Genomic DNA, 123273 nt, shown 5'->3' on the forward strand with positions numbered 1-123273 from the left:
GGTCTAACACCCTAAATGTTTGGCTTTCAGTTACTGATAGGAACAGCTGCTTTTATTTCCAAATCCCTGATGTGTTAATTTTCCTCAAGGAAAACACGTGTAAACTGAAAGGAATATGCTGGAATACCCAGCTTGGTGGTACCAACAATGAGTTGCTGTTAAGCATACAGTACTCTGCACTTGAGTTTCACTTCTGCAGCCTTACACTTGCATACACTATCTTGACTTTTTGGATAGCTTACCTACCAACTAGTTAACTGTCTCAGACAATAAAGTAATTTAAAAGTGTATTTCCAAGCTTCTCAAAAGTTAGCTCATGCAATTTGAGTTTTCTCTAAGCCTGAAGTGGTCTTAATTACTACAACACTTTTTATAGCTTATTTCTTATCCTCCAAGTCTTTTTGCGAAAGGGTGAAGTATACTACTCTGGCTTAGTGCCATGGCACAAACAGTATGCCAGGGTACTACTTGTCTTTAATTTTCATTTGACTCCCACAACAGAACTAAACTTGGTTAGCAAAGCTGTCTTAAGGATAGTACAGTGTGTCGCTGGCCAGAGAAGTTGGTCTGCATGTGGAGCTTTCTGACTAGAAATGGTGAGAAGTGGTGGCATTCACATCAAAGGAAAATGTGAGCTTTGTTTCTTTGTACTGGGGCAGCAGTAGTTGCCAAGGCAAACAGTGAGAACTCAAACTTAATATTGTGTAATATACTTGCTTCAACTTTGTGTAAGAATTTGAACTTTGCACCCAGTTTCTAGATATGATTAACAATCTGTGTTTAAAAAGTAGGATTTATTACTTGACTAATGCTTTGCTGCCTGTCTTCCTCTTTACCCCTGTGATCAGTTTGTCTGGTATCATACTGAGTACTAATTGTGTACTAATGACAGCATGCCTACCAGGCTGATGAATCCTGATTACATCTTACTTCCTACTTTCCTCAGTGTGGGGTCATATTTACTGTTAACAATTACTCTACATTCTTTCCTCCCAAAAAATCTCTATCTTGCAGATTGAAAGGTCTTTTATTTACCCTAGTGACTTCATTCTATCTCCTTGAGCTCACTTGCATGCATTTCTGTTTCTGACAACCTTCACTCTACCAGGGAGAAAGACTGGCCATGGCTCCTCTTAGCAGTCTTAGAAGAGAGAAACATGAGATCTGCCAGAGCATGTGAAAAGCAGCACAAGACCTTGTGCAGCTCTGTCTGCTTAAAGCTGTGCTGTTCTGTTTCTTAAACTAATTTAAAGTGACTTTAAATAAGCTAACTTTTGGTCTTTTTAGTTACAATTTTAGGTGTTCCTTAGGTCTGCTCCTAGGAGTCTTTTTAATACACCCCTGCCTTTTGCTAGGGCATGGCTGGTGTGTCAGATCATGATTCTTGGAGGTCTGACTCTGAATTATCCTGGTTCCTGTTACTCTGTTGGTCTTTGGCTTCAGAGGGTCTTCTTATTCATTTCATGCCTTTTACATTTAGAGTTCCCACTGTTCCTCAAGCTATCACAAATAAAACCTTCATTCTACAACCCATACAGAAATGGATATGGTAATTATCTGGGGCGGCGGCCTAGTGCATATCAAATTGTCTTACTAGTTTCTTGTATTTGTTAGCAGGTTTTGTTTCTTTGGGGTGTGGTTTTTTTTTTTGTTTGTCTTTTTTTCTGTGGTTTTGGTTGTGGGGTTTGTTTTGTTGTTGTTTTTTGGTTTTGTTTGTTTCTTTTTATTTATTTATTGTAGCCTTAAAACTTCTCACAGGGAAGCTGTCTAAAAACATGAAAAGGATGCCTGAATGTGTTTGGCTTACATTTTTTTTTTTAGAGGTCTTTTGTAACATTGTACAATGCTGCTCTACCCATCTGTTACAATCCAATCTCCTAATGATTCTGATCGTTTCTGTTACTACTACTCTGTTACTGAACTTCCTCTTCTCTGGACTTACGAATGGAGCAAAGCTATGTCTACAACATAAAAACACTGCTGCAATTCTTTAAATTATAGTTGTCTTTAAGAACTCTTATACTGCCAAGGTACCTAGATGACCTTTAAAGGTCCCTTTCAACAGCTATTCTGTGATTCTATACCTCTTAGAAAACTCAACAATTATTAAACTATTGGTCTCTTGTGGCTCCTGCTTAATAACAGTTTTTGTTAGATAGACTCACTGTAGTCTTATAGTATAAGGTTTAATGCCTGTAGTGGAATCTTAGACTAACTTCAAATCCTAGATGGCAGTTAATGACCATGATTTATTTGCATGTCACTTTTTCTTCCTGCCCTTTGGGAAAGTGAACGAAGATACTGGTTATTACCAGCACTTACTGTATAGTTGTCTTAATTTGCTTTCTCATGATTGGAAAGTTTTTCAGCACAGGCTGCTGCTTTCATAGTCTTTTGAATGGGAGGGTTTGAGTGTAGAACACTGAAATAATGTCTCTTATTTTCTCATGCACGCTTGCAGTGATTATATGTGTGGATGGATGCACAGAGCTTGCTTGTAGTTTAAAAAAAAAAATCTGAACACTGCTACAGTGAAGTTACGGGTTTTGTTTGCTAGAAACTAGATTTATGAAGGCAAAGAACTGATATTACGTAGTTTTAGCTAGACTATGACCACTATCTTGGAATATTAATAAAGTCATAGTGTAAAAAGGCAGATGAAGGTTGCCTTGGGTCTTCAGCCTTTAGTGTGTGAAATGTTCCTTAGTCAGAAATCTGTGTGACCTGAAAGTCTCAAAAAATGTTCAGAAGATCACAGTTTTTTGTTAGCCCACAAAGACCTTGCATTTGCTTCCACAGTCTCCCATTTGAGACAGCTGGATTTAGGTGAATTTTTTCTTTTTTTTTTTTTTTAACTGGCTGTTCTGTATGTTAATTAATGATGCTTATGCAAAGTAAGTCTTTTGCCTTTAAGAAGTGATTTTACATCTATGTAGAGACTTGTAGGTTTTTTTTAAACACTAGAAATTGCTTGATACTCAGCTTGAGTGTCAAACAAGGAATCTCATCCTTGCCTTCATGGGACTGCTTAAGGTCAGTATAACTTTAGTATGTGTTGTATGCCTCCTAATTCAGAATGTAAAATACAGTTGTATGGGTATCCTGGAAAAGCTGTGCTTCATATAAATACAGAGTTTCTTGAAATCTGGTGTCTTCTTGCTATGTTTATCACATTTGAATTGGTATTTTAATACATTTCCATTTCTGGTGTTGAAACAACCCTATATGCAAACTTTGTATTAATTAAATGCATTTATTTTCAAGTAATCCTTGCTAAGAAAGGTTAATGTGATTCTTGGATTAAAAAAAAAATAAAACTTGTGAAACTGCTTAGTTGCCCTGATTTTAATTTTTAATTTTATAATGCTTGGTGTCTTCAAAACAGTCTCACTTCACCTGTGCTCATTATGCTTCTTTTTTTGTTTGTTTGTTTTTTTTTCTCTTCTCTTTACAGCAGTTCTGTGGTGTTCTTGGTCACACATTTATGGAGTTTCTGAAGGGCAGTGGAGACTACTGCCAGGCACAGCACGACCTCTATGCAGACAAGTGAACTGTAGAAATTCATTACTACTCCACCAAGAAGCCCCCCTAAGAGTGGTTGACCAGGATAAGTAGTATTGAATTGAAATTGGCAGAGCATTTAACAACAGAATTCAGACCTGGATGGGGTAAACCTCAGTGCACTGCCTTTCTTTTGCCTCAGTATTACTGGATTGAAGAGTTGCTGCTTCTTGTTAGGAGGTTCATTTCATTTCCCATTGCTCCCAACTTCATACGTCCAAGCACTGAGAATTTCACGTGGAGTATAGTGAAGTAGACTTCTGTTTCTCTACATCACTTCTGTATTAGAATTTTTTTTTGAATCCTTTCATAATCTTGTTGCATGTTTATCTAAATCAATATGGCCCGAATGAACCGCCCAGCTCCTGTGGAAATCACCTACAAGAACATGAGATTCCTAATCACACACAATCCAACCAATGCAACCTTAAACAAATTTATAGAGGTAAGGCCAGAACAAAGTTCTTATTGGTGCGTTTTTTTTTAACATCTGAACAGCATGCTGTATTGATAGTTTCCTCCTTTACTAGTTGATAACAGATGTGGAAGCCATATGAAGAGGTATGACACTATTTGTGTACTGACCTTTTTCAAATACCAGTGCCATGATCCAAAGACCTACAGATAAATCTATTCACCAAAACATACTTCTGAAAGTGAGGCAAAGAAATAATTATACCATATAGTATGTTGTACATTGGTTAGGCCTGAAAACAGGAATTATCTGGCAGAATTATGTGTCGAATGATACAAAAGTAAGCTAGTGATAAGAATTCAGTTTTAGATTAACTTAGAGTAGTGTAACATTTCTATTGCGTAGTGATTAAAAAGAGAATAATTAACTATACATTATGGATCAGAAGCTTAGGAACAAATAACAGGATGGCAATATGCTTTCATGACTCTAGTATAGCTTAAGAGAATCCTCTGAGAGTCATAGTGAAGTTTGTGGTGGTAGGCTTGCTCTGCATCCTGAGCTGCTGAAGCTACTGTAAGTATTTCGGCACCTGCTGCAATTGTTTACTGACTAAAGCTAGGTTGCTTGGCATATATTGCTAGTATCTGAGTAGATCATCCGAACCTTGAATCTAGCATGTTGGAGCTATAAACTGCATAGTTAAAGTGAATGCATGTATTCTAACAACAGGTTCCTCCAAAGTTACCTCCTGGTAAGGTCTGAGCTTGTAATGCAGTCTCTTGTCCAGTGTGGGATAATTTACAAGAAACGGAGTGAGATAACATTTGCTTGCCTTTATACTCCCACTACTAAGTCAAAGATGCTAAGGCTACATTTCAGTCATTTCAGTGACAGCTACAGTGACAATGATGGGTTGCTGCAAGGAGAATGAAGAGTGATCACCTTTTTTTTTTTTTTTTACTATTGAGGGTAATAGCAAAATGTAAAGCAAAATTTTGTTATTCTTTAGTTATGGTAACTCAGGAACTGGAACAATGTATTGTCCTGTGCTCTTAACAGTAGGAGGTTTTATAAGCCTGTTCTAAATAGAAGGAGAGAAAGGGAAGACCTAATCCTCATATCAAAATGCTTTTAGTGAAGTATGTAGCTTTGCAAACCGGAAACATCCTGTTACTTTAAAAGGAATTATCTTTTTGGAGATAGACTACTTATTTCATCAGTATTTATCTGGATATGACTTTAAAAGAAGAAAGTCTGATTGAACGTAACAAACCTTAATCTTCAGATCTGTTTGCAGCAACAAGTTAAAGATCTCTGGCATTAGCACACAGGTTTTTAGTTATTTCAGCTGTCTGTATTCCTCACAGGGTGGCCTTAATGTCTCTGAGTTTACTTACTGAATATTTTCAAGTGGTGTTAAGCTAACCAACAAAAAATTCAGTCATAAGTGAAGTCAGTTTACTCTTAAAGCAGGGTTATTATTTTTTGTTGTTGGTTTTTTTTTTTTTTTTAATTTATAATTCCCTAGGAACTTAAGAAATACGGTGTTACCACAGTGGTAAGAGTGTGTGAAGCTACTTACGACACTGCTCCGGTGGAAAAAGAAGGCATTCAGGTTTTGGTAAGTAGTGTAGGAGCAGAGTTTAAAACCAACGCACTCCCTCACCCCACCTCAAAAAGTAATTTCTGTTGACACCACGTTATTAGCTCTACAAATGTATTCCAGCAGCTGATGGAGGCAAAAGCAGTACAGACATTTTCTCTTGTCAGGAAAAAATAGCCAGGCTTGAGCAAAATAATTTGCTCAATGAAAATTGATTGAAAGGACTGTATTCTTAATATTGCTATTGCTATAGTTATACTACTAGAAAATGTAAGCTCGAGTGGTTCCCTTAGCTGTCAGCTCTTTTTTCCGTTGTCCCCCACACTGCGTATGCACACAGCATACAGCATAAAGAGTTCTATGCTTACGTATTTATATATGTCATCCTGTATTCTAGGATTGGCCTTTTGATGACGGTGCTCCACCATCTAACCAGATTGTCGATGATTGGCTAAACCTCCTTAAAGTTAAATTTCGTGAAGAACCTGGTTGTTGTATTGCTGTACACTGTGTTGCTGGTCTTGGAAGGTGGGTAAAGTTTTAAAGAACTGTTGAATTGCCATGCTTGGTCAGACTTGTTAAGATCAAGTACAAAAGTTTACTTGAAGTGAATGTAAAATAGTCACATACCACGTACTGGAATGACGTCACAGTTAAAAGTCATTCAGATGGCAAGGAAATGGTTACAAGTACATATTAGACTTAAAGGATTTTAATTAATAGATGATGCTGTTATCACAGCTCTTTCACAAAAATTACTGGGTGAAGTAAACAAGTATAGTCTTGCACCAAGCATATTGATGAGTGTCCCATTGATATTATGTCTTGCTAAGTTGTCTCTATTCTCATGGATGTGGTTTTTACTAAGTTTTCTCTCCATCCGCATTTCAGCAGTATTATCGGCCTCCTTGTACTGAGGGTATTGTAACCACTAGCCGCAAAAAAGAGGGATGTTCTGGCACATCATGACAAACTTTCATCTACTACCTGTTTGGGGGATGAAAAGTGTTTTCCAAAGTCCCAAAGCTTTGTTTCAATTTCAGCCTCAGTTGTGAGAACATAATGGTTTTGCTGCTATTGTTCTAGACTACCTGGAACTAGATGTGTTCAAAAACCAGTAGCCATATTCTAGCCATGGATTTCAGCATATCCAGTATAAAATGTAGGTTTCTGGTCTTGCTGTCCATAAGCCTGGCTTGTCCATTGTTTGTGTTATGGCTTCACATTAACAAATTTGACTGTAGTGATGAATGCTACCAAAAGAAGTCCCTTCAGCTGCTTAAAATGGTATCTGCTGGGCTTGCCTCAAAATTAGGCAGTTAATTGGTGGCAGATCCTAGCTTTTTATCCTGTTGGATTTTTGTTTGTGGGTTGTTTTGTTTTGCTTCATTTTGGGGTTTTTTGGTTTGGTTTTGGCTTTTTTTTTTTTTTTTTTTTTTTGGTTGGGTTTTGGTTTTGTTTTTTTTTTAATCCCTGAACATATAGAATGACAGAGTAGTTAGGGTTGGAAAGGACCTTAAGATCATCAAGTTCCACCCCCGCTGCCATGGGCAGGGACGCCTCACACTAAACCATATCAACCAAGGCCTTGTCCAACCTGGTCTTGAGCACTGCCAGGGATGGAGCATTCACAACCTCCCTGGGCAACCTATTCCAGTGCCTCACCACCCTAACAGGAAAGAATCCAATCTAAACTTCCCCTGTTCAAGTTTTAACCGGTTACCCCTTGTCCTATAGGCTTGCTATGAGGTGCACAAATGTATTGTTAGCCTGTGGAATGAGGGTTTGTCTTGAGGTTTTTGTTTGGTTGGTTGGTTGATTTATTTTTTTTTTTTTTTAAGCCATAAACTGCTATTGTATTTGAGTTTGATTCGTGTCAGGCTTTCCTGACTGAAAACTGTGTTCTGTCAGAAGAATAATACTGTGGCAAACAAGGAAATCCTTGGGGGTGTGCAGCACCCTGTGGATTGCATCTGTTCCTAAAACTTGTAACTAGTTCTAGGGCTTGTTAGTCCTTGTTGCTATGGGGTCCTCACTGCTTCTAAGGACACTTGTTTATGGGAATAGAAGCCCATGTGCAACTCTCGCTCACTATCAATTGGATTTGAAACAAATGGGCAAATATTACTTGCATTTTATTCCTGCTGTTCTCTCCTATACCTAAAGTCAGATGAACAAAGCTCAGGTTAATTTAAATCCCATTTTTATATGAGGATGGGTAGCTCAAACAGATGGTATAATGGCTAAGAAGTCACTGAATCAGGAGGACTGTGTGGATGAAGCCCTCTACAGGCAGGTAGGATCAGCCTCAGTCTTGCCCTCGTTCTCATGGGGGAACCTTATAGCAGCATTCCAGTATCTGGAGGGGGCCTACAGGAATGCCAGAGAGGTACTCTTTATCAGAGACTGTAGCAATAGGACAAGGGGTAATGGGTTTAAATTTCAGCAGAAGTTCAGGTTAGATATAAGGAAGAAGTTCTTTACTGTGAGGATGCTGAGGCACTGGAACAGGTTGCCAAAGAAGTAGAAAATGCTCTATACCTGACAGCATTCAAGGCCAGGTTGGTCAGAGCTTTGGGTGACATGGTCTAGTGTGAAGCGTCGCTGCCCATGGCAGGGGGTTTGGAAATAGATGATCGTAAGGTCCTTTCAACCCCTAACCATTCTATGAAAAATGGCTTCTGCCTGTCTTTTTTTGCTTCCTCATGGGAGAAATATCAGATACACAGGACAGAAAAGAGAACTGGGGGAAGTTAACTCTTTTCTAAATATGTATTGGCAAATGCTAAACTGATGTTGGGTTTGGTTTTGTTTTTTGTTTAACCAGAGCTCCAGTCTTAGTTGCGCTTGCACTGATAGAATGTGGAATGAAGTATGAAGATGCAGTGCAATTCATAAGACAGTAAGTATGAAGCTAATATCTAGCTGTTTCCAAAGTTTAACATATTGATGTATCCTTGGACACTAAAGCAAAGCAAATTCTGAATACTGTTCTTGTCTTACACTCTTAAAATGTTCAGACGTACTAAATATTTTAACACACATGCTGCATACAGGCAGCGTTGTAGGACTTTGCTTGTGTGGTGGTTTTTTTTCTTGTTCCTCTGGAAACCAGAATTGGGAAGTAATTATTTGAGCAAGATTTTTTTTCTTTTTTTTTTTTTTAAATCTTAATAAAACCTTTAACAACTAACCTTCAGTTAGATCTGCAGGGTTATCTTTGTGCATATGAGAATCGGAATACCTTTGAAATTTAGGTTCTGTCTAATAGCTAGAGCCAACAGTCATTCGTGTTTGTGGATCCTTTCTTCTGTATTACATCAAAGTGTGCTAAACAGTTCTTCCTAGTGTGGTGGTGTTTTTGGGGGGGGGGGGGGGGGGGTGGCAGGGGGGTTTCTGCTATTCTACTGCATAAAAAGATTTCCTTGGTTTTTTTTTTAATAAATGTATGTATGTTGGATGAGAACAGTTGTAGTCTCGGTGCCTGAATTTTGCATATATTTAATTAACTATAAGAAGCTGCAGATCATATAAACCGTACCAAAATACTTCTTGCATAATTGCCAAGCCTTTAAAGAATTAAATTTAGTATGTATGTCTTAGTAGGCTGGTGTATATAAAATGAGAAATAAGCCTGGTACATATTCCAAATGCTCAATGTACCCTTTTTTCACATAATTTTGGTTTGCAGAAACCAAGAAAGCTCAATTTCTGTTAAGCTTTTATTATGGGGAATTACAGTGTTTATAATATGTACTTTAATACTGCAGTAATCTCTATAATTATTTGAAGAGATTGCATAACTTCAGCTTCAAGACCACCATATCATGTCTGCTTTCTAGCTTCCTTTTGAAGTTCCTTCTAAGGATATTAATATAAGATCATTGGCTTGTGTATATCAGGTTAACACACTGTTTAAAATGCTGTGTACTCCTTTTAGCATGCAGTTCAGTAAGGCATTTGTGAAAGGAAGCTACCACCCTCTTTCCTGGCACTTTTAATTATCCATATTTTGGTTACAGTCTTGACTTAATGGTGGTTTTTTTTTTTAAGGGACCTAAAAATATTTTTCTCTGGTTGGTGATATTATTTCACTGGGCAGTAGGTTAATGTTCTGTTTAAAATATTTTTTTCCCCTCCTCTAGGAAGCGGCGTGGAGCTTTTAACAGCAAGCAACTTCTGTACTTGGAGAAATACCGCCCCAAGATGCGTCTGCGCTTTAAAGACTCCAATGGTCACCGAAATAATTGTTGTATTCAGTAAAGCTCAACAGCCTACAGTACTTCTTTGGGAATAAAGGATGGAAACTAGAATTAAGCAGACTGCATGCCAAAGACATCAGTCTGATACTTTTTTTTAGTAGCAAAGGAAGCTTCCTTAGGAGTATTTAATAGGCTAAAGGCTTAGTAGAAATGCAACTTCTATATTTAGATAAATACCCATCTGTTTGGAGACCCAGTAAATGTTTTTGCTGTACCCTGTTTCTGAGCTGTCTCCTTGTTCATTAACTACAGGTTCAAATAACCTTTAATCATGCCATTGAGTCTTTACCACATAGTTTCAACTACTAAAAATTGGGGTACTAAAAGAAATCAATTTGTAGAGAGATTAGGTGCCAAAATACCCAGCATATCAGCTACATGTTTTTCCATATAAATGAGCATAGTTCTGATGATGTGAGAACTACCAGCTTACCTGGACCCTTACCTTTTTTTTGTTTTTCTACAGTCATTTCAATATTTAAGAATATGGCCTCTAAGGTAGTCTTGCCTGCTCACTGTATGTTTTGTCTCCCACAATCGCATGAGAATTACCAGGATTTGCACAGTCTTGTCTTTTTAATACTATGAATTACAGTGACTTTTTACCCCAGCATCTGTACTTTTCTGTTACCTGAACCTCTCCATCTTACAAATCATTACTCTCTGGTTACTCATGTAGAAAATCTTTTAAATTGTACAGAAGCACACAAGTCTTTAATGTCTCCAGACAAAAAGCCTTACAGTAAAATTAATGTTGGCACTTCATGTGCAACCGAACAGAGGGCCTGAAAATGTTGGGAGGGGCTATTTAATATTTCTAGTAAAATGTTGCCTTTGTCTTGTGCAGGAAGTATAGAATATGCCCTTTACTTTAGTAAATATTTTTTTAAAACGTAGAAATGCTTTGTTATTGTAGCTAAAAATTCTTAATCAGAAAATTTCTGAAAAATCTTGTAGTTTCTTTTACTGTACCTATTGGAAGTTGTTTACCAACTATTGCTTTGTTGAAAGTGTGATTTTTTTTTTTTTCTTTTGTTTTTTCTCCTTGAGTTTCTGCTATGAATTGGGCAGACTTCTGTAATATTTTGTATGCCTTTCAAGCTGCGTAACTTAATATTTGGATACTTGATAATTTGTTTTATTATGTAATTGATAAAATGGTGATGTGTATTAATGTTAGTTCAACCATATATTTATACTGTCTTGGGAATGTGTGGTTATAGTTCTGTGGGAGAAATAATTTTGCCAGTGTTCACCAGCTTGTAAAACCTAGTGCGAGAGCTTAAACATCTAAATAAATACTGAAATGCACTTGAAAAGTCTGTTGAAACACTCATGGCTTTCACTTTTTTGTGTGCTTTGTCTGCAATCTTGTGTCTAAATTCAGAATTATCCAGGCATCTCTTTTCTTTTAAATCTGGCCCTCAATGTCCCCTTTGCTGTAATGTTTGCTGATTGTTTTACTCATAAATAAATGTGGACAAAAATTAATACTAGAAAGTACAGTATTTCTTTATATAGCTTATTTTTTATATTCCCCACTACTAAAATAGTTGCTTACAGTTCTTGAAACTGTCTTTGCAGTAAATGCAGAAGCATACGCACATCTGTAAAGCTTGGAGAACAATTTTATCAGTAGCCTTAGAAGGTAATTACAAAATAGTATGATACAATGCTTCATTGTCAAGACTGAAGCTATATCCAGACAGGAGATAGCCTAAGAATTATGTGAGCTAAGAGCTGTGTTTGAGTTTACAATGGTGACCAAACTTCCTGATGAGAACTGGAAGATGTTCTTAGTAACCAGCTGAGGTGGTGATCATAAGCTCAGGCCAGAATTAACCTATGCTTAAAATTAACCTATGGTTAAATATATGTTGTCTTTTAAAGCAGTGAGGTGGGATACTATGTGCAACATTGGCCTCAATGAGATTTGATGAAAGGTACAGTCTCATTATACTTTGAAATTCTGTATGATTTTAAATGCCTGAAATGGAATATAATTTAGCTTAGTCCACAAAGCAGCAAAACTTTTAAATCGGCTCTCCTTTGGAAGTCAAACTTGCTTTAAAGGATATTTTTATAAAGGAATACAGCTTTTGGTTGAGAAAATAAGGCCTTTTCTTTTGGAATGCTGGCCAAAATCATCAATGTTTCTGTTGTCAAAATGGACTAGACTTCAGCAAAGACATAACCTACAAAAATTCTGTAACTCAGAAGTACAGCAGGCTGATGTAAATACTGGTTTAACACAGATTAATATCCATGTTAAGTTAAAAATATCCACTTGGCCACTCATGCAAGTAGGAGGAATCTGTAAAACAATTGCCAGTAAAATACCTGATTTTTTTTTTTTCTATTTAAATATATCAGTGCAATTTCTGTACATACATCAGATTTTGTTGCATTCTCCACAGGATTTACACTGGGAAGGAGGGCTGCATTTAGGTTAAAAACTAACATGGCAGTGCATGTGAACATGGTCCTTTGAACTCTTCAAACCTGAGAGTGGACTTGACTTTATTTCAGTAGATTTGAGATTTCTAAAGAGGAAACACTTTTGCATACTGTCCCTGTTTAAAGCAAAGATGAAGTCAACTTCTGAACTATTCCCACACTTAGACGTGAATCTCAAAAAGAAAATACTTCTTCCTCTTTTGTCTAACAGCTGGTAGGTTTTAGGGACTAAAATGATGACTACTTATAACACGAAGATGAAGTAGCAGATGGAAATACATAAAATAAATAAAAATCTATGTAATTTTTATCAATTCACAAATAAAAGGGAAGAAGATCTTAATGGAATTACTGGATCTTCAGGGTAAAGCCTGGCGTAGAAGACATGCTCTACTGTTATGTCTAATTTTAGATGCTTAGAATGGCTATATAACTGTTTTGTCCTTTTTTCAAGAGTTATGTTGTGGCAGTACTTAATTACATTGTAGCACATTCTTGTACTCTACTAGGCTATGTTTTGTGCTGTGGACTTAATGGCTCGGGTGGGCATGGTTTGTAGATGGTGGTAGTATTACAGGATTCCTTAGCATGTAATGGAAGATAAATATTTATGGGAAACAGGAGAGGAATAGCATGATCTTACAAATACTGCAGCAGAAAACATAGGTTTCCCATACCGTTTTGTAATATAGTCTCTAATGCTGAGAAAAGATAGTAAAAAAAGAATATTCTGTTACTGGATATTGAAAAGGATATTGAAAAGGATATTGAAAAATGCGATTTTCTTGAATCTGATTCTCAAGTTCTGAGCTGTCAGTTTCAACTGAAGTCAGTAAATACTGTACTTACATATGAAATTATGTAGTATTGTGTATTTCTGAACAGTCCTGAAACATTTTAGACTGTGTACTCAGAACTAGTTAATGCTTGTAGTTGTTAATCTCCCTGGTCTTCAGTTTTCTGAGCATAAAAAAAAACATTCCAGTCACAGAATCATAGAATAGTTAGGGTTGGAAAGGACTGTAAGATCATCTAGTTCCAACCCCACTGCCATGGGCAGGGATGCCTCAGTTTTGGAGATAAGCAGTAATTTCTGAACTAATCAGATGCATCTGTATAATTGCAGCAGAAACAGGAAAATGTGTAATTCTGTATTGAGTGTAAAACCTAGATTAAACTTAAGATCTTGTTTGGCCATAAGAGTGGTAATAAAGCACTGCTCATTCATGTGAGCATTGTTCCTCCCTACAAGTGAGATGGGGGTGGGAGGAAAGCTGTGTAATTAGATTTCAGTATTTGAGAAGGTCAGACTAAGGTTTCATAGGTGACATTACCTGTATCATTTTTAAGCTTTTGAGTATTTGAGTGTGTACTATTAACAGTTTTTTCATTGTTATTTTAAGTATGTGCAACATTAAGTTAAATAGTAACTGAGAGATAGTATTCAACATTTTGGGTTTGTTGGGATTTTGCTGTATCATGAAGTATTTTCAGGAAGTATGGGCAAAGTTGTCAAACTGGAGATCATAGTTAATCTACTTGGAACAATGTGTTTGGGTTTTGTTTTTTTTTGTTGTTGGGTTTTGTTTGTTGGTTTTTTTTTTACACATTTTTCTAATCCCACTGTAATAAAATGAGTAGTTACACTTCTAGTTGAATTCACATTTTAAAATCTGGCTGAAAATTGGTAGGTTTTTTATTAGTTTGGACTCATCTAACAAATAGAGACTTACACATGAGTAGAGGCTTCCCTTACACTTAGTGAAAGGGATTTTGCACTTCTCAGGCAATTAATCATGTGCTGAGAGGTATCTAAAATAGGCTAGAAGAAGAGCTCTCCAAAAGTAAGACCATAGTCTGTTAAGAGAACATGGGACAGCAAATTCAGTTTGTTACGTTGGGATCTACAAGTAGATTAAATCAATCTCGCTTTACTTGTTTGAGTGCAATAGTACAAAGTATCAGGTAAAGTATTGTGTATTTCTGTCAATGTACTTGAGAAATTACCTGCCCTTAATCATAGAATCATAGAATCGTTAGGGTTGGAAAGGACCTTAAGATCATCTAGTTCCAACCACCCTGCCATAGGCAGGGACACCTTATGCTAAATCATATCACAAAAGGCCTCGTCCAACCTGGTCTTGAACACTGCCAGGGATGGAGCATTCACAACCTCCCTGGGCAACCTATTCCAGTGCCTCACCACCCTCGCAGGAAAGAATTTCCGCCTTATATCCAACCTAAACTTCCCCTGTTTAAGTTTTAACCCATTACCCCTTGTCCTGTCACTACAGTCTCTAATGAAGAGTCCCTCTCCAGCATCCCTATAGCCCCCTTCAGATACTGGAAGGCTGCTATGAGGTCTCCATGCAGCCTTCTCTTCTCCAGGCTGAACAGCCCCAACTTCCTCAGCCTGTCTTCGTACAGGAGGTGCTCCAGTCCCCTGATCATCCTCGTGGCCCTTCTCTGGACTTGTTCCAACAGTTCCATGTCCTTTTTATGTTGAGGACACCAGAACTGCACACAATACTCCAGGTGAGGTCTCACAAGAGCAGAGTGGAGGGGCAGGATCACCTCCTTCGACCTGCTGCTCACGCTCCTTTTGATGCAACCCAGGATACGGTTGGCTTTCTGGGCTGCAAGCGCACACTGAAGCTGGCTCATGTTCATTTTCTCATCAACCAACACCCCCAAGTTCTTCTCTGCAGGGCTGCTCTGAATCTCTTCTCTGCCCAACCTGTAGCTGTGCCTGGGATTGCTCCAACCCAGGTGTAATAAGCATTGACAATTATAACCTGATTTGATTTTGATTGATTTAGATTTCTGCTACAAATAATTAGAGTGAGCCCTATTAGGCATTACTTTTCCTCTTGATAATCGCCTGCATGAATGCAGCTAATTTTGACATATACTGTTCTAATACGTTCTGTCCTCAATGCATTGATATTTAATTATCTCAATTATGACTCAAGTTACTTATGGGTAGAAAACATCTTTGTAAATTAATAGTGGTTAAACGGTGGTCTGACCAGAAACGATATGGACAGTGCCAGAAGATCAAGTTGCCTGCTTCAGTTTCTGATTCAAATGAGAACTCTTTCAAAGCACAGCTGAAGAAAACCAAATAGCAGAGTGTTTAGATACATGGGAATGCCCGGTATAGAAATACTCAAACAATAGAAAACAGGTAACCTGTGTCAGTATAACAAAACTGACTGGGGGGGAAGCTGCTTCCCGCAGTCTGAGGGGGATGAAGAAAGACTACAGGGCCTTGGGGCGGATGGTGAAAGAGTCTGGGGCTTAAGTGATCTTCTCCTCACTCCTTCCATCTTCCACTGATGATGTGGGAAGGAATGGGAAGATTCAGTTCATAATTGATTGGCTTCGAGACTGGTGCTACAGGCAGGGCTTTGGATTCTTTGATAACGGCTGGTTTTATAGGGCACCAGTCTGGACAATGACAAGTGGGAAAGGTTTATCTCACAGAGGCAAAAGGATGCTGAGGCACGAATTAGCAGGGCTCATTTAGAGAGCTTTAAACTAGATTTGAAGGGGGATGGGGTTGCAGCTGGGCTTGCCCCAGTGGGGCAGCACTCCAGAATTGATGAAGACTGGGAGGCCTCCTACAATCCTAGGGTGAAATCGGTGTGCTCAGCTCGCTCCCTGAAATGCCTGTACACCAATGCGCGCAGCATGGGAAATAAGCAGGAGGAGTTGGAAACCTGTGTTAAGTCAGGAGACTATGATCTGGTGGCAATTACAGAGATGTGGTGGGACAGCTCACATGACTGGAATATAGTCATGGAGGGCTATGTCCTTTTCAGGAAAGACAGGCCAGCCAGGCGGGGTGGTGGGGTTGCTCTTTATGTGCGGGAGCAACTACAATGCACCGAGTTCTGTCCAGGGACAGATGATGAGCGAGTTGAGAGTCTGTGGGTGAGAATTAAGGGGCAGGCTGGCAGGGGCGATACTGTTGTGGGTGTCTGTTACAGACCACCAGATCAGGGTGAGGAAGTTGACGAGGCCTTCTACAGGCAGCTGAGAGTGGCCTCACAGTCACAGGCTGTGGTCATCGTGGGGGATTTTAACTTCCCTGATGCTTGCTGGAAGGACCACTCAGCAACCCAGCCGCAGTCCAGGAGGTTCCTCCAGTGTATGGATGATAACTTCCTCCTGCAAATGGTGGATGAGCCGACCAGGAGAGGAGCGCTGCTGGATCTCATCCTCACTAACAAGGAGGATCTGGTCGAAGCAGTAAGGGTTGAGGGCTGCCTTGGTTGCAGCGATCACGAGATGGTGGAATTCAGGATCTTGTGTGGTAGGACTAGTAGAATAGCAAGTAGAATTGCAACCCTGGACTTTAGCAGGGCACACTTTGGCTTTTTCAAGCAATTGCTGGGGAAAATCCCATGGGCAAGGCTGTTTGAAGGTAAAGGGGCCCAAGATGGTTGGTTGACATTCAAGGATTGCTTTTTCCGAGCTCAAGATCAGAGCATCCCGACACGCAGGAAGTCAAGGAAGAGGGCCAGGAGACCTGCGTGGCTAAATAGGGAATTGCTGGGTATGCTCAAGTGGAAGAGGAGAGTTTACAGGTCATGGAAGGAGGGGCTGGCCACTTGGGAGGAATATAAGGCTGCTGCCAGAGGATGTAGGAAGGCAGCTAGGAGGACTAAGGCCTCCTTAGAATTAAACCTGGCGAGAAGGGTCAAGGACAGCAAAAAGAGCTTTTTCAAATACATGGCAGATAAAACTAACACCAGAGGCAATGTAGGCCCACTGATGAACGGGATGGGTGCCCTGGTGACGGAAGATACAGAGATGGCAGAGTTACTGAATGCCTTCTTTGTCTCTGTCTACTCTGCTGCAGGCAGTCCTGAAGAGCCCTGTACCCCTGAGACCTTAGATGAAGTCAGGTCGACGGAGCGGTTTGCCTTAGTCGATGAGGAATGGGTTAGAGACCAGTTGAGCAATCTGGACATCCATAAATCCATGGGTCCAGATGGGATGCACCCGCGGGTGCTGAGGGAACTGGCGGAAGTCATTGCTAGACCACTCTCCATCATCCCATTTACCAAGTCTTGGGAAACGGGAGAGGTGCCTGAGGACTGGAGGAAAGCAAATGTCACTCCAGTCTTCAAAAAGGGCAAGAAGGAGGACCCGGGTAACTATAGACCGGTCAGCCTCACCTCCATCCCTGGGAAAGTGATGGAACACCTTATCCTTGGTACCATCTTAAGGCATATCAAGGATAAGAGGGTTATGAGGGGCAGTCAACATGGCTTCACCAAGGGGAAATCATGTTTGACCAATCTCTTACCCTTTTATGAGGAAATAACACGGTGGATGGATGATGGCAGAGCGGTGGATGTGGTCTACCTTGACTTCAGCAAAGCATTTGACACAGTCTCCCACAGCATCCTCACAGCTAAATTGAGGAAGTGTGGTCTGGATGATCAGGTAGTGAGGTGGACTGTGAACTGGCTGAAGGAGAGAAGCCAGAGAGTTGTAGTCTATGGGGCGGAGTCTAGTTGGAGGCCTGTAACTAGTGGAGTGCCTCAAGGGTCAGTACTGGGACCGGTATTATTTAATATATTCATCAGCGATTTAGATGAGGGAATTGAGTGTACCATCAGCAAGTTTGCTGATGACACTAAGCTGGGAGGAGTGGCTGACACGCCAGAAGGCTGTGCTGCCATCCAGCGAGACCTGGACAGGCTGGAGAGTTGAGCAGGGAATAACTTGATGAAGTATAACAAGGGAAAGTGTAGAGTCCTGCATCTGGGCAGGAACAACCCCAGGTTCCAGTAGAGGCTGGGGAAAGACCTGTTAGAGAGCAGTGTAGGGGAGAGGGACCTGGGGGTCCTAGTGGACGACAGGATGACCATGAGCCAACACTGTGCCCTTGTGGCCAAGAAGGCCAATGGCATCCTGGGGTGTATTAGAAGGGGGTGGTTAGTAGGTCGAGAGAGGTCCTCCTTCCCCTCTACTCTGCCCTGGTGAGACCGCATCTGGAATATTGTGTCCAGTTCTGGGCCCCTCAGTTCAAGAAGGACAGGGACCTGCTGGAGAGAGTCCAGCGCAGGGCAACGAAGATGATTAAGGGAGTGGAGCATCTCCCTTATGAGGAAAGACTGAGGGACCTGGGTCTCTATAGTTTGGAGGAGACTGAGGGGTGACCTTATTAGTGTATATAAATATATAAAGGGGGAGTGTCACGAGGATGGAGCCAGGTTCTACTCAGTGGCAAACAATGATAGGACAAGGGGTAATGGGTACAAACTGGAACACAAGAGGTTCCACTTAAACTTGAGAAGAAACTTCTTCTCAGTGAGGGTGACGGAACACTGGAACAGGCTGCCCAGGGAGGTTGTGGAGTCTCCTTCCCTGTAGACATTCACTTGTATGTGACAATATGTCATCAGCAAATTTCACAGATACTTGTTCTGAAGAACTTGAATTACATTTGGGTTTTGGAGAAGAAATAATTGAAGGCAATAAACTCTTCTTCACAAATCATAGGCCCATTGTTATGATAGTGATCTGAATTGGACAGTGCCGCTTCAGCATTGACACATATTCCATTGGCTCCTATCTAGAGGCTACATACTCCTTGGTGTTTGCTTTCTTAAACTCCCTAGTAAATCTGTGTGTCCCAAGGTAGGGCATGCAAACCCTGAACTTGCCTTTCACATTTCAATTCAACTGTACAACAACTTTCAATTCTTCCTAATAAAAGCACATAAAGGCAATGAGGGCATAGCAGATCTGTGAAGTTGGTAAAGAGTTCCCATATACTGCAAATACAACCATGTCTTTAAGCTCAATACACAAGGTGTTCTACAGTAACCAGGTCCTTTCTGCAATGCTACTTTCCTGCCAATTGACCCCCACCCTGTACTGGTGCATGGTCTATTACATGCACATGCAGGAGTTAACAACAAAAATTACAATGCTCTCCATCCACTGAAGCGACCATCTCACCAAATTCTATCAGATTGGTCAGACAATTCTTGACCTGGATAAATCCAAGTTGGCATGCACACAATCCCTTCTTTTTCATGTGCTTCCTGGGAAAGGAAGTGAGGCTGATGGGTCTGTTTTTTCCCTGGATCATCTTTCTTGCCTTTCTTGAAGATGTGCATGAGGGTCTTCTTCCTCCAGACGCCAGAAACTTCCCCAAACACCATAACTTTTCAAAGATTAGAGAAGTCTCACAACAACTTCAGCCAGCTCCAACATTATTCTTGCATGCATCCCATCTGCTTGAGTTAGCTTAATTGCTCCTAAACCTGATCTTTCTCTACTGTGTCTCAGTGTTAAATAAGACAAAGGCTACAAAGTTTATGGAAATAAGAATGTAGAATGAGAATAATTCACACAGGCAATTCCAAAGAGTTTCTTATTTTCTAGCTGGAGTTTTTAGAAAATGCCAATGTCTAAATTTGGAAAGAACTGACTCTTCACATTTCAAGTTCAGAGGTAAAAGGTGGTGATCTTTGAATGGTATAAAGCTGTGCCAGGGGAGGTTTAGACTGGACATTAGAAAACATTCATTTACTCAGGGGGTGATAAAATACTGGTACAAGCTCCCTAGAGAGGTGATCAATGCCCCAATCCTGTCAGTGTTTTAGAGGCATGTGAAGAATGCTAATATTAATATGCTTTAACCAGCTCTGAATTGGGCAGGCAGTTGGACTAAATGACCATGGTAAGTCCCTTTCAACTGGAATAGTCTATTGTGTTCCTTACCCTATCCTTTCTTTTCTTCTTTTTCTTTTATATACTGTGACAAAGCCAGAGGCAAGCACCTAGGAGTAGTTTCTGCGTCTATTGTTGCTAAGGCTGGGACTGAACCATGCAACTGCAGTTGTATCCATGCATACCCAACCACTCTCCCTGAGAAGCACTGGGAGCAGCGGCCTGTTTGTGTTGGTAGGGCATAAAGGCTAGGAATATACTGACATAATATATAATATTATATCCATACAGAAATGATTATTTAACTGCATTTTCATAAAACCTACAATAAGATCAAGAATTGTGCTAAGGAATATCAGAATGTTACGCATAGCTCTTGTTAACGTTTGTCTAAGACAGATGAATTCAAACTAAAGCATGTGTGCTTAATAAGATTTCTTCTCCAACGGTGTGGAAGAATTTTAGCAATATCAAATTCAAATTGTACCATGCCCACTCCCCTGATACTTGATGCTATATCACAGTTGTCAGGAAAAGCACTTAAAACAACTGGTTGCTGAACATGCATAGAGCGTAGAGATTAATGGAGTACATGTCTGCATAGGAAATGCAATGCTCAATGTTACTGGAAAATCAGAGAGGAAATCTCACACATTAGAAATCAGCTTTACAAGGAACTTGTACAGGTTTTAATGCATGACATATCACATGCACACTACAATGCTTATCAATAAAGCTATAGGAATAGATACAGAAAATTATTTATATGAATACAAATTACTTAATAACTGGTACTCTCTCAGATCTCTCTTCTTACAAATATACAGAAAATAAGCCCTGATAAATATCAAATGTGCATTTATGCAATATAAAATTACTTGTTATTGTCCTTTACTACTGTTTTATTTATTTATTTATTTATTTATTTATGTTCCACAGAACATAAAAAATAAGGTAAACAGCACTGGAGTGAAATCTCACTCTAGTGAGATTGAGAGGATTAGTAACTCTAGCAGCAGTTCCATAGGCAAGTTCCATAAGCAACTGCCCAAACTAGTTTGAGAGATAAGCCTCAAAGGCCTGTTTTGCGCTAGCTATCATAGTTTGCTTTCCTCTAGCACTCCATAACCTCATTCAAGGATTTTGTGTGTGTGTGTGTGGTGTACACAAATCTCTGCAAACAATTTCAACAATATCCATTTTATCCTTCTGGGATAAAATGGCTTTTTTCTTTTTTGTGTGTGTGTGTGTGGTGTACACAAATCTCTGCAAACAATTTCAATGATATCCATTTTATCCTTCTGGGATAAAATGGCTTTTTTCTTTTTTTTTTTTTCCCAGCCTCTAATCTGTGTATTCCATTAGATAATTCTTACTAAATAGCTTGTACCTTCTGTATGCTTCATTTCTGTACAAAATGTACCCTTAGTCATACAATCAATAGCTAAACATCCTTTGTCTTCAGAACCTCACCTTTGTTCACCAAAGTGTACTGTTGATTTTAAAAGCTACAGCCCCTTTCACCTGTGGAACTGAATGGCTTTCTGCTACCTCCTAGAGTATGACATGCAACCACTGTCTGAAATGACCAGCAGCTGCTAGTGAGATTTTGTGTGCGGAAAGAGAATGATCTTATCTTAAACTTGGTGGAAAGGGGGTAAAGTGGAACATGTTACTCCTCCTGTACTAGCTACAGCAAGGAAAGTTGGGCATTATATGGAAAAATGGTGTCAAAATCAGTCATTGTTAATAAAAAGTGGGACTAGAAAATTTTAGATTATTGACTGTTACTGTTCTGCATTTGAAGAAATCAAATAATTCTAATTACAATAAGAAATAGAAAAGATCTGAGGAACTAAGTTTTAAATTTTGCTAAGGATACTAGTTCACAGTAATTTACATCAAATAGGAAGCTATCAGGAGAACTGGCTACCCCGGATTTGGAGAAGGCTGAAGTTCTTAATGACTTCTTTGCCTTGGTCTTCAATGGCAAAGGCTCTGACCAAACCACCCAAGTCTTGGAAGGCAGATGCAGGGACTGTGAGAATGAAGACCCTAGGTCCACTGTAGGAGAGGATCTGGTTCAAGACCATCTTAAGAACCTGAATGTACACAAGTACATGGGACCTGATGAAATCCATGAGTCCTGAAGGAGCTAGGAAGTGAAGTTGCTAAGCCACTGGCCATCATATTTAAAAAATCATGGCAGTCAGGTGAAGTTCCTGACAACTGGAAAAAGGGAAACATAACCCCCATTTTCAAGAAGGGGAAAATGGATGACCCAGGGAATTACAGCCCAGTCAGTCTCACCTCTGTGCCTGGCAAAATCTTGGAGCAGATTCTCCTGGAAGGCATGCTAAGGCACATGAAAAACAACAAGGTGCTTGGTGACAGCCAGCATGGCTTCACTAAGGGGAAATCCTGCCTGACCAATCTGGTGGCCTTCTATGATGGGGCTACGGAACTGATGGACAGGGGTAGAGCAGCTGATGTCATCTACCTGGACACTGTCCGCATGACATCCTTGTCTCTAAATTGAAGAGACATCAATTTGATGGATGGACCACTCGGTGGATAAAGAACTGGCTGGATGGCCTCACGCAAAGAGTTGTGGTCAATGGCTCAGTGTCCAGCTGGAGACCAGTAATGAGTAGTGTCCCACAGGGATAGGCGTTGGGACCGGTCTTGTTCAACATCTTTGTCACTGACATGGACAGTAGGATTGAGTGCGCCCTCAGCAAGTTTGCCAATGACACCAAGCTGTGTGGTTCGGTTGATAGGCTGGAGGGAAGCAATGCCATCCAGAGGGACCTTGACACACTTGTGAGGTGGGCTGATGGCAACCTCATGAAGTTTAACCATGTCAAGTGCAAGGACCTACACCTGGATCAGACCGATCGCAGGCACAGCTACAGGTTGGGCAGAGAAGAGATTCAGAGCAGCCCTGCAGAGAAGGACTTGGGGGTGTTGGTTGATGAGAAAATGAACATGAGCCAGCTTCAGTGTACGCTTGCAGCCCAGAAAGCCAACCGTATCCTGGGTTGCATCAAAAGGAGCGTGAGCAGCAGGTCGAAGGAGGTGATCCTGCCCCTCCACTCTGCTCTCGTGAGACCTCACTTGGAGTTTTGTATGCAGTTCTGGTGTCCTCAACATAAAAAGGACATGGAACTGTTGGAACAAGTCCAGAGAAGTGCCACAAGGATGATCAGGGACTGGAGCACCTCCTGTACGAAGACAGGCTGAGGAAGTTGGGGCTATTCAGCCTGAAGAAGAGAAGTCTGCATGGAGACCTCATAGCAGCCTTCCAGTATCTGAAGGGGGCCTATAAGGATGCTGGGGATGGACTCTTCATTAGAGACTGTAGTGATAGGACAAGGGGTAACAGGTTAAAACTTAAACAGGGGAAGTTTAGATTGGATATAAGGAAGAAATTCTTTCCTGTTATGGTGGTGAGGCACTGGAATAGGTTGCCCATGGAGGTTGTGAATGCTCCACCCCTGGAAGTGTTCAAGGCCAGGTTGGACAGAGCCTTGGGTGGCATGTTTTAGCGTGAGTAGTCCCTGCCTATGGCAGGGTGGTTAGAACTAGATGATCTTAAGGTCCTTTCCAACCCTAACCTATGATTCTATTCTATGATTCTATAGTTATTGGCCAACTGCTATAAAATATCTCAGCTTTTGAGCTTTTGACAGGAGCAAATACCACCATGCAGCACAGGAGAAAACCTGCCAGTTTGCTATTGTGTCAAACAACTCCTTTATCCAGATAAGTGTATGGAACAATACAACAGCCTTCTACATTTTGACAACCAGAGAACTAGTAATTAACACTCAAAAGCGAGCCATGTTTAAGACCAGTACGGGAAGGCTGTTAAGAAAGTTATTCAGGAACCTCTTGGAAAGAGTTGTGGCTGAAAAGAGACTTGGAACGACAAGCAAATAATCTGCCTTCTGCTGCTTTCTCTTATGTTCAGGGCACTAGTTGACTTTTTCCTGAAAATAAATAGGTTGCTTTCCAATGGAAACAACTTGCAAGATCTGGATTGTTACCAAGTAGCTCATGTTTAAAGGGACAACATGATAAAAAACATTGCTAGGAAAGATAGCAGATGGTGCAGTTGTAATTGGGTAAAGCTGATCTGCCATTGTATACAAAGATCTCTAATACCTATTAAATTGTCTGTTGAGGTGGATTTTTTCTTTTTCTTTTTTTTTTCTTTTTTGTTAAATTAAACCACAATGAAGGTGCTACAGGTGGGCAAGGTAATTATTTATCTGACAAACTTGACTATAAAGGGACTCTCACAGCATGGGTCATGGTAAAATTATACCAACTCTATTAAACTGAGATGGGTCAGTGGAGTTACGTGACTTTTGAAATCATAAAGAAAGAACTGAATAGGGTAATGAACAATGATCAGATTACTAACAGTGCTTTGCCTTCTGCTTGTGTCAAAAGCAATGAGATCAAAATGGTTGAATGATGGAAAATTGCTGACGTTCAGTATGCAACTGGATTTCACTTCCAATAGTAATTTTATTTCTTAGTATAATCTCGACAATGTGTCAGAGGTTTAGCACCTTGTTGAAAGACTGTGCTTAAAAACCCTCTGAAGAAATTACGTGACCAGCCCAGTAGCTCAGTTCTGTACATTGTAAGAGAGTTGTATTTTTTTAAAGACACTTGCCTTGGAAAGGAGTGAGAATTTCTGAAATTAGGAAGGCATGGGAAGAAAACTGGAATAAAAAAACCCTTGTGGTGATTTGCATAAAGGTGATACAAGAAGGACAGACAAAAAAAAACCCAACTAGGTTAAAAGCTGTGCTCTGCTTCAAAGGTGTTACTACCTTATTGCAACTACCCTGTGTAGTGCCTGAAAATGTCACTGTTACCATGCCTTCAGTTTAAAGCCTCCTTTCCCACTGTGATGATAGCAAGAGAAATGTTTAATGTATTTCAGCCTATATGGCACCACAGAAGGCCCTAGAGAATAGGCATCTCAAAGACTGAAAGCAGAATTGAAAGAAAAAAAGAAAAATGATCCATTTTAACTTCATCTTTTTGTTATTCTTTTTGTCCTGCCTTCCTAAGATGCTTGCATTTCATTACAGAATAGGAGGAATACATAAAGGTAGTATTAATACACTCATTCAGAAGGTAATTCTAAACTTGACTTTTAGAAATAATGTTAAAACTTTGTTTCTCTTTTGGGGGTGTATTCAATTTGCAACTTGGTATATGCAGTAAACCCCCAGTACTGCACTTCATACCAGCCATGAGGCTGAAAGAAGCATACAAACATTGCATTTAACTAATGATATAATGCAAACTTGAAAGTCCTTTTCTAACATTATGTAGAGACCAAGTTACTTGAGGTTCGGATGAGCGCTGTTAAGAGACGGAATCTAACATGCCTTAGTTTGAATTCATCTGCCTTGGACGAACTCGCACCACAAAAGCCTGCTCGGTGGGGATTTGTGCCAAGGTGTGTGCTACACGGACCTATAGTGCTTATGGAGAAACTGATAGCAGAAGGGAAGGTCAAGGAGGAAACGCGCGTGCCGAGAGGCAGCAAGAGACGCGCCCCCCATCAGGGACTGACAGGCTCTGGAAACCGCTCCTGTTCAACCTGTAGCAACCGATGAACGTGGCACGCCGACGGCTGGAGGAACCTACCCGAGGCCGCCGGCCGGCACACAGGAAGAACCGACACCAGGCAGATTGCGTAACACTGACTGCTCCGAGGAACATCTGCCGTTTGCAAAGGCCTCAGTTACAGTCGCGCCCATCAGCGCGGTGCCGGGCCCGCCATCCCCTCCTAGGGCAGCGCCCTGCTCCCGCCTGTCTCCTCTGCTTTGGCCTTAAGGGGGTATGCGGCTGCCAGCCCTCACCGACCCGCAGCTCGAGCCCTGCCATGCGCGTTGCTCGGCGCTGCGGCCCCGAGGTCCCCGCCTTCGCAAGTGCCCGGGACGCGCCAGGCGCGCCATGCAGGCCAGCTCCGGTGGCGGGGCCCTCACGACGCGTGGCGGCTGTACCCAGGAACAGCGGGTCCCCCCAAAAGCAAGCAGCGAGAAGCACCAAACCCCCGGAAAACTCCCCGCTAAGCCCGGGCCCAACCCAGCCCAGCGCCTGCGCACCGCAGCCTCCTCCCCGCCCCCCCGTAAACAGGGGCGTCACGTGAGCGCCCGGGCCCGGCGCGGCTCTCCTGACGCCGCGGGGGCGCGCCTAAGGGGCAACGGGCACGCGGCCGGGACGCCGAGCCGAGCCAGGCCAGGCCAGGCCAGGCCGGGCGGGACCACCGGCGCTGAGGCAGCCCGCGCGCACCCCGCTCCCGCAGGCCGTGGGGCTGCGTGCACCGCCCTTTCTCCCTGCGGCGCGGCCGCTGCATCCTTCACTCCGCGGCTCCGGGTTAGCGCTGGGCAGCGGAGCAGGGTGAGTTACCACTGCCGGGCAGCGCTGCGGACTGCGGCAAGTAAAGGAGTTAGAGGGGGAGCGGCGGGGACAGCCAGGTTGCGCGGCCTCGTCCTGCCTTCGCCGGGGCGCGGGGGGCGGCCGGGCAGGGCTGAGCTGAGCTGGGCTGGGCCTGCTACGGCGGCAGGGCCGCGGCCTGTCTTGGCCTGGCCTGACGCCTGAGCCCGGTGCGGTGGGGTGGCCCAGGTGGAAGCGGCCTGCTTCTGACGCGGAGCCGCTGGCATGGGCTATACGCGGAGGCGATGCGGACGGTGGCAGTTGTGGAGAGGCTGCTCACGGTCTGGCAGCAGGCCCGGGGACGCTTTCTGTGCGAGCCGCGGCCGCCCCGCAGCGTTCCGCCCGGGCACGGCCTCGCGGGCTGGTGCTGACCTTGCGGAGGCTGAGCTCTGCGGCCCCACGGAGGCCGTGGCCCGGGCTCCTTGCCCTGCCCTCTGGCGTGGCGCTCTGGCCCCGGCTTCGCTGGCTGCGGCGGTCTTTCCGTTCTCCGCCCGCCCCGGCTTCCGTGCGGCACCCTGCCGAAGGCCCCCTGCCTGCAGTCGTGCTGCGGCTGGCTTTCCCGCACCGCTTCTCCTGCCCTGTGTTTAGTAGGTCTTGCCCCTTCTTAGCAGTGCTTGTCCCTTCCCATCTTATCTCATGAGCCGCTGATGCCTTCTTGCCCCACACAACGCTGAGGAACAAACGCTAATTTAGACCCCGCTGTGCTTCCTGCTATTGGTCTGACCCGTTCCGGGCTCCTCCTCCCGTCTCTCAAACTTAGCATCATCAACAATTTCTGTGTTTAACTCTTGTGTATAATACCCACTGTAGGAAGTGCAGGAGAAAATGTGGTCATCGGCAGTATCTGGGGGATTCAGTGGCCTGGTAATATTTCCAGGTCCTGTTCTTGTATGAGATGCTCTTTTTGAGGGAATGTGTCCACACTTCTTGCTTGCTACTGGAATGCTAGTAATCGGTATCTGTGAGGCTATAGAAGAGCCATTGCTCAAATGATTGCGAGTGTGCTTTCTGTATGGTCTGCACAACAGAGACCTGTTACAGCTATGAAGTAAGGGTCTAGAAGAGCACTCTGTGCTGTGTAGTTAGTAGAAATAAGCAGTAGAATGAAGCATGAAAGTGAGGAAGGGAATACAGGAGCATGTGATGACAACAGCTGCACCATACAAATTGTAGCTGTGGTGTTGTCTTTTATGTAGCTGTTAATCCATTATGTAATTTCTATACATTTGCAGTTATGAAAATGGATGATAACATCACTAACCCGTGGAAATATTGTAGGATTAAATGAAAGGATGGTAAACATACAGCATCTCTTTAACACCATTAATTCATGCTTTGTTTTGATTAGTAAATTAATATTTTGAGGTTTGGAACACAGTGTAAGGGAAATCATGAAAACTAGGATTTTATGTCTTGGAGTAATTACACTTAGTGTGTAGCCCACAATGAAACTGCTATTCAGCTCCCTTATTTGCTTTACCAAGTATCTTCTGCTTTCAATTCTGTAGTTAGCTTTAAATATAATGCATAGAAATACACAGTTCTGAACACCTAAATTTTTTTCAGCTGTCATTGCCCATGACTCAGTCATTCGGTTTTTATGTGCATTTTATATTTACAAACTCTCAGGAATTTCAAGTAGCTGAAAGGACACCTAACTACAAACTGTGTTCTCTAGATCTAATTCAGTATAGTTAACTGAAATAATTCAATACAGTAGTAAGGTGTTCTTAAGAAAAGAAAAGCTCTAAAACATCTGCAATTCTTATCAGCCATACTTTGCAACCTCCTCTTTTTAGAAAGCTGAGCTCTACCTCCTGGAGTAAATACTACTAATGTTGTGCAAAGACTTGAGTGGATGTATGCTGTATGATGGTTTTCTAAGCTGTTATTTTAATGGAAGTTTATATTAAAAAAATGTGCTTTTCCCTGGTCAACTTAAATATCATTATATCCAAGTCTTAAAAATAATAAGGGGAGATAAATTATTTGTAGGAAATAATCAATTTTGATTGTTTTATTGTATTATTCAGGCATGCTATGCCGGAAAGGTGTTTGTTTGTTGTAATGGCAAGGGAATATTCTTGAAAGGCAATATTATGAGGTAGCAATGGCAGTGTCCACTAAATGGGGATATGAGTGACTGTTATGTAGGAGCAAAAAGCAAAAAATACAGACAACTTGTGATACCTGCCTGAGTGGTGCCAATATAACTATGTGATGGTTGATATATTCCTGTGGAATGAAGAAGCCATTAAGCTTCTAAATACTTCTGAAAAACACTCCAATGTGTGTTTCCAAATTAGTCATTATCAGAGAAATGCTGACAAGTTTAAAAGATATTACAAATGAAATTATTCTGTTTGGGTGACTGACAGATAATCCGTGTAACATGTTACACAGCTTCCCATTTATACTGTGTTTAAGCTGGAAATACTTAAAACAATACTTGAGGAACTTGAGGCTGGAAAAGAGTTGAAGTGCATAGCAGTAGTGATGGAAAAATAATCCTCATCTTTTTCTTTTCAGAGAAATGTCTCTTACAAAATTCTAGAGTTAGATTTAGTGATGGAGAGAATAATAGAATGGTGTATAATATTTGTGGTATTCAAGAGTATTCATTGATGGTACAGCAAGTGAAAACAATGTACTTTACAAAATAAATTTGCAAGATTTTAAAAGTTAAAGACATATTTGTAACAGATCGCAACTTCTAGTGCAGCAGTGTGCCTCTTCTAGCTGTAAAGTGAGGGTGAGGAATTTTTTGGGTATTTTTGGGGAAGTAAGTCTGTTCAAAGATAACAGTTGATTTTCTGTGATATAATAATTTGATCTTGATTAAGAAAAGGCTTCTCTGTACTTTTTCTGCATTTCATTCTATTCTGATTAAATCCTTTGAAATTTACTTTTTCTTCTTCACTGAAATGAGTTGTAGTTGTGGCTGGTGAATGTAATTCTTTTGGATAGTGAAGGTTTAATAAAGAGAATACCTTGAGCTGTCTGCTTTTCTTCAAATGCCATGATAACAAGGAGTAAGGGATCTCCTGTGTCAGTGAGGACAGCAGCAAGCCTCAGATTATAGACAGATTTTTGGGATGTGATTATTACTTAATGTGTCAGACTATTGAGATTTCAGTAGCAGAATGCTAAGATTCGTGTCAGTTGGTGTCTGAAGACTAGGGTGAGTAGAACACAAAAATAGTGTAGAAGAGCTGGTTGAGAACAAATTAAATGCTCAGATTTGTGTTTCTTTGATTTGTGACAGGGCTTTGGTTTTGGTGCCACTAAAAGCTGTATCTTTGATTTTTAAATGTGGGATTAAATAGTAAATAATAAATAGGGGATTTATATAAGGCAACGTATGGTGTATGCATACTTATAGGTAGATGTTTCTGGCATACAGTTTTTGTTAGTATACCTGGGCCTCCTTTGCAGTAATACTGGTGTTTAAGATGAACCTGTTAAGTATATATAGCTGTTAGGCAGGTCTTTGACAGTGTCCTGTTCAATGTGAGATGGGTAAATAAGGAAGATCAAATTTTATTATGCTCAAAGGCCAAAGCTCAGCAAACCACGTTCTATCCAAGTGGTGTTTTTTTTTGGGGGGGGGGGGGGGGGGGGTTGGGTTTTTTTTTTTTTTTTTGAGAAAAGACATTGAAATGCTTTTTAACAGTTCTGAATGTGGTTTTTGGGGGCTGCTTTGCAGTTCATATGCTCATAAATCAAAGAGCTTGTCCCATCAAAAATGTTTTGCAAGCTAAGTCAGTTCCTGAAGATTGCCCTAGATGATGGGATTTGAGCCAGTGTGAACCAGAGTAGAAAGTGCATTAGCGTGAGAGTTGTAGAGTTGAAGTTTTCTTGTCAGCTCTGCCACTGATGCACTCTCTGGTATTGACTTCCTTTTCTTATCCTGTGATGTGTTTAGACTGTGAGCTCAGTTGGCCAAGATCTGTTACTGTAGAGGACCTGGTTCTTGGGTTTGGTGTTTGGTCCTGTAGTATCCGTGTGTGTCATGAGTGCAGCTGCTAGTGCTTAAAACACACTTCACATTAATTTTCAGTTAGGTGCTTGTGACCTTAAACTTTAAAGTTGTGTAGATGAGGAAGGGGAAGGTATCAGTGAGCACATGGGATGGTCCAACATCACAGCTCCAGTGAACAAAGACAGGCATTTTATACTTTGATTACCTTGAATGCTCTTTTTAGGTTATAGTATTTGCCAGAAGACTTGGGTGAGGATTTTTTATTTTTTATTATTACCTGCCTGTGGTGTTCCCTAATTTAATTTCCTAATTGAATTGAAAATTTGTAACTTTCGATTACAGTGCAGTTTCCCTCTTTTGATGAAAAGTTATCATTTGATTCCTCTGTGACAGTGTGGGGTCAGCTTTTCCCATGTCTTTTGACATTGAAGGTGCTATTTATCCAAATAGCTCTGTTCTTTTTGTATACTTTTCTGACCAGCATTTATTATTACTACTTGAAGAAATAAATATAATAGGGATTTTTTTTTATGGAGTATGTTACTGTTATGACTAGTCCTTGCTCTCAGTCATTTGGCCCATGGGTAAGCTAAAGGAAGGTGTTTACAGGTTAAGAGATCAAGTCTTGTATTTTGAGTGTTGCGATGTTTCCAACACAGTCCAGTCAATAACTAGATTTACAAAAGCTTTTAAAAGTACTAGATGAGTTCACTGAATTTGAAGCACCAGACACTATTAAGAAAGGTACATACATGAAATGGAAGTAACTGTGATCTTCAGCAGCCTCAAACTCACTGATTCAGGTAGGTCAATAAAGTGGATAGGATATTAAACAGCTAGGATTTTGAGTATTCTAAATAAACAGTGTAAGAGTTTTTTCCTTTATTTGGTTATGTTCATTCAGATCCCCCTTATTCCCAATTTAGGCATTTTTTGTTAAGTTTCTTTATAGAAATATTGTATGTTTCTGAAGTCTAACTTCTGAGGACTTTCATAAGCCAGATTTTTTTTTTTAAATTCACAGTCATTAAACATACAGGAACTTCTATTCTATATTCCTAAATTTAAAATAGAAGCTAATATATGAGTGTCAAGTTTAAAATGAAAGATAACACCTGAAAGTCACACCCTGGGCAGAGAGGGGAGGAGAGAAAGTAATTACAGTGAATGTTATTTAAAAGTATGAAACCTGGTGGTCGCACTCCTTTTGATGCAGCCCAGGATACGGTTGGCTTTCTGGGCTGCAAGCGCGCACTGCTAGCTCATGTTCATTTTCTCATCAACCGACACCCCCAAGTCTTTCTCCGCAGGGCTGCTCTGAATCTCTTCTCTGCCCAACCTGTAGCTGTGCCTGGGATTGCTCCGACCCAGGTGTAGGACCTTGCACTTGGCATGGTTAAACTTCATGAGGTTGCCATCAGCCCACCTCACAAGCATGTCAAGGTCCCTCTGGATGACATTGCTTCCCTCCAGCCTATCAACCGAACCACACAGCTTGGTGTCATTGGCAAACTTGCTGAGGGTGCACTCAATCCCACTGTCCATGTCAGCGACAAAGATGTTGAAAAAGACCGGTCCCAACACCGATCCCTGAGGGACACTACTCGTTACTCATTACTGGTCTCCAAAGGTGATATTATGACATCCCTGACTTGAACTAATTCAGCAGCTGAAGAAATTTTTCTTTTTTTTTAAGCTGACTCAGGCTGAAAAAGGAAATGACATTGAGACCATGAAGGGATTTTATGGTAAACATAACGTGAGTGAGATTCGGGAAGTCATATTTAATTGACATGCTTTTTCTCTTTAACATGGTTGTTTTTAGTGATGCAGTCAGTGATGAAAGATTCCAGTTGGTGGGTTACTTCTGTGAGTACCTGCTGTTGCAGTGGGGAGGCTGTTTGAAACAAATCAGTCTTAAAAATGTAAGAGAAAGGTACTTTATTTAAGGAATCAAGGAGAATGCTTTCTGTACCTTAAGCTTTTCTTGATGGTCAGATCTTGTTGCTTCCACACTCCTGTGTCTTGCTATGCTGTGTGCTGTCGCAGTCTCAGTACATGCCCTGGTGTTGCAGGAGCCAGCAGGTAGAAGTTTCATGTCTGTCCAGACTGAACCTGGCTCAGACTTCCTCCTCTGTCATTTTCTCCTTTGCCTTGTTTTTGAATGCTCCTCTTCTCAGTGGTTCTCCATACATGAGACTTTCCATATTCTGTTGCTTCTGATTAACTACCCAGTGGGAAAGCACTTTTGAATTATTGCATGGTGGGGGTATGCTTGGTATGTGCACTTTTGCTGTGAGTGATGCTAAGCCATTGGCCTTTAAGGTTCAAGTGGAGGACACAGCTGTTTTTCAGGGGAACAATGAATTCCTCCTCCAGGTGGTTAGAATTATCTTTGGAAATAAGTGACCATGAAAAACTAAACTCTGTTTTTACTTTTACCTCTGGCTACTTTTTTCAGTGTGTTTCAAATGCAAAATAAACCGTTCAAAATGCATACACTTTAGGCATTGTGTAAGGGCAGATTTTTTTTTTTTTCTTGTAGCAACTGTTTCGAACAGTCAGCTGTGTAGCAGGAAGTGTGTCTTTCATTGTCAGTCCCACAGATACTACACTTCACATGAATCTAGTAATGCTAGAAATAATTTTCTAAACTTGATTTATGCAAAGTTATGCAAAGAACTGAACAGTGGTTTCTTGAATGAGGTAAAGCAAAAATTTGTTTCATGCCTTGAAGTTTTGATATGTATTCATATTGTAGAAAATTCCTCTTGAATTTTCTTTAATAACTAGTTAGGTGTCATTGAAGGTGGCTGTGGCCATTGTATGTATAGCTGCTTTCACAGTTATTTTGCAGTGCTTTTAGTGTTCTGAATGGCTGCATGGTAGTCTGGCAAAACTTGCTGGTATTCTTTTCTCATCACATTGCTGAAGTCAGGTTAATTTCTGTCAGGAGTAATTTCTTTAGCAAGAGCTAACATCCTGCTTGAGCTTTGCTACTTAACACTGTTCCTAATGAAGAGGTGAGAGCTGCTTTGGTAACAGCAGTGTTTGAGTAACAATTATATAAGTGTTCCCCTTCGTTCCAGAAAGAAAACCTGGAGGTGCATTATTGTAAATGTGTTCAAAGGCCCTGCCGCTCTTTAATTTTGGGTACAAAAGGTTTCTTGTAGTAATTCAGAGGTGTTCTGTTGTTAGTGTCAGGGTTCCCTTTATCTGTTACTCTTGTGCTACTGTGCTAATATGAAAAAAAACCATAAACTTTACAGGAAGGTATTTGAAAGTACTGTATTGGGGCATTCATAATAATTTGCTTACTTTAAGCCACTGCAGCTCGTGCATTTTATCCTCTGTAGTATCAGATTGTTGTAACTACATGGCATAATAAATACGGATTATGCAGTGCAGCGGGCTTCCTCAGCAGCAGTTAGTTTGCCAGATCAGGAAATTATTTTGGCAACTGCACAAGGAATGTGGGCTATAAGTGCTAGTTGGCATGGTGTACAAGCAAGTGTAGAAGCACTGCATTGCTTGGTAAGAATAGTCCATTTTTTGGTGAGGGAGCTTAAAGTTGTGACACACTTGCTGCTGTGTGACTCTTAGATGCTTATTAAATGCACCTGTGTCCTGGGTTCAGCAGTAGCATTCATTTTCCTCCTTCTTAGTAGCTGCTGCAGTGCTGTGTTTTTGACTTTCAGCCTGGGAACAATGCTGATAACACCAATGTTTTTAGTTGTTGCTAGGTAATGTTTACTCTGACTAAGGACTTTGTGAGTCTCATGCTCTGCCAGGGAGGAGGGGAAGCCAGGAGGAAGCAGAGACAGGACACCTGACCCAAACTAGCCAAAGAGGTATTCCATACCACAGCATGTCATGCCCAGTATATAAACTGGGGGCAGTTACCTGGAAGGGCTAGATCACTGCTTGGGTCAGCCTGGGTATCGGTCAGTGGGTGGTGAGTGGTTGTATTCTCTTAGAATCATAGAATAGTTAGGGTTGGAAAGGACCTTAAGATCATCTAGTTCCAACCCCCCTGCCATGGGCAGGGACTACTCACACTAAACCATCTCACCCAAGGCCTCGTCCAACCTGGTCTTGAACACTGCCAGGGATGGAGTCTTCACAGCCTCCCTGGGCAACCTATTCCAGTGCCTCACCACCCTAACAGGAAAGAATTTCCTCCTTATATCCAATCTAAACTTCCCCTGTTTAAGTTTGAACCTGTTACCCCTTGTCCTGTCACTACAGTCCCTAATGAAGAGTCCCTCCCCAGCATCCCTATAGGCCCCCTTCAGATACTGGAAGGCTGCTATGAGGTCTCCACGCAGCCTTCTCTTCTCCAGGCTGAATAGCCCCAACTTCCTCAGCCTGTCTTAATACGGGAGGTATCCTTTTTATGTTGAGAACACCAGACCCGCACACAATAGTCCAGGTGAGTTCTCACAAGAGCAGAGTGGAGGGGCAGGATCGCCTCCTTTGACCTGCTGGGCACACTCCTTTTGATGCAGCCCAGGATATGGTTGGCTTTCTGGACTGCAAGCCCACACTGGTCCATCCATCAAATTGATGTCTCTTCCCTTGTTATTTCCTTTGTCATTATTATTATTATTGGTGGTAGCAGTAGTGATTTGTGTTATACCTTAATTACTGGACTGTTCTTATCTCAACCCGTGGGAGTTACATTATTTCAATTCTCCTCCCCATCCCTCCTGGCACGGGGAGAGAACGAACGTGGCGGGGGGAGTGTGGCTACATCGTTCTGAGTTACCAGCTGGGCTTAAACTGTAACAACCTGCTGTGGCCTCACTTTGCTTCTTGCTAGCTGTTGCATCAGTAGGACATTGTGTATTAGACTGTTTTGTCATGGTTAGCGTGTAGATACTGTAAAGGCACTGTGCTCTTCAAAGGCATAATGCTGTACCTGACCATTGTTCTCCTGAGTTGCCCTGTGGGAGAAGGAAGAAAGACCGACATACTTAAAAAAAAAGCCCCCAAACCCCGCAAACAAAGCAAAAAATAAAAAACAAAGCCCACAAACAGACAAACAAAACCCCAACAAAACAACAAACAGACAAAAACATTGCAAAAAGAAACATTTTTTTAATGCTCATGTGTAGTTTTTGTTAATTTTGGAAATTAAATAAATTGTGTAAATAGGGTTGAAATTGTATCAGAGCTCTTACATGTGTATGGCTAGGATTTCCCCTGTTGATTGCTAAACCAGAAATGTCCCATTAATGCATATAAGGAAGCATATTTACTGTTACAGTAAGCATTAGGAGGTACTTGGATTTGTATAGTGGCAGGTTGCTTGGAATAGGGGTCTAGAAAGTAATTCAAGCACTGCAAACTCTAAATCTCCTCCTTTTCCTTTAATTAGTGTGTTCATTAAAAAAAAAGAAAACAAAACAAAAAAATCCTGTCTAGTGTGTGGGAGAGGGATGATGAAGGAAGGAGAGGGAGAGAATGTATGTCCTTCTCCTGTTCCCAAAGCTTGAACAGCTTTGTGTATGCCAAAACTGGTCTCTCAGACTTTCCTTTATACCAAATTAAGCCAGGCACTGCTGCACTACTCCATTTTCCTTGCTTCTGTGATGATATTTGCTATAATTCTCTCTTTCCACTCTAAGATGTGCTTATGCTAAGGTTCTGAAGAAGCACTTTGATAACTTTTTTTTCTACTGTGTTGTGTCATACATTCTTATTAGTTGAATCTCTGCTGCAGTAGTTGCATTTCTGCTGTATCTCACTTCAGGGATCTAGAAAATACCTTGTTGTAGAATGCAGGTGCCAGCTTTGAATACAGTTCCTTCAGTTTTACCTAAACTTCTTCAAAATGGAAACTTCTAAAAGGCTGCTGGCTGTTTTGAAGGCCGCTCAGAGTTCTCATGTACTTGATTGAGGTCAGGTTTTAATCTAAAGTTTCTGTAACTTTATTGAATTTAATGATAAGTGAAAAATAATAAGGCCTTGCTGCTTAAAAATAGTTTCTTGTTATGAAGTACTTGGTAGTTCTTTTATGAACAATACAGTTCTTCTCAGTTTTGGGCCTGGTGTGTCAGGCTCCTGAGCCTTCTCAGCTCCACTGGTGTTGGTAGAAGCTGACCTCACCTTTTTCACATTTAAAGGTGAGGTATACTAGCAGTGCTGTTAACCAGGTTAGTTTTATTCCCCCCCCCCCCCCCCCCCCCCCCCCCCCAGTGTCCCACTTCTTTGGGTTGGTTAAGGTTTAAACAAATTTTAGAAAGGAGGTGTTTCAGTTACCCACACTGTAGAAGTGGCAGTACTCTGATACTGATAGCAGAGTTTATATTAACTTAGCATGGTATTTCTTTTTTTAAATAATCAGTTGGAGAATTGATCTTTCGCTGTGCAGTCAGCCGTCCTGAGGCATAAGCAGATTCTTCTGTTTGTTACAATTCTAAAATACCTTAAGCATTCTTTATAAAACACAGCAGCCAAAACAATTTGCTGTTTTCTTAGGTGTTTTATAATTTGTAGCTTATTTTCTTATGGTATTTTTCTTGTCTTTCTATAGGGCTGAAAGACACACAGGACTCTTCATGGATATAGTTGATACATTTAACCATTTAATTCCTACTGAACACTTAGATGATGCCCTATTTCTAGGATCCAACCTGGAGAATGAAGGCTGTGAGGATTTTAGTACAAGTCAAAATGTCTTAGAGGATTCGCTGAAGAACATGCTCAGCGATAAGGATCCTATGCTAGGATCTGCAAGTGCACAGTTCTGTTTGCCTGTTTTGGATAGCAATGATCCCAATTTCCAGATGCCTTGTTCAACAGGTAAATCTTATAATTTTTTAAGATTACAATTTAAATTACAGTTATACTCTAGTACAAACCCTTTTTTGTGATGTAGAAGTATTACTTTGGGATTTCTGTCTCCTTCCTGCCCTTTTTGTTACGCTGCTTACATGCCTGGCATGTAAACTACTTGCAGTTCTTTTTAACTTCGTTGCTTAACCGTAGAGGAGGGCTCCTAATCTGGATCAGGAGTAATTTAGGCTTTGCCTTGAGTACGTGTAAATTATTCCAAATTAAAGTCATGATTTGTTTAGAGTACATACTGTGCCTCATCAGTGAAGTTGCTAGTTGTCTTAAAAAAATGTAGTAATTCTGGATTAGCAGTAGGAGTATGAGAGTTGTACGAATTACTGCTCTGACCTCAGGGTTATTTGTTTAGTTCTAGGCATTCTAGTACTGGGTTGATATGGATTCTGGGTGCTTTGGTTTGGTTGACTTCAGGCAAAACCCTCAATGGTAATACAGTTCTCTTTTTTTGTTTACTGTTTGGAAACAGTTTAGAGAAAAGTTTTAAAAAAAAATAATTTTAGGTGTTGTGGAGTAGTTTTTGAAGGATGCTTTTTTTTGTGTGTGTGTGTGTATGTTTTTTTTTGTTTTTTTTTTTAAAGGGTGAGCAGTCGCTAAAATTCTTTATATTGATGAACAGTTAGAATAATGAAACCAGCTTGTTGTAAGAGACGAAAGGACACTCTGCTTAATATTTTTCTATTTGAGTGAAAGTTAAAAAAAAAAAAAATCTTGGGTTCATTACTGAAAGGTGGTGTAGGTCACTTTGATTATGTCAACATGTATTTTTTCCAGTAACTTTTATAGCTGTTTCTGAAAATCCCAGTCATTTTCTGATGCAATAGATAGCTCGTGTTCCTACTAGCAGACTAAATTCTCACCCTCACTAAGTCTGTTACAGTACAGAGATTAAAAAAAAACAACCAAAACAAACCCAACCTGTAAATAAGAGGTAATACTGACTTGGGGTGATTGAAAAGCAAACTACAAAGCCAGAACAAGACATTTGGTCTTTACTACTTTAGTAGGATATTATTTGAGGCCATCCTTAATATTTTTGTTATTCTGTCTGTAGTCTGTATCCTCATACATTTTTGTAATCCCCAAAACAAAAGCATGTCGGTCTTAATGTGCATGAGTGTACAACGTACACAACCAAATTCCTCCTCTAATTTTTTTTTTATTTCCTTCCAATAAAACAGTGATGCAGATCCTTTTTTCACATTGCATCCTGTGCAGCCTCTAGTAAACCTATACTGGTTTTTTTAATTAACCATTGGTTGCAGTTGTAGGGAGACTTTTGAGGGCTTCTTGGCACATATTTATCCTAAAAGTAATCAGCAGTGCAATAATTAATACTACTGATGGTAAAATAATCACAATTTTTCAGGTCCATTAAAATAAGCAAGCTAACTCTCTTATGTGAGGGCTGTTATTTCAGTCTGTATGCAGGCTAAGGGAATCAAAAACTGATTAGATTTAGAGGAGTTTGTTAATTTAAATTTTTTTTTTTAATCTGAAAGCAAGAGTAGAGCCATATTTCAGTAAATAAATGAAAACATACAATTTCGAATTAATGTAGTATGCATTCAAACAGACATGAAATGTTCTTGCTGTTGCTTATTCTTTCTAGGTCTTGATAAGAACTGTCCCTATTCTGAGATGGTAGGACCACAGTATATATTTATAGGGTTTTTGTTTAGTTGAGAATAACAATTATCAGGTTAAAGGAAAGATTCTTTGCGTGTCTTTCTTCCTTGAGTATTCATACAGCTCATGATTGATTTGATCTGTCGGAGACCACTGGTGATCTAACACAGCTTATGTAGTCTGCTGGTAAGAATGCAGTCATACAAGATAATAGTACCCTTGGTAAGAATTATACTTACAAAGCCTGTTGTTTGGTTTTGTTTTTTTTTCCCAGGCATTATGTGTGAAAGCTAATCTTTGCACCAACATCAATTTGTCTAAAAAATAAAAAAGCGCAGTTCTTTCCCACAAAACTTGCCTTACTTGCATCCTTAGAGCTACAACTCCATTGGTGTGTCATATGGAATGATGGTGTGCTTTATTCTGATCCTTCCAGTTCTTACCCCTTAGCCCCCTGTTGCTTTAAGCAGTATGGTAACAGAATGGTTTGTTATTGGCTCTTTCACTAGGGCTATAATTGTACTTAGAAAAATGTATTGTCAGTAAAGTTTTACTAGGTTGAGGTACATTTGTTGTTACCTATTTAAGTTAATGAGGGCAAGACTTAGGAGATGCTGGAATGATAGATGATGGTGGTTTTTATGGTATTGATACCATTCAGGAAGAAAAGAGTTAAAGTTAACTTTTTCCAGAGGTACAGATTTATTTACTACAATTTATTTTAGACCTTCAAACAGTATTTTGCGTAATCCATGCCTAGACCATGGAACTGTTTAAGAAAAAGAACAAAATGCTCATGGAAATTAGTTCAGAGAGCCAGCAAAGGACAGACTGCTCCATGAATAACTGGAATGTACTCTCTTCAGTCCAGTTTTTAAAGTGGTGAAGATTTCATGCTATAGCTTATTTGATTGCTGTGAGGAAGCTGAAGACATAAAGGTAAAAGTAGTTGGACTGAGGAGGTGAGTCGCCTAAAGTGGTATTAGGTATCATAGACAACATGGAGGAGCAGAAGGTGTGGCTAACTAATACTTCTTTGAAAGCCTGGTTTGAGCAGAGTTCAAGAGTATTTGTAAATGTGTACACAAACCAAGACACTATAGTCTTTCAACCCAAGGAGCTTGTACCATGTTCTAAGTATGAAATTTCTCAGGTGAACATGGGTATATGTGAGTGGCAGAAGCTTTGAGAAAGACTCGTTTCAGGCATGCTTACTCACATACCAAATTACTCGTGATCGTGACATTTTCTCTGCCTCATTTTGGAGATCAGATCTTTTTGTCCAAGGACGCTTTCTCTCTTGCTCATAACTTGGGTTTGAGTATGAGTTTGTTTGCTATTTTTCTTACAGCTACATTGACATTAGTTCTTGTTGGGTGTTATTTACAGGCCTAATCCAGAGTTATTACTTATCAACATTGCATCTGTCTTGCTTAGCTTCCGGGTTTATATTGCACATCATTTACCATGAACTAGCTTTTTTGTTCGTAGCAAGCTCTGTATGCTGAGTTACCAGTTATATGACTGTATGTCATGTAACCAATTGCTACCAGTATGTTTTTTAAACAGCTCACGTACTTGTCTGTAAGACAGAAACACATAGCTTTCTGTGAGTTGAAGTTTAATTTCCAGTCAGTGCTTGTTAGAGGCATCTATCCAGACAACGCAAGTTTTGTGAGTTGGATTAGAAGTGCTTCTCTTGGGGAGGATGGTAGCATGGAATCGTAGAATAGCTTGGGTTGGAAGGAACTTTTAAAGGTCATCTAGTCCAACCCCTCTGCAAGGAGCAGAGCAGGGACATCTTCAACTAGACCAAGTTGGTCAGAGCCCTGTTCAACCTGACCTTGAAGTTTTCCAGGGATGTGGCATCTATTGCCTCTCTGGGCAACCTGTTCCAGGTGTCATCCTCATTGTAAAAAATTTCTTCCTAATATCTAGGCTGAATCTACCCTCTTTTAGTTTAAAACCACTACCCTTTGTCCTGTTGCAATAAGCCCTCTAAAAAGTCTGTCCCTGTCATTTGTAGAATCTTTAAGTATTGGAAGGCTGCAGGAGGGTGTCCCAGAGCCTTTTAGTCCACATCCTCCTTGTACTCAGTATCACAGTATCACAGTATGCTAGAGATTGGAAGGGACCTCGAAAGATCATCTAGTCCAATCCCCCTGCTGGAGCAGTATCTCATAATCAAAAGTACTGGTGTGTGACAAACAATAAGGAGTATAGAATGGATGTCTGTTTCCTATCTATTGATAGGAAGAACTGTATCAGTACCAGTAAAGTAGTCTTGTGTTCATGTCTTGGCCTGAATCCAGTTTGTGCTGGATCAAAATGAGTCCTTCAGTTAGGTTACATTGTTGATCTTTGTCTACTCTTGTGAGCTGGCTTGGTGATTGCCACTGAGTAACTGAATAGGGTTGTCTTGTTCAATTTTCATTGAAGTTACATATTTGGAGAAGATTCTTTGCAGGTGATCCTGGTAATGGCTTTGAGCAGATGTAGAAGGAACTCAGACCTTCTCATAAGCTGGAAAGGTTATGGGTCAAAATAACAGATGTTATGCTGAAATCCTTTTAGGATGTGTTTGTGAAGAGTGACTGCTGAACTGTAAAGATGTAGCTGAGTTGCAGGTTTGTGGAGTTAGAGAGAGCAGACTGCTGCTCTTATAGGACAGTTAGGAAGTTTTCTGTTATTGAATGAATCAAGGTAAAAGCTGTCCACAGATCTTATTATTCACTGCAGCTCCTAGGAGCCTTAGCAGTAGTGGAAGAAGCAGTTTACTGAAGTAGGTATTAGCAGTAAGACCTACTGTTGATAGGGGAAGCAGATACATGCGCTGTCTTTGCCAGTTGAAGGACAGAATTTGACAAAATGAGGCTTTTGAGAGCTAAGGGCAACCAAAGTTCTTGAAACAAGCAAAAGTGTCCGATACCATGTTTTAGGTGTGTGTTTCTGGTCATCAGAGTGGTCTGGTGGCTGTTCTTCCAAGAACTGAATGACTGACACAGGAGGGGCTCTTTGGCATTTTTAATGTTTGCGTGGTATGGGTGGGTGTGGAAGTGTGGTTCTGCTGTATTGTGGGGGTTTTTTTGTTTGTTTCTCCTGAGCAATTCATTGGTCAGAAGTGAAAACTTCTGAAGCTTAGAATGTGACTTAACTCTTGAGAGCAACACTTTTTTTTCAGCTTTGGATGGTACCCTAGTGATAAATTTTCTGATTTCTTCTGTAATTTCCTGCTGGAAGACATGCTGGAACCTTATCCACTACTTTTATAAGCTTGTGAGCATAGCAAGTCAGACTGGTCACATGCAGTTGAACTAAATAACCAACACTCACACTACATTTGTATTTCTCAGCTATCACAAGTTCCATAGCTTTTCAGGTTGTCATTTACTGGGGCAGTTTGATTATACATGTAATAGAGGTAATGGAATTTGAATTGCGTATCATCTGGAAACATTTCTGGATTTAATAATAAAAAATCAAACCAATTTAGTTTGAGTGTTTATTAAATCAGGTGTTTCTCATTAATGATGAGGAAAACTGACCCTACAAGAGTGTACTAAGACTCTTAAGGACATCTTTTAATTGTCCTTTTTTTTCCTGTCCCTCTGTATTGCTGCTGGGAAATTGTTTCACTCAGATGCAGTCTGTTCTTTCTAGTTTTAGACTGTTTTCATGACTTCTATTGAAAGCAGCATTACCTCTGCTAAAATCATGATCACCTACTGAATCTCTGAAGACAAACCAATTGTTTTGACTACAAGTGTGTCTTTTCTTTAGATAGTGTCCTGTTTGGGCGTGTAAGTCATGTCAGGCTTTTTTCACTAAATCCAAATGTGTGTGTATTTTTCCTCCTGCAGATGAAATAATTTTGAGTGTAACCTTCAGAATGAAGCCCAAAATTAATGTTGTTTCTCTCAAGTTTTCTTACCTCTTTATGCCTTTCTTCCTCCAAGCTGTCCATGCGAACAGTTGTACAGTTTCTTGTGACCAAGGTAGTAACTTTCCTGTATAAAATTTAAATTTACTATATTGGTATTATATTTAGAACCTGGAGAATGTTTATTTTTCACTCTTTTCTGTTTGTAGGTAAGAAGCTACCATTTGAAAGCTGTAGTTATTTATTCTTTTGGATCAGTTTTATTAATGGAGAGAGTTTGGATGTGTAATAGGATTTAAAAGGCAGTTCATGTATTTATGAATGACAGAGCTCATATAAAGGCTCTCTTCTTTATAAATTAATGTGGTTTAAAGTGCTTGGTTTGGTGCTGTGTTTTTACTTTGTGGATGAAATTTGTTCTTTACTACTCCTCATTTCCAAAGTAACAGGCCTGTGGCTAAAGAACCATAAACCAGTAGCCCTGTGATGTAACTCCCATCTTTTTTTGAAAGATGCATGTTTTATTAAATTTATTAATCCTAGTTGATTTTCATATGTTTTATTCAAAAGAGAAAATCCCTCTACAATTCAGAGATTAATGAAGAATGGGAGTAAATCTTCAGTGTTTCACATGGTACTTATTGTGATTCTTTTCTTACACTGGGCAGTCAGTACAGAGTACTCACAGGCAAATTCTTATTTAAGCAGGTTACAGGCTTACAGGAAAACTTGTAAAGCAGTTGGAATTCATTGTTTCCTTACGTAAATTATATCAGTGGCCTTGTTTTTCTTGCAAATACATTTTTTTTTTCTAACAGAGCATTTTTAATTCTGTCTATTGGATGTATGCATCACAAATGTCAATAGAAAAATGTTTTAATATGAAGTATGCCGTCTTCATTTGCAGTCTAGAGACTTAGTAATACCTTAGTATTTCTAATTTTGGCTGAAGAAAATCAAAGGAAGACTTGCATTAATAAAAATAAAGATTTATAAAGTTCTAAGATTTTGATAATGTTTTTAGGGCTATTTTCTTCTCTGTCCCTCTTTTACTACCAGCAAGTAAGGGTTGTTTTGCTCAGTTTTACATTGCTGAAGAATTAAAAAATGGCCATGCTTTTGTTTTAATGCATGGGAAATTTTACTTTAAACTTGCAAGTGAATTTTTTTTTTCTGCATGTTATTCTATTATTGTATAACATAAACATCAGCACAGCAGTTTGGAAATTTAAATACTTCACAAGTAATGGAGAGACTCAAAATAATAAGGTGAAGGCCAGTGGTGTCTTTTCCAGTACAAATATGTTGACTGTGACTCATAATTTCATTGTTTGCAGCTTGTTCAGTTGTACACTGGTGTACAACTTTTTCTATTCACGTTTTTTCCTTTATTTTTTCCTTTCTTTTATGTTTTATCCTTCTGTCTTAATTTCTGTATTACTGAAATAATCTTAAATATTACTAAGATCATCTATATCTTTCTAGTTCTGTCTGGTTTTGCTTTTGTTTGTTTACTTTTCCCAATGCTGTTTTTCTACTTCTGCTTCTTTTTTCATAATTTAATTTCCTAATCTCCTCTGTTATCTATTACTGTTCTCTGTCCCTTTTTCTCTTCCCAGCAGGGTCTGTGTCGAATGCTCCTCATCCTGGGGCCTCATGGGGCTGTACTAGCCGAGTTATAGCTCAGGTGGTTTGAAATTTGCAAGATTCTGTGCTTCAAATTCCTCTGTAAAATTAAAGCTACAGCACAGAGTCTTGTAAGTATGAAAATACTTTAATTATAATATTTCAAACTGTCTGTCAACAGTAGACTAAATGTGTCCCGTTTGTTATTGATAAAGGAGGGTGTGTAAATTCAGTAACTTGAGCAAGAACATCATAAAGCCCTGAACAATGGCAGCCCTGAAATCTGCTCCAGAGCTGTTTTAGAAGTCTGAGTAGTTTTCATTTGTAATGTTGTCTTCCATAGCTTGGTAGTTTAGTTTTACAGTGAGGAAACAGAAGAGGATCTGAAAGGAGCCTCCTTTGTCACAGTCTATTCCCCAATAGCAGTTCCACATTTTGAAGGAATGTTCTTTAATGAGAATGCTAATACCAAAGTGCAGAGCACTTGGTGGGATGCCTCTGAGAACACAAGAATGAGCAGCCGGAATTAGGATGAGAGTCCGTCTTGTTCAGTTTTCCATCTTGGACAGTGGGAAGTATTAGATATTTAGGGGAAAATAAAGTGTAACAGGGCACTTGTAATGTCATCTTTTTGCCAGTGTGTCCTTTTCCCCAGGAGGTAGCTTATAGCAAATAAGTGATTAAGGAACATTTGGATGAGTGAAGTAAGATCATCTTATCAGTCCTCTGCAGCTTGTCTGTGGTGTTTGTTACATAAATACATACACATAGACATAAAGGTGGCTCTGTGTATTGGAAAGTGAAAGTTGCCAGTAATTTAATGAAACACACTTTTCCTGTAAATTGATGTGCACAATACAGTAACTAAAAATTATTGTTAAAATGAGTAAAATTAAATTGTCAGTTCAAGAAACTCCTAGCTTTCAGCTCCTGGCAACCATCTAATTTTGGAGTTTCAGAGTGCGGATTACCTGGTACCAGGGTCAGGCTTCCTTAAGAGGCTTTTTAAAATCTTAATACTTGAACTTTAAAATTACCAGGTGGTTTGGTTGGCTTTTTTAAATTCTTCATGACAGGTGCTTGTGGATTGAATTACAGGCTTGATAGACTTGTTAGTCATTAGGAGCAGTGTTCTGCAACTTCCAATTTTTGTTATCTTAAAAGTATGCTCATTATTGTAGTGCCTTCGCAAGAACATTATTTTTTTTAAGTTGTAGTAACATCAGACTTGAAAAGGAGCAAGAATTGACAGATTTTTTTGAGACAGTCTAAAGATTTTAACAATTTTTCATTTCTATTGTTTATTTTGATTTCTAAGGTAAATTTATTAATTTAAATCAGTTTTAAGTAAGCAATTGATAGAAATTTTTAGGTATCTTATTTCTATCATGTGAGGTAGTTTATCTTAAAAATGCTTCTAGTTAGTTTCCTGAATAGTGAAAAATGGGCATATTTGGTTGTTTGGAGTCTGTGCTGTATTTGTCAGACCCTCCTACATGTTTTGTAAAGTCACATGGGTGTTTGGCTTGATCTTGCAAATTTCTCATTCCACAGGGACCAGGATTCATTAATCACACATAGGATCTTGCGATAGGAGAGGCTACCATTGCAGAACTAAACTTAGAGAAGGTGAGGAGAATGGCTGGTACAGTGGCCTGACTGTCTGTTAGGAAATTTATTTGCAGGAGAAATCTCTGGGATCCTTTGTAGTGGAGGTTAGGCATTTAACAAAGATAATATTCTTGCTCTCCTGGGAGACTAGTGCATGCTGCACTCCATACTCTTCCCAAAAGGGGTTGCAGATATGTGATGTGGGTGGGACTTAAAGTTTTAAAGTTGTGTCCTGTGAGAAAACTGTGATTTTTAAACTCTGCACTGCTGGATCAGCTCTTTCTGCTGTTTACCTTTCTTCACTTTTTCTTAGGTGGGAAGGGACAGTGAGGGACAGCTGATCCTCTAAGACTGGGGACCTTCCTGTGGCAAAAAAAAAAACAAACCCCAAACAATAAAAAGGCAAGTCCACCAAAAAGCTATAAGGAATAAAGCTACAGAATTTTAAGCTTTGAGTAATAGCTTCTTCTACACTGAAACTGCCTCACATGGAAATTTTTTCTTGCGTTACTTCATTTTTTCCCGTTTGTTTTTAGATGGCAAATTAATTTTTCCCTGTCTCTTCCCCTGTCTTGCTTGGCATTACAGCTGCAGTATTTTTGATCATTTTAAGTTTTAGGCTCTTTCTTGTTTGCTTGTTTTTTCCAGTGGCTGGTCTTGATGATATTATGGATGAAGAAGGAGTTAAAGAGAGTGGGAATGACACCATCGATGAAGATGAGCTTGTTTTACCTAACAGGAATTTGAGGAGCCGTTGTGAGGAAACATCAGTCACATCACCAAGAAAATCACCACGATTAATGGCACAAGGTGGGCATTCAATATATTATGTGTATTTGCACATTTAAAGTAAATTAAATTTTTATAATCCCACACCCCCAACATTTATAAGCTTAAAGTAAAGCTTTGATGTTTGCTTCTGTGAATTCAAGTACAGATACATCATTTTTATACACTGCAGCTTGAAGTCAGCATTCATAGAGTACTACTCAGTTTGAGTTCCTGTTTGATAAATATTTTGTGTCCACTTTTTGGCCAGTGGTCCTGATAGGAATTTTTAAGATTTTGATCCTTTTACCTGCATCAGATTAGCACTGTGGTTCTTCACTAACAAAAGCATGGTGGATTTGCAAATAACATTGGAATATTAGGTTAGCGTGTTTCTTTATTTTAAATTAAAATTTTAATTCTAGTGATTTTTGTTAGTGTATTTTCTTCTTGTTTTAAATAGTTTTATAGCAATTGCAGTCAGAGTCTTCCATCAAAATATTTCAATATGCCTAAGTATTTTAATCAAATTTTAAATTGTGTGGCAGCTAGTTTCTTATGGTTAGGGTTTTTCTAACTTGGTGAATTGATGGAGTTATTTACGGCACTGCTTATTCCCCCTGTAGTGTAGGCTGAGTTAAAAAAAATAAAGTCGGAATTTAAATAAGAGCCTGTGGTACAAAGCTGATGAGTATGCTTTTTAAAAAGACGACGCCATGCGGGGATGGTGTCTTGTTTAGAAAATGTAGGAGATGGCATCAAGTGAGAATATGATTGGATCTCAGATTCTGGTACTGTGTTGTCTAAAAGCTTTGTAAGCTTCACAGCTTTACTTCCAAACACAATATAACTTACCTGTGCAACTTTTACTTGAGGTAGAAAAAATTGAACTGTAGAGAAGTACAGTGGATTTTGATTGCCTCTGTTCTCACTTCTGTTTTGTATATACTATTCAGAACTTTTGTAGCCATTAGAATAATGAGGACTTACCTCCATACTGTAGTAGTGTAAAATTGAAATGCAAGTAATTTACTACTTTTTAAAGTAGACAGCTGTGACGGCTTTCTGTGGATTTTGTTTGTTTTTTTTTGTTGCTTGTTTTTGTGTTTTTGTTTTTTGTTTGTTTGTTTGTTTTTGAGGGGGGGGTGTGTTTGTTTGTTTGGGGAAGGGTGTTTGGGTTTTATTTGGTTGGGTATTTTAAGTTTAGTAAGCACCTAAGTTGTAAGTTCTCTTTGTGTCCAGTAAGCTAAATCAGTTCTATTCTAGATAGGTCTTGTATTTGCAAAGAGGAGGATGCACTATAGCTAAGATGTTTTCTTTCTCCCTTCCTAGAACCAGTACGGAGTTTGCGACAGAGCACGCTAGCCAAGCGTTCAAATGTTGCACCTCTAGTTAATACCAAGAAATCATCTGTAAAAAGTGGATCTGCTCCAAAAACTGGACAGAAACAAGAGAGAAGTCCAGCTAAAGAGACAGATGTTGCTGCACCCTTGAAAGCGGAGCAGCCTAAAGAAGTTAGGCGTAGTACAAGAAGATCAGGACAGATAGAAGGAACTGCAGCAGCAGTTACAGCATCCCAGAGTAATACAGAATGTTTTCCTGGTCCCGAACACATGAACGAAGTAAAGTCTGAAACCCCATACCAGGCAAAAGTTGAGGAAGCATCCCAAGAGTTAAGTTGTGCTAGTTTAGCAGGAGCCTGTTTTCCTTCTTCTGGAGAAACAAAGGAAATAACAGAGGTTGCAACGAAGACTGAATCTGAAAGTGTTGAATCGGTTTGTTCAGTATCTGCAGATACTGAAATTGCTGCAGTTAAAAATGAAGCAAATGATGTGCTTGATTCAGTGGTCTCTAAAACTTCTTCAGAAGAAAAGACTGAAAATAAAACAGAGGAATTGAAGAAGAAAACAGAAGAGCACGAACAAAGTGGGGTAACTGGAAAAGCTAATGATCCATCTAGTGTTTGTGTGAATCCAAGTGAAATCTGTGAGACCTTTTTGAGTTTGTCCAGCTCTGTAGAGGAGGGGGTTGATTGTATTTTAGGTTCCCAGAATGTGGAAGTTCCTGGTGGAAATATGCTGTCAGTAAAGGAATGTATAACAGAACTTGCAGATAATGACAAGGAAATGGAGAAAACTGTAACTTCATCTGAGAAACCGTTGGACAGTACAGATTTTGATAATAAAGACTTAAACAGCAAAGAGTTTACTTCTGCTGACCCAGGAATTAGCATTTTGGAAAGCGTTGATCTTGACCAGGCAAGCCAAAATGTACAGCAGCAGATCAGTACTAAAGTAGAAAGCCCTGAAGCATCAAAGTCTCAGGATGATGATAAACAAGTTAGCATTCCATCAAAATGTGACAAGAATATTAGGCCCCGGCATAGTAAATCTGTTACACAGAATAAACAAAATCTGAGTCCAGGTACTCGACAGAAGTCGGGTGCAGCGCAACAAGAAATAACACGTTCAAGAGCAAGAGCTGGTCTTACAGTTTCAGGGCTTCATAGTCCATATTCAGCAAGTCTGAAGCGGAATGCAGATGATCAAGAGAGCCATCAGCATCCAAATAACCCAGTTAAAATTAGAAAGAAACAGTCTGACCTGAGTTCGAAGGCAAAGAGCTGTATTTCAGAGGTGACTGTAAAAAAGCAGACCAATACAATGCTGAAGAAAATACCCCGAGTCCAAACTTCTGGGCAAGTACAGAAGTCATCAATTCAAAGAGCAAGTGAGAAATCTCCTACTCATCATAGCTTTTCTAAAGATACCCACCACTCTGCACACACATTGTCAGGGCATGTTTCAAATCTTGGTCAGAAGCAAGCTCAGGGGCAGAAACACCAGCTTGCAACTGTTCTAAAACCAAACAGCTCCACAAAGGAAGAGGCAGAGACAAAAGATCCCACTGTTGTAGAACATCTGAAGGAGGATGATAAAGAAAAAAACAAATCAAAACGAATTGATAAGAATCTCCAACCTCGCCAGAGAAGAAGTAGCAGAAGTCTTTCACTTGATGAACCTCCGTTGTTCATTCCAGATAACATTTCGACGGTTAAACGGGAAGGCTTGGAACACACCTCTGTTAGTGAAAGCAAATATGTTTGGGTGCCCAACAAGCAGTGTGGCTTTTGTAGAAAGCCACATGGCAACAGGTGTGTGTAGCTTTGTGTCTGAGGAATTTATTGTTGGTCTCAGAAGATAATTTTTTTCCTCTTTTACCAAATGTTTCATGCTTGAAGAAAAAAGGCATAGCCTCATAATGGAATACTGTCTATTGCACTGTCAGTTAATTTCCTTTGCCTCATAATGGAATACTGTCTGTTACACTGTCAGTTAATTTGCTTTGCACTCGTACACTTCTATGTCTTTTAAATAGAGTAGTAGAAACTAGTTTGACAAAAAGAATTTACTGAAAATGCTTTGTTCTAGGAATAAATTTGTTGATGAATGTGTAATTCTGCTATGCTGCTAAAATGTGTGCTTTAAACTTGACTTTTTTTCACAGAAGAGAAATAAGGCTAAGATGTCTGTGTTCCAGATTGTCATTTCCTTCCTAACAGAGACTTCTTAAACTGAAGGATGACTATCATCCCCCCCAAAAAAAGAAACCACCCCCCCCCAAAAAAAACAAAGTAGTTGTTTACATGTGACTTTTATCTGGTAGAAGTGTGATTCTGTTTTTTTTTGGTTTTTTTTTTTTTTTGTTTTTTGTTTTTTGTTCAATTTGCATAATCATTGTCCCTGCCTATGGCGGGGAGTTGGAACTAGATGATCTTAAGGTCCTTTCCAACCCTAACTATTCTATGATTGCTGTGAGGCTTTCCTGTCACAGGAGTACTGAAGTAGTTGAGGGGAGTGGTAGAAAGACTGTAAGTCTCAACCCCTGGAAAACTTCTGTGTAGGGCGTATCTGAAATTGTCTTTAACTAAACCTAATAATGAGTTTGTGTCTGAAGTTGATAATGTCCCTCTGTGGCAAAAGTTACTCTTCTACACTGTAAGTGAACTGAAAAAGGCCATTGGGTTTCACTAATGAACTGTCAGTCCAAGACTGAGAATTCCTTTATTACCACTTGTTATTTTCTGGATTTAATATTGAAGAATTTTTTTTGAAGTTACAGTTCTACCTCCCAGCCTTTTTTATGGTGTTTTTGTTTTGTGTTTTTTTTTGGTTTGGTTTGTTGTTTGTGTTTTTTTTGTTTTGTTTTTTGTTTTATGAAAGCATATCTGATTAGTCTTTTCCTTATGTGAAAGAAAACGGTAATTTTCAGTGAGTGTGCATTAGAACTCCATATATCAGAGTGAAATATGGAACAATTACCTTTGGTGCCTGAGGTTTTTATTCATTTGTAAGAAGAGCCTTTGTGAGTTTTATTGACTACTTACATAATTTGAAAAGCTAATACATCAAACTCATTTACTGTGCATCTAGAGTAAACTGCATCGCTGTGGCCTACTAAAAGAATTACAGCTATATTTGCTCTGCCTGGTTGGTAAGAATTACCTGATTTAAGGGGCACTCGGGCTTAGTTCTGTGTGATTTTGTGCTTTTATTTTTTTGTTCTCATTTTTTTGTTTGGTTTTGGTTTTTTGGATTTTTTTTTTGTTTGTTTGTGTTGTTTTTTTTTTTTTTATGGTTCTTTTGTTAGGGCTGTCCCTTTACCATTTGGGCCTCTATAGCAGTGTTTAATTTTATGTTATAATATTGCTTAAGTCTGTGCTCTTTGCATTTCCTTAGTTTTTATTATCTCATGTATTACTACAATGGTAGAAGTATATAGCCTGTGTTTCAATGAGTTGTTCAGAAAGGCTGCTTCATGACATGAAAATGTTTATGTGGATATTTTTAAAGCAAAATATGCTTATTTGGGGTTTAAACTGCTTTCTTAATGTCAGTCTTGTTTTTTTGTTTGGTGATGATTTTTTTGTTGTTGTTTCGTTGTTCTTGTTTGATTTGTTTTTAACGTTTGTTACAAAACTGCTGGCAACCAGCAGTTTCAGGAGAAAAGGAACAGATTTGCTAAATGTAAAAATATACAGAATTTCTGTATATAGACTGTGACTGAGACACACTAGTAGAAGTGAGGAAGCTTGCAGTATTGAGCCTCGTGCTTAATAATAGAAGACTTAAGATTGTCATTCCAGCACTTTTTACCATCACTATTCTAAAAAATGTTTTAATTTGTTCACGTTATTTTTATTTTGTAGCTGTATGCTGCAAATAAAAACTCAAACTTTTCAGATTCATTTGATGACATGGAGATATACAAAAGGAACCAGAACTTGTATCTCAAGTGCCTTAGCATTTTGTATGTGTTTAATTATTAGTGCAAGAGCAAGGAAATGTTTTTAGTATAGTGCAATAGAAAAAAAATCTTAACACGAATTTCACTTTTATCCCTTGGAAAAACATCAAAACTATCAATATTGAGTGTATGGATATGGGGGTTTCATTCGCTCTGTGGATTGCCTTTCTAGGAATTTTTGTTTCCCTTTTCTGCCAGCCTGGCTGGTCAGTTTCCTGTATGTTTTTTTTTTTTTTATTCTTTTATCTGATCATTGCATAGGAGAGAGGAGAAAGTGCAAGACACAAGTATTGTCAAATGACAGTAAGTTCAACAAATGTCAAAGCCAGAGCTAAGATCTGAAACATTTGTGATTTTGTCCTGCTTTATGGTTATTTGAACTTTGGAGATTTTAACAGTGCTCTGGTAAAATTGACCAGAAAAAGAAGTTGAACTGAAGTTGCAACCTCAAGTTTGGAAATAACGTGCATGTGAGCTTTGTAGTACGTCATGTTAATGTAACATATTTAGAATTCAGGCTGCAAATTAATTGTCACTGGAATGTTTTTGTATTCCCTACAAAAAATGAAAAACTGGTAGCTTGCTGTAAATGTAATAGTAAGCTGGGAAAATTGATTTGGGTTGAAGATGTGGAGATGTGTTGGAGGTGGTTTCATCAGCTTTGTTTGTGAGCAGAATCACCAAAGGGGGATGCTTACATAGGCCTTTCACACCCCCAGAGTAAACTTACTGTGCCTGCTGAAAGAGTCAAAGTATGCTTACCTTGCACTGCCAGTGCAATGGATTTGGCTGTAAAAGGAGAAACCCTTTTTAAAAAACGTGACTTGCATGATCAAAAGAAGTTTACAAGTTAGAACGTGTCTTGATTTTTAAGAGGCAATATTTTTTTTTTTCTTTTCCTGTTAATTGCATTCTTTAGCACCTGAGCTTTAAACAATGGCTATTCATACTTTGTTTTCCACTTGTCTTGATGCTTATAAGCTGGAACCAACATAACAGGGTTTTTTTGTATCTTCATTACCCAAAGTGGGTAAGCAGTGTTTGGCTTTAGAACTGTTTCAGTCTGTTGGCTTGATGTATGTTGATTTGCCTTCAGAGATTTACCCTTATAACAAAAAATTGTACTTTCATGTGAAAACTAAACCAATTTTTTGGGGGGGCAAGTCAGATAACTATGGTGTAGCTTTGTACTTAGTAATTTCCAGCATATCTGAAAGTAGGTTTTTTGTTTGCTTTTGTTCCAGTGCAAAGTTTGAATTATTGCTGTTACTCATTATAGTATTGCTTTCAATTTCTTTGACTTTGCCATTGTATCGTATTGCTGTTAGATGTTTTCTTATCAGCTAATATAAATCATACATCTAGATTTTCATTGATCTGTAGATGAAACGTGTATGGATATGCATATCACATAAATGTTACAGACTGAAGTTACTACCTCAACTTCTTGATGAGTTCATGCAATGCTGAAAAGAATAAGTCTTGTCACAAACAGTTATTTTTCTGAAAACAGATTGAAGGTGTTTAGAGACAGTTAAAGAAAAAAACAATTTTATTTCTTGACATAGAACTAAGTGAAGGTCATAGCTCTGCCGGCATTGAGTAATCTACTGATGTAAGATTTCTTCTTGTATGCCTTATATGTCCCCTTCCAATGTAAAGGCTCCTATTACAAATTTCTCCAGTTTTCACCATATACGTTCAATTTATCTGCAGGCTGGAGAGCTGAACTAATTTCTTTTTTGTACAGATAGACAAAGCCTAACTAATGTTTTGCAGATTGTCTCCCTTGCCTTCACCAAGTCTTGTTCAATCGAAGAAGTTCCACCAAATTCCAGTTAATAATTCATAGTACTTAACTTGAGATGCTCTGTTTCTAAGCAAATTTTCTAGAAAGCATTGTGTCACCAAGAAAATTTGTATCTTTAATTTGTTGCTGTTATTTTGTGTTTTCCTGTTTGTTTTTGTTTTGCTGTTGCTTGGGATTTGATCATGCAGTTTCTGTGGTTGTACCCAAACTGGCCTTCTCAGAGCTCACAGAAAAATTAAGTGATGCAGAACCAGAGTTTTACTCTGCTTTAATATGGAGGAAAAGTTAGCAATATAGTAAAAGGCAGTTTGCTGGAAAGTGCAGGAGTTGATTTAGTAAAGATTCAGTATTCCTGATCTCTTGCATATGCATAGCCACTAAAAAGTTTCTGCACAGCTGTTATACAGAAAATTACTTTGTCTTATGGGTGAAGTTAAAGAAACCTTAAAACTGCTTTTTCCTTTTGTAAACATCGTTGGGGTATTTGTTTTTTCAAAGTAGTGCTCATACTTCAGTAAACTATTTTGAAATCAGGCAATCATGTAATTTTCATAGCCAGTACAAAAGAGAATGGCTAAGAAAGGAGATTAATGCTCCAAATTTAAAACCACCCTTAAATTAAGTGTGCATATTTTTTCAGGGTGGGTGCATATAAAAGCAACTGAATCATTGTGACAACACTTCAGAAGAAACAGTCATTAGAATAATTATGATGCCTCAGTTCTAGTACACCTTTATTGGATAGTATATTTTATACTGCACATTATGCAAGATGTCATCAGTTTACAGTCATGGATGATGCTTTTAAGTTTTCTGCCCCTGTTACTGCTTTCTTCCACTGTGAAAGCCTTGCAACATTAAAAGCTATCAACTGTGTAACAGCTGTAGAAAAACTGTATGACCGTATAAACAAAATCACATTGTAATGTATAATTAGTGAATGGAAGGACTCAACTGTGGTTTGTATTTACAGCAGTGTCATTTTATTAGTAGATTTTTATAAAGATTATATTACTGTGCTTCAGTACAGGTAGGATTATTATTAACACCATTAGGGATTCAAGCAAATGGATATCATGAGTTGTCTAAGATGCATAGTTTGAGAGAGAGAGATATATATATATATGTATATATGCAGTTAGAGAATGTACAATCCTGATCCTGCAAAGATGCATAATGTGTATAGAACCCTCTGGTAGTGGAGCTTCCCTTAATGATTTTTTTTTTTTTAAATATGGGTTTGTTATTAATGTTAGGAGATGTACCATTTTTGTCAGGGTTTTGGAAAGTTCAGTGATTTTGTTTTTCCTATTATTGGGCATGTTTCATGCATTTACCTTTAGTTCAAAGAGCAGAGGGTTGTTTGTTTCCTTTTTGGAGAGGTTCATTTAACATAAAAAACTAAAATTATGCTTTTGCAGAAAAAAAGAAACTTACATAAAAGATGGGCTATTGGAAATTAATATTAAAAAAAGTTTGCAGCATATTTTTCCTATGCTGCAAATTTTGTGCAAAGAGATATACTGATGGTGTTTCTTTGAAGATAAGTTGTTCTCGTTAGATCAAAACCTGGCAGTTCATGTCACCTGTACTAGACTTGTACATGAGCAGTTTCTCTTCTTTGCTTTTTGTGCATGTTCTCTGTCAAGGTAATGCAGTTTTTCGTTTTGGCCCTTTTTTTTTTTTGGCAAACACTTGTTTCACTTCAGCTGTGAATCAAGCCCATGCTACTTCACTAACGTGGACCATAAATGCTGCTAAACCTGTTACAAATATCTTACTACTAGTAACGTCTGTATTAGCTGAAGAAATAATTCCATGTAGTATCTGCTTTAACGTTGACTAGCATCAGTGCAGCCAAGATGCAGTTGTAACGTTAATACAACTTTACAATAGATGTTATGGAAGATAGATGAATAGTGCCATTAATGGGGGAGAAAATGCAGACATGAGACATGCTTTAAATACTTAAGTTCTTTAAAAGTGTGTGAACGGTAGTTTTACTCCTCTTAGGTGTGTTTTTTGTCTAGGGTGTCATTTTGAATAGTTTGGCCTGACTTTTTTTGAGATTTGAGTCCTGTTACAGTGTTTTCCCAAATGCAAAGGACTAAAGAGAAGCAATTCTTTCTGAAGTAAATTATTTTCTTACATTATCTTAGAATGCCCTCACTGAACTATTCTGACAGCTTCCAATTTTTTGTATTTTATTTCATTAATAATTATAGCTTTATAACAAACAACTGTTTTATTAATACGATGGTTTCTGCCCATTTTAATTGTAAAATCTTATTTCATAGTAATGGATATCTCTGAAAACTTGCTTTTAATACATAAATAGAATGGTTTTTACATACATTTAATGTACATACATTTAAACAGTGGCTTCTATATTTTGAAGGTAAATCATCCAAGCCTGAGTTTTTTATCTAACAGATGAATTTAATTTAATACAAATAACACACCAAACAAAATCTTGCAATCCTAAGAGAGGTTGTGGAAAATTTGCATTATTTATCTCTTTTTATATATCATCCATTACTTTCTAATTTTAAGGTACATTTTTTCATGCCAATGCATGGATTACCAAGAGGATTCTTTAAAGAAATGAAACAGTAACATATTATATGCAAAGGTCCCAATGTACTATAGTACTCTTTGCTGTCACCTGTCAGCTCTTTTTAATTTTTTTCTTAAAGTCTGGTTTTATATTCAAGTCCAGTGAAAACAATTCTGTTATTTAACATGGCATGATTTAACATTTTAAAAGACATTTTTCTTTCTCTTTCAGCTTTACATCTTCCAATCCAGCCTTACAACATGGGTAAAACTCCTGCACTTCAAACTTGAAGCAATCTACAATCAGAAACTTTGGTGTTTTCATAGTCCAAGATATCAGAACCTCTTCAGTCACAACTTTGACAGCTGTGCAAGAGGACATCCTTGATACTTCAAGCCAGGCTTCAGTTTCCCTTGACTTCCCTTTTTAGTTTTTAAGCATTGCCCATTACCCAATTATAATTGCTGTTACAAATCATAATTATGTTTTTTGTGCAGTTACATGGAACAGATAAAAATGTAAAAGTGGCCTTATGGTAAAAAGGATTATTTACATTACTGGTATAAAAATCGGTGTGTTCTCTTCCATCCTCAGAAATTGTAGTCTTTTAGTTGACTAGTGTGAAAATATAAGTAGAAATAGTGAAGTTTTTAGGCAGGCAGCACTGGTATTCTTATTACCATTTTGTATAACTAGGTTCAAGCAAGACAAGACAATTGTAAACACTACATTCTGTTTTATAGTACAGGCTTCATGGACATTTCCAGATTCTCTTTGTAGTCCTAGTTTCTGAATTCTGAAGCTTTATTGTGTGTGTTTAAATATAGTGTAATTGAAATCTTATTGTGAAGACTGGAATGAAGGCAAATAGATATTCCATCTCAATAGTTTGCCTAAGGTGGTTTGAATTACATCTGTCTGTCTTGGTGTATTCTTAGTGAAAAATGATCTTTTTGAGCTCAGTTCATTACCAAGGGGGGGGGGGGGCTTTTTTTTTTTTTGTTTTTTGTTTTTTTTTTTGATAGACCTGAAAATAAAGATGTAAGACTGGATGCCTATCCTGGTGCTTTAATTATATCATACACCATCACACATAGTGTGTGTGAGCTAAACTGAAAAATTACGTGTGCTGTCAATTTAAAGTTGAAGGTATGCAGCATCTTGTGTATGTTAGTCTCTGCAGTTAATCTCTTTTCTGCAAATTTAGTCTATTTTCTAAATATTAATGAAAATCTTGTTTTGGTTGCAATCTAGCTTTCTCATTTAACAAAATAGTCTCCAATGCTTGAATTTCAAACTGGGGAAAAATACATACATTTTAAATAAAAATCCAAGTAGCAGTTGTGGCTTCAAGATGATGTATTCTTGGTTTGCTTTTATTTTTGACTGAAAGTCATTCATTCATTGGTACAGCAAAATACTCTTTAAGCAAGAAGCACTTTACTAATATGCTTTGATTTTTACTTCAGCTCTGCAGAAATTCATTTGGATTTTTTGTAGCCATTTTCAGTGTTTCCAAAGCTTTACTAATAATTTCTTGCAATAATACAAGATACATTTTATATAACACATCCTGTTGTGGATCCTTACAGTTGTGAAATAGGCACTCGTGCTGTATTTTCTGTCATCACGTTTGGCTCCAGCCTCTCAGAAAGGAGCAGTCATCTTTGTGCTGAAATCCCATTGCTTCTATCTTGTTTTCCTGTTGTGTTTTTGGATGCTATGGTATTACTCTGGTAAAACCATTGGAAGCAGTTGTTCCCTAATGTTACCTTTCTTTTAAATTTACTTTGCTGGAACATGGATCTGAAAAGTTTGAGATACTGATAAAACATGAAGGAAGCTCTGCCTTCCTAATTGAAGCTGCTAAGTAGATGGACAGTTTATTGTTTGCTAGTGATAAGTAGTACCACAAATGTACTTGAAGCTCAGGGGGGGAAAAAAAAAGAAAAAATGATAAAATAGTTTGTGAAGAAAACTGGATTGAAACCTTCTCCTTCAAATCTAGCAAACAGCATCACAGGCCAGTGAAGCTGGAAATGACTTTGTTCTCAAGCTGCTTGAGTTTTAAAACTTCTCAGACTTGTTTTGCATCAAAAGATTATTTACTTCAGCAGAATTTATTCCTAATTTATTTTGGTAAGCAAGGACACAATATAACCACAACATACTATTCTCATTTCTAACATCTGCTGTTAGATAGTAAGATTTTCATCTCTTGAGATACCAGTATTTCTTGACTACAATACTTGCATCAAACCATCTGCAGTGTTCATTTGCAGTTCTGGAGAAAGAAAGTTCCTCTAAGCACGTTGTGTAGTGTTTATATGGTTTTGCAAAGTAGGTAAGTCAGCAGATGGCAGACTCTAGCCTGAATAGGAACATACATAAATTAGGAATCATTTTCCTTAGACTCATCTTATGAAAGAGATTTATAGGCTATTGGATTAAAGGCACAGGGTTTGCAGGTCAGTGTATTTAGCTTCTGGCTTATATTGCTGAAACAACCAGCATTTTATGAATTACTATGTAAGTATAAAACAAAAGCAAACCCAGGGATATAAAAGGAAAAAGAGAATGGATAGTGCAAGAGATCTTCCTAGATCATTTGAAAGCAGATCTTTAGTAATGATGCCAGTTTATAAGAAAGGATTTAAAAAAAAAAAAAAAAAAAAATCATTACTGCCATATAAGTGTCCTGGAATCGCTTTATTGAGGGGTCAACCTATGTGACTTTGAAATTTCACATCCCTCCCAAATTGTTCCACTGGCAATTGTACCTATCAGTGCAAGTATGTACTAGTGATACTTAAGGAAGTTTTCAAAATGCTTCCACAAAATAATCAGAAATTGTAGCTTTATTTTAGGCCAAGTTATCTTTACTTTGAAAATACTATCTGTACCTAAAGTTACTTTTACTATTAAAGTAATGAAGGACTTGAAGTACCTCTGAGATGAAGGGTGTCCTTTGGTGTTTGAAACATCCTTTAAATAGCTATTAGCTCTCAATAACATAGCAACCCAAAAGTGGCATGTACGTTGTTTAAAACAAACCAGTCACTGCAAGCTAGACAGATACAGTTGAAGGCTCCTGGTTCCATATTCACCAGTAAAAAGGAATTTTCTGTAAGTATTTCAGTAATAATGGTCTAAGGAATGTGATGTAAAAATAGCAACTAGTTTAGAATAGCTTGATGTTGTTGCATTTGTCATATTTTCAGAATGCTTAAATATCTTACTGATATGGAAGACTGCAGTAGGTATGGTGCAGTGGGTAGGATGGTGAGTGATTGTATTTGAAGGAAGTAAAGGGTAATAGGACTTGGAAGGAACTTTCCAAACCTTTCAAACACAAGTTCACTGGTTTGGAGAGTGTAGGTGTGTTTTTGGCTTTTGGTTTCTGTTTATTTTGGTGGGTTTTGTGGTGGTGGTGGTTTTGGTTTTTTTTTTCCTTAATCCAGTCAGGAATTTTATTTATTTTTCTTTTAATAGTAGTCTGAAAAATCCTGTTGGTAGGATTTGGGGACAGGTTACAAAAACATGAGGTTATGATAGTCTCTTGGACTACGGCAAAAGGCAGAATGGCTTAAAAAGTATTTCTCAGGAATTCTGTGCCATGTCGTAAGGCTGGAGATGGATGTAAAGCTACAAAGAAAATCCCTTCCCAGGTAAGAAAGAATTGTTGAGATGCACAAATCAAGTATGGTATGTTCTGCTCTAATTGTTGTATCTTCTTTGATTGTATGCTGACTTACCTCTTCTTTTTTTTTCAGGTTTATGGTAGGCTGTGGTAGATGTGATGATTGGTTTCATGGTGATTGTGTTGGACTGAGCCTTTCTCAAGCACAGCAGATGGGTGAAGAAGATAAAGAATATGTGTGTGTGAAATGCTGTGCTGAAGAAGACAAAAAAATTGAGTGTTTGGATCAAAGTGTACCAGATAATCAAGTGAAAACTGAAATCCACAGAGAAGAAAAAGAAAGTCAGTGTGAAAAACTGGGGATGTCGAAGCAAACACCTACTTGTAATCTGAATGCAACAACTGAAAAAACAAAGCAAGTGGAGGACACTGGGAAGCACAAAGTCAAAATCTTCAGACGGGTGTGTCTAATGCTTAAGATGCTGTTAATTATTGGGGGTAGAAGGAATTTCCTCCTAACCCCCTGCTTTTTAAAATAATCACGTTTCAAACATTTTTGTGAATCTTAATTTCAAATTTCTCCATTATTATTTTCAGAGTTACTTCATTTTCTAACTGGTTTGACTGTTTTTTAAAGATAGTGATAAACTCCTCTTATACTAAGCAGGGTTATGTGCACGTCGTATGCATGTGTGTATATATATCTATACATACTGGTGTATATAGAAAAGGTGAAGAACTTCATGCGTTTTTCTTCAGATTTTCTTCAGTTTGCTGTATGATATAAACTGCAGTTGTTTTAAATATATCTAAAGCGAGTCAGGCACTGGCACAGGCTGCCCTGGGAAACTGTTGGCTGCCCTGTCGCTGAAAGTGTGCAAGGCCAGGTTGGATGGGCCTTTGAGCAACCTGGTCTAGTGGAAGAGTGTCTCTGCCCACGGCATAGAGGTTGGAACTAGATGATCTCTAAGGTTCTTTCCAACACAAACCATTCTATGATTCTGGGAATACGAAAACAGTATTTTAGCTTGGCTGTTTCAAGTTCAGTTTACATGCAGAAGAAAATGCCTAACGTTTTAATTGTGGCTTTTCTACTTTCTGTGTGTCTCATATTATTAGCCGAATGATAATTTGCAAGAGCAGTGAGATGGTTTTTATTACACTTCTTTAGAGGGTTTCAGTATATAGCATATTCCTCATAACTTAATCCAGTAAGCCGTTTTGTTTTTGAGTAGTAGTGTAATTCACATAAGTATTGTGTTTAATTTTGGTTTACATGTGCTTTCTAAACAGAAGTGACTTCCTGTGGTTACGTGGTTAAGGGGTGTTCATTCGTATCCCTGATCTTTTAAAATAACTGAAAACATACTGGTTTTCAACATGGAGTTTAACTGCAAATTGCCTGTTATGTGTTTTCAGCCAATATTTCAAAGTGGCTGTTAAGCAGTACTTTGCAGTAATTTGGGATATTTGGTAACCTTTTAGAAAATACTATACATACATCCAGGGAATTCATTATATGTTTTGACTTAGACTTTAAAAAAAATGTGGAAAATGTGTGGTAATTACATAGTTGTTCATTGAAGCATTCAGTAGCATGCTAACATGTGTAAATGTTTACTTCAGGAGTCAGGTGATGGGAAGAACTTGCCAGAGTCCAGAGACTCGGATATGAAAAAAGGGCAACACATTCCTGCTCGAAAAGGATCACAAACTGCTGTAGTTCCTCGGCGGTCCTCTGAAGACAAAAATGAAAAAATAAGTAAAGAAACCCTTAGTGTGGTTGAAAAGTCCACAAAATCAGGTAGTGAGGTTTGATAATGTACTTCATGCTGTAATTCGCATAAATGTACAGTGAAGGATAATGACTTTTATAATATTAGTTTTTCAAGTGCAAATAGTGTGAAGTGAAATGAGTCTTTGGCATCTATGAAATAATTCTTCTAAAATATGTTGCTTGAACTAGGAGGTGACAAAAAGATTTTACGATTATGATTTCAGAATATAAGTTAATCTAAAAATCCTTTTTAAACGGAGAGATTTGGCAGTCTCATTTAGGACAGTTACTATAAAATTATTAATCAGCACATTTGTCTTAATCTCTTAACTGCTTTGAATTACGCTTATAGTGGAATTGTATATCGCTAATCTTGCCCATAGCCTCCCCTGTGTTTTTGGAGAGTTGAAACTTTGCCAAAATGTTGCTGGCAGGTGGAGGTTTTCCATTTTCCATGCCTCCCTCAGGCTATTAGTTTTAGTCCAGTTCTTCATCCTCCTCTTTCGGAGAAGATAAGCACAAAAATGCATTGAGCAAATAAAGCATTGTTAGAGCTGCTTTAATAAACAAGCCTATTATCTGAATACTTTAAATCACAGTGCAGAATGGCAAACTGGTCTAGGGTCAGTACTACCTTGCTGGCAAGGAGGGGAAAATCAGTAATTTTGATAGGGATCATAGTCAAAATAATGAGAGACTTGATGATCCAACCGCACAGTCTGCCCAACAGAAAAGAAAATCTGTCTTTATTAACTACTTGAAAACACAGTTCATTTGCATGTTGCATGTTTTAAGTTGTACTCAGTGGCTGAAACTAATAATAAAGAAATAGGGTTTTTTTACCATCAAACACATAAGTTAGATATTTATCAAGTCTTCAATTTGTTTCCGTTTTCAGAGCAGAAAGTAAATGAATTAATATTATTTCCCATTGCTTTCATAAATAAAAAGCTACTGCTTTGTATTAATGACATTCACAGGCCGAGACAAGCAAGCTTTCAGTTTACATTCTGAAAATTTAAGTTTGAAGAAATTTGTTTTTTTTTTGCTTTAACAGTTTTAATTTTATTAGAATTTTTCACTATTCATATAATTTGTGACACAAACCTTATAATGGCCTTGTTTAAGAATGTCTGTTGCCTAATCAGAAACTCAGATTATTATAATTGAAATAACTCTGATGGCCAACAGATACAGAAATGCTAAGTTTAATGAAAAATGCTATCTTAATGTAAAATTTGTGATGCTTATAATACATGCTTTCCAGATATTATTTCTCAGTATACTCATTTAAAAATTAATGTATGGCATTACAGAAATTCAGAGTCAAAATTCCCAAGTAAAATCAAGCTAATGAGCACTGGTCATCTTGGTTCAGTGTAGAAGAAAATACCTTTAGTCAAAGAGCAACAGTCCTGTTTGTTTCTTTTAAAGAAGTTTCTTTTGGATTAATCTAATTAAAACAATATCCAAATAAAAAGACAAAACAAAACAACCAAAGAAACAAAGCGACAAAACACCCCCCCCAAAAAAAAAACAAAAAAAACAACGAAACAGTCCATTCCTTTGCTTTTCCTTGAAGGTCACTTCTTAGCAGTTTAAAAATAAAACTTTATGACATCCTGCAACAGTAAAAGTTTATAGCAGTGGTTTGAGTAGCTTACAGTTTTTAACTGTGTTTTGGTAGGTACTCATGAGAAACAAGAAATTAAGAAAAAGAAAAATGAGAAAGGATCCTTTAGTGCAACACACCTGCCAGCTATGCCAGCTTCCAAACCTTCTGCTGATCAGATAAGACAAAGTGTCAAGCAGTCTCTTAAGGAAATTCTGATGAAAAGGTAAAGATATATATAATTAAAGTATTAAATTACATTTGTAATAATTTTATTTCAGAAGTCAGAGAAAGTTATTTGGAAGCATTTGGTAATTTTTACCGTTGTGTTCTCTCACAGATTGACAGACTCCAGTTTAAAGATTCCTGAGGAGAGAGCAGCAAAAGTTGCCACAAGGATTGAAAGAGAGTTGTTTTCTTTTTTTCGGGACACTGACTCAAAGTACAAGAACAAATACAGAAGTTTAATGTTCAATCTAAAAGATCCTAAAAATAATGTACGTATTATTTGTCTGTTGTGCTTTACATAAATCCTTTATTTGTTGTAGATTAAAGTCTCCTATGTAGATACATTATTAATCCTTTCAGAGTTTATCTTGTTTGGTTTTGTTTTTTTAACTTTCCTCATCTGTTTGATGTCGTTTGCCTTATGCACATGGTGTTCCTTGTGTTCTTTTTCACCTGTTCCTCATCATTAATTCTTCAACTCCTTGCTCTGAGAGTACTTCTTATGATGGGATTTCAAAATGTAGTAGATACAGCTTGCCTAATGTGTTTGTCTTTATCTCTGATCTGTTGTCTTGGTGTCCCCACCTCCCTCCTTCACCCCCACTCCCAACTTTTGCTGCTTACTGCACATACTTTTGTTTCTGACCTGTAGCTTGTCTCACTGCTTTTTCATACCCACATTTCTCAAGTTTGGTCTTTTCTCTCTTTTCTGCTTTCTTTGAGCCCGTTATTCAGTATCATGCTTCCTCAGCTTCTATCTTTTGTCCTTTTATCAGTTATTCTGATCAAGTCGCTTTGTCTGCAGTATTTTACTATTGAAGTTAGCCAGCTGTAGATTGTATGAGTAGAATAAGTTCTGTCACTGGCTTCTCTTTGCTCATGCTGCTAAATTCTGTGGGGTTTTTTTACCCCAGGAATTTTGTTCAGTCAACAGGCAAAGACATCATCTTAGTACTAACTTCTTTCTGCTGTGTAATACAGGGGAGTTACTGCTGCCATGGGCATAAACTTACCTTCTCTTTTGGAACAGCAGTTAATTATGTGTCTGATCATTAATGTGTATAATGTAGATACAATCTGTTATGTGGAATAGATGTTGCTCTGGAACTGGGCTTTTTATCCTGCAGTGCGAGATAATTACAAAACCACAGTACCCATATAGCTGTACAGAGTACGTTGTTTGATGCTTCTCTGCTTTATTCCCAGCTGCAAGCTGTTTCTGTCTTGATAGCAATAGTGAAGCTTTTCTTCTATCTTCTAGATATTATTTAAGAAAGTATTGAAAGGAGAGGTTACTCCTGACCATCTAATAAAAATGAGCCCAGAAGAACTGGCTTCCAAAGAACTGGCTGCTTGGAGACAAAGAGAAAACAGACACGTAAGATTTGTCAACTTATATTGTTTATTTCACTGCTTAAGCATAACAAACTTCTACATACACTTAATGTGCAAACAGAAAGAACAGAATCCATGTTTCACAAAGCAACTCTGACTAATCAGGAAGATCTCTATAATTTATTTAGTATTCAAAACCCAAAGGGTTTGTTTGGGCAAAAGTAAAAGAAGTATAGTAAATTCCTGAAAGGGGGAAACCATGTGTTTTCCTTTGTTGTGCAGCTTTGTTGTTTCTTGTTCTTCCTTTCTTCTGTCTCAAGTGTGAAGGCTTCTTTGTCATTATTTCTAACAAGTTTTTAAAGCTCTAGCTGGAGCTTTATAGACACTGGTTTCTTAAAAATGGAGAGAGATCTCTGTGGACAAACCAAACAGAACTGTTGTTTGCAACTTACATACTGATGGAGCATGACAGTTGGCTTGCCGAGAAGCAGACCTGAAGCTGGAAATCTAATCTGCCACTGTGAAAAGAGTTCAAAGGAGAAAAAAACCCACTCACACCCCAACCCAAAAAAAAACCTCCAACAAAATGAGCAACAATCCCTGACTGCAAAAAAAGGCCCAAACAAGTTTAAAAAACCAAACTCCCCCCAAGAAAACAAACCAAAACAGAAAACCCAAACAAAAAATATGCCACCAAAAAGTCCCCAACAGAGTTTACTAGGTTAGTTTGGGCATTAATTTTCTTGAACCAGGAAGTCTCACTGTATCTGTAGCTGTGTTAACAGCTTAGAAGGACTAACAGGAATATGAGGAGCTATATTATTTTTATAGAACATCCTTTTTTCTTAGTACCCTATTTATTGTGCAGTTAATCCAATTATAGTTAACTGCAGCTGCTCAGAAATGCCTGGTTTATAGCATCAAGTTTTGTAGCTTACCGAATCTGGATTTGTGTTGGTAAAATCTTTTGATATTTGTATGTTGCTTCTTAGAACGGAAAAGCACAAAATTTGGGTAGTGTTAACTGGCATGCATTTTGGTTTTGCTCATCTTATGTAGTACATCTTTATTACACTTACTTTTATAAACATTAATAAAATACTGAAAACAGACCACACAAAACAATATTCCACTGCTGTGAGGAATAGCTTCAAAACAAAAGTGTATGCTGCTTGAAAATTGCTGAAGGGGGTCCTAAATGTTTCAGAGAAATACTTCAAAATTTCTAGAAGTTGAAATGGAATATGGTGTGTGAAACAAATAACAATGTATCATTTGATGGTACTTTTCATTTTATTTAAGCAAGACTTTGAGAGTGCTACATACTAATCTTTTTAAAAGTTTCCCTAGCAATGTTCTAGAGTAACTGTAAGTATTTGGCAGACAGATAAAACAATCATAGAATCTTGTTTCCTTGTAAAACCAGGCTTAAAATACTGGGGACTGCCAAAACAAACTGTTTCTGGTTTAAGTAGAACTGTGCTTCAAGAAACAATTTTATAAATACTGGTTTATGTTTAATTTTTTGCAACAGAGCAAAGCAGCAGTACTGATCAGAATTAACATATTCATTACCTTAAGAATATTTTGAAATGTTTGTTTTTTTTTTGAGGCAGAGTGTTAGGTTTATGTACTGAAAAATGAGCTATTGAAAAGTACACAAATCTTTATGTCCTACGTTGTCCCTACTGTTATGGGAATAGAGTTGATGTTTTTTTCTTCTTTAGCTGTTGTAAATTCAGGATTGCCTATCTTTAATTTTAGTGTCAAAAGTCTGCTTTATGGCATGGTTAAATACATGACCAATAAGCAGTTGCTGCACTGTAAGTCAGCTTAAAATGGCTGCTTGTACATTTGCTTTATGAAACTATTTGACATTTGCAAAGTAAGGTTATATTCTTTTTTCTGTATGTGGTTTCCTAATTGTAATCCTATATTTTGCTGGTATATATGTGGTATTCCAAATTTTATTGTATAGAATTAAATACATGTAACTTCTTGGCTTTTACAGACAATTGAAATGATCGAGAAAGAACAGAGGGAAGTTGAAAGAAGACCTATCACAAAAATTACTCACAAAGGAGAAATAGAAATTGAAAGTGAAACACCAATGAAAGAACAAGAGGAAGCCATGGAAATTCAGGTAGAAAAGAAAACATGGCAACAAAGTGTATTCAGTTTGTAGATAGTATGGTTGTAAACTGGTCTGTGTATGATTTTGTTGTTTAGATCCGTGATTATATGTTAGATCTGATTTGAGTTTAATTTTTCTTTTATCCTTGCTTACTTTCACATCCGGGCCTGGTGGTTTTGTGTCCATCACTGTATGATGAATACTGGCAATAGTAGAAAATATTTTATATCTTACCTAAAAAATATTTAGGAATACCAATTCATTCTTTTAATGGATCTATAGATTTTGGGATAATCTTTTAGGCTATACAGGTGAAGGAAGGGTTTTATGTCTGAAGGGAAGAAAATGCCATAAAATATTTAAGCAACGTGAAGGGCAATATTAGGATTATTAACAGAAGAAAAAAAGGCTAACAGAAATGTGTTTAACTTCTCCTAGGAACCTCATACAAAGTTGTTTGAGAAGTCAGAGGAAGCTGAAAAACATAAGGATATAAATGAATCTGCATCTCCAGATACCACAAGTCAACATAAAAATCATCTCTTCGATCTTAACTGCAAAATCTGCATAGGTAATTTTGAAAGCATGTCAAAATAAATACGTCATACATGTGTAATGCTTTTCAGTCGTAAATCTCTGTGTACCTCAGGGATGTAAATAAATGTGGTTTTGTTTTTTTTTTCACTAGTTTGCTGACAAAGATGTAGAATCATAGAATAGTTAAGGTCGGAAAGGACCTTAAGATCATCAAGTTCCAACCTCCCTGCCATGAAGAAGTGTTTTACTTCATAATTTACGAAAGAGACTATTAAAATGACGAGCTATGAGCATAAACTTGTCTTCTATTAAAAAAAAGACTTCACAGAAGAAAATCCCTTTAATGGGTGTACATACTCTTTTTAATTCCTCTTTATCATATCCCAGTAGTGGCAATATTTATGTATAATATTGTATAAATATGTATAGAATTTAGTTTATGCTGCCCCACTTCAGTGGCAATTGTAGTGGTTTTGATGCATCTTCCGTGTCTTTGAAGGAAATCCTCTTTTGTTTCTTCAATAAAAAATAAAAAGCGTTACATTTCTTTCCCTGCAGGACGAATGGCACCACCTACTGATGATCCTTCTGCAAAAAAAGTGAAAGTATCTGTTGGAGTTGCACGAAAGCAATCAGACAATGAAGCAGAGAGCATTGCAGATGCGCTTTCTTCAACATCAAGTATTTTAGCTTCTGAATTACTAGAAGATGATAAGCAAGACTCATCAAAGTCATCATTCACACCTCTTCCAAAGTAAGTTAAAATGTAGAAACAGTATTTTTAAAAGAAAGAGTCTTGTTAAGCTATTATGACTAAGGCCAATTTTTTAATGACATTTCAGTAATCCATTTGTGTACTTGGAACTTGTACACCTCTGTTTAGGAATGGGATTCTCTTCTGAAGTAAATGATGCTGTGCATTTATATAAATAATACTTCATATATTGTTGTGATTATAAACTTCTAATTGCCACGTTGTCTTTTGGGGAAAAGTAAGCTACCTTATGTTTTATGGTGCAAAAAGATCTAAAAAGGCACATGAGTTCATATTAAAAAGTCAGGATATAGATTTTATATTTTGCTGTTAAGGAACATTGAATATACAGTTCTGCATTTGAATGTGTGTGTGTGTGATTCTATATATAAGGCTAGGGAATTTGAGATTGCTCTAAACAGAGCATTTATGCTGATAAATCAGGCCAGTTTCAAATCCTAAAGCAACGCTTTTCTAGAAATGACAGTTAACAGCAGTTTGTTTGATGTTTTGCCATATTTTCTGCCTATTCTGTCTTTATTTTCTTCCACACTCTACTCTGCTAAAGAGGAAATTTCATTTTACGAGGCTGTTTTTTTTTCTGGTTTGAGGGAAGGTCTTCTAGAAAAGAATTGATTCCCAGTTATTTAGAATTGACCAGAGTTTGTGCTGAAATTCTGCCTTTCTCAGGAAAGTGTGATCCTTTACCGAGGACAGTGGACTTCTGAATAACTTGCAGAAGTTATTTTGAATAAAGATGAAGATCTTGCTGAAGATTCAAAGAAGCAGTTTCTAGTGTAGACAGAAAGAAATGTGCTGTGTTACTGTAACAGCACATCTGGCACTGCTAGTGGCTAGCTTAAAACCACTAATAGTGTACCTAGGATATTTTGATATTTAGGAAGAGGCAATCGCAGAAGCTGTGGAAATAATGCATGGGTGAGAAGAGATGAGGAAACAGCTTGTGGGACAAGGCTGGGGAAGGGGAATGCAGGTATTCAGGTCATGGACAGACAATATTGCAACAAAATGTGGGAACTAGGAAAGCAGGGTTGAGGGTAGACCAGCAGGCAGTATGTTGCTTCCTTTCCATTCTTAAAAGGTACATTAGTGAACTAATGTGCTGCTTATCTGACTGTCCTTGTAATTTGTTTCTACTCCACTGGAAAATGAGAAATATGGTTGTATGCCTATCTCTTTTCATTGACCTTCAAGTATGCTTAACAGAAAAAGAAAATTCTTAACGCCACATCATTTATTCTGGAAAGGAAAATGATGATTTATATTATCTTGTAGGTTATGTTGTAAACAAAGTGATTTTTGTTTGTCTTTTTTTTAGGTCAGAAACACCTGGTACTGTGGAATGTGAAAGCCTGTTTCTGGCACGCTTGAATTTCATCTGGAAGGGTTTTATCAATATGCCTTCAGTGGCAAAGTTTGTCATTAAGGCTTATCCAGTTTCTGGCTCTTTTGAGTATTTAACAGAGGTATTTATATTTACTGCAAAGAATGAACAGTTTATTTACTTCAACAACCTGTTTATATTTTAGGCTAATAATAGTATCATAATGAAACGCAGTGAAGCATGATCGTTGTACTAAGTATTTGTGGGAGGGCATAGGTTAGGGTATGAATTTGCAGGTAAAGTGTTTTTCAGTTTGTCCTACATGGACCCCAGGGGTCATCAATGTTCAAGTTCTTTGTATTTTCCTCTCATCTCACTGTAAAATGTTTTTTGAGGAAGAGCATCTGTATTTCAAGAGCTGGTTTTGTAAAAGTTGGACTTTTTTTTTGTTTATTATGGAGCATCTTCTATAGTATAAAGTAGCAGGGAAGATAGGACAAAATTGCTGCTGACGCAGCCTTGGTGGCATCCCTTTTCTGAATTAGAGGCAAGAAAATTGTAGCTGAGTTTTGAATTCAAAGCAATAAGCAATTCAGTACCAATTCTTTGTAAGAAAAGTGTCTCCTGGTGTTTTGTGTTGGCAGTGTGAGAAATCTTTTCATTGTCTACAACAGAAACCTGTGCAAGAGGGTTTAATTTTTAAATTTTTGCCTATCTGGTGGCAATTCTGGTCCTAACTTTCCATTGTGAGACTAAATTGCCCCTGTAACAAAAAAAAATAAAATTAATCTATGTAATGTCTTTCAGTGTCTGAGAGACAGGAAGAGAATGCAACTGCTTGTAATAATTTTATTATTAAAATAGTTGTATTCATGTCAGAAACTAAAGATAGCTCATAAGGCTCAGTGTTACTTCCTGCCAGGGACAGAGGATGCATTAGCTTTCTAATGGAATGGTCTTCTATTAATATGATTGTCTTTGCCATAAACCTTCAGTGAAAGTGCAGGAGATACAGTACCCTTTAATACTGAAGGATTGTTTTACGAACATGATGTTCTTTTCAAAACTCATCTGCTGTATTAAAAAAAATATTTTTTTTCCTGAAGTGTTCCTAAATGACGTGAAAGTCTGGTTTTGTTGCTTATGAATAGTGAACTTAGCCATATCCCAGAAGAAATTTATGTCTATATGCACACACGTCTAGGTTATTTTTTTCCCCTACTGATTAAGATTTTGAAGGTTTATTATATACATAGGTGTGGGCCTGTCATAGCAGCTTGATCTTGTGGATCGTACAGATAACTTGAGTGTTTCCGGAGCACAGTGCACTTGTTTGCGGTTAACGTTACTGAAATAAATAATTTTGTAAAGGTATAGATGAACAGTATTGAATGGTAACTGATTTAGTACAAATCAGTGACTTTGCACTAAAAATCTTAATTTAAATATCCCAAAGTTAAATCAATTTGCTTCTACTGTTGTAACTTTTACTGAGATTTTAAAATTATAATTTGAGAACCAAAAGAATTAAATATGTTTTGAATATATGAACATATACTGGATGAAGGATTTACCACAATCTGTATGTTGGATTCAGATTTCTCTTGTCCTTTCTCATAGGATTTACCTGATAGTATTCAAGTAGGTGGCAGGATATCTCCTCACACTGTCTGGGAGTATGTAGAAAAAATCAAGGCTTCGGGGACCAAGGTAAGAATTTTACATTTTGGAAGGCTTGTGGTTTAACATACATCATATTTGCCCTCAAGATCTTGGTCTTTTTCCCTGGGACATTTGCAAAGTACATGATACTTCAAGGACTGACAGTTAATTGGATGGATGGCAGCTGGTAGTGTTTATTTTCTCACTATCTAACCTTAACCTTTCAACTGCTGTTTGAGAATCCTTGTATTCCTTTGAGACAGTAACTCATCGTGGATGATTGGACACCATGTCTCAACTCTTACCCATTTGTTTTGGTACTGTTACAGTGCACAAGACCGTCTCGGTGGGCCTCTGCTGAACTTGTCCCACTGTGTGCAGCTTGTCCTTGTACTGGGGAGCCCAAAACTACATGGTGTTCTCCAGATGCGCTCTTACAAGAGCTAGCTAGATAGAAAGAATCATTTCCCTTGGCCCCATGGCTGCTTTGGTTTTGTCAGCCGGCACGCAGTTGTCATTCTTGATGTGGACGCATTGCTGGTTCATACAGCTTGTCCACCAGCAGCATCCCCCCATGTCCTTTTATGCCAACCTGCTTTCAAGCCGGTTAGTCCCCCAACCTCTCCTAGTGCATGGGGTTACTCCATCTCAAGGCACAAGATTTTGTTTGCCCTTGCTGACCATGTCAAAGGTCAGCCCAATTTCTGAGCCTGCTGAGTCCCCTCTGAGTGGCAGCCAGCCCTTCAGCATATCAGCCACTGCCCCTGATAAGGTCCCATCTCAGTTTTGAAGGATGTCTGCTGTGCCATTTTCCAGATCATTAATTAAGCCATTAAATAGCATCAGCCCCAGCTAGGTTGTAGTTCTGGGATCTGAACACTAGGTCTTCTCCCAGTGTTAACGAGTATCTTGACACAATAAGACTACAAAATAAAGCTTTCTGGTAATGTTAGGATTGGGGAGAGAAACAATTAAGTGGAAGCTGACATTCTGCTCTAAAACTTGGTGTTTAGCTGGCTGATAAAATGTTGGCTTTTTTTTGTGTTACATGCTGTAATTCTTTTTGTTACACTAAATGCTTTTTATTTATTTTCTCCTGTTTTCCTTAGTTATTTTTGGCCCTATTTCTGCTGCTTCTGTCTCCTCTGTTTTCTGCTTTTTTGGGTGAGGCTTTTTTTCTCCTCTGAACTGTGCTTTTAAATAAAGAGCAGTTACTAAACCAGTTAAAATGTCATAGAAAAATGCATCTGACCATCTTTTTCTCTTTTTGTATACAGGAGATCTGTGTAGTTCGCTTTACCCCAGTAACTGAAGAGGATCAGATATCCTATGCGTTATTGTTTGCCTATTTCAGCAGTAGAAAGCGTTACGGTGTAGCAGCCAATAACATGAAGCAGGTGAAAGATTTGTACCTCATCCCTTTAGGTTCCTCAGATAAAGTCCCACATCATCTTGTGCCTTTTGATGGGCCTGGTAAGTACAGCTTGGAATTTGGAACTTTATAATCATAATGCTACTTAACAAGGTTTACAACAGAACTATAAGAGAAATTAAATTTAAAAATGCCACCTGTTCTGTTTAAACATGTCTTGAGTTTTCCATAGTAATATATTAGGTTTCCTGAAAAAGCATTAATTTTCCATTTTAAGATTATTCTGTTACTTTACTGTTGTCAAAAAATTTACTGTGCATAACTTTGTTTCATGTTTACTGCATTCTTCTCTAACCTATGTGGCTTTGTAGGTTACAGTCCCAGTAAATTCAGTAATGCAAGTGAACTATGGCAGTAGTCATACTGAGTTCCAAATTGATACTGTGACTTTAAAATAGCATTTTTCATTATTTGAAAAGTACTAATTCCTTTTTTCTCAAGTGTCCCAAACTTTCAAAAAAGTAAAAATAAATTTAAAAAGCAAATAGGCAAGGAAGGAAAGATCCTGAAGTGGCTCTCAGTTAATCTGCTTGCACCCAACTTATTTTGTATCAGTTTACATTGGTTATAAAAATTTGTGATTGATTTTTTTTTCTTCTGAGGTAGGTAGGGCTGAAACAAAGAGGGGATGAGGGACAAGAGGTAACAGCCTCAATCTGCAGTTGGGAAGGTTTAGGTTGGATATTAGGAAAAATCTTTTCACAGAGAGGGTGCTCAGGCATTAGAACAGGCTGCCCAGCGAAGTGGTGGAATCACCATCCCTTTAAGTGTTCAGAAAACGTACAGATGAGGCCTTTAGTGACATGGTTTAGTGGTGGACTTAGCAGTCCTGGGGTAAAGGTTGGACTTGATGATCTTAAAGGTCTTTTCCAACTTAGCTGATTCTGTGATTCTTTTTTGCAAGAAGCTAAATTATACAGAACAGAATACATAGTGAAGAGATGGCTAATAGTATACCTTGAAACACAGTGCCTTCCTAGAATGAGCGAAGCATTTTGGGAAGTCACTGTTGGTAAATCTTTAAGGAAGTATTTCTAACAGAAATCGATGAGGAGACACTGTGGTTGCAAGTGTGTTCTTTACCTTTTTCTTTTTTTTGCCTCTTGCGCTTTGCTACCACTGTTACCAGACTGTAGCCTTGTTACACTAGCATGATGTTTAACTTCTGTGTTTTTTCTTGTGTGACTAGATTTCCTATGTAACTGTCTTATATTCTGTATTTGGAAGTTATAATGGGCAATATAATTCTTAAAGCAATTTTAAGTTGCAGTGTTTGAAGTCATAATTTTTATGTTGGAAATGTAATTTTTATTGTTTGTTGTGTTTTAATCTTAAAATGAAGACTTCCTATAATGTATTATAAGAGTATGGGGTTATTTTGTTAAAACAATTGCCTTAACATAAGGAGATGATGAATTGCTGTTACAATTTTGTACAGGGATTGAAATACATCGACCAAATTTATTACTGGGATTGATAATTCGCCAGAAAATGAAGAGGCAGATTACTACTGTTGCAAGTGTGACTGATAGTTTTGTTGATGAAGCTTCTGAAAGTACCTTGAGTAACTTGCCACCAGAGAAGAAAAGCAAGCCAAACAAACCTGAAGTCTCTCATCATGAGTTGACAATAGAAGAAGAAGAAGAAAATGATTTTTTTAATTCCTTCACAACTGTGCTACACAAGCAGAGAAATAAACCTCAGCAATCTGCTATAGAAGACGTTCCAGCAGTTACTGAGCCATTGGTGGAAAGTACCAAACATGAACCGCCAAAGCCTCTCAGATTTCTTCCTGGAGTCCTGGTTGGATGGGAAAATCAGCCTTCTACTCTGGAGCTAGCAAACAAACCATTACCAGTGGATGATATTCTTCAAAGCCTGTTGGGTACGACAGGGCAGGTATACGAGCACAGCAAGTCAGAAACAAGTACTAGTGAAGAGATACCATTATTAAGTGAACAGCCAACCTTAAAAGAAGAAAACATGGATGTTACTGATGTAACTACTGAAGTTGGTGAAGCAAAGACTGGTTTGGATGATCTACAAGAATCCACTGACACTGCTGTAACTGTGGATGCAGCAGCTGTAGGGACCTCAAGTTCTGCAAGAAGTGCTGCATCTTTGATAGGGCTGAGTCTTAAGGGAAAACCTCCAGATGTCTCCACAGAAACATTTTTAGCAAATTTATCTGCTCATTCACAGAATAAAGAAACTGAAGAAAGTAAAGAAAATGACCCAAAGCAGCAGTTAACTGACAAGGATAATAACGCTGCACAGGAAGTTAGGACCACAAATTCCAGCTTTTCTTCCTCATCAAATGCAGGGAAAAAGCCCAGTGAGAGCAGTGTTAATGTAGGCACTGCTGAAGGTACCACTGCTAATACCTCTAAATCATCGCCATTTATTAATCTTAAGAGAGACCCACGACAGGCAGCTGGACGGAGCCAGCAGACTAATGCTTCTGAAAACAAGGAAGGAGAAGTTAGCAGAAATGAAGACAGACAGAATGCTTCAGGAAGTGATCAAACAGAACCAGAGAATAAGCAGTCTTCTGGAGAAGTCAGTGTAAACCTGTATCAAAGCGATGCACAAACGGGTGAGACACAGTACAGTTCAACTGCAGCAAAAGCAGATAACACAGTTGCATCACAAGCGGAAGATACCAAACACTTACAGGAGGATGCAGTGATGCAAAACATTGAAACGCTGAACTCATTTAGAAGAGTACCAGCAGCAACTTCATCTCATTTTGAAACCGAAAACTCTTCTCGGTCTGAATTTATTTCCAATGTTCCAAGCTCTATTGCAAGTGCTAGCTTCTCGTCTGTCAGACCTCCACAGCAGAATTTTCAGCATCCTAAATCTAATCCACCTGGATTTCAGTTTCAGGCTCCTGCACCTAATAACTTCCCTCCACAAAATAACCCTATGTTTGGATTTCCTCCTCATTTACCACATCCGCTTCTTCCTCCTCCTGGCTTTGGCTTTCCTCAAAATCCTATGATGCCATGGCCAGTAGCTCATTTATCAGGTCAGCCACCACACTATGCCGGACCCATTGCACAAGGGCTACCAGTGGCTCACAAACAATCACGATTTATGGGGCCAGAAAATTTTTTTCAGAGTAAAGACAATAGGAGACCAGAAAGACGCCACAGTGACCCTTGGGGCAGACAGGAACAGCATCTGGAGAGAGGGTTCAATAGAAGCAAAAATGATCAACATAGACAAAGATTTTACAGTGATTCCCATCACCAAAAGAAAGACAGGCATGAAAAAGAGTGGAACAATGAAAAATACTGGGAGCAAGATTCTGAAAGAAATAGACGCAGAGACAGAAACCAGGAAAAAGAGAGAGATAGGAAGAGTAGGGAGGAAGGCCAGAGAGACAAAGAAAGATTGCGATCTCCACATAGTGATAGGGCTGCTGATGGAAAAAGCCCCAGAGAGACTAGAAATCCAGAAAAAAAGACAGAGAAGCCTAAAAGTGAAGAACAGCCTCATGAAAAAGATAAGGAGAGGGAGAAAAGCAAAGAGAAGCATAGAGAACGAGACAGTGAAAAGAACAGAGAGAGACATAGGGACCACAGTGACAGAAGTAAAAGCAAAAGGTAAAAAGATGCAGGCAGTCTTTTAGAATTTTATTTAAGTAAACTGTTAAGAGTAATGTCGTAAAACTTTGTATAAAACAAAAGAAAAAGCCTGCTAGGATTGTGCCATCTTTTTTATTCTGTGTTGGTGTTTTGCAGAAACAAGTCTGTGTTTTGGTACCACTTGGTGTACCAATACTCATCCTTTTTTTCATTATACCAACTATCGCTAGAAGTAGGAGTTTAATATTTTTAAAAATTTTACATTGCTGTATATTCAAAATTTTAAAAATTTATTAATATGCAATAAAGGCTTAGAAGTTTTCTTAGCTGATGAAGTTGGCTTTAGTCAAGTCTGCAATATAGTTGCTGCCTTTGGTAATTTGTGCTCTCTTCTGTTTTAAGATGCTTGGATAATTTTAAAGGTGAATTTCATACAATAACCTTTTTAAATTGCACTGTTTTTAAAGACTGTAGCAGAGCCTCAGAATCCACACACGTTACAACAAAATTGAACATGCTTGGTGGTGTAAAGAGTTTTTTGAATTATTTGGTAGTACAATAAAACAATTCAAGTGTGTTTCATTCGTTTTTCAAGTATTTCCTAAGCATCTGAAGCAGTTTGTGACCAGAAATTGGAAGGCTGAGCTGCTCAAATGTTATTGCTTTAAATGGCACTCATTTTAATAAGAAAGCATTTTTAACCTGAATTCTTAAAAATATGATTTGTAGTAGTAAATTCATTTCTCCCAGTATTTCCCATGCTTCAAAAACTTGAATACTTAAGCTTGTACATTACTTTGTGTTTTGCTATCCTTTTTACTGTAAAATGTAAATATTTTAAGGGATATTTTGATTCTAAAATGATAAAACTTTCTCACATGCTGTGTGTGTTTGATTTCATAGGTGTGAAACTGTAGGCTAAATGAATACAGGAGGCTGAGTTACAGAATGCCAAATTTGTTGTATGCTTCATGGCTTGGTCATTTCAAATTTTGGGGGGCAAAGGGAGGGAGGAGAAGGGCATTGGGACTTATAGTAAATTGATATTTTGCAGTGACTGCTATCCACTGATGCCAGCCAGAAAGCCAGAAAAGATGCAAACCTGAAGACAAACTAAGATGTCCTGCTCTTACACTTCTTAAAATACACTGGTCATTTTGTTGAGTCTGTCAGAAACAACAGAAATATTCCACCATATAAAGGAAAACTTATTTGTTGTTCTGGTTTTCAGTGTTTTGTTTTTTATTTTACTTTGAGTACATCACTTACGTACTGATGTAGCATTTGCACTTTGCTGTAGAAACACCTCTTCTTTCCAGAAAGGTCTTTCCAGTTTAACAGCATACTAATTGTTAGTTTTAATTATGAATACATTTTAAGGTAAAATTCCATTTGGATACCTTGCAGGTAGCTTCATTGTCAAACTGACTAAAATGAAAAATCTTGCATGGAATAAAGGGGTGGTAGAGTGTTATTAGGTAATGCTTCTAATAGTTGAGAAGATGCATAAAGAAACATTCTCAGTTTTTGGAAACTAGAAACAATATTACACTTTTATAGCTTAATAACATGATGTGATTAAATTAGTCTTTTCCAAATGTATTCCATGGTCTGTATGGCAGTAGTGCCATTGAATATATCTGGCAGTATTATGCATGTGTTCTTTAAATATTTACATCACAGTTTTTTAGGCGTAGAAGTGCATCAAAGCATTGTTTTGGTTTTTAGAGGAAGTTTTAAAATCAGTAGCTCTGTTTGTAAAGGTTTTCTTTTAACCTCTTCCAAAGTAGTCTATTTCTCGTCCACTGGTGATCCATTTCTCATATTCACATTCATTTGCGCTTCAAAACTAAACTGGGAGCAGTGAAAATTGCAACTGTCTGTACAGAAGGGATGGGAATGCTTTCTAACAGAACTACCAGAAATAGTTTATTTGGAAAGACTATGTAAACATTTTCCAGGTTTGCCAAGTGCTTTGCTACCTGCCTTATGTGTGTAGAATCCGAAAAGAGTCACAGTAAATCAGCTTTTGAGGGAGAGTTTTGTTAAGATTTTAAATTAACAAGCAGCAACAGTTTCCAGGATTTGGTCCTAGAATCTGAGTTGGTGTAATGGGAATAAATCCTGTAACTACAGGAATAAAGGATTTTGTCTTCAGTCACTCTCCTTCCAGCACTCGTATTAGAGGTGCTCCAATTACTAGTTTTACACTGAAACACTGCTCAGACCACAGAAAATAGAGTGTGCTGATGAGGAACTGGCAGTACACCAGGAGCCCCAGAGAGAACAAGATAAGCCCTGAATACATTCCCTTGGCATCAAGTGGCCATAAAAGGCCCTTCTAAGTGAAAGAGGGGAAGAATCTGAGGGCACCTCAGATGCCAAGTGGGCTTCATGAGCTGCCTGCTGGGGAAAGGGGAAGAAGGTCTTTTGCATCAGGCTGGTCACTTTAGGGCTCAGAGCAGCTGAAGATGATATAATGAGCCTCACAAAGCTGTTGGCAGGTGCTTATTAAAACATCTGGGGCTAGTTCCATCACCCCACCCCCCCTCCATTAGTTATTTTCAACTCATCCATCACTGACTTGGCAGTGCATTCATCGCTACATACTGATTACGTGGAAACAAATGTGTGTCACCTAGTTTTACTGTGCTTGTTGTCTTTGCTCCATATCTGCTTTATGGAAAGACAGAAAACAAATTAGAAATAGTTACTTGCTGTTGATGGGTACCCACTGAAGCCTTGTATTCAGAAAATTACCATGCAAGGAGGTGATGATTGATTGTGTGCTTTTGAGCAATAGTGAAGTAAAAAAGGAAAAGATAGGAATCAATTGCTATTATTTTTATTTAATAATTTTACTTAGATAATAAGCCAGTGGTCAAATGATAAATGAAGATACCATTATAAGTCCCTCATTAAGCACATTAAAATAGAACTTGACTTGTTTTTTTTTTATTGCTCACTTAAGTACAATTGAGTTTTTTTCAGAAGCGAATAGAATTTTTGCATTTACATATGAAGAGCTCTATTTACTTTTGAGATTGTAAATTCATGAAGAATATAGTCATGGAAATTCAATTTACTGTGGCCCAAACCTTTGCCTATTAAAATCTCAAAATTTCCTTTAGGAACACATAAGCCAGACACCTAAAGCAAAGCAGTTCTTAGACTTCGTGGTTTTCAAGCTGTTGGGAGTAGAAGTTAGTTGTAGGCAGACAGCCAGGTTCCCACATTCCAGTTGTGAATGGTTAAACCAAAAAGTTTTCCTGTAGTCAAATAAGGGAGATCTCTGCTGTGCAAAACCATCAGGTATGTTTTATTGTCGTCAGTAATTAAGTGAAATACATTTTCTGCTCTTAAGATCATTCTTCAAATGGAGTATTTTAGTATGATAACAGGCTAAAGTTCTGTCCTTTTACATAAATACATACCCAATGGACAAGAAACTCAGCTTGGAGGGAGAACAACTTTGTTGCCTAGAATAATCGTTGTGGAGTTAAGAAGTAATTACAGATACTGTGATTAAAAAGAAAATATCTCATTACAATAAATACGAGCTTTTTATCCCATGTACACCTTTTCTTCCCATCTTCGCTCCCGTTCCCCCCCCCCCCCCGTCCCCTCCCAATTTTACACTTGCCCTTAATGTTAAAATGGCATAAGGGAAACTCTTCATTCTAATGGAATTTAAGAGTTTTGGAGGAACAGGTAAGTTGTCTGCTCATAAAGCAACAACCAGTTAATACTGGAGTGATGGTTGGCTTTATAAGCTAATTACTACCTGTTTGTCTACACACCTATTTCCAGAACAATAAAGAAAAAAACCTCAGACTTTCCAGTTATTTTAAAGTAAATACTAAGGACTATATAGAAGTAATTTTCTGAGTAAAACGTCTGATGACATTTTAGGCAAACTATTAATACTCAACATTAAAAAAAATAATTAGGGATAATTATTAAGTGCTTTCATATGTTGGTTCCCGAGTCTTACACTGACTGCTACTACAAGAAACAGGAGGAAAAGAAAATTTATCACTTTTAAAGACTTACACAGTTTTTCAGTTAATTTCTGTAATTTCCATTGTAAACATTATACCCTTCTGCTTTCATGAGCTGAATCTTCTTGGAGTCTTGGAAGAGCACAACATCTTTAATTTTACCAATGAATTCCTTGTGAAAAAGCCCTGCAGTGACTGTATTGACTTCCCTGCCAATTTCAAACCCACCAAAATAACAAATACCACCATAGTTTAAAGCAGTGTATTTTCTGTGTGGATCAATATCTTCAAAAAGAATTGGCTCCTCATCAAGGTAAACCTTAATGCAAGTTTGGTTTTGAACTACAGTAATGAAATGCCACCTTTCGTCACAACAAGAGGAGTAATTAGTATGAATTAGAGGAACAGAGATTCTTTCTCCAAGATTAATCACAACTTTTAGTGTTCCATTGGCAAGACCAATGGCAAGGAAATCATTATCTTCATCTTCACCTTTCCCCATCCATACTATTAAGCCTTCGGATTGATTGGTAGTAAAATTTAAAGAAATGCGGCTATGCTGGAGGTCTCTTTTTCCATAATAAGGGTCTGTGTATTTGATGTAGGAGTTGCCGACAAACTTTGCTATAAAAAAATGGATTTTGCTATCACAGTATTTACCTGACCAGCCTAGTGCGCACATGCAGGAATATGAAAGCAAAGTAGGTTGAGGAATACAGAGCGCCTGAGACCCACACCTGTGTTGTGAACAGTGAATAGATTGTTCACATGTGCTCCCTGTCCACTCCTGTGGGCAAGAACAAGAAAAGCCTGAGTTTTCAGCTTTACATGTTCCATTATTTTTGCACACTGTGTACCCGCAAACTGTTCCATCACAGTCACCAACATTGGCTCCACCTGTGGGGTCAGTCACAGTAAGCTTCAGTTCCCTGTTGTTGATAACAACTTCTCTTATACAACCGGTGAAACCTGTGGGTTCATTTTCTACTGCCATTGAATTAACAAGGTTTAAGGAGGACACCCCTCCAACAAAAAAGTCTGTCTGCGTGTCTAGTGCATTCATTCCAGGACTAGATTTATGAGTAATGTTCACACCATCCAGGTCCAGGTAGCCTTCATTGCCTACTCTTCCTGCTTTGAGTGAATGCCATATACTTCCATTTGTACGGACTTGCTGAAAGGTCTGTAGGATGACTGTCTTGTCTCCGAGATTGTAGCGTAACTGTATAAATCCATTTACTAATGATATACATAAGAAGTCACCTGTAACAAGCAGGATAAAATAGTTTTAATTTTTAGAGATGGCACACTGAACAACAGCAAATTCCTAATCCTGATGTTTTCATACCTGTGCTTCAAATCAGTAATTAATTTTCAGCAATCTTGTATCATCATTGTATCTAAATAACACAAAGGGGAACGTTCCCTGATGAGCTGCTTGTGTCCCTTTATTTTTTTCATTATTGGAAACTGACCTCGTGTTTGCTTCAAAGTAAGAAGCCTGACCTTCTGAGAAGCTTTCCTTGTTCAGAGACTTAGGTAACTGTGAGCTAGGAGGGAATGTGATCATGTTGGCATCCAGGGAGTGTGAGGTGGTGTTCCTATGAAAAGAAATTTTGGCAAAGCTACAAATGCCAGAATATTCTTAATTTCTGTATGCTGAATAAAGGTTGATAGATTTGTCACTTTAATGCACTGAAGGTTGGTTTGTATGAAATGTACTCTGCTTTCCCTGCAGCTGCTTTTTACAGCCGGAATTTTTTGGGTTTAATAATCTGGCAGCTGTAGAAACAGATAAACCTTTTATTGAACTGGAGGACTCTATGACAAGAAGTATTAGGAGGGAGTTATCTTTTCTTGTACTCTTGGTGTACCTGGCCTTACAGGCAATGTAGAAGGAGAATACCACTCTGAAGTATACCTACAACATGAAGAAAAGCTGGGAATGGTTAGGAAACAGGAGCTGATACGAAAATACGGGCAGAGACAGGGTCTGATAGGAGAAGGTGACAAGGGGGAAAGAAGAGGACAGCAGAAGAGTCTGCAAATGGAAGTCACATTCACAAACTTACTGATATTTGCCTGTGCAATTTAACTTTTTCTTATATTGCTTTTGGAAATAGTAGCCATCAGGGTTTAGGGTTTTTTGGTTTGTTTGGTTTTTTTTTAAGTCCATCAGTTAAATTGATAAATAATGTTTGTTAAATTTTAATGTAAACCTTTGTTCCTAATAGCTACTAGTAAAACTTAAGTTTCATGTAGTATTTTTCTAATGAAGAAATACTTGTAAATTTGGAAAGTACAATTTCCTTAAAGATTCAGCATTCTTAAGAGTGGACCTGTTAATGGAATGATGAAGTTTGTTTTCTTGAGGGTTTAATTTTTGAGTATTTCTAATTTTCTAAGTTACACTGCCTTTAGTGAAGTTAAAAATGAATGGCTTAATTTACTGGAGGCTTGCGAAAGTTACTAAAATCGTATTTCTGTTTGCAGTAATTGCTCAGGTTCCCATTCGGGCAGATGTTTCAATTAAGATGTTTCAATATGTTAGTGGCTGTAGAGCGCATGCATAGTGCCTTGCCTTCCCAGCCCCAGACACCCACGGGAAGAATGAGAAGGCTCTTCCTCCTTTCAGCTCCATTCCAACAATAGCAGGCACTTCCATGTAGCTAGTTAGTTCCAGTTGTGATTATGTGATTTATTTCCCAGTGTTTAGTGTTCTTTTTGAGTACCTTATTTGTTTCTGCCTTTTTTTTTTTCAGAAAATAATTACCTTCGCTTGTTTCTCTTGCTCAGAGATGTGGCTTTAAGCTTACTTTATTTTTCATCACATAGTTTGAAAGCACTCATCTTTCTTGTTTGTTTGAGCAGTGTATATAACCTGCTTGTCTATTGCTTTTATCAGGACCTTAATCCTTAGGGTACTTGCAGTCAGTTTGAGTGTCTTACTACAAGAGGAAGTCTGAGTTAGATTACACTGTAGATAGTATTTACAATCTACAATGTAAAGAGAGGTTTTGGCTGAGCCCTCTGGATTATGGTCTAGCACATATTTGAGGCCTCTCTTCAAACTGGAGTAACTTCCTTTTCTGCTAGTTATGAACAAAAAAATGGCACTTTCCACTTTCAGCTCTCCCTGAGGCTCTCAAGGCACTTTCTTTCTTCCTTGGTTAGCCCCTCTTTTCACAGATGACTTGCTATTTTAGTCTTTGGGAAGAACAGCAGAGTGTTGAGATAAATTTTAATCATGTGGACGTTGATCCTGGGGTTCAGCTCAGTATTTCTTCATGAAATTTATCATGCTGTAGGCACTACGCAGGGACAACTGGCTGAAAACATTTTGGGACTCTGAAGTGCTGTGTGCTCGGTGTCCGTGAAACTGCCTCTCAAAGTGAAGGCAAATTATGGACTTTGTTTCTCTTCACTTTAGCAACCAGTGACATTTTCAACAAGGGGCCTCAGTTGTCCCATGTCTCTGAGGGACAACTTGCACAGCTGCAGCCTGTGCAGGCCTATGCCATCATAAGAATTTCATCCATTATTTTAAACAAACAACATTCTTACTACTGAATTTTCCCTCTGGTCAGTCTCAATATGGGAGGCCATGAACACTGTTCCAGTTTTATCTTTACTCAAACATGTCCTGTACAACCGTAACTGGAACCAAAGACCTTTCTGAGGAGGTTTGCTTCAGAAAGAGATAAGTTTTTCTGGACTAGATGTTATGGTCCTTACTTTCTAGAAAATACTAGAAAGTACACAGGACACACGACTTTGCAGCTTTTCAGATTAGCATCACCTCCAATACAGACTATTTATCCCAATCAGTAGTGTCACAAAAAACAAAAGCAGAGGACACTTGAGGTAGGCACTCATTGTTCTTTTCTTGTGTACACAAGTCTTTGCCCAGCCCACGGCAGGGGGGTTGGAACTAGATGACCTTAAGGTCCTTTCCAACCCTAACTATTCTATGATTCTATGGTGTGCAAGGAACTGTAAGGCAATCTTTATCAATAAGGTTGAATCTTCTTTAGATATAAGCTACTGTGGCTTAGCTGAGTCTTGAAACTCCAACATCTCAAGACTCTGGGTGTTGAACAAAATCTTCAATAGTTATAGCATTCAGTTCTGTTCTGATGCTCCTTCCTTCCTCATCTTCCGTGTTTGAGTAAAATAGAAGGGTTTTTATTAGCCCAAATGATTAAAGGTTGTTTCCTTGTCTTCTCAGGCGATAGGCATTCTGTAGCAGGTGTTATCTTAAGGAACTGTTCTGGAGATAAAATAGCACTTTTATTTGCAAATCCTAGCTCAGGGTTTTCACCAAATGACTGAAGGTCAAAGTTGCTCCACCTCAGGACAGATTGTCTCTATTCCGCAGTAGAAGCCAGCACTCCAAAACAGTCCCCAAAGCAAGTCTTAACCCGCTTCTGTATCAGATGTCAGCATTCCCTGAAGCCAAGTCAATTCCATGCCCTCAGCAGTCAAGTTTCTAAAACTGGGAGTTTATGAGAAGTCTCTTGTAAGTGTATCTGACTACTGCTGTGAGATCTGGATTATCTATGATGACATCTGCTTATATGACTTCTTTTGATGAATTCTGAAAATTGCTGATTTGACTTACAATGATTAATTCTGAATGCATCACAAAAAATTTCAGCTTGCTACTATTCTGCACGAGTACATAAGTCTGTAAGCAAGTTAGTTACAGTCACATGGTCAAGTTTTAAATTCCCCACATGGTGACAATGCCCTTCTGTGTTCAGCATTTATCTAGACATGCCTGTGTGTATGTATATCCCCGTCTTGAGAAGGGATCATGTTTAAGCAATGGCAGGTCACCATGTTTTTATGTTTCCATAGGAAATCCACATCATAATGTGTCAAAATTTTGTAGAGTTGGGAACGCATGCTGGAATGCTGCACTCATATTTTGGGATGTCCTATTCATGCCAGAAGTATTACCATGCATAGCAGATGTGATAGTGTTAAATTTACACAATTGTAAAGCTGATCTTTGCAGAGGCAAAGATCTCAGCAGTTACAGCCTTCACTATCAAATCTGCCTAATGCCATACATTTCCCAGGAGGACTGGATATGATGTCAGAGGATCTTAGGCTGACAGAGCATGGCAGGGAGAGTGGCCTGGTATTTTTAACATTACTCTTTCAGGGTCAATTCCCCACAATGATGGAAAGTGTACTCTTGTGCTCCATGTGTATGCATATGAGGCAAAGCCTTTTTTACCTGCCAGAGTACCTGAATTTATTCCCACATTTCACCACAAATTAACAACAAGAAGGATTTCCCACTACTTTGCAAAGCCAAAGAAGCTTCCAAAACATCCTTTTAACTAACTTTGGAAGCAGTGAATGCCGTCTTCTAGTCAGTGGCATCCGCCTTTTTGATGCAGGTGTCATGTCCCCAGCGATACAGAGATACAAGTCTCCATAAGGGCTCCCTCTTTGCTCAAAACTCACTGATGAGTTCCTGGACTACTGAAGGTCTGGATTTCTTTATAAAGCTTTGTAAGACAGCTGATGCTTGTTGTTTTTCTCATCCTGTGTTACCAAACAGAAGCCTCTGCGTTATCCTGGAATAGAGGCTTTGGTGCTTCAGCAGCTTCTACATAGTAAGGTGTCTCAAGAGCTGTAGGCAGTGGTTTTCTGGTTACAGAACATCTATAGACTTCGTTCTTTCAGCCATTTCAAAGCCCTGAGGTGGCATCTCTGGAGGTATGTTTGATGGCCTCAGTCTATGACTTCTGTTTCTTTTTCCTTACCTTTGCATCCTCTAGCACAAGGCCAGAACTTGTAAGTAAGCAGTAAGTTTCTTCCACTTGGAGCACCACCCCAGAGCAGAAAGGCATAGCTGGGATCCGGAGCAATCCAGCAGGCAGTGTGATGCTCATGCATCTAGAAGGTGTGGGTGATTATCTATTTGTAGGTTAGACCATTCAGCCTCACCTATCAAAAATGCTGCTTTCCTTGCTGAAGAAAGTTTTTCTGCTTCCTTTAGTCACCACTATCACCCTGGCATATCTCAGCAGCTAGAAGCAACCTTCCTTGAGCAACATCAATGTACCTGTCATAATTTTGATTTGCTTGCCAGTGGCAAATGGGTAGCAACAACACTTCATATGCAATAGACTTCAGGACAATGGCAGTGTCACATCGGTAACCAGCAGTTCTGCTTCTCATGTTGATAATTTCCATAGAAATGATCACAAAACTAGTGACAAAGCAGAAATAATGTCCCTGCTGGCTAAGAAACATGGCTGCCAAGAGAGAAGACTTAACCATGCTGTTCTGAAAGTGGGTGGATAATCAATTTATTTCTGATCATGAAAACAACACTTATCCCATGCGAGTATTCTAGAAATTTCTAGAGTATTTCCAGAAGATTTCAGTCCAGTTCCATTATTCTGTTTTTGCCATAAACAATGTCAGAAAACTGCAGATATCACACCCCCATACTGGCTGTCTCTGATTTTCATGCTTCAGGGTTTTAAACTGAAATGCCTCAAATATCTGGAGTTGAAGTTCTGCAGTTTTTTTTTCAGACCAGCTAGGTAACATAATCATGTTAAAGAGAGACAGAGCATTGCTGTTCCAAATGTTAAGTATTAAATTCAGTATGAGTCATCCCATTCTGTCTATTAACCTGACTTCCTTCTTAGTCACCCGGTATATCTGTTCTCTCTCATCAGGGAGCAAACCTTTCCATCACCCTGGCCTGGACTTTGGAACAGTGCAGACAGTCCGCAGCATAATCCACCTTCATAAACAAATGTAGAGCTTCAGTAATGCTGTGACTCAACAAAATAGTAATGCTTCTTACTCGTTTTTAGCCAGATTGCCAAGGCCTTCAAATATATAGAATGGTTGCTATGTAAATGGACTGAATTTTTCATTGTTCAAGCTGTTGATGGGCACCTGGCAAACGCTGTCTGAATTAAAAGCTATCAGACTTTCATTGGTAGAAATAGGATACACTGCACTTGAAAAAAATGTGAATTGGGCTGGCTTTCACTGACACTGCTGAGCTCCACAAGTAATTCTGTATTATCTGCAGAGGACTCACTGAGAAACAGTGCATACAGCTATCTGTATCTCCCACATTTTTACCTCATTGGCATAAAACAAGTAATCAAAGCAAGGGGAAAAAGTCCCATTGTCATTATATCTGCAAGTTTCCAAACTAAAATCTTCATACACAGCTCACTTATTGGGGTTTCTTTCCAGCTTATAACTAACATAGCCAGCCGTGTTAAGTTTTGCCAAACTTTGGAAATGGTTTTCTCAGGGCCTGCAGAAATCAATAGTACCAGACTTAAATTCATGATACACATTCAGAAACACCTGACAAAGTGAGAAAACCAGCGACTGACAGAATTACAGGAAATTCTGTTAACAGATAAAGATTCATAAGATGTTCTCCATTTTATGCCAATTTGCTAGGTGTTCAAATGTGTGTACTGAAGGAATCACATTGTTAGAGGAGTAAGTAGAATAGCCACCTAACCACCCTTTCTAGAAATGCATGTAATGTACTTTGAAAAGAACAGAGCAATAAGGAAATGTTTTAGTGGAAGTCTCATGTTTATTTCTTCACCTACTAAAGATTCTTTTTTGATGACGGGAGGATTTTTCAGCAGGAGCATGTCCCTGAACGGAAGGTCCCAGTTTAGTGTTTACATGGGTGACAAGCCGAGCCAGTGTATATCTGTGTCACCCAGTATCATTGCTAAATTGGCTGTGTAATCAGAGCTCATTTCTTTAAAAAAAAACAGCATTGCCTAGTGAGGAAAAAAAGGAATTCTAATTACTTCCTATTAAAAGGGAATTTACAAGAAAAAAAAAAATCCTGTGATTTTGGCAATCAATTTATTAAGTCTTATATAACTATGTAGGAGAAAAGGCTTTATCTAAAGTGCTTTCTAAACTAATCCCCAACAGAAAGCTCTTTCACATCTGCTGGCTGCTAAGAATACTTCTGAGTCTTTCATCAGTCTAATTCCATCTGGATTTGACAGGATTATATGAAAGCAAATATAAAGACCCAGACTATTAGCTTTTCCCAAATCTGTCAAAACTTCAGGACAGTGAAAATGGAAGTAGGGGATTTGTAAAGAAATTAAATTACTCTGTAGAAGATGGGTTTTATTTTGAAATGAAATTGTTATGATTCTAGAAAATGATTTAAAGAAAATATTTCTTCCTGTGCAAACTAAACATTCATGAATGGCAACGGAATGAAGGCACGCTCATGCTAAAACACCCCTGGTCCAAGTTAAATGGACTTAGCACTCTCTTTGATGCTTCCTAAGAGATACTGAATTTCTTTATATGCTAGCTGCTTCCCTGACCTCTGACTAGTCTTTTGAGAGAGATCCTTTTTTTCTCTTCTATTTTTCATGGCCCATGTAATGCTTTAGTTTATACAGGAGAGAACTGTTCACTGAGAATCTCAGAATTTGGCCTGTAGAATTATAAAAGATTCATTGTGGAAGACAGAGTTCTTTGCAAATAAATGTATTTGTATTACAGATATGCCATATATTTTTCTTTGAAGCTATTCTCTGCATGTGGTTGAAATCAGAACAAAGGCAAATGGGAGTTGCCAGCAGTGTATGATGTGTTATCAGTCTTACCAAAAAGCAGCCTGTTAAAATGTCTGTGCATAGAATAAGAAGTTGGTAACTTGGGCATATGTGTGTTTCTATGCATATATGCTTGAATATGTTTATTGAAATGTGTCAAAGCTTTAATCTTTGGGCAAAGGAATGTAAAAATACATGTTAAATACTTAAGTGCTTTTTTTTTTTTTTTTTTTTTTTTCTTTTCATTAAAAAGGCCTGGTTCTGCAAAACATACTGCTTGATTTTGCTCTAAGATCATGTTATGGTATGTAACACTTCTGTTTAAAAATGTGGAAGGTACCACATAAATGCAATATAAAGCATGTTATTAAAGTAATTATAACAGATTTGAACCTTAAAGACTACATTTTAAAATGTATTTACACTGGTTGGCAAATAATGTTTTCTTGCCATGAAGTTTTAGGAATCTTAACTCAGTGTTACAAGGAATCACCTGGAAAATACAAGTGGTAGTAGGCACAAGTTACTCCTGGGGTGGTTCTGGCTGGACACAAGATGAATGTTTTTCACAATGAAAACAATCAGCCATTGGAATAATCTCCCCAGGGAAGTAGTGAATGCCCCAACATTGGACTTTTTTAAAATTCATCAGGACAGGGTGCTGGGGCATCTGGTATAGACTTTTTTTGCAAAGAAAGGTTGGACCAGATGATCCTCGAGGTGCCTTCCAACGTGGTGTTCTGTGACTTTACGGTTCACCAAAGTTTAAAACACTTATATAAATAGTGGAAATACCTTATTTAGATTTGTTTTTCACCCTGCATAGCTAGCAAACACAAAACTTTTGCATGTTTTTGCATGCTGCCCCAGCAAGATTTTCAACATTATGTAATAAAAAGTTAAACTTGCAGTAAAACTCATAAATCTCTCACAGTCTGTTCACTTTCACTTAACTTGTTTGATCAGTTTTTTTATTGCTTTATTTCTGGTAATTTTAAAATGCTGGGCCAAACACCCAGACAGTGAATCCTAGGATAGCTGCACTGAAACTGTGGGATCAGTATCAGTAGACGTCTGTCGTAAAGCTGGCTAGAGTTACTTTTCAGGGGCAAATGGTTTCCTGAACTAATTCGTTAAATACTTGATGGCTTTGGACTAGTCTGAAATTTTGTTATGTTTTTTCTTGTTATGGTTTGTTACGTTTTTTTCTGATGAACTTGATTATTCACAGTCCAAAACCCAGTCACTGTGGACAGGGAGTCACAGAGACTGAAGGCCTGAATCACTTCAATATACTGCCTTTCTTCAAAATAAAGGTACCTGCATGTATGATACCAGCAAGCTGGAAGATTCTTACCTGACTGAGTACCCAAATGCTGTGCAGTGTAAAACAAGATACCATCTGGAGATAGAGGCTGAAACTGCAGTTTGATATGAGTCTTATGCCGGATATAAAAGGGTGCAAATGACATCCATGATGATTCATTACTTCTGAAAGATGGATCACTAATGGAAATATCTGAAAAATACAAGAGGAAGTGTTTTCTGAAGGGTGGTTTTTGGTTTGGGTTTGTTTTGTTTGGTTTTTTTTTTCATTTTTATGGCACTGGCCGTTTACAGTTATTTTGCATAGTTCATAAATGCTGTACAGAATACTTGCAAATCTTCCCTTTCCAAAGACTAAAAATAACCCAGATACAGAATAAAACAGATAATAGCAAATCAATGCCGTTTTGTCTTCTGTGTGCCTTATTTTCATTAACAATCAATCCCATCATTGTAATGCAAAATAAATGTGATCTTGTTAGTGTTCATTTTCAAATAAATGTAAATGCAAATTTTACATTGTTTAGAAATTCAAATGTAAAATACTGTTGCAGGAGTCAGAATAAACATTGATTTCTTCACCATCCAGATGAAAACCTTAGTGAAGGATTTTTAAGGAACTGCTGTGTGTGTAATAGGAATGCACAAGTTAAGTGGAATGTGTTCATTAACTGGTGCTGAAATTCGTTCTTAGGATAATCATGCTGAGATGCTTGATAATTCAAATTGTCCTACCTTATGCTGAAATGGAGCACAATTACAGTGAAGTTACAATGTACACTTTTGAGCTATACACAAATTCATTGTTCTGTCTTACCACTTCTACTCAGTGCTGATTGTTCATATACCCCTAAGAAACTGAGCTGGTTAAACTTCAGCCAACTGATGAATTATTATACTCTTCTATGCTTGAAACTGTTTCCAGTTTTCCCCATTATAACAACATTATATATTAGTTATTAGCTAATTCATTATTGAGTGCTTGCTAATTTGCTGTATTTGTGGGATCATAGGAATAAATCTAGCTATTTAGATGTGGAGGATATATTTAGACTTCTGTGTGATAAGCTTTTTATTACTTAGTTAACAGCAGTGCTAAATTCCTGCACTCTAAGTGCTTCTTCCTTCAGTTTTCAGTTTTCCTGCTGAAGCTATGCTGTTTCTCTTCAGAGAAGCCAACAGCTTTCTTCATTCTTGCTCTTCCAATTTCATAGTTTTGTAATGAGTTGCTTGCATTCAAATACACCTTCAAGGTGTCCTCGTAGTGCATTCCTAGGCAACCTTTTGCTGTCTATCTTTCCACACTCAGGTTTTCTGCACTGTGAAAGCACTGGCCATCCGGTTGCACCTTGTATTGCCTATCACAGACGGAACTTACTTATTAGATTGGTATGCAGTCAGCATGCTGCAAGATTTTGTAATTTGTCTACTTGTCACACCACCTCTCTCAGAATAGGATTCATGGTGTTCCTCGTGGACTGCATCCAGCAGACAGATGCACCATTGTATAGGATCCAGATCTCTCACTTGTTATCAGCATATGACTTGAGGATGCCTCTTGAATAGGTACTAAGAATACAGATGGCTTTTTTATTGTCATTTCCACCACTAGATCACAGTTAATACTTCTGAGGAAAGTGCATAGTTGTAACATCAAAAATTCTCAGCAAGTCTATAAAAGTAAGTTTTAATCTCTGAATAAATGTAAGGATTTATGAAATGCTTAAATTATCAGAATCAGGCTTTTGGTGAGCTGTAACTCCACGTATGTATACATTCTCATGCAAACATAATACATTAACAAATCACTTCCATCCTAAGCATCATAGTAGCTGTTATGGTACCAAGGCTAGGTAGTGTCTGTAGTAATATATTCCTTAATGTCCAAAATGTGAAGTTCCTGGCCTCTATACTTAAAAGCTGAAAGAAATAACAATAGTTTTAAGAGCAGCAATTACCCTGGAAGATAAATACTAATAAAACTTCCTAGGCATATTAGGTTATGTAACTTGTATCACTAAATTGTTTTCAAAAGACAAAATAATGCTTAATAATTTTCATACGCATTTTTAGGTGCTTTTAATTCTTTCAATGCATAAGAAACAATGTTCTCCATTAATATTTAAATATCTAATGCCTATACTGATGTCTCCTTATTTAAAAATCAATCAGAAATAATAATTCATTTTGTACATAAACATTTTTGCTCTATGCATCATTTAGAAGTCAGCCTTCTCTTAGAAAATTTTTGCACAGTGGGACTTACATATGGAGTAACTGTGCCACAGTGGTCAATCTTACATTAAAATGCGCTGCTGCTTAAAAGGTTATACCAGGTGAAGTGTACAATGAGGTATCTGGAAGTCCTTGTGTCAGATTCAGTCTCACTTTGCCAGTGTAGTTATTTCTTTACTGCTTGTGAAGAAAGCATGGACAAAGGCTAGTGTGAAAGCAAAATGTTCAGCTGCAGCAGGATTGAAATGCTACATTGCTTATCATTCCAAGGTACATGAAAGATTGCTACAATAAAAAGCCTTGGAGCAGAGAGAGAAAAAGGATGAAAAAGAGTAATTTTATAGTATCACTCAGAGAATGAATGAAATCCATGGTTTAACATTGCAAACAGAGCAATAAAAAAATAACACCTATATCTTGAGCAGATGTCTGAATGCTTTAGAAAGCAGGTATTAATCTGATTGATACATACCAAATAAAATGCTCTGTTTAATAAAGTTCATTCTGAAACTTCTAAGATGCAAATATTTTATTCCCATTGTGGTAAAAAGGTGGTTTTTTTCCAATAAATATATCCTAACAAATGTCAGAAAGCAACATGTTTTGAAACAACACAGCAGGACTAACTGCAGGAATTACTAGAATGCCTTCTAATTTTCTTGTAAATTATCATCTTTAGATCCTGTAAATGCTGATTGTATGCATGGAGGAAGTCTGACTTGACAGGTACATGGAAATGTACACCCATATCTCAGAACAGACTGCTTTAACTCTACTGCAGTGCACAAAGATCAGTATAAGAATCCATTTTTGCAAAATTGCATCTATAGATAGACAAACTTTTAAGGTGAAGAATAAGACAATTTAAGATTTTCAATTTGTTTTTATGGCAGATAAGTGCAAAACTAACATGCCATGTTAAATGCTGTTGATATCTTGGCAATAAACTTTTGCCACCCAAAATAAGAAAATAAGCTCAGCTAAACTTCCACAAGATTGTTCCTGTGTTACATATGCTTACTCCAGAGAAACTCTTTGCTTAAATAAATGAAGTGAATGGATATCCCTGCTAATCCTATAAGATGAATTTGTAGGACCTGTGTTGTGTAACTACTGATTACTCACTAGGGTGCTCAGCACTGTGTGGTGTATTGTAAACACAACAGGCATTTAAGCAAATATTTCTGTTCTGTATCTGATTAATGACCCACTTCTCTAAGCTGAGTAGTAGTATCTGATGAAGTTATACATTTCTAAATGATATCAAGAGAAACTCTAAATCCCTTTAGACCAGTTACAGCTATGGGAACACAAAGTTTCTGCAAGTACTATTGCTGAAGCATGATTTTCTTCCCCTCAGGGTTTGAAACTGGCAAAGGATATGAAAGGAAACAAGGGTTTCCAACAAGAAGGAAACCAGAGTTATGACATGGCTGGCAGGACAGAGACCTCTTCAGCAACGGCCTTACCCAGAGTAAGGCAAGCCGGGGGAGCAGTCATGTCAGCTCCAGAGGCCAGATAAGCAGGGAGTTCCACAGTGATGAGGCAGAAGTTACGGTCAAGCCTGCAAATCAGTCTGCGGGTCAGGGTTCAGGTCCAGATCAACACAGCCAAGCAAGGCATGAACGTGATGCTGCTGCAGCGTAGATCAGCAAAGGATAAAGGGCAGGAGCCTCTAAAAGCTGCTCCTGAAACAAGGCAGGAGGAAACTCCTGCTCAGGCTTTTCAGCAAAAGTGTCTTCAAGACCAGACTTGCAGTGCAACTTTAGCAGCTCATTAGCAATAAACAGCTGTCTGAAAGCTTCAAACTCCAGTGTCAGAAATTTTCAATGATTTCATTCATTCATAGAGAGAGATTGAGCAGCTCTCTCAGTTGCTTTTTTAATTTTGGGAAACAATGACAAATATGGCTGTGTGGAAATCTTAAGATGCAATTTACTTAAGGTTGTAGCTCAAAGCTTTCTGATGTTGCACAGACATATTTTTCCTTTTCCTGTGCAAACATTTGGAAAAACTGAAAAAAAACCACCTTATCTAAATGGATTTTTCTGATGAATTATCACTTTTTATTTAATCTTTGAAGACCTAACTCTTCAGAATTCATAAACTAATCCATATATAGCAAAAAAAGGAAAAAGTATAGCTCAACTTCCATCTTTTAACAAGTAGAGCATGTTAACAGAAGTATAAATTAACACAACTCAAATATGACTCTATGATTCTATAAGAACAGTGTACTCATGAAAGCTGTAATTTTGCCATTAGTAATCCTTCCTGTCCCTGAAGAGGAGAAAATGAGGCAACAGTTATTCTGAGCAATAGTGGAACAGAAGACTGCTGCAATTTTGTAAGTGAAGTCTACGGTTCTGTTTGGTTTTGTTGTAGTGGAGCTGCAATCTTTACTATGAGCTAAATAGTCATCTAATTATCTAAGAAGTAACACTGAGGAGCATATAGCTAAATCTCTAAAGAGACTTCCGGTCTTCCAAAGCCTAAAATAACTATTACTAGCCAAAGTCAAAAAAGTAGAACTCAGTCTTTCAGTACGACGCATATTAAGAGATGAGTGCCAAAGAATAAGTTATATGAGCCAACAAATTGTAATAGGAGCAGAAATGAAACCTTGGTACTAGGAAATCAATTGGACCAGAAATCTGAATCTGATTCTCCTGCATCTGAGGGTGTGGATATTATAACCAGAATAAGGGTAATTTCTATTTTAGCTGTCTAATGAATATTTTAGTAAACAAATTTCCTAGAAGAGATCAGATCATAGAAGCAAAACCCAAAAACCCTACATACCCAATCGCTCAGTGGTTATTATTTTCTTTGAGGATATGACATCTACATGGGTTCAAATATTTGCATTATGATAGTGAAAGTGAATGCTTAATCACTAGGCAATTAGGAAAATGGGATATAAACAAAATCTACAAATGTTGAACCCATGCCTGCATTTGGTAGTAAGCTTATTCCAGGTACTGAAATCTCTGAAGATGCTTTCAATATGAAAATTGCAAGAAGAAACACCCAGTCTGAGATTCCCTCACTGTGACCATTTTGGCACTTGAGGCCTTCAGTTGTCTAAAGACTAGGGCATTGGGTGGGACTGTGAGTATTTCGGTGCAGCCTGACAAAGCAATTGCAAAAGAATCATCTATCTATGATTTTGTTAATCTAGTTTAAAATGGAGATATCCACTTACATTTTTGATTGGATTTAGTATGACAACAGTGCAAGTGTGCTTTGAGGAGAACTGGAGCACAGGGAAGTCCAGGTAGAGGATGTCAGCTGCTCTACCACGTCCATCAGTTCTGTAGCCCCATCATAGAAGGCCACAGATTGGTCAGGCAGGATTTCCCCTTAGTGAAGCCATGCTGGCTGTCACCAAGTACCTTGTTGTTTTTCATGTGCCTTAGCATGCCTTCCAGGAGAATCTGCTCCAAGATTTTGCCAGGCACAGAGGTGAGACTGACTGGTCTGTAATTCCCTGGGTCATCCATTTTCCCCTTCTTGAAAATGGGGGTTATATTTCCCTTTTTCCAGTCCTCGGGAACTTCACCTGACTGCCATGATTTCTCAAATGTGATGGCCAGTGGCTTAGCAACTTTACTTGCCAGCTCCTTCAGGACCTGCAGATGGATTTCATCAGGTCCCATGGACCTGTGCACGTCCAGGTTCTTAAGATGGTCAGACCAGATCGTCTCCTAGAGTGAGCCAAAGGTCTTCATCAAAGTCAGAGAAATAGGGATTAATTTTGGCATTAAGGCACTTACATTTAGCATGAAAGTACCCACTATTTTCAATATAACATAAGACAGGATTCAGTTACTTAAACATGTTTGTCACTTTGCCACTGAGATGCTTTAGCACCTCCAGGCCATCTGTCATGGTTTAAACCCAGTCAGGTAACTTGTTCACTCACTCCCAGTGAGTGGTGCCGAACTGACAACAATCAAGGTCCATGTCCGTCTCCCCCCCCCCCTGCACCGGGGCTCTCTCCTTCCCCGCTCCCGGAGGAACGGGGAGGAGGATCGAGAGAGTGCAACTCCTACGGGTTGAGACAAGAACAGTCCAGCAACAAATCACCACCGCTACTATCAGCTAAAACAATGATAAGGGAAAATAACAAGGGAAGAGAATACGATACCACCGGCCAAGAAAACGAGTTCCACCCGGAAGCTCCTGTCCTTCCCGGTAACTCCCAGTTACCCCCCACCCCGGGCATGACGTGCTGTGGTATGGAATACCTCCCCGGCTAGCCCGGGTCAGGCGCCCCGTCTCTGCTTCCTCACAGCTTCCCCTCCTCCCTGGCAGAGCATGAGCCTCACAGAGTCCTTGGTCAGGGTAAACATCACTTAGCAACAACCGACAACATCGGCTTCACCAACGCTGTTCTCAAACTAGAAGTCAAAACACAGCACTGCACCAGTTAACACAAAGGAAAAAACATGACTGCTACTGCTGAACCCAGGACACCATCCACATGGGCCTGGTTGGTATAACAGGAAGCACAGGACCTGCTGCAGTTGGCAGCTTCAAGCTGTGAGGAAAGCTTGATGGAAACAGAAGGCTCAAACTAAGCTGACAAGTGACTGCAATTGTCCTTTAAATGGTTAAACACAGAAACACAAGTTTCCATATAATAACTCTGAAATAGTTAGTGCATTAAGCCAGCAAGTCTAACTGCACTGTCAGATAAATTCAACATATGCATGCATACATGCATGTGTGCTTAAGTGTTTGTATGAAAGGTGTCTTGCCGTATAAAAGTCTTGAGCTAAGTCATACTGAAAATTAATTGGTCTTACAATAGCAATCAAAATATGTCAAGTAGATTTCTAGGCTATGTAGAAAGAAAAAGTCCTTTATAGTAAAATTTTTTCCAAAAGTCAGTTTCTGCCATTTTTCATTCATTTATCGTGACTATGAAAAAGCATTAGTTACAGAATTTGCATTATTTTTTCTTTTCTGACAGTTTATCAGGTATTTTCAAAAATTTTCTGTATTTCTTGTATCAGAATCATGGAATTTGATATCAGAATATCAAGAAGTTGACTTGAGCTGATACACATGGCCAAAGATGTTTGCCATTTGTTCATCAAAGAAATAGCTTTATTGCTTGAGAAGTATCTCATTAAATTGAGATAGAATAATGAAAAGCTCTTTACATCTGCTTTCTTTAAGAGCTGTACATTGCCATGCAGTATTTGTGGCTATGGAATTCAGAGACTAATACGTAATTGAAGAAATCTATTAACTTAATTCTTTGTGAAAAGGGCAATAGCATTCACTATGATGCCTTAAAGTTAAGAAAAAATCTTTTAATAGATTTTATGAAAGTATGTGGCACAAACTAATCCTATTAAAGAAAACTGCTGAATAATTTTAAATTTATGGAAATATTGTGATCAACACTGGGTTTATTTTAGCCACTGACAAGTCTTCTCCAATACTGCCATCTATAGAGTCTTCCGAATATTACATTGCTGTCCTCAAATGAGACTATTATCACGCCTGTGAAATCTTACAATTGACCAATCTGAAATTATCTGGTTCTTCATTCCTCCATAGAATCAAGTAAATTATCTAGGACATAAATTTCATATTCTTACTATCTAGAGGAATTGTAGCTTATGTGTGAATATATCTCAGTGCTTAACAAAATGTCAGAGGAACTTCACTGACTCTAAATTTATTTTTGCTCAAGTTTTCCACTGTCTGAAGTGATACTGTTTATGACAAGATGAGAGACGTGATTGAATCCACTAGACAAATAGCAAAAAAAAAAAAAAAAGATTAAGCCACAAATGTTTAGATGTTGATGACTACTTCAAGGAGATGTCATATATTGTTACTGTGTGAAACTTTTCTCTAAACCTTCATTACTGGCCACTGCTAAAGAGAGGATTATTAGCCTCACAGAGGGACACTGTTCTTATAGAGGAATAAGCTGCTGAGACACAATCTAGTAGGGATTAGAATACAATTGCAGACAGTCATGGATAGCATACCTATTTTTAATGTTCACATCCCTTAATAACTATTAGTTATGAAACAGATATTGAGTTCAAATATATAATAATAATGTGCTATAAATCAAACTATCTGCAGCAAAAGGTGCTTAGGTTGTTGCTTCTACCCCAAGAAGAATCATCCTTGACACTCATTCTTCACTACTTTTTCTCACAAGTAGTAATCATACTGAAGCCAGTATGATTAGGTCTACTATACACTTACAGGAGAGCTGAAACGAGTACCTTAGAGATTTCTCCCTCTTCAGAAACCCTTTAAGATATCTAATTACAGAGGTACTCATTGCGCTAAACAATAAGATGGAATTCGGTGTGCAAAGCCATGCAGTAGACTCCCCTAAGTGCTGGGAGCTGGAAACTCTGTTGTATTTGAACATTGTGTTAATGACATAACTACACTAAATTGCATGCTGATGTGGGTTGAAGGTTCACTTAATCAGAAGACAATTTAGAGTTGTCTGGTGCTTCAGTTGCAAACTTTAAGTCAAATGAACAAACACGTTTATTAACATATTTTGGTGTAAAATGTAACTACGTTAAAAAAAAACAAAACACCTAGATAAACTGTTTTCCTTGCATTCTTAATCCTGGTGGTTAAGGCAGCAATAAACTAAGAATTAACATTGTGCCAGATCTTGGCAATATTTGGTTGCTCTTCAGGCACTTCAGGATTTAGGCTGGGTTTGCTGTGTTGCTGTTACAGTTCTGACCTTTTCAAACCAGTGGAACAGAATTATCTGCTGCTTCATGTGAGCATTCTTAAAAGTGGTCTACGTCCAGGTGGCAATGTTTACAGTAAGTAAAAAAGACTCCAAGATAAATACTCCATTTCCTTCCCATTTCATTACAACCAATTTTTATTCTGGCAGTATAAATTAATCATCTTTTAATTTGTTTACATCAGTTTTACCATTAGAAACCTAACACCCTTGAAGAACCATCCTGTCTTATGAGTGTTAATGGGTTTGGATAACAAAGAACACCAAAGAAGTGGAGCTTTAATTTATTCTAGAATTAATGTGTTACGCTGCCTTGCCTGAGCAGGCTTTGTTCCTTGGACCCATTCAGATGTAATTTTCAACCCTCTTCTCTCTTTCTAGTGCTCCTAATGGATGCTTACCTTTCCAAAATAGGTCCTCAATTTCATAGGCATCTTCCTGCTGCACTTCAGTCACCAGTCTGCTGCCTTCCCACTATACCACTTGATCTTTCTCCTACAAAACCAAGTCCTGGCACTTGCTTTGACAGGTTGAAATGTACAATGAAATATTTGATCTCAGAGTGTCAGACCAAAAAATACCAGTGTACTACTCGCTGAATATTCACTGATCATGTACAGTCTGTTGGAAATGCAGGATAATTGAAACTGCTACCTTCTTTTCTTCAGTTTGGTTGATTTCTTCTAACTTCCTCTAAAATACATGATATAATACACATCTTACCCCAGCATTCTGAGAATATTGCTCAGTCTTTATGCTTTGGCAATGAGCATTGTGAAAGTGGACCTCTCTGTGAATTTCAGGCCATATGAGCCATTAAAACTATGTTCTTTAACTGATGTTGCTCTCCCTGGGTTTACCTTTGTACTAACTGAGTTTTCCAAGTACCAAACACTTGCTCATGCAGCTCTGACTTCTAAAGCTTAAACATAATGTACCATATCTCTGTGCTGATAGTCATTGCACCCTTGGTGGTTTGAATTGCTGCTCTAAGCAGGTTTCTTCATGTTACTCTTTAAGAACAGTTATGTCTTCAGCTGCAGATATACTGTCATCACCCATGTACATAGTTCATAAAGAATGACAATAATTTTTAATGTTTGCTAGGCAAGTTAGTTGCCTGATTTTTGACAGTTTATATTTAAGCACCCTCAAATTTGTGGTCACAGTAGTCTTCCTTATTGTGGTTCTACCCCTAATGCCCCATTTACTCACTTCACCTGACCTGTCCTCATGCAGTCCATACTGTTCTCCTGTATTTACTGGTTGCTATTATTTGGTAAAGTCCTATTTGTTCTTACTGCTTGTTATTCTCCTCTGCTTTTTCCCTCATAAATTTCATTTTCTTTTTCTCACACTTCTTCCTCTTCTTTCTTGCACATTTATTAGTCCCCATCATTTAATTACCATTTTTTCTCTCCTGATCCCTTGGGCTGTTCATTGCTCTCTGTCTCCTTTTCTTTTGGCTCCAATAACCACCATCAATCCAAAGAGGAAATGTTCAGTCTTGATAAGCAGCTGCTTTTTAGCAATTTGCCATCAACTGAAAGTGCAAACTGCACTTAAAAAAAATCTCATGATTATTCATTATTCTGACAGAGTGAGGTGAAACACAGGGCAAAGAGTTTGGTCAGGACCCGTACTCCCTATTCATAAAACCACATCTTTTAAATAAACCAGAGAGGAACTCTCTAATGTGTTTACCAGACAGAGGAATTACTAAAAGGCTGACAATCTATGAGAAATACAATTTTCTGTTGCCCAGATATACGCTATTTATACTGGTAATAGTGGCCATCACAAAAAGATCCAAATCTATTCTGAAACCAGAACACAGGAGTGTTTACCTGATTAATTACCTGCTTCATGTATAACACCTGCCCTAGTGATCTATGTCTTGAATCCAGATGGCATTACTTTCAAAACACTCACTTGAAATGAGAATTCAAAGTTGAAAAGTTCATCTAAAGAGCCCTGAAAAGCTCTTTGCAGCAGATACAATAGAGCAAGCACATTCTTATATGGAATAAAGAATTTAAGAATGACTTCTAACATACTTTTGTATGTGAGCTTGGGAATTGAACTAATCACTGTAATGCTGCTTTGCAAGGCTTTCTGTCCTCTTGGCATTTAACAAATCACAGCTACACTGCCCATGAAAATTTCATTGAATAATTTGAAAAAAAATAAAGAAACAGGTGTAAAAAATAGGCAGTTAGAAAACAATATCTAAAAATGCATAGCTTTTTTTGATTTGTTGATTTTTTTTTTCTAATAGAAAGGAGCAGAGCACCACTTTCTAATATAAAATCTATTTTGTACTTCGGGTCTTTGTGTCACATTTAATTGATATATTACAACATACTGTGCTTTTCCACCAAGGCATTATAGCATACCTGTATGTACAGTGTACTATCCATTTGACATACCTTGTTCACAATAGGTACCAGTTGTTCCAAGAGGACAGTGACATGTGTAGCCATGAGGCAGCGGCACACAAGTACCACCTTGCTTACACAGATGTGGAGGAACGTGCTCAGGTTCACACACTGACACTGTTTCTGTGCAAAATGCGCCTTTCCATCCAGCGAGGCAGTCACAGCTGCAGTGGTAAGTGAAAGGAAAGAATGCAACATTATTCCCAAAATAATCAACAATACAGTAGCAATGCAAACAACACTTTCAAGTCTGGACGCCTGTATTTAGTCATCTGAACCAAAATGGTTACAAGAAAAGTGTAGTAACAAAGTTTCTTGTGGTCATTTTAGGTTTATTTTATTGTAAAAGAAATATGTACTCAATAGGAAAAGTTTTATTTTACATCTTAGTATTAACACTAACTGCAATTTTAAAATTAGTATCAATTCTATAGAAATTGTTAAATAAAGAATACACTTAGCATTGATGTTACTAGTGCCCTCCTTACTAAAATGTTTCGAAATAGTTAAAATGAAATATTTCAGATCTGTATTTTGGAACTTAGTGACACTTTATGATAAACAAAATTATTCCCTTGAATAAGAGCACTTACAGATTTTTTCCTCTGTAAGAGCACTTACAGAGTTTTCTCTCTCAGAGCTAAGAATGAAAACTTGTATATCTTGATTGATTCTTAGGCCATGTCTTGTATATGTGCAAAATCTTGAATTTTATTTCAAACTCACTGCACTACACTTTCCCCATTAATCAGCTCACTGTTTCTGGGCAAAACTTAATGAGGAGTCTGTGAAACTCTGCTGTTTCACTGAACCTTCAGATAAGACCGCAACATGTAAACAAAGCACAGCCAACAAGCCTTTCAGAGTGATAAACAGCTGTTTGGAATGAAGGGGAAAAGAGGACAGGACCTTGCAAAAGCAAAAGCACCTCAATTCATCAAAGTCAGTATCAGAACACTTCCTGTCTCAGCTATAAATGATATGCTTTGATGCACGAAAGCTACTGAGAAGGGGGAGTAATTTAACTCCCTGAGTGCAAACAGAAATGTCTATTTCTTGGGCTGGGAAGCAGGGTGTTTGGAGCTGAAGCTACTGCTGTTCGGCAGCATACACAATGGTTCTTCCTCTTTTCTCTTGCTTGTGTCTGTGTATAAATTTCTTTTCATTCTTGTCTTTTAGGACCTAAAAAAAGCTAGGCTTTTAAATGAGTTGAAAATTATTTGCGGAGAGTTGAACATGTTTGTTGTGGGCTACAGTGGCAAAGGTCTATGAAAGAATGAAATCTCTTTTACTTAGCAGTCCTAAGTTAGACTGGGATTGGAATGTTTTGATCCAAAATTTCCTAACCTTTAGCAAGATAAGGGAAGATGTAATCTTTCAAATCCTTTCCATCATGTGGCCTGCTATGCTGGTCTAGTTTTCTGTATATTTTATTGATTGTCATTGCTTGTTTTTCCAAACCAGGAGAACACAATGGCTTTCAACATCACTACTGCCTTTACTCTTAGAGATTTAAAGACCCATTTAGAATTACAGAGCATCTCAAATTAGAAGGGACCCATAGGAACTGTTGAGTCCAACTTCTTGCTCCTTGCAAGACCACCTAAAACTAAATCATATGGCTAAGAGCATCGTCCAGATGTTACTTGAATTTCTTAGATATAAAAGGTAAAATTCATTCTGAGATCTAGACACCTAATTTTATGTTATGCTTGATGTTGCCTTCCTAGAGATATGTGAGAGGCAACTAATAAAGACCACTGAATGCTCAAGTTTAGGCAATGGGATCCTTAAGTAGGTGCTTGAGTTCATGTGCTAATCAATAATGTGATCCAGCTGAAACAGTCAGGGGAACTGAGCACTATCAATCTCACAAAGCAATACACACATGGCTCTAATGATGAGGTGCTGCATTCAGTTGCCTCAACACAGGTATTTAGTGCCATCTGACATGCCATGGTGTATCTGAGGGATCTGCACAAAACCAGCAGATAAGATAGAAGAGCTGCAGAAGACTTGTGTCCTTCTGGATATCCTATAACGACTGAAAAAGGTATCTTAGGATCTGTGCTATTAGAATGTAACTAACTGTGTAGGATCTTATACATTTAGCTCACGTGGAGTCCAAAGAGATTAAGATTGGAAGGAAATTATACTTAAACAAAGAGAACAATGGAATACTACAAATGTGTCCCATTAAATAAGCCGATTTGAATGATGATTTTTAGATAGCAAATTCACTCCAAAACCTTTACCACAATAATTAAATAGACAAATGCCTTTACCCTTACAAACTATGCAAGTATGTCCTTGCATTAAAATTTAATTCCGTCCATGCACTGAAACTGGGTTCAAATTGAATTAAACCTAATAACGAAACAACAGCAAATAAATTTATGTGGCTGTACCATATAGATGTATGGTTTGATTTCCTAACCTGACTAGTGCTATTTAAAAGCTATAAAGCACAGGAAAATCTACATGAGGTTTGGAGGCTTAAATGAGTCCTAAGCTCTTCTGAAGCAGCAGCTGAAGGCCAAATAGTCTACCCATGAGCATCTAGAGTGACAGCACATGCTTACATTTAACAAATTGAGTCCTACCTCTTATGCCTGATGTTCTATTCAAAGTGCACAGAAGACATGCTTTTTCTCTTGCTTCAGCAGCAAGCAATAACCATAACACATCATAAACAATCTTGTTATACGCATTTTCTGTTTTGTATGATTCTGTGCCATAAGTAGAATAATGGAGGATATTATTGTCCCTTGAATATAAAAGTCTTAATTTTATTATTCAAAAATTTCATCTTTATTTTTAAAAAAACATAGTATTTGTCCTCTGTTGCAGGCCAGAATGTAAAGTGTAATGATATATATCCCTGCTTCCATTTAAATCAAAGCATTATCCCTATAGCAACTGAATCTACAGCATTGCACACTTTCTGGTACATTGGTGAAAGTAAGACATAAAAATAGCTCAAAGGAGCAGGAAAACCTCTGGAGAGATTGCATTTCAGGAGGAAAAATATTTGAACACAAATCCAGCTCCCTCAAGTACTCTGTTTTCAAAGGAACACAGATAATTTGAAAACAGAAAGAAGTTCCTTCTGGGAAAATGTGGGATGGTATCAACAGCTACTACTACATTGACAAAAGCGATATGCGTTCTACGTTCACACCTCTTTCTTTGGCAATGTTTCACTTTTTTGTGAGAGGAAAAAGTGGCCATTACTAGTACCTGCATGCTTATACACATAGTCTGTGAAGACCTAGCTTTCCTGAAATATGAGGAGAGGAATATAATTCAGCAGTAAGTCTTGACAAATTAAAAACAAATGAAACTCAGAAGAAGAAAAAAAAAAAAAAAGCCCCACTATTTTAGAACAATCTCTAAACAAATCTGGAATACTAATTATGAAACTATAATGATGAAAAAGAACTTTGTTATCATATCAAGCTTGCAAGATGGCTATGTCAACAGCTGCCACTCTAGCCTCCCACCTTCTTTCCAAATGTTCTCTAAATCTTGCTGGTGGTGGCTCTGTGTACCTTATGGTTGGGAAGATGACTTCTCATGGCTGGGAAAGTTGCTGAGCAAGGATTTAGGGTGGATGGTGTAGGTGGGTAGATGAGAGTCTGCATTTCTGATACCTTTTTTTCCTTGCAGTTTTGGTTTTGTATCTCCTCTAATATCCTCACATGTGAAAACAGTGCCATTCTCCTTTCTCATTCCTCAGAAAGATAAAACATTCTGAAAATTAAGGGTTTAACCTTTCTGGAAGGATCATGCAAAGTGCATTAATTGGGACATAATGTAGTGCAACAAATGGAAAGCAATCCCAAATTATATCATTCAAAGCATTTCCTTCGTTTCTGTATTTAAAAGACTATAAATGCACTTGTGAGGGGAATGGGGAGGAAACTGTACACTGCCTCTCAAGGGTGAATATTTTAAATTTTAGTACAGCCTTACTACCTTTGTAGTAGCTTCTAGTTTTGTACAGGTTTTCTTGCAGATGAAGATTTGTCTAAGGGCAGCAAAACCAGTTACCATACAATGCTCTCTCCAACATACAGTTATTAGACTGTTTTTAGCTTGACAGGTATGCAAATGCTTTTCTTTGTAGCACACAGAATGACAGGTCTTTGTTGTTTTGAAGAAGAATCACAGAGGTTCCATTGTGCAAAACTTGTGTTTTTCTTCTTCTTGTCTTGCTGTCTGCAGTGTTTTCAATCAGTGTCTTCAGATGTTTTAAATCAGCACTTTTGTCTTTTTTAAAAAATATGTAAATACATGTAAATAAATGAACACACGAGGAAGCACATGAGGGGAAGCAAGTATAATTAATCTTGACAGGTACTTCCAGAATCAGAAGTGCTCCTCAGCAAAGGTTTTACAGCTGAGTTACAAAGTGTTTGAAAACAAGCTTTATTACAATGGAAGTGTTGACACACAACAGCAATTTGGAACTGCAAATATACTTCCTTCTTGTATGCCTTACAGTCTGGACATGACGATCCTTCTGTGCTTAGTGATGAGGTATGAAAGACCATACACACATCCGGGCCAGCTGTCCTTTCCCGCCAGCTGTCCTTTCCCACCACTTATTATCCCATAGATCAGCCAGGTGATCAGCTTATATGATCTGACTTAGTTCAACCTATTTCAACATAAGATTCTTACTAATACACTTTGTTTTGATTGAAATTGATTAAGAAGGTCTTACATGGGCAGGCTAGCCAGCAGATCTGGAAAGACAATCATGAATGAATGCTTGAGTGGCATGAAGACTGACCAGGAAGGTGCATTTGAGAGTCAGGAAAACATCCACAGAAATCACAACTGGAAGCACAGAAAACTGTGTGTATTAAGGAGTGACTGAGCACGAGAGAAGGATGCATAGGTGCTAGGTAAGGAAAGTCCTAAGGATTTAAACTGGCTCAGAACTTTCTGATGTTGGGCAGCCAGTGGTTTACTCCAGAAATGGGTTCTTAGATAAAAAACACTATTTTCCAGGAAACAGAACTCACCTATTTTTACTTCATCAACCATGTTTATATATTAAGGCAGTCAAGCTCTTCTTTTTGCTATTTGTTCTCTGCTAGCTAGGCTTCTTACTGAGTTTTTGAAAAACGTCTTTCTTACCCATCTAGTTCTTTCCATGCATTTTGTCATGAATAGATGCCAGTGACTTCAGTGGAGCAGAATTGGACCATGGAATTTCTTCAGAAAGTTCCCCAGGAAGTGGAAACACATAATTCTAATATTACAGTTTTGATTTTATTAAAGTAAGATTAAAATTTTCTGTGTAATTACAGGAACTCTTCAACAGTTTTCATTCTTTCCTCCTCCTAATAAGGTGATAGGCTTCTGGAAACGTCTGTTACCAAGCCACTAAACTACCATAGTTAGACGACTAGAGATCAGTCCATGCTGTAGTCTAAAACATATATATATACACATATATATATACTTACTAAACAGTAGAGCCACTTTCTATGCACTTCCCACCATTTCTGCATTTTATTAAACTGCATGGTGAATCTTTACATTGTCCAACACTGCGACCAGAATTGGGGTGACCTTCTGGATTTCCAGGTGATTTAAACTCTTGATTCATGCTGGTGCGAACTTGAACATCAAAAATGCAACCTCAAAAGTCAAACAAAAAAATAAATTAATTTTAAACTAGACACAGGACATCAAAAGAAGCCAAAGAGCTGGACAGTGGACTGAAGAGTGACTAGGTACAATTTTGTGTTTACTCATGCATGCTCTTATAAGAATGCTTCTATATCAGATAAAAGTGGTAGCCTCCCCCCCCCCCAAAAAAAAAAAAAAAAACAACAAAGAAAAACCACAACAGAAACAACAACAACAGAAAAGGAGAACAGACATCAGGAAGTCTGTTTAACGTAAAATATGTAAGGATCTAGAGAATACACAAATATAATAGAGGCAGGGAATGTGGATTTGAAACCACTTAGGCTGAAAAGGACCCCTTCAAGGAAAGACAGAAATAGTCTTCTTAAGTGAATGCTTCAGTCCCTACTACCTACAGATCACATCACACATGATCACATTTTAAAGTAGGCATATGCTGCCCCTTTAGACCCTTAATCTCGGAAAACATTTCTAAGGTTTAATGTGTACTATTAAGGCAAACACTTCCAGGGCCTGTTACTTGGTCCTGTGGGCAAGTGACCTGGTAGTAGTCATGATTATATTACAGAACTTTTAGAGCAGTATAGCTGTATCCAGGCTACTGATGGGAAATAGTCCCTAGATTATGTTAAGTCCCTAAATACACTGAATAATTGTTTGGAAAAAATGATAGTTGTCACAAATCAAATATTTGTCAGGGGCCACAGAGCTGACTGGGTGCCAGCACCTGGATCTATGCCCTGACATTCTTGTAATTTGGTAATATATTGGTATCCCAAATGAAAAGGGGAGCCAAAGCTTCAGAGTGAAGCAGAGGTGCTCCTTACACTCTACCTCCAGGCAGCTCCTGCTTAACCTGCGGGCAAAGACTTTAGAATGTCCTTGCACTTCCTAGAGACTGCACACGGTGGTTAGCTTTATGGGTCTAACCTAATTCCGTAGTATTTCTGAATCATGTTTCCAGATTTACATGCTTATTTATGTACAGCAAAGCTGAAGATTATGCATATAGGATATAATTTTTGATCAAACCCCAAATAACTTTTCAAAATATACCTGAACATCCAATTGATTTAAAGCCATATTTAAAAGTAGTCTTAAGTACTTTTGAAATGCCACCCCCATCTATACATAAATATATACAATTTCAAACTAAAAATCACTTTAGTTAAGGCAGTACAGTAATGTATTTGGAAATACCGATACCTTTCTAAGTCTGATTTGTACAATTTAGCTGTGAATTCCCATAGTGCCCGAAATAATGAGAAAGTAGGTATTCGGCAGTGTATGCCAGAGGCTCATTGCTTAATATTAAAATCAAGGAAAGGATATGATACGGAGGTTGCAACTAATCATCACACTGTTTTTTTAGAAAGTTTGTGCATGATTCACTGAAATTGCATAAAAAAAGGCTTGCACCTGAAAGATAGAATGAATGTCACATAATTTGTTTCAAACAAATTAGAAATAATATTTACAGCAAGATAACGATTTTAATTACAGTTAGAACAGTATTACTAAAAGTAGCTTTTGTAGGCTTTTTCCATATTACACACATTTTGTGGTTCTGTTTGCATGGACAGATAACTCATTAAGCAATTTAAAATAACCTGGTTTGATGATTATTTGCAATCTTCATAATATTGCTTCTCTGCTTTTAACAGTGTTGGTTTTAGGTCTCTCTATGCTCACTAAATCCTAACTGATGTTTCATCTGTTTATCAGTAACAGATAAAGCATGTCCTGTTCTCCCGAGTCTTGCTGGAGTGCTAAGAAAAAGCAGCCCAGAGCTCTTTGTAAACAATGGAAAGCACACTGAGTACCCAAGAACTGGTAAGGTCATCATGGAAAACGAACTGTCATTTGTGTTGATGACTACTTTAACTGTACCAGCAGAACATCCAGGTTAGGAACAATTCTTGAGCACTTGTAAACAAAGCATATAGTAGGTACAATAGTATTTTGCCCCAGCTTTATGAGTTTAACTGTTTTTCTTTCATTTAATTTTCTTAATTTCTTCTAGTTCTTAGTAAGTGAGATGCAGAGGGAGGACTCAGAGAAGCAATTTGAGCCTGTTGTAGCAAGCACTATAAAGCCTTCTGCAGAGGGATCATCTGATGAATGTGCTTGCTTTCTGACCTGAATTCCCTCTGCTCTGCCTGTTCTGGGCCTCTTTTAATGAGAGACTGCCAACTATTCTGAATAGTAGAGAGGTTTTCTGACACAGCCAAGTCTGTGAGAAGAGCTCAAAAGAAGGTTCTGAATTTGTGAGTTAGACTTGGTTTGATCCTGAAGATCAGAGTTTGATGCAAGTAAGCTGAAACACAAGACAGTGTACTCACAGAGGGTATACTATCTTTTTATTTGAAATCTTTTGTCTAGTGGCTCCTTAGACCATACTTAGAGCATTCAGCCAATTAATTTTTCTTTTTTTTTTTTTTCACTCTCAATTTAATCTATGGCTTTCACCCCAGGCTAGCAGATCTCTCAAACCACCAGAAAGCTACCAATAATTGATTAAGGAAACTTCAGAGATTATAATAGAAAATACAGCTTCATTACTCAGCCTTATGTTGTTTTTTTTTTTTTTTCTCATATATGCTTATCACATATAGATTTTTTTTTGCAAAAATTTCTCACTAGTGTCCCTTACCTGCTTGTAAGCGCTCGGCACTAATTTGACTATAAAATACACAAAGCAGTGTCCTGGGTTCAGCAGTAGCAGTCATTTTTCTCCTTCTTGGTAGCTGGTGTAGTGCAGTGTTTTGACTTTCAGCTCGGGAACAGAGCTGATAGTGATGTTTTGGTTTGGCCAAGGACTTTGTGAGCCTCATACTCTGCCAGGGAGGAGGGGAAGCCAGGAGGAAGCAGAGACAGGACACCTGACCCAAACTGACCAAAGAGGTATTCCATACCACAGCCCGTCATGCCCAGGATGTAACTGGGAGTTAGTCGGAAGGGCTGGGAGACTGCAGGGTTGGAGGAGGTATCAGTCAGTGCTTGGTCGGGCTGAGGGGGGCAAGTTATCGGTCGGCTGGTGGTGACATGATGTATTCTCTTCCCTTGTTATTTCCTTTATCATTATTATCATTGGTGGTAGCAGTAGTGATTTGTGTTATACCTTAGTTACTAAACTGTTCTTATCTCAACCCATGGGAGTTGCCTTCTTTTCGATTCTCCTCTCCGTCCCTCCGGGAACAGGGGGAGGGCAAGAAAGGGGGGGAAGTGAGTGAACGAATTACCTGACTGGGTTTAAACCATGACAAGCAGTCATTTTCAAAATGTACTAAAAATGCAGCAACTTACAGAAATAGATATCCTAAAGTTACACATTTCTAGAATTCTACCTGTCCTGAAGTGCTTTGTTTTTTCCCTGTTTTTATTCAAGGTTTATGAGTAGTGTGGTTCTTGTCCAATAGAGAAGGCCCCCACAGTGACCACCCAGTGCTGCTCTAAGGTGTGAGCCAAACACCTAGAGGTCCTGTATGGATCATACCAAACTGTGATGCGAGAGGCAACACTGATTAAAAATTGCTTCAGGTATCACTGGGACATCTGTGATGTAGAAACATAAAGAAAAGTAGTCTATGCCCTGGCAGGCTTGCAATGTATTCTATTTTATTATGAACATAAACTTTGACCACAAGGCTATATTTGTATCTATTTGGAACATCACTGAGTTCTGGGTTTACTTTAAAATGTGACTTCAGTAGCTGGAATTTCAATTACTTCTCTGCAAAATCATTTTTGTGAAAAGGTGGCTCTTTCAGTGTGAAAAAGGTTCCTCAAAATTTCAGCTTAATGGTAAGAACTTCTTTTTCCTTTTTACTCCTTCATTTAATACTATTTGCTGTGAAACAACAGATTGCTTCTACAGCCATATTTAATCCTGTTTACAAGACTATGGGATCAAACAGTTATTCCTTCTTCTCTGTTCTTCACTTCTTTCTGGCTAAAGACTGCATCATGCCACCATGGGTGGCATGTTTCATGGCTTATGATGTTTCATGCCTTACCATGAAATATTAGACGTTTGCCTCTTTTTCTACCTGCCACCAGATTTCTCTCTGCCTGTTTCAGCTATGTGAAGTCTGGAAACTGAGCTGTTACTTCTGACTTTTTCTAAATAACAGTCTATCTCATTTTGTGTAGGTGAGTCATAGAGCTGAGTTGTGCAGACCTGAACAGAAGGCAGTTGCTTTTATGCTGTGTTTCAAATTGTCCATAACAAGCAGGCTGAGTCTCTCTGGCCACAAGACTTGCAGCTACCTAAAACCCACACTGACTTTTTAGAGCCAACATAGTATGATCTACTACGCACCTCAGAAAACTCTCAAAGGTCTTTTAGTTGCACTGTTATAGGTCAGTAAGGAAAAACTGGACACTTAAGTAAACTATCCTACCATGTTAACATTACAAAAGGCACATATAAGCCCACAAAGAGCTACAAATTCAGATAAAGCTCAGAGTTAACAGCACCTCAAACTCCACATGAATTTGGCTTCATCAGAGCTCTACCATTACATGCTAATGTTAGGGATGACCAACAGGAATCTGGTGTTTCACTTTAACCAGTTTTAGAGTTTTTTGACAGTTTTACAGGTTCCTCATGTTGCAACTGTGTTGCAATGGCCAAATTTCTACAAATGCAGTTTATCACAGAGGCTGAAGGAAGTTTTCTAAATCATTCAAGGTACCATCAAACATTCTTCAGCCTACCAAAAGAATCTGTAGGTGCCAATGCACAAATTTCCTAAACATTAAACTTCCAACCTTTTTCTTATTAACTTACAGTTTATTAAGGACATTTCTTTTCAGTTTTCTCCTCCCCCACAGAAATTCCTTGAGCAACAACTGCTAAAGGCATGCAGGTAGGAGAGGAAATGATCTGAAACAGTAGCTATACACAATAAAAATCCTAAATGATTGCACACTGACACTGGGGACAGTTAGTCAAGGCTGACCTCAATGTTTCTTGACCTAAGAGTGATTGCTTAGAAAAGGAGAGGTACACTCTGGTATTAGAAGCAAAATGGTTTTAATAAATCTTGTCTTTAAAAGCAGTCAACATCAGCTTTCCAAAAGTCTGAGTGGTTTAATCAACAATGTGCTAGATAAATTAATCTTGGCTGTCACTTTCAGAGTTTTTCTGCGGGCCCCCTATAGCTGTAGATTGGCTGAAGTAAAATGCTTTTATATTAGTGGTATTGCAGTTCCCACTCTAGAGAAGGGCTATGGAAGTTTATTTCTGATCATGAGGATCCTGACAGCTGAAACTGGGGAGATTATTTCTGAGCTAGAAGAACAAATGAAGTGCTGATGACATCTGAAAATGTCATGAGAAATTGGTCATAGAGAAGCGCAGCTCCCTTGAAAGTCAAAATGCTCTGGAGAGTAGACACAAGCTGCTGCTGGGAAGTGAAGCATGGAATGAATTAGGAAATGTAATAGACTTAATACTGTGAATGGTAGGGACAAAGAGAAAACTGTGTATGTTCCACACATTTGACAAAATTTTGAGGTAGAGACTTTTTTTTAAACAGTAAGAAAAATAAAAAAAAATGCAGTGCTAACTAACAGTACATGAATTTTGAACTACTTTTTATTTTTTGGAGGAATTTTCATCTTGCATTTGTAGAAATTTGGCCATCACAATACAGCTGCAACATGAGGAACATGTAAAACTAGCAAAATTTTTGCAGTTGAAGCAAAGCACAAGATTCCTGTTGGTCACTGCTATTAGCATGTCTATTAAAAAAGCCAGAAGTATTTCAGAAATTTTGACAGTATTAAAATATTTGCTATGAAAATTACAGCTATTCAACCCATACTTTCTGAAAAGACAGAGACAGATGACATGTTAATTCATATGTCTTTTTGAGTGAAAAGTTAACTACAGGAAAAGAAATTGATGTTGAGGAAGTTCCTGTGTAAGAACAAAAAGTAAGGTGACAGCTGGAAAAGCAGCAGTTACATGGTCTCAGTGGAAATGGAGTGAAGCGGTGTATGAAAGTGAATTTTATTTCTATGCTTGCCCTTCATAATGTGTCCCAATTTTATAATTGAGAACTCCAACTTTGCTCTGTTATAGCAAAATGTTTTCTTTTCATTTAAAAGGCTTTCTAGTGCTTAAAATAAATAGAAGTTTACATCACAAATATTAAGCACATTACTCCTATGGAAGTAAGGAATGCAAATACAGAAGTGTTATGAACAAATACTTCATTGCTAATCTGGTAGGATTTGAATTAAGAGTTTTACAGAGCTTCAATTGCCAGTTTTGTGGTGGGAATAATTATTTGTTAGACAAATAGCTGAAATACAGCTAACAGGAATTACTTAGGTCCTGTATAGAGATGTAGATCATGATGTCAGGGAAAAAAAAATCAGATTTCATGATGTTTTATCAGAAAGAATCTTCTAGCATGAAAGCTATTACCCAAACCAACACTGCAGTAACAATGGTCAGAGTGAGCTGGGAGAAAAATCTAAGCTACTTGGCTGCAGAGAAAGGAAGTCCTCTTGGAGTGATGCTGTACAATAGTGACAGATAAGAAAAAATGATATCATAGCAAAGTTTCATTTTTATCAGAAATGGAAAATATTTAAAATATTTAGCAAAACATCTCTTTGCATAATGTTTCTTAGTTATTGAAGTGAAATAATGAAAAAGCCGCAGGAATTTGCTTGGCTGAGCAGGGACATCCTAGTTTTTTTCCTTATAAGAAAGAGATTTCAGATCTTTATTTCATAGGCAGCTGAAAGAATTTCATGCATGTTTTAAAAGGAATTGAAAACAGTAGATAATGTTTACCTTGAAAGCTGTTCTTAAATCTGGATCCCTTTGGCAGGAGTTCTGGAGCATATTCCCGATAGCCTCCTAAATAAAACTGACTGAAAACATTGAGTCCAACCAGTCTCCCAGGAGAAGTGACAGTTTTATTCTTCTGATCATTCACCTTTCAATGAAACATTTATATTTGTTACAACAAAGGAATTCACCTTATTTAGGAACTCCCAATGAAGACGGTCCTCTAAACTTAACAGGGAACACAAAAGTAATTTTTAAACTTTCCATATAAAATGTGAATAAAAAGAACATGCTCATCTAAAAGCTATCCTTCTAGAGGAAATGATTCCTTACCTTTAGCCAGCCTTTCTGGAGATATCTGCCAAGATGGATGACATGAATATTGAGTGTCAGATCAAGTGGTTTGCTAATGATTGTTGCTGTGCCAGAACCTAGATTGTAACTATATACTACTCTGCCATTACGGAGGCCTAACTCCAAGAAATCATCTCCATTTAGACCTGAAAAGACAAATATAGAATAATTGCTTATTCCAGTCTTTACTGAATACTGATACAGAAAACATTCTCCAAATGCACTGAAAATATATCAGTTTAGGAAAATTCTAGCCAGGAAGGTTTTATGTTTTGTATATATATATTTAATATTATCTGTTTAACTTGTAATACTGTTTCCAGAATTCTTGTCGATTTAAAATAGAAGGTGCAGAGATTTTGAATATATAGGGTTTTTGGAGGCCTTTTTATTCATACTATATTAGGTCAGTGACAACCACAAAGCCTATCTGTTGTTGTGTCTGTTAGATTTAGCAGTCACTGCTGTTCCCCCTGCAACATGAATAAATTCTTAACTTTCTCCAAAATCTTAAAAAAAAGCAAATCACATGTGAGAATAGTCAAGTACTTAGCTCTACTCCACTATGCTTTCAGCTTTCATGGTAGGCACTTTAACAGACAAAAAACTTGAGGGCACCTGCTGCAGGGAGGTAAGGAACCAGCAGGGATATGGACTTGAAGCTCTAGCAGCTTCTATCAAGCTTGGACAGTTGCCCTCGACTCAAGAATGCTGGAGACTTTATTGCAGCTGCCCCCACCTAGAGTATTTGTTACTGAAGTTTCTCTGGTCAGAAAAGCCATTGGATTAAATTTTCTGAAGTCTTCATAAACTTTCAGGTTAGTACTCAATAAGTTGCAAATATGCAGTAAATAGTTTAGATTCTTTACATTTAGGACTACATGCTATAAGTGTAGTCTGTGTTTTTCAGGTACCATAGTATAATATCTCACTTGAAAGATCTCGTTAGAAAGTCTAACAAAAAGCCTATGAGTAAGAGTTAAATTCTTGGACCTATTCCTGGTCATCCAGATAAATGGATTTTAAGCCCAGCGTCTTTGAAGAGAATTCGATCCCTCTTCTCATGTAGGCACAAGTGGAACTACCATTGTTAGATCGTGTTAAAGAAAACACAATCACCCGGTTTCTTTTTACAAACCCTATCTTTTCTTTTGCACATACTGTCAGTATGGTAAAAGAACTGGGATACAAACAGTGGTAAAAGGAAAGAAAGTTCCCAGTCTTGGTTTAGGATGTCCTCAATTGCTGAGGTGAGTAGCCCGAGAGAGGACGCCTTCAACACCTGAGCGGGTGGAGATCAGCGTCCAGGAGCCTCACCTCAGAGCGACAAGAGCCACCGAGGGAGCCTCAAGTCCTCGACAGGACCTGCCCAGGAGCAGGCAGCTCAGCTGACGAGAGCGAGCAGCTGACTCACAGGGGGCGGAGCCTGAAGCAGCGGCACCAGCCATGACTGGGTAAAAGCCTGCCCCAGGGAGGGCGAGTGACCAGGAGTGTGGTGAGGCAGTTCGGGCGGGCAGGCGAGCGGGATGGTGAGCAATCGTCCTATGAGCAGGGCCCGGTTCGGGAGCTCTGCTCTGGCTGCCCCGGCGGTGGCCAGCGTAGGCACCCAGGCAGAGCCGATGAGAGGGGAGGCTGCAGTGCAGAGCTCGGGGTGTAGAGAGTGCCTGCACTGGTCTGGTGAGGGGAGGGTGCACAATGGGCAGGGCTGCACTCGGTGCTCCCTGGTGGAGGTCCTGCTGCAGCAGGTGGCTGAGCTGCGGGATGTCAGGGAAGCTGAGAGGAAGCAGGAATGCTTGCTCCTGGTCCAGACTGTGCAGGGGCCTCGAGCTTCACCTCTACCTTATGAAGGAAAGAAGGAGGCCGTTAACCTGGGAAGCTGGGAATTAGTGACAAAAAAAAAAACAACAAAAAAAAAAAAAGAAGGAAAAGGACAACCAAAAGCAAGGGGCTTCCCCCTAAATCCCCTGTCCCCACGCAGAACCGCTTTGCTGTCCTGCAGGGGACTAATGAGGAAATGCACTCGAGCCAGAAACAGCTGGCTGATGCACTGCTAAAGAAGATCTCTACTGGTGCTGCTAGGAAAAAGTGGTGGGTCATAATAGTAGGGGACTCTACACTGAAAGGGACAGAAGCACTTGTCTGCCGGCCAGACCCCTTCTCAAGGGAGGTGTGTTGCCTACTGTGCCTACCAGGGGCATAGATCAGGGATGTGGCAGAGAGGCTGCCTGCTCTAGTAAGTCCCATGGACTATTGCCCACTCCTGGTGATACACGTGGGTGCTAGGGATATAGATAGCAGTAGCCTGGGGAACATAAAAAAGGACTACAGAGCCCTGGGGGAGGAATGATAGGCTGGGGGGAAGGAATGCCATCCAGAGGGACCTTGACACACTTGTGAGGTGGGCTGATGCCAACCTCATGAAGTTGAACCATGCCAAGTGCAAGGTCCTACACCTGGGTCGGAGCAATCCCAGGCACAGCTACAGGTACTGAGCAGAGAAGAGATTCAGAGCAGCCCTGCAGAGAAGGACTTGGGGGTGTTGGTTAATGAGAAGATGAACATGGGCTGGCAGTGTGTGCTTGCAGCCCAGAAAGCCAACCATATCCTGGGTTGCATCAAAAGGAGCGTGACCAGCAGGTCGAAGGAGGTGATCCTGCCCTTCCACTCTGCTCTTGTGAGACCTCACCTGGAGTACTGTGTGCAGTTCTGGTGTCCTCAACATAAAAAGGACATGGAACTGTTGGAACAAGTCCAGAGAAGGGCCACGAGGATGATCAGGGGACTGGAGCACCTCCTGTATGAAGACAGGCTGAGGAAGTTGGGGCTGTTCAGCCTGGAGAAGAGAAGGCTGCGTGGAGACCTCATAGCAGCCTTCCAGTATCTGAAGGGGGCCTATAGGGATGCTGGAGAGGGACTCTTCATTAGAGACTGTATTGATAGGACAAGGGGTAACGGGTTCAAACTTAAACAGGGGAAGTTTAGATTAGATATAAGGAAGAAATTCTTTCCTGTTATGGTGGTGAGGCACTGGAATAGGTTGCCCATGGAGGTTGTGAATGCTCCATCCCTGGCAGTGTTCAAGACGAGGCCTTGGGTGATATGATTTAGCGTAAGGTGTCCCTGCCCCTGGCAGGGGGGTTGGAACTAGATGATCTTAAGGTCCTTTCCAACCCTAACTATTCTATGATTCTATGAATTGAAATTCAAAGCTATCAGGTTCTTTTTACAACTCTCCCGTGAGTTCAAGCAATTTGGTGCTCAATTTCATGCCAGTAAATGGTGTTTTATTTGATATTTTCGTGTTTTCCTAAGACTATTTCATTTTGTATTTGTTTTATTGAAGGTCTCTTCCTATTTGTTCTTGCAGTGACATATGGTGGCCCTCATATCAAATATGTGTCTTGATGCCCCTGCTCCAAGTGCATGGGGAATTTGCTTCATTCAGAAAAGATAAAGTGGGCTGGCTTTTCCCCACAAGAAGCAATGATACTTATATCTCCTCCTCCCACTGAAGCTCTGCATACTGCTGTTTCATGTCCAAAATTATTATATTCCACTTATCTCACATGCTCTAAATGAGCATGCTGCACTAGTAATGCACAGGTACAATAACACAGTACTCTGCTTCTTCTATGCAAAAGTTTGATTTTTCTGTACAGTTACTATTTTGATACACCATGAATTATACAAAAAGAAAAACTTATTCCAAAGAATTTGAACACACAGCCTCTGTAAAAAATGTTCAATTACATTCAGTTCAATACAACACAAACGCTGTTAATTTTTATTACAGTGATTTGTTCATGACTGAATGAAACCACATTGCCTTCAGTTACACTGGCACACTACCAGTGAACAACTTCCAAATTGAAAATAACAATTTTTTTTTTAAATTATTACCAAAGTTTCTATTTTTCAGCAGTGTCCACAATGCGCTTGCTTGTTTTGGCCTGCAAAATTAGGCACATTAAAGACAAAGTGTTTTTTAAAATGCTGTCTGGATTTTTAAAAAGCTCTCTTGGAAATCAAGCGCATAAAGGAAATGCAACAATGTCCATGCTCCACAAAATTGATCTGATGGTGAAGGTAAGGTTAATTAGCAGTCTGCTTAAGCAAAACAGCTTTTCGCTGTTTGGTTGGCTTTGATTCTTTCAACTTACTCCTTGTCTGTACCAAGAATGGAGAGGAAAACAGATTCTTGAATAAGCTTCAAAGAAATAAGGCCATCTTAAATTACCATTCTTTTTGTTGATTTCTGACTGACTTATTTTGGGATTCAAAACCAGTTGATTTTTACTTCTACATTAATCTTATAAAGGCATAATTTTATTAACTTTGTTTTTCTTACACTAATATAACTGCAAATAGAATCAGATCCAAAATGTTTTAACATTTTATACTTTCAAGGTTGTAACTTAAATGGCTTCAATACCTTTGCTATGAAAACCAATGGTGGTTATTTGGTATACACTAATAAATGGACTTCAGGGAGGAAATATTTCCTGCTTTTTCTGCTTTTGTATCTGTTATTAGTTCTGTTAGTAAAGTTTCCCTGGTCAGAACGCTTTAATTCCCTGAAGTCTTCTTAAATTTTCAGTTTACAAGTAGTTCATTTGAAAATATGAAGTAAATAACTACTTTAAAAATAGGACTACATATGCTATCATTTGCAAAAGTCCTTTGAAAGAAATGTTTAGGGTTTTTTTTTTGGGGAAACACACACAAAATACGACAATACATTTTCATTTCAAGAGGGCAGCAAATGCAACTTGGAATTATTTGTTTCAAACTATTTTTTACTGTACAATATTTGAACCCTGCAGCTGTTGACAGAGCACACTTTTATATGTACCAGTTTTAAGTGTCCTGCAACATAGAGTTATAGTAAACATTATTTAAAAATAATTCACACTGAGAACAAATGTTTTGTGTGTATAAATAATCTCAGGTGGGTTTGCTTTTACTTTAACATTATTACTCCTACTTACAGTATAACTACCACTTACAGAAGCTTACTGTTACATAAGCTTAACATAACAGCTATTTATATAAGCTTAACATATGTTAGGGTCCAACTTCACTTCTTCACTACAGTCCCCTCTTCCCCACCCCTAACACCAAGTGAGGCATGGGGATGGGGGTCTGTGGTCAGTACACAACTGTTTCTCTCTGCTGCTTCTTCCCACACCTTTCCTCTCCTCAAGAGTATTGCTAGTCTGATGGCTGTGAGAATTTTGGTTTTAAGTGAGATATTAGAACAAGAGTGACTTTGTGGGTGTAAGAGGAAGATCTTATACATCTCTGTATTAGACAACATTTGATAGTAATTTACCAGAGGTTATCCATGACATCAGTGTCTGTGGTTTATGCAGATATGGTGAAACAGGGGAATCAGGTAGGGTATTGCAAAGGAATGCTCGCTATAAGAAATAAAACAAAGTGGAGAAAGGGGAAAATGAAAAGAGAATATTAAAAATACTTCCTTATGGCAAGATCAGAGGCTGTGCAAATTCTCATGCTCCTCATGGTGTGAGCATTATTGTCAGAACAACAGCATCTTCACTTGGTCAAATAAGCAAAGTTCATTTGGTAAGAAATACTGCTTTCTGGTAATTGAAACAGGGGTTACTCAGTCTCCCAAGCTATTTAAACTAAGGAGAAAATAAATAAACCTGTGATTTACCAGGCATCTCATTGTTTTTCAGCCTTGCCGACAGCTGGTGCTCTGCTACCTACCCATCATTTGACATGATGCTGAAGAAATGTGTTACTACTCTATGTCAGTGTTCACAAAAATTTACATGAAAATAATAAAATTCCAGGTTTCTGACAGACAACTGTATAATAAGCCCAGAATGCTAGCATTCTGGTTGATAAAAATGACATCAGTAAGAACTGTTTTTTCTTAGTTCAGCTATATGTGGTTGCGAGACCTACATTTCACATGACTTTGACATTACAGGGTAAAACCTGCAGGCAGGTCTTTTTGAGACAAACTTTAGTGCAATGCTAAAATCTTAGTACAGATGTAAGTAGATTTATATAACCTGCTTCTTATCTGTTTTAATCACACCAACTTGGATACTATGCAACACAGACTGTACCACAACTTACTGATAGCTAGCTTGGGTTAACCTGCATTGAGTGACTTCAGGGGTTAGGGTCTGTTATTTTACGTAAATAACAGAGTCCAATTCTGTCTGCCACAGGGTTGGATTTCAGTGTTTAGAGTCTTGTGGGCCCTGGAAGTGCAGCCCTGTGACAACAGCAGCAATTCATGGTTACTCCTGCGGCTGTTGTTTGAGAACACAGGAAGAAGAAATGCAGGGTGACTGCAGCACATTGGATGGATGGATTGATTTTCCAATAAAGTATCAGTGGAAGAAGATTTGAGGCAGCATCTCTCAAAACTGCACACCAAATAGATGTAATCAATAATGAAATTTATGTTTATGCCTGAAACGAGAACTTGAACATTCTGTTTTCCATTTATTTTGTTCAGAAATATGCTGCCTCAAGTATCAGATTGACTGCTGACTTTAATGAATGGAAGAAGTTATACTTCTTAATGAAAAGAAAAATTTATACAGCCTGATTGTTTACCGTGTGTTTACAAAAGAGTATAGTATCAAAGAGATTATTTTCCTCCTAATGAAATTATAGTCTAAAAATAATCAAGAAAAAAACCTCTGTGTGCTTTTAAAGTACTTGTTTAATGTATTTTTCAAAGACTGTAAGGATAGGTAATAAAAATAAAGCTTACCTTGACCTTTCTGTCCAGTGAAAAAAATAAGGTTATCTTGTAAAGCTGAGTGGTGATTTGCCAAATGAAATTTCAAGTTGAATTCATAGTAGAAGGTGATATTTGGGATTGTAGAATAAGCCAGGAATGAGGTATAGCCAAAGGCATCTGTGCCACTGAAACTCGGTTGGCTAATATTAATAGCTGGATTTAAAAAATAAATTCAGTGTTAGAGCAAAATCTTTAACATATGTATTTGCAAGTTCTATTTAACAGCCATTTTAGAACTTAAAAACTGATAATTAACTAAGAGTTCATTACGTTGTAATATTTTAAATATATGCAGATATAGTTTGGCTTTCCTCTGAGTGTAATCTTTATTTTTCAGCTCTTGTGAATAGGTTTCTCATGCAAGTGAATTATTGGCAACTACTGCCATCTCGTGGATTCTGTTACATTGTTGTAAACAGAAGTACACCGAAATATTCACTCAAAACTCAGGCAGACAAAAGAAAATAGACATTCTCCCATTAAAAGAACTGCCACCTCTGAGAAATGTGTCCCAATGGCTCTAATTATAAACCATCAAAAACACACTCCAATTAACATTGTGCCCAAACCACACACCACTCTGCCAGAGAGCTGAGGCCTCTTATCAACTTTTTGTCCTTGATTGTGCTATGTGTCTGTCAGTCCTATGCCATTCATCATTGTTCTCTTCTGCATTCCCGGTACTGAACATGTAATAAGGTATGATTTGTCCCATTGAATCACTAACAAATAATGACAAATTATCACATTATACAAATATATTAATATGGTTGTCTAAATTTCCCTTTGCATACCTTATCAGAAGTAAGCACAGAAGTGGGAGGTAAAAAAAAAAAAAATAAAAAAATTATAGTTTGATAACAATCTTAATAAAGACGAGAAAATAAAGTGACAAAAAGAGAATAATAATTTCATTATCTTTGGATTTTCTGAGTTAATGTTCCTTTCAGTGTTCACAGTTAATGTATCTTGAATCTTAGCTTTACAATACATTGTAAAAAACAAGACAGATGAAAGGGATAGAAAAAGATGAAGATTTCAGGCTACAGAATTACAATTGCATAATACACCTTTTTATATTATCATTGACTAATTGTGTACAGTTATCAGCGCAGTGTCTGGCTTCGGGATCAGCAGGCATATACACAGGACAATGAGTATAATTTAGTCCTCCTAAGTACCAGCTCACATATTTGCAAAGGCGATGTTGAAAAAGGAATGCAAATCACTACTGAGCATTGGATTTTCCAATCTTCCAAGCTGTGATGGGCTGTGGTCAGCCCACTACACATTGGATATGCTGCTGCTTCCTCCTAAGAGGGAGAATTCCTCACACTCTTCCTCTGCTCTAGCATAGGGTCCATCTCACAGGAGACAGTTCTCTGTGAACTTCTCCAGCATAAGTAAATCCTTTTCATTTGAACTGGATTGGCTCTAGAACTGAAACTGGAGGAATACTTCTGGTGAATAGTTGCCTGTCAGGTATAGCCCATTCACTACAACCGTTTGAGCTCTGCCCTTCAGTCAGTTCTTAAGCCAGGGCGGCATGTACCTGCTCATCCCCCAGTTGGACAACATCTTCAGACTGTGAGGAACAATACCAAAAGCCTTACTAAAAATCTTCCCTCATGCCCTTTTCTTTGGATTTGAATGACTTTCCAGTCAGCAGAGACCTCCCCAGGCTCCCAAGACCTTTAGTAGATGATCAAGAGAGGCCCTGCTGTAATGTTTGCTAGTTCATTCTGAATTCTGG

The 123273-nt window shown here is 38.4% G+C and overlaps 4 protein-coding genes across 10 annotated transcripts in view; 3 read left to right on the forward strand and 1 right to left on the reverse strand.

Moving 5' to 3' along the window:
* Positions 1 to 3550, forward strand: part of LOC130601734 (uncharacterized) — a 7319-nt gene extending 3769 nt beyond the window's left edge. The window contains exon 2 of the mRNA XM_057414010.1: positions 3455 to 3550. Within this exon, the coding sequence (XP_057269993.1) occupies positions 3455 to 3550 (96 nt within the window). The remainder of the gene's footprint in view (positions 1 to 3454) is intronic.
* Positions 3551 to 3867: 317 nt separating this feature from the next.
* On the forward strand, positions 3868 to 11174 carry PTP4A1 (protein tyrosine phosphatase 4A1). Its single transcript, XM_057414009.1, has 5 exons — positions 3868 to 4006; positions 5508 to 5600; positions 5980 to 6110; positions 8410 to 8484; positions 9728 to 11174. Exons 1-5 carry the CDS (start codon positions 3902 to 3904, stop codon positions 9843 to 9845), a joined length of 522 nt encoding a protein of 173 aa, XP_057269992.1. The 5' UTR covers positions 3868 to 3901; the 3' UTR covers positions 9846 to 11174.
* A 15084-nt stretch (positions 11175 to 26258) lies between these two features.
* PHF3 (PHD finger protein 3) lies at positions 26259 to 77423 on the forward strand. Of its 7 annotated transcripts, none has more exons than XM_057414099.1 (17): positions 26260 to 26431; positions 44436 to 44570; positions 45994 to 46068; positions 46699 to 46860; positions 48151 to 49972; positions 60266 to 60593; positions 61759 to 61936; positions 63597 to 63747; positions 63862 to 64018; positions 65011 to 65127; positions 67096 to 67227; positions 67657 to 67789; positions 68314 to 68509; positions 69849 to 69996; positions 71475 to 71564; positions 72794 to 72989; positions 74387 to 77423. In XM_057414099.1, the coding sequence occupies exons 4-17, from the start codon at positions 46719 to 46721 to the stop codon at positions 76561 to 76563; spliced, it is 5967 nt and encodes a 1988-aa protein (XP_057270082.1). In that variant the 5' UTR covers positions 26260 to 26431; positions 44436 to 44570; positions 45994 to 46068; positions 46699 to 46718; the 3' UTR covers positions 76564 to 77423. The 7 variants fall into 7 exon arrangements, with proteins under 7 accessions (XP_057270078.1, XP_057270082.1, XP_057270083.1 ...); XM_057414102.1 differs by lacking the exon at positions 26260 to 26431 and adding an exon at positions 37125 to 37256; XM_057414101.1 differs by lacking the exon at positions 26260 to 26431 and adding an exon at positions 37127 to 37256 and having other exon boundaries at positions 44433 to 44570.
* Positions 77424 to 80606: 3183 nt separating this feature from the next.
* Positions 80607 to 121691, reverse strand: LOC130601756 (protein eyes shut homolog). The gene is made up of 7 exons (XM_057414037.1): positions 121491 to 121691; positions 114707 to 114873; positions 114377 to 114521; positions 107376 to 107550; positions 101887 to 102059; positions 90500 to 90661; positions 80607 to 81805 (listed from the first exon to the last, which is right to left on the reverse strand). The coding sequence occupies exons 4-7, from the start codon at positions 107516 to 107518 to the stop codon at positions 80607 to 80609; spliced, it is 1677 nt and encodes a 558-aa protein (XP_057270020.1). The 5' UTR covers positions 107519 to 107550; positions 114377 to 114521; positions 114707 to 114873; positions 121491 to 121691.
* Between the last annotated feature and the right edge of the window lie 1582 nt (positions 121692 to 123273).

The sequence above is a fragment of the Pezoporus wallicus genome, unplaced genomic scaffold (genome assembly GCF_028554395.1).
Source record: "Pezoporus wallicus isolate ANWC-B61680 ecotype Strahan unplaced genomic scaffold, APGP_CSIRO_Pwel_v1 contig_6428, whole genome shotgun sequence".
Taxonomy (NCBI): Eukaryota; Metazoa; Chordata; class Aves; order Psittaciformes; family Psittacidae; genus Pezoporus; species Pezoporus wallicus.

What these genes read in the sequence shown, in the direction of transcription:
- PTP4A1 (XM_057414009.1), top strand. Translation starts at nt 3,902, where the DNA reads ATGGCCCGAATGAACCGCCCAGCTCCTGTGGAAATCACCTACAAGAAC. An exon ending in TGTGTTGCTGGTCTTGGAAG is followed by an intron (nt 6,111 to 8,409) that starts GTGGGTAAAGTT and finishes TTGTTTAACCAG; the next exon opens with AGCTCCAGTCTTAGTTGCGC. An exon ending in GCAGTGCAATTCATAAGACA is followed by an intron (nt 8,485 to 9,727) that starts GTAAGTATGAAG and finishes CCCCTCCTCTAG; the next exon opens with GAAGCGGCGTGGAGCTTTTA.
- PHF3 (XM_057414095.1), top strand. Translation starts at nt 37,013, where the DNA reads ATGGATATAGTTGATACATTTAACCATTTAATTCCTACTGAACACTTA. An exon ending in TAAAAGATCCTAAAAATAAT is followed by an intron (nt 64,019 to 65,010) that starts GTACGTATTATT and finishes TCTATCTTCTAG; the next exon opens with ATATTATTTAAGAAAGTATT. An exon ending in AGGAAGCCATGGAAATTCAG is followed by an intron (nt 67,228 to 67,656) that starts GTAGAAAAGAAA and finishes AACTTCTCCTAG; the next exon opens with GAACCTCATACAAAGTTGTT.
- LOC130601756 (XM_057414037.1), bottom strand. Translation starts at nt 107,518, where the DNA reads ATGAATCAAGAGTTTAAATCACCTGGAAATCCAGAAGGTCACCCCAAT. An exon ending in TGGTACCTATTGTGAACAAG is followed by an intron (nt 90,662 to 101,886) that starts GTATGTCAAATG and finishes TGTATTTTTCAG; the next exon opens with ATATTTCCATTAGTGATCCA. An exon ending in GCATTTGGGTACTCAGTCAG is followed by an intron (nt 81,806 to 90,499) that starts GTAAGAATCTTC and finishes TGCTTGTTACAG; the next exon opens with GTGACTTCTTATGTATATCA.